General features: G+C 46.6%; 3 protein-coding genes, 1 non-coding gene and 1 pseudogene across 4 annotated transcripts in view; 2 read left to right on the top strand and 3 right to left on the bottom strand.

The window, feature by feature from the left end:
* Positions 1-5,773: 5,773 nt before the first annotated feature.
* Positions 5,774-67,399, top strand: Brsk1 (BR serine/threonine kinase 1). The gene is made up of 19 exons (XM_045134365.1): positions 5,774-5,998; positions 9,242-9,336; positions 9,448-9,533; positions 11,845-11,985; positions 19,995-20,111; positions 20,198-20,231; positions 20,311-20,379; positions 47,304-47,450; positions 48,063-48,094; positions 49,214-49,384; positions 49,983-50,080; positions 50,683-50,842; positions 51,675-51,735; positions 52,173-52,542; positions 52,914-52,962; positions 53,052-53,175; positions 53,780-53,978; positions 55,066-55,155; positions 66,688-67,399. Exons 1-19 carry the CDS (start codon positions 5,869-5,871, stop codon positions 66,843-66,845), a joined length of 2,331 nt encoding a protein of 776 aa, XP_044990300.1. The 5' UTR covers positions 5,774-5,868; the 3' UTR covers positions 66,846-67,399.
* Positions 57,917-59,075, bottom strand: LOC123454775 (annotated as a pseudogene).
* A 134-nt stretch (positions 67,400-67,533) lies between the features above and the next one.
* On the bottom strand, positions 67,534-75,283 carry Tmem150b (transmembrane protein 150B). The gene is made up of 6 exons (XM_004672691.2): positions 75,216-75,283; positions 74,525-74,584; positions 74,371-74,438; positions 73,941-74,068; positions 71,271-71,454; positions 67,534-67,724 (listed from the first exon to the last, which is right to left on the bottom strand). Exons 1-6 carry the CDS (start codon positions 75,281-75,283, stop codon positions 67,534-67,536), a joined length of 699 nt encoding a protein of 232 aa, XP_004672748.1.
* A 4,517-nt stretch (positions 75,284-79,800) lies between these two features.
* On the bottom strand, positions 79,801-79,907 carry LOC123454888. The gene has a single exon (XR_006633544.1). It is a non-coding gene; the product is annotated as a U6 spliceosomal RNA (small nuclear RNA).
* Positions 79,908-102,873: 22,966 nt separating this feature from the next.
* Kmt5c (lysine methyltransferase 5C) overlaps positions 102,874-107,754 on the top strand; it is a 7,602-nt gene continuing 2,721 nt past the window's right edge. Inside the window, 6 exon segments of the mRNA XM_004672672.2 lie at positions 102,874-102,918; positions 104,539-104,678; positions 104,837-105,002; positions 105,278-105,387; positions 105,621-105,784; positions 105,909-105,928. Coding sequence (XP_004672729.1) covers positions 104,569-104,678; positions 104,837-105,002; positions 105,278-105,387; positions 105,621-105,784; positions 105,909-105,928 — 570 coding nt within the window. The 5' untranslated portion in view covers positions 102,874-102,918; positions 104,539-104,568.

The following is a 107,754-nucleotide window of genomic DNA, read 5'->3' as shown; positions in this document are numbered from 1 at the left end:
ATGGAGTGAAGCCGGGTGTGGTGGCTCACACCTTTAATCCCAGCATTCGTGAGGCAGAGGTAGGAGGATTGCTGTGAGTTTGAGGCCACCCTAGACTCCATAGTGAATTCCAGGTCAGCCTGGGCTAGAATGAGACCCTACCTCAAAAAAAAAAAAAAAAAAACCCACCATTTTTTAGGCTGGAGGGATGGCTTAGCAGTTAAGGTGTTTGCCTGCAAAGCCAAAGGACCCTGGTTCGATTCTCCAGGACCCACATTAGCCAGATGCACAAGATGGTGCATGCATCTGGAGTTCGTTTACAGTGGCTAGAGGCCCTGGTGCGCCCATTTCTCTCTCTTTCTCCCCCTCTTTCTCTGTTAAATAAAAAATAAATAGGGCTGGAGAGATGGCTTAGTGGTTAAGCGCTTGCCTGTGAAGCCTAAGGACCCCGGTTCGAGGCTCGGTTCCCCAGGTCCCACGTTAGCCAGATGCACAAGGGGGCACACGCGTCTGGAGTTCGTTTGCAGAGGCTGGAAGCCCTGGCGCGCCCATTCTCTCTCTCTCCCTCTGTCTGTCTTTCTCTCTGTGTCTGTCGCTCTCAAATAAATAAAAATTAAAAAATAAATAAATAAATTTAAAAAAATTAAAAAAAAATTAAAAAAATAACAAATAAATAAAAATCTTTTTTAAAAAAAGTTCACGGAATGAAAACAGTTGAATGGATTTAACCTAAAGGTTCACAGGCACATCCTAGAGGAGACCTGGAGATTAAATGGGTGCCTAACAGCTTTGGGACCTGACATAGAGGAGATTTTGAATTTGTGTCAAAATCTAATGGCAACTGTAGATTACACACAGCTGAACACAGATTTGTATGGATTATAGTGGGGCCACACAAAGGTTTCCAGGACTTATGACAAGCACAGAATACACTAGTCTTTAAAAATATTCACGAAGGCTGGGGAGATGGCTCACTGTGTAAAGTGTTTGTTACTCAGTCATGGTGGCACACATCTATAATCCCAGCACTGGGAGTCAAAGACAGGAGGATCCTGGGACTTTCTGGTTAGCTAGTCTTGGTGAATAGGAGAGCTCTGGATTTAGTGAGTGACTTTTCTCAAAAATATAAGGTGCTGGGAGGTTGGAGGGATGGCTTAGCTGTTAAGGAATTTGCCTGAAAAGCCAAAGGACCCAGGTTCGATTCCCCAGGACTCACATTAATCAGATGCATCACAAGGGGGTGCACGTGTCTGGAGTTCATTTGCAGTGGTTGGAGGCCCCAGCACACTCATTTTCTCTCTCTCTCTCTCTCTCTTCCTCTTTCTCTGTCAAATGAATAAATAAATAAAAATAAAATATTTTTAAAAATAAGGTGGTGGGGTTGGAGGAATGGCTCAGTTGTTAAAGGCCTTTGCTTTCAAAACCTGTTAACTAGGGTTTAATTCCCCAATACCCACATACAACCAGATATGCAACATGGCTCAAGTGTCTGGAGTTCGTTTGCAGCAGCAAGAGGCCCCGATGGCAACCATACCCTCTCAAATAAATTAAAATATTTTTAGTGATGGAGATATTGCTCAGTGGTTAAGGTGCTTATCTGTAAAACCTAAGGACCCAAGTTCAATTCCCAAGTACCCATGTAAAGCCAGGTGCACAAATTGGCACATGCATCTGGAGTTTACAGTGGCTAGAGGCCCTGGTGTGCCCATTCTCTCTCTCTCTCTCTGTCTCTGTTTGCAAATAAATACATAAAAATATTTTTAAAACGGGTGTGATGGCCCACGCCTTTAATCCCAGCACTTGGAAAGCAGAAGTAGGAGGATCATCATGAGTTTGAGGCCACCCTGAGATGCCATAGTGAATTCCAGGTTGGCATGGGCTAGAGTGAGACCCCACTTCACAAAAAAAAAAAAAAAAAAAAAAGGCTGGGGAGATGGCTTAGCAGTTAACGCGCTTGCCTCCAAAGCCAAATGACCCAGGTTTGACTCCCCTGGAACCACGTAAGCCAGATGCACACATCTGAAGTTTGTTTGCAGTGGCTAGAGTCCCTGGCACGCCCATTGTCTCTCCCTCTCTACCTGCCTATTTCTGTATCTCCTCAAATTAACAAATAAAAATAAAATATTTTTTTAAATTATTAAAAACAAAAATCAAAAAATTAATGACTAGTTTTATAACTTTATTCATTTACAGTTGTACATGGTAAAAAAAACAAAACATAGAGGACGCATAATACACAGTACTTAACAAGATTTCGACAGCATACACTTCCATTTGAGACGCGGGAGCCTTTTTAGTTTGTTCTCTCTAAGCTTACATTTTTTTTCTTTTCAATTTTTTTTATTAACAACTTCTGTGATTATAAAAAAATATCCCATGGTAATGCCCCCTCCCTCCACTTTCCCCTTTGAAAGTCCATTCTCCATCATATCCCCTGCCCCTCTCAATCAGTCTCTTTTATTTTTATGTCATGATCTTTTCCTCCTATTATGATGGTCTTGTGTAAGTAGTGTCAGGCACTGTGAGGTCATGGATATCCAGACCATTTTGTGTCTGGAGGAGCACGTTATAAGGAGTCCTACCCTTCCTTTGGCTCATACATTCTTTCCTTCACCTCTTTCACAATAGACCCTGAGCCTTGGAAGGTATGATAGAGATATTTCTGTGCTGAGCCCTACTCTGTCACTTTTTTCTAGCACCATGATGCCTTCTGAGTCATCCCAAAGTCACTGCCATCTGAAAAGAGAAGATTCTCTACCCAAAGTGAGAGTAGTGTTAATATTAGGGTGTGAACATTAAGAGAAGTGCTTGCTGGGCAGTTTAATAAGCATAATATATACATTTAGCCAGACAGCAGCAGATGTTACACCCCTAGGGCTCACGACTACCCCTGTTTTAAGTGTTCGGTATCAGGGATGTATTCCCTCCCATGAAGCGGGCCTCCAGTCAAATTAGAGGGCAGTTGGTGTCCACCATGACAGACATGCCACTATTGCACCTGTTGGCTCATTTGGCCTGGCTGGCCAAATATAAGGCTTGAAGTGTCCACTGTTGAGTATCTTCAGTGGTGTTTTCTCTCTCTCCCATTGAACTACATGTAGAATGGCTTCTTCCAGCTTTCTGTCAGCTGGTCTACATGGAGGAGGTTATCAGGTCAATTCCAGCAGGATTTCTCAGTGGCCTTGCAGCCCAAGTATGTGGAGTCTTCAGTGATAGGGTCTTATCATCTATTCCTGGTAGAAAACCAAGGGCTTCAGCAATGGCCTATAATGTTTTGGGGGCATCAGGGACCTCCCTGGCCAACAACTCACTGGAAGGTATCCCATCCCTGGCACTGAAAATTTTCTAGCAAAAATCTACAGCTCCTGAGTGATCCATTGTCCAAAAAAGTAGGTTTCCATATGATTTATTTATATCCTCTTAGATAAAAATCAAAATTTTAATATTTAAAAAATATTAATTACAAACAGAGAAAAAGGAGACAGACAGAGATAGAACGGGCAAACTAGGGCCTCTAGACACTGCAAATGAACTCCAGATGCATGTGCCCCCCTTGTGCATGTGGCTTACCTTGGTACTGGGGAATCGAATCTGGATCCTTTAGCTTTGTAGGCAAGCACCTTACCTGCTAAGCCATCTCTCTAGCACCCCACCAAAAAATTTTAAATAAGGTAGTAATATGTGGCGCTGAATATTCAGTGGTAGAGCACTTGCCTAGAGTGCATGAGGCTCTTGTTCATCTTCCAGAACTATAAAAGTGTGTGTACACTTCAGGGAGTTCTGGAAATTTCTCTGTAGGAGAAGAATTCAAAAATCACCCTAGGCTGTGTATCTATATGGATGGGGACATAGATCTGGCCCAAGTAGTTCAGGAATGGTGAGCTTGGGAGACCTGGGGAAAAACAGGGCATAGCCAGCAACTCCCCAGATTCCCTTTTCTGCCTCTATATCCCTTAGCCCCTCCAGTCTGTCCCCATTTCTCCTCAGCATGAGCTTCTCCTCCTGTGCGAATCCCCTGGACCCATGCATCACGGTCCCTCTCTTTATCCCTTTATCTCTCTGTTTTGTCATTTTGTTTTTGTTTTGTTTTTTTGAGGTAGGGTCTCGCTCTAGCCCAGGTTGACCTGGAATTCACTATGTAGTCTCAGGCTGGCCACAAACTCACAGCAATCCTCCTACCTCTGCCTTCCAAGTGCTGGGATTGAAGGCGTGCACCACCATGCCTAGCCTGACATCCGTTTTTCTTATTCTTTTTTAAAGATATTTTATTTATTTATTTATTTGAGAGAGAGAGAAAGGAAGAGAGAGAGATCGAGAATGGGCGCACCAGGCCCTCCAGCTACTTTAAAGGAACTCCAGATGCATGAGCCCCCTTGTGCATCTGGCTTATGTGGGTCCTAGAGAATTAAAATGGGATCCTTTGGCTTTGCAGGCAAACACCTTAACTGCTAAGCCATCTCTCCAGCCCCCATCCATCTGTTTTAATTAACTTATTTATTTGAGAGAGAGAGAAAGAGGCAGCTAGAGGGGGTGAGAGAATGGGCATGCCAGGGCCTCTAGCCACTACAAATGAACTCCAGGTGCATGGGCCACCTTGTGCAACTGGATTTATGTGAGCACTGGTGAATTGAACTCAGGTCCTTAGGCTTTGCAGGTAAACACCTTAACCACTGAGTCATCTCTATCTATTTCACTACTAATTCCCATCTCTGCCTTCTCTTTTCTCTCTCACTTTTTTTTTTTTTTTTTTGCAGGGGGGTGGTTGGAGTAAGGTCTTGCTCTAGCCCAGCTAACATGGAACTCACTGTATTCTCAGTCTGGCTTTGAACTCACAGCCATCCTACTTCAGCCTCCCAAATGCTGGGATTAAAGGCGTGCACCACCACGCTTGGTACTCTTCCGTTTTGTTTGTTGTTTTGTTTTGTAGACACGGTCACATGCAGCCTAGGTTGGCCTCAAACTACGTGACAGAGAATGACCTTGAATTCCAGATGCTCCTACCTCCACCTCCCAAGGGCTAAGATGACAGGCGTGCACCGCCAAGTCGGGCTTCTCTCTGCTTTTCCATAATTCTCTTGCTTGCCCTGTCTGTGCAGCTCCCCGCTGTCTCTCTCTTTCCTCGGCCCTGTCTCGGCTGTTCTGCATCTCTCTCGCTATCTCCTTCGCTGTACCACACTTTTCTTTGTCTCCAAATCAGCCTTCATCCGCTTGGCTCTGCGGGTCTCTCGCCATCCTTCCGTGCATCCTCTCTCCTCCCACATTCCTTTCTCCGGCATCCTCTCTCCTCCCGAGCATCTCGGTCTCCGGCATCCCTCCCTGTATCTTCCCACCTCTCCTCCATCCCTCGGGCTCCGGGGTCCGCCCCCCGCCACTCCTCCACCCCCACCCCCCTCCGAAAGGGTTAACTTTGGGGAAGGGCCCGGAGTTCCCCGGATGGTGATGTCAGCGTGCGGGAGAGAAAGGACGAGGTGGCGGGGGGAGGCGGAGAGGAGGAGGAGGCGGAGGAGAGAGGGCGCGTGGGGGGGCGGGGGGGGACCTCGGCCTGCAGCATCCGCCGGCCCCGCACTTCAGACCTCCTCCCCCCGGCAGGGGGAGGCGCAGGAAGGGGGGGACGGCCAGGGACGGGCTGGGGAGGGGGGGGCCGCGCAGCCCCCCTGGCCATGCTGACTCCAGGGGCCTGACCCCCCCCTCCCCGGCATCCCCCCTCCCCCAGCTCCGCGGCCCACCGACCGAGGGGGGGGCCAACCTAGCCCCCTGGGGACTCCCGGAGAGGTGGGGAACAGCCGGGGGGGCCGGGACGGAGCTGTCGCCGGCCCCCACCGGAGGAACGGGGCGACCGGCCGCAGGGGGGGCGGCCGGGGGACCGGTCGGGCCGGGACCAAGGGCACCATGTCGTCTGGTGCCAAGGAGGGTGGCGGGGCCTCCCCCGCCTACCACCTCCCACACCCACACCCACCCCAACACGCCCAATATGTGGGCCCCTATCGGCTGGAGAAGACTCTGGGCAAAGGACAGACAGGTGAGCCTAGGACTGGAAGGGGGTCCCCGGCGGTGGGGGGCAGGGGGCAGGAGGGGCCAGAGGGCGAGACCGCGGGTATTTAAAGGGCAGGAGCCTGCTGCCTGTGCCCCTGAGTCCCTCACACAGAAGGGACTTGGTGTCCAGACACACAAGTGCCCAGGATGGAGGGCGGGGGTTGGGGACCTTAAACTCAGAGGCCTCCATGGGGCTGGGGGTGGTGGTGGTGGTGGTGGTGGGAGACTTCTGGATCTGGGGGATAAGAAGAAGGGGGGTCTAAGATCCCTGGTTCTTGGAGGTTTGGGGACCAAATGTTCCAACCCCATTGGGGCAGAGGTTGGAGGGGCTCCAGGAAGCAGTGGGGAAGGAGGCCAGTTGCGGGTGTGGGGCCGGCTGGTTCTGGAAGCTGAGGCGGGCCGGTGCTGCAGTACATCCGCAGGCGGGGTGGAGGTGAGCCCTTCTGGGGGGCATGCTGCTTCCCTTTCCCTCCTGTCCTCTGGCCCCGGAGAGCCATCTGCTGTCTGGGCAGCATGCTGGAGTGATGGGGTGTGGGGTCCACGACATTCGCCCCATCTGTCAACTGCTGTTTGGTGTGGGCAGCAGGATAGAGGTGGGTTGTAGGAAGCCTGGCTTCCAGTAGTGGTCCTGGAAAGCCCTGCTGTTGTTAAATTGCTGCTCTGGCCAGGGCCACCTCCTCCTGGATGGAGGGTGCAGGAGAGCTGGAACATCAGCGTTCCAAGCTGCGGGTTCTGGGTCCCCCAGGTCTAAGATAGGGAGGGAAGAAATCAGAACCCCCTAGCCTCATGGTTAGAGTGTGAAGTGTTGCTGACCTGAATTCCTGAGCTGTGGGAGGAGGAAGGAGGGGTCAGGAGCTTGGACTCCTAGGTCTGAGGGAGGACGACTGGAGTCTGAACTTCTGGGGCTACGGGAGGAGGCTTGGACTTTTGAGGCTGTGGGGGGGGGGCAGGGCTGGAGTCTGCACTCCTGCACTGGGGGAGGGATATGTATCTGTTTTCCTGAGGACTCAAGTCCCTCCTTAAGGATTCTGAGAAGATGAGTGGGCTGGGTTCAGTAGGTAGAGGACCCTTGAAATTTGAATTTTTTTTTTTTTTACTATGGCTGTTTTTTATTTATTTTATTTTTTCAATGTATTTTATTTATTTATTTATTTGACCGAGAGAGAAAGACAGAGAGAGTGGGCATGCCAGGGCCTCCAGCCACTGCAAACGAACTCCAGATGCATGCGCCCCCTTATGCATCTGGCTTATGTGGGTCCTGAAGAGTCAAACCCGAATCCTTTGGCTTTGTAGGCAAACGCTGTAACTGCTGAGCCATCTCTCCAGCCCTACTTTATTTATTTATCTTTTTTTACTTATTTGTTTAATTGAGACAGAGGCGGGGTGGGGAGGGAGAGAGAGAACACCAGGGCCTTTTGCCACTGTTAATTAACTCCAGATGCATTGGCCACTTTGTGCATCTGCCTTTTATGTGGGCACTGAGGAATTGAACCCAGGCCATCAGGCTTTGCAAGCAAGTGCCTTTAACCACTGAGCAATCTTTTGTTTGTTTGTTTAAAAAGCATTCTAGCCGGTTGTGGTAGCGAACACCTTTAATACCAGCACTTGGGAGACAGAGGTAGGAGGATCATCATAAGTTTGAAGCCAGCCTGAGACTACTTAGTGAATTCCAGGTCAGCCAGGGGTAGTGCCTTGAAAAACGGAAAATCAAAAAAAAAAAAAAAGAAAGAAAGAAAGAAAAGAAAAAAAGAGAGAGAAATTGAAGAGTTGGGATTTTGAAGTAGAGGAAGCATGGGTGGTGTTAGAGGTAGAAAAAAATATGCAAGATCTTGGTTTTTTATTTTTATTTATTCATTCGAGAGAGAGAGAGACAGAGACAGAGACAGAGTGTGAGAGAGAATGGGCGCACTAGGGCCTTCAGCCACTGTAAATGAACTCCAGACGCATGTGTCCCCTTGTGCATCTGATTTACATGGGTCCTGGGGAATTGAACCAGGGTTCTTAGCTTCACAGGCAAACAACTTAACTTCTAAGCCATCTCTCCAGCTCCTTGGGATAATGCTGGGGTTAAAGGGGTGTACCACTAAATCCAGCTATGAGAGTATATTATTATTATTATTTTTGCTTTTTCAAGGTAGGGTCTCACTGTAGCTCAGGCTCACCTGGTAATCACTCTGTAGTCTCAGGGTGGCCTCAAACTCATGGCAATCCTCCTACGTAAGCCTCCCGAGTGCTGGGATTAAAGGTGTGCACCATCACACCCAGCGAGAGTATATTATTTCTTAAAATATTAATTTATTTATTTGCAAGCAGAGAGAGAGAGAGAGGATACAGACAGAATAGGCTCACCATGGCCTCTAGCAGCTGAATACCAACTCCAGATGTATGTGTCACTTTGTACATCTGGCTTTACATAGGATCTGGGAAAACTCAGGTCATTAGACTTTGCAGGCAAACTCCTTAACTACTAACCACTAAGCCATTTTTCCAGCCAGAGAGTTCATTCTTCTTCTTCTTTTTTTTTTTTTTTTTTTTTTTTTTTTTTTGAGGTAAGGTCTCTCTCTAGCCCAGGCTGACCTGGAATCCACTATGTAGTGTCAGGGTGGCCTTGAACTCATGGTGATCCTCCTACTTCTGCCTCTGGAGTGCTGGGAATAAATGTGTGTGCCACCATGACCAGCCAAGAGAGTATATTCTTTATGAAGTTGTGAGACCTCCAAAATCTGAAAGGCACAGAATTCAAGGGTGTGATGGTTTGGTAGAGAGAACAAGAGAGGTTTGAAGTAGGCAGATGAGGAGGCCATAAACTATAGAGACAGTGGAAAAAGAAAATATGGAACATAAGGCCAGGCATGAGGCAGAGGTAGGAGGATGACCATGAATTCGAGGCCACCCTGGGGGGAAGGGAGGGGGGAGAAGAAAGGAAAGAAGGAAGGTAGGTAGGTGTGGAACAAATGAACTTGGGCAGACATAGCAGGGGGGCAGAAAGTCAGAGTGAGCCCAGAGTGGGTAAGCAGAGAGTGAACAAACAGAAGGCATGGAAGTGGGCATCACTGAGTGGAAGTGATTGGGTATTGTGAAGATTACAGTTGTCTGTCATCATTTTGGGTCAGGGGGATTCAGGAAGGAGGAGCAAAATAGGAGCCAAAGCGGGGGGGGGGGGGACACCAGATTTGTGGAGCTGGGGAGGGCTCCAGAAGAACACCTTGCATCTTCAACCTCTCCCCAGGGCTGGTTAAACTTGGGGTCCACTGCATCACTGGACAGAAGGTTGCTGTCAAGATCGTGAACCGGGAGAAGTTGTCCGAGTCGGTGCTAATGAAGGTGCGTTCACGTACGTGTGTATCTGTGCGTAGCAGGAGGATCTTTTGGGGATTGAGGGGCAGCTAGGGAGGTCAGGCTGTCCTCTAGCCCTCTGTCTCCCCCCTCCCCCAGGTGGAGCGGGAGATCGCCATCCTGAAGCTCATTGAACACCCCCACGTCCTCAAGCTCCACGACGTCTACGAGAACAAGAAATATTTGTAGGTATTTATAGACACCCAGCCCCCATCTTCCCCCCCACCCCATACCACTAGGGTGAGACTGTGGCAGAAACGGGGTCTTGTGTGGCTAAACTTGAGCTTTCAGGCTGGGCCACTAAAGACCCAGTCCATTCCCTATGGGATACCCCACTGCCCACAGAGCCTTCATCCTTCTCATACTTACCAGGGCCAGGTGGTAGTAGCAACAGGACATCAGTCCTTTGTTAGAGGTAGCATTAGCCAAGCAAAGCCCAAACGTTCCCACTCTCCTCCCCATCACATCACTCCAGATGCCATCTAGACACCCCAACAGTGGTCCTCCTTTGGAGTTCTATGTCAACATCGCGAAGTCCATTTCCCCGCAGAAAGGTAGGGGGGTGGGCTTCAATCGTCTGGGCCTCAGAGAATGACTCTGTTCAGACTCTGGTGGCCCAAGGACAGCTGGACGGGGCAGTAGAAGAGAGGACAGGCTTCCTGAGCTCACAGGTTCCTCCCCTAGGCAAGAAGCTGGGTCCAATCCCAAGTGCTCATGGGAGTTGTAGTCTCAAGGCTTTCCCAGGTTTGGAGGCAGGGAGAGGTCACTGTAGAGTTCCCCCTCCCACTCCACCATCAGTGTTTAGTGAGGGCCCATGGGAGTTTATGCTTCACACAGGGATCTCCGCTGGCCAACAGTTAATAAATTGAGTTTTGTTTTTTTCTGAGATAGAGTCTCACTCTAGTCCTGGCTGACCTGGAATTCTCTATGTAGTCTCAGGCAGGCCTTGAACTCACTGGGATCCACTCTGCCTCCCGAGGCATGTGCCACCACCCCCCTAAAAAAAAAAAAAATGAGTTTTTGTTTCCTGGGAGCTGATGAAAATTAGTTTGTTCTTTCACAGCCTGATGGGATTTGGAACCTGTAGAGTTCAGGAGCTGATGGAACTGGGACTGTATCCCAGAGGCCTATGGGAGCTGGGAGCTTTTTTTAAAAAAAGGAAAAAAAAACCAACCTCTGGGAGATGTTGGAAATTGTAGTTTCCTTTTGGTGCACCGTGCAGTCATGACTGCTCAAGAATGAATGAAAATTTCAGTTTTTGGGTTTCTTCAAAAGCTTGTAGGAATTAGAGATTTGGGGTTTCAGAGGCTAATAGGAATAGGGTCTTTATTTTCCAGGATTCTATGGGAATTGTGGTTTTAGACCTGTCAATGGAGTTGCCTTCTCTGCTGAAACTAGTATTTAATCTCCCTGAAGTTGACTTGAAATTGAGTATAGGGCCTGGAGAGATGGCTTAACGCTTAAGGCACTTACCTATGTAAGCCAAAGAACCCAGGTTTGATTCCCCAGGGCCCACATAAGCCAGATGCACTGGGAGGCACATGCGTCTGCTGTTTGTTTGCGGTGGCTAGAAGCCCTGACTCACGCAATCTGTCTCTCTCTCACTGTCTCTCTTTCTTCCCTCCACCCTGTGTCAAATAAAAATAAGTAAATAAATTTAAAACTTTTTGTTTTAATAAAAAGCTTTAAAGTGCACTGCAGTATCTCTGTCACACCATCCAAGGCTCAGGGTCCATTGCGGAAGAGGTGGCAGAAAAAATGTAAGAGCCAAAGGAAGGGAAGGACTCCTTACAACGTGCTCCTCCAAACACAAAATGGCCTGGATATCCATGACCTCACAGTGCCTGACACTACGTACACAAGACCTTCATAACAGGAGGAAAACATCATGACAAAAAAATAAAAGAGAGACTGATTGAGAGGGGGAGGGGATATGATGGAGAATGGAAGTAAAGGGAGGGAGGGAATTACCATGGGATGTTGTTTACAATCATGGAAGTTGCTAATTAAAAAAAAATTTAAACAGAAAAAAATATATATCTTAAAAAAGCTTTAAAGTAAAATATTTGAAGAAAAAGAAAATTGAGTTTATCCAGGTGTGGTGGCACACACCGTTAATTCCAGTACTCTGGAGGCAGAGGTAGGAGAATCTCCATGAGTTCGAGGTCACCCTGACCCTGAGACTACATAGTGAATTCCAGGTCAGACTGAGCTAGAGTGAGAGCCTACCTCAAAAACCCAAAATAAGTAAAATAAGTAAATAAAAATTGAGTTCGGGTTTCCTAGAAAAGGGTGAAAAAGTGGGAGTTGCTTCCTCCTAGAGGCTCAAGGGAATTGGAGTCACTGTCCCAGGGACTGGTTGGAATTGGAGTTTCTGCCTTTCAGAGATTCATGGGAATTGGGGTTCATTACCTGTAGGGCCAATGGACGAGGGAGACCAGGCCCTTGGTCCTTCACATGTCCCTTCCAGCCCTCTGCCCCCTCTGTACCCTTCAGGTACCTGGTTTTGGAGCACGTCTCTGGAGGTGAGCTCTTCGACTACCTGGTAAAGAAGGGGAGACTGACACCCAAAGAGGCCCGAAAGTTTTTCCGACAGATCGTGTCAGCACTGGACTTCTGCCATAGCTACTCCATCTGGTGAGGGGGCAGCCGGAGAGGGCGGTGGCTGAGGATAGCCCAGGAGGCAGGTCCCAGTGGGCACATACAAGTCTGAGCAAAAGCCTGTGTGGTCAACCCTCAAATGAGTATTTTGTCCTTTTTTTTTTTTTTAAATTATTGGGGTATAACTCAACAAACAATTCACCCTCTTTAAAAAAAAATACACACATATATACAATTCCGTGGTTTTAAGGATGTTTGCAATCTTGTGCGTGACTGCTGTGTAATTTAATTTTAGAATCTTTTCATTTTCCTTTTTTTTTTTGTGGTATTGGAAATTGAATCCAGGCCCTTGCATATACTACGCTGACACATCAACAGCCCTTTCTTTCTTTCCTTCCCTCCTTCCTTCTCTCTCTCTCTTCCTTTCTTCTCTTTCCACATAGTGGGGGTTGTGTGTGTGCCAAGACCTGTTGCTGCCACAAAGGAATACCAGATACTTGCCCCACTTTTTACATCCTGCTTACATGGGTGGCTTAGGACTTGAACCCAGGCTGACAGGCTTTGCCGGCAAGAGCCTTTACTTGCTGAGCCATCTTCCTCTCCCCAGGCCTTGAACTTTAGATCTTCCTGCTTCAGCCTTGGCAGTGGTAGGAACATAGGCATGCAACATTGTACTTAATTATTCTTTTTAAATTTTGATCATGCAACATTGTGCCCAACTACACTTTTTAAAAAAATTTTTTTTATTTTTATTTACTATTTGAGAGCAACAGAGAGAAAGAAAGAGATAGACAGAGAGAATGGGCGTGCCAGGACCTCCAGCCACTGCAAACGAACTCCAGATGCATGCGCATGCGCCCCCTTGTGCATCTGGCTAACATGGGTCCTGGGGCATCAAGCCTCGAACCAGGGTCCTCAGGCTTCATAGGCAAGCGCTTAACCGCTAAGCCATCTCTCCAGCCCAGATTTTTTATTTTTATTAGTTATTTATTTAATTTTGGTTTTTCGAGGTAGGATCTCACTCTAGCCCAGGCTGTCCTGGAATTCACTATGTAGTCTCAGGGTGGCCTTGAACTTATGACAATCCTTCTACCTCTGCCTCCTGAAGGCAGGGATTAAAGGCATGCGCCACCATGCCTGGCTGTTTCATTTATTTATTTTTTTACGAAGATTTTTCTCTTCATGCTTTCTTTTAAAAGTTGTATGGTTTTTAAAATTAAATGTATTTATTTATTAGAGAAGGAGAGAGAGAATGGGCACACCAGGGGGCCTGTAGCCACTGCAAACAAACTCTGGATGCATACATCACCATGTGTATCTGGCTTATGTGGGTTCTGGGGAATCAAACCTGGGTCCTTAAGCTTTGCAAACATACCCCTTAACTGCTAAGCCATGAATCAGCTCCTGGTGTTTGTGTTTGTTATTTTGTTTTGTGTCAGGGTCTCACTCTGGCCCAGGGTGACCTGGAACTCACACTGTAGTCCAGGCTGGCTTCGCCCCCCGAATGCTAGGGTCACAAAGGTGAGTCACCACACCCAGCTCTGGAACTCTTGTGTCGGGCGTAGGAAGTCTGTGTGACGAGATCTTTTTCTTACTGAGTGATGCTCAGTATGCTGCACTTTGCTGGGTCTGCAGGTACATGCCTGTAACTAGTGTGTAGGAGGCAGAAACAGGCGGAGCAACATCAGGAGTTCTTGGGCCTTGTCTATGTCCACACACTGAGTTCTGGTCCAGCCAAGACTATACTCTGGGTTAAGCACTTGCCTGTGAAGCCTAAGGACCCCGGACGGAGGCTAGTGGCTGGAAGCCCTGGCGTGCCCATTCTCTCTCTCTCTCTCTCTCTCACTCTCAAATAAATAAGAATGAACAAAAAAATTTTAAAAAAGAATGACATACTTTAAAAAAATAAAATAAAAATATTAAAATTAAAATCAATAATGTTGGTGCACCCATTTAATCACACCAGTTGGGAGGCAGATGTAGGGTCACTGTGAGTTCGAGGCCACCCTGAGACTGTATAGTGAATTTTAGGTCAGTCTGGGCTAGGCAAGACCCTACCTTGAAAAATAATAAATAAATGCTGGGCATGGTGGTGCATGCCTTTAATCCCAGCCCTCGAGAGGATTGCCATGAGTTCGAGGCCAGTCTGACACTACATAGTGAATTCCAGGTCCCTACCTGAGAATTAATGAATGAATAAATAAATAAATGATAAGCCTGGTGTGGTGGTACATGCCCTTTGACCCCAGCCACTGAGACTATAGAATGAGTTTCAGGTCAGCCTGGCTAGAGTGAGACCCTACCTCGAAAAACGGAAAACAACCAAAAGTCAGGTGGCACACACCTTTAATCCTAGCACTCAGGAGGCAGAGGTAAGGGGATCACTGGCAGGAGTTCGAGGCCACCCTGAGACTATATAGTGAATTCCAGGTCAGCCTGATCTAGAGTGAGACCCTACCTCAAATTAATTAATTAATTGGCCCTGGAGAAATGGCTGAGTGGTTGTGTGCTTCCTATACAAATAAGAGGAGGTCCTGAGGGAGCCTGAGACTGCCCACTTCAAGTCCTCAGATCCCACCTAAACAGCTGCGCATGGCTACACAAATCTGTAACCCCAGTCTTGTAGGTGAGCAGAGACCGGAAATCAACTGGAGTAATTGAAACATATGGCAAGCTCTGGGATCTGTAAGAGATTTCCGGCTCTAGCTGGGCATGGTGGCGCATGCCTTTAATCCCAGCACTCGAGTCAGAGGTGAAGGTTCCCTGTGAGTTTGAGGCCACCCTGAGACTACATAGTGAATTGCAGGTCAGCCTGGACTAGAGTGAGACCCTGCCTCGAAAAACCTAAAACACACACACACACACACACACACACACACACACAAAGATTAAATAAAGAGTAAGAGCGAGCCCTCTGGGATATGTAAGAGACTCTGCTCAAGTAAGAAAGGGTTAAGCCAGATGGGGTGGTGCACAATGATTACCAGGAGTTTGAGGCCAGTCCTGGGCTACATAGTTTCAGGTGAACCCTTGCCTTGGAGGGAAAAAAAAAAAAAAAAAAAACACAGAACAGAAACAGCCGGGCGTAGTGGTGCAAACATTTAATCCCAACACTCTGGAGGCAGAGGTAGGAAGATCACCGAGTTTAAGGTCACCCTGAGACAACATAGTGAGTTCCAGGTCAGCCTTCATTAGAGGGAGACCCTACCTCGAAACAACAATAACAACAACAAAAAAGGGGGTGCTAAAGAGCTATAGAATGGGAACCCGACATTCTGCTCCATGCTACTGCAGGCACACGCGTGTGATGACGGCAGGGACACATACGTGTGCATATCACACACATACACATACCCAAGTCAAAAAAACGTTATTTTCGACACCTGCATATTAACCTGACTGGTGTTAAGCCCTGGTATTGGAGACTCAGGCCTCTAGGGGGCGATATTCAAAACATTTAACAATCAGTATGACCCAGTTACTGACCACACTAAATAGAAACTGCAAAGTCTTACAGGCCCTCCAGACATTCGCCCCTAAATAGTGAAGAGTGTGGTCCAAGAGTGGAGAGTGGGGAACCAAAGGATCAGCTTGGGTGGCAGCAATATTTTTTATTACTCAGTATGAAGATAGTTTAATAAATGGTCTGGATATCCATGACCTCACAGTGCCTGACACTACCTACACAAGACCATCATAAGAGGAGGAAAAGATCCTGACATCAAAATAAAAGAGAAACTGATTGAGATGGGAAGGGGATATGATGGAGAATGGAGTTTCAAAGGGGAAAGTGGGGGGGATTACCATGGGATATTTTTTAAAATCATGAAAGATGTTAATAAAATTTGAAAAAAAAAAAGAGTTTAATATTTCTTTTTGAGGAGGATAGAAATGAGACAGGGAATCACAGTGTAGCTCAGACTGGCCTGAAACTCAGAGCAATCTTTCTGCCTCAGCCTCTAGAGTGCTGAAATTACATGCATGAGCCACCACATCTGGCTGCCTGTTTTCAGTATGCATGTGTGTGTGCTCTGTGTGAGTACAGGCCTGCTTGTATTATGAGTTGTATACAGCAATCAGGGGACCCAACCTCTAATGTCAACCCTTGCCTTTTTTTTTATATTGACAACTTCCATGATTGGAAACAATATCCCATTGTAATTCCCCCACTCTCCCTTTTGAAACTCCGTTCTCCATCATATCCCCTCCCCATCTCAATCAGTCTCTCTTTCATTTTGATGTCATGATCTTTTCCTCCTATTATGATGGTCTTGTGTAGGTAGTGTCAGGCACTGTGAGGTCATGGATATCCAGGCCACTTTGTGTCTGGAGGAGCATGTTGTAAGGAGTCCTACCCTTCCTTTGGCTCTTACATTCTTTCTGCCACCTCTTCTGGAATGGGCCCTGAGCCTTGGAAGGTGTGATAGAGATGTTTCAGTACTGAGCAGTCCTCTGTTACTTCTTCTCAGCACCATGATGCCTTTGAATCATTCCAAGGTCACTGCCATTGGAAAAGAGAAAGTTCTCTACCAAAAGTGAGAGTAGCATTAATATATAGGTATGAACATGAAGAGAAGTGCTTACTGGGCAGTTTGGTGAGCATAGCATATACATTTAACCAGACAGCAGCAGACATTATACCCCTAGGGCTCACGACTACCCCTGTTGTAGGTTTTCAGTAATTAATTATTATTATTATTATTATTGGAATTCACTGTGTAGCTTAAGGCTGGCCTCAAACTCACAGTGATCCTTCTACCTCAGCCTCTGGAGTTCTGGGATTAAAATATATACCACTACGCCTGGCTGCCTTTCATCTTGTTTGAGGCAGGAAGGGTTCTCCTGTTCACTAGTCGGCCCACCAGCTTCCACAGATATTCCTGCTTCTTTTCTTTTTTTATTTTTTTCTTGAGGTAGAGTTTCACTGTAGCCCAGGCTGACCTAGAACTCTTAGGGTGGCCTTGAACTCACATCAGTTCTCCTACTTTTGCCTCCTGAGTGCTGGGATTAAAGGCATATGCCACCACGCCCAGCTTTGATTTTCCTGTTTCTGACTTGCATCTCGCTGAGGGCAAACTGGGATTACAAAAGCTCATGTGTCTCGCTTTCCATGGGGGCTGGGATCTGAACTCAGGTCCCTGTGTTTATGCAGCAAGCATTTTACTCACTGAGCCTTCTCCCCAGCCCCTCGCTGTGTTTTGAAATTCTAAGAACCAGCACAATATAACCCTACTTACCTCATTGTTTCATTTGGTGTCTATTCAAATATTTGTGGATAAAAGAATACAATATCCAGGGCTGGAGGGATGGCTTAGTGGTTAAGGCGCTTGCCAATAAAGCCAAAGGACCCAGGTTCGATTACCTAGGACCCACGTAAGTCATTGCACAAGGTGGAACAGGCTTCTGGATTTCATTTGCAAAAGCTGAAGGCTCTGGCATGTCCATTCTCTCTCTCTGAAATCAAATTAAAAAATTTTTTTTTTCTAAGTAGAGTCTCACTCTATCTCAGGCTGACCTGAAATTCCCTATGTAGTCTCAGGGTGGCCTCAAACTCACAGTGATCCTCCCACCTCTGCCTCCCAAGTGCTGGGATTAAGGCCACCATACCCAGTTCAATGTTTAAAAATTTTAAACAAAGAATACAACATCTGAAGTTGGGTATGGTGGTTTATGCCTATAATCCCAGCAAATCAGGAGGCTGAGGCAGGAGGATCGCTGTGAGTTTGAGACCTTACTGAGCAGCCAGAATGACTTCCGGGTTAGCCTAGGCTACAGAAGGGAGAACCTGCCTCAAAAACAAACAAAAATAGCGCTGGAAAGATGGCATAGTGGTTAAGGCTTTTGCTTGCAAAGCCTAAGGACCCAGGTTAAATTCTTCAGGATCCATGTAAGCCAGAAGCACTTGGTGGCACAGCATGCATCAGGAGTTCATTTGCAGTGGCTGGAGGCCCTGGCGCACCCATTCTTTCTCTCTCTCTTTCTGTCTACCTTTTTATCTTTCACTCTCGCAAATAAATAAATTTTTAAAATGTTTAAAAAATAGCTGGGCATTGTGGCTCATGCCTTTAATCCTAGCACTCAGGAAGCAGAGACAGGATTGCTGTGTGCCTGAGGCTAGTCTGGGACTACAGAATGAGTTTCAAGCCAACCTAGACTAGAGTGAGACCCTACCTTGAAAACAAACCAAAAATAGTTTAACATAATTATAATAAAAGATATGAGCCATCCTTAAGAAATAACAAATGCAACAATAATCATAATGATGATGATTATGATATAATATCTGGGATTGCCTACATACAAAATAGCTCCAGGGTTGGGGAGGATCTAGAGGCATAGGTGAGGTAAGATTTACCAAATTAATAGTTTGTGGAAGGGCAAGAGAGATGGTTCAGCAGTTAAAAGATGCTTTTTTGCAAAGCCTGCTGTACTGAGTTTGATTCCCCAGTACCCACCAAAATCCAGATGCACAAAATGGCACGTGCATCTGGAGTTTGTTTGCAGTGGCTGGTGGCCCTGGTGTGCCCATTCTCACTCTCTTCCTCTCTCTGTATGCCTCTTTCTCTCTGTCTCTCTTCTCTCAAAAAATAAATAAAAATATTTTTAAGGGCTGTAGAGATGGCTCAACAGTTAAAAGTACTTGCTTACAAAGCCTGAAACCCCAGGATTAGTTCCCCAGTACCCATATAAAATCAGATGTGCAAAACAGCACATACTTTGTTTGCAGTGGCAAGAGGTCCTAGAGAACTAGCTTGCTCTCTCACTCTCTGCCTTTTAGATTGCAAATCAATAATAAATAATTTTTTGTTCTTTTGTTTTTTCAGGGTAGGGTCTCACTCTAGCTCAGGCTGACCTGGAACTCACTCTGTAGTCCCAGGCTGGCCTTGAATTCATGATGGTACTCCTACCTCTGCCTCCTGAGTGCTGGGATTAAAAGTGTATGCCACCACCCCTGCCTAATAAAAATATATTTTTAAAATATTACTTATTTATTTGCAAAGAGAGAGAGAATGGGCACACCAGATCCACTTGGTGCTGCAATTGAACTCCAGATGCATGGGCCACTGGGTGCCTCTGGTTATGTGTGTACTGGGGAATCGAACTGGGGCTTTCAGGATTTGTAAGCAAGCACCTTAACCACTGGGAAATCTTTCTGACCCATAATAAAAATTCCAGGTCATGGCTGGAGAGTTGGCTTGGCAGTTTAGGTGCTTGCCTGCAAAGCTAAAGGACCCATGTTCGATTCCTCAGGACCCATGTAAGCCAGGTACACAAGGTGGCACATGTGTCTAGAGTTAGTTTGCAATGGCTGAAGATCCTGGGGCACCCATTCTCTCCATCTCTCTCTCTCTGTCTGCATTTTTTTTTTCTCTCTCTCTCTCAAATAAATAAAATAAAGTGGAAAAAAATTTCCAGCTGAGTGTGGTGGCACACGCCTTTAATCCCATCACTCGGGAAGCAGACGTAGGAGGATCATCGAGAGTTCGAGACCAGGTCACCCTGAGACTACATAGTTAATTTCAGGGTAGCCTGGACCAGAGTGAGATTCTAACCTCGGAAAAAAAAAATCCAGGTCAGCCAGGCATGGTGGCACACACCTTTAATCCCAGCACTCAGAGGATGGTGAGTTCGAGGCCAGGCTGAGACTACATAGTGAATTCCAGGGTCAGCCGGGCTACAGCGAGACCTTACCTCAGAAAACCAAAACCAAAACAACAGCAACCACAAAAGCAAGAAAGGAAGAAGGGCCGGGTGTGGTGGTGCACTCCTTTAATCCCAGCACTCAGGAGGCAGGGTAGGACGATCGCCATGAGTTCGAGGCCACCCTGAAAATACAGAGTGAATTCCAGGTCGGCCTGGGCTAGAGTGAGCCCCTACCTTGAAAAACCAAAAAAAAAAAAAAAAAAAAAAAAAGAAGGAAGGGGAAAAAGGAAGGAAAAGAGAAAAGACGTTAGACGCATTAAAGAATTCCACACTGAGAGCTAATGCATGGGGCTGGACTTCCCTGAGGGCTGCAGAAGTTGAACTCCACCTGCTTATCTCAGCCACAGAGACCTGAAACCTGAGAACCTGTTATTGGATGAGAAAAACAACATCCGCATTGCAGACTTCGGCATGGCATCCCTGCAGGTGGGGGACAGCCTCCTGGAGACCAGCTGTGGGTGAGTGGAGGGCCTGAGCCTCCAAGCCTGAGGAAGGGTCAGAAGCTGGCTAGAGGCTCACATCTCTCTGTCTCTCTCTCCCCCAGGTCCCCCCATTATGCGTGTCCAGAGGTGATCAAAGTAAGTGAGAGACAGGGAGAAGATGACAGGAGAGGATGTAAAGGGTAGAGACGCAGTTTCAATGTGCCCTTCTTTCTAGGGTGAAAAGTACGACGGCCGGCGGGCGGACATGTGGAGCTGTGGAGTCATCCTGTTCGCCTTGCTTGTGGTAAGGTAGCCCGCACTGCTCCTACCCTGCATCTAGAGCAGCCTTGTCCACGAATCACAGAACCTGAAATTCATCCTCACTTCAAGGGTCATGTCTCAAAAGTTTAGTCATGTCTCAAAAGTTTAGGATTTTTTGTTTTGTTTTGTTTTTGAGGTAAGTCCTCACTCTAGCTGAGGCTAACCTGGAATTCACTTAGTACTCTTTTTTTTTATTTTTATTTTTATTTTTTAATATTTTGTGTATTTTTATTTATTTATTTGAGAGTGACAGAGAGAGAAAGAAGCAGTTAGCGAGAGAGAGAGAATGGGCGCGCCAGGGCCTGCAGCCTCTGCAAACGAACTCCAGATGCGTGTGCCCCCTTGTGCATCTGGCTAACGTGGGTCCTGGGGAACTGAGCCTCGAACCGGGGTCCTTAGGCTTCACAGGCAAGCGCTGAACCGCTAAGCATCTCTCCAGCCCTTTTTTTTTTTTTTTTTTTTTTTGAGGTAGGGTTTCACTCTAGTCCAGGCTGACCTGGAATTCACTATGCAGTCTCAGGGTGGTTTCGAACTCACAGTAATCCCCCTACCTCTGCCTCCCAAATGCTGGGATTAAAGGTGTGCACCACCACGCCTGGTTATTTTTTATTTTTATCGACTTATTTGACACATAAAGAAGCAGATAGAGAGAAAGAGAGTAGGCATGCCAGGGTTTCCAGCCACTGCTGACAAACTCTAGATGCATGTGCCACCTTGTGCATCTGGCTTATGTGGGTCCTGGGAAATTGAGCCTGGGTCCTTTGGCTTTGCCGGCAAGTGGCTTAACTGCTAAGCCATCTCTCCAGTCCTCTAGGTAGCGTCTTGCTATTCTCAGGCTGGTCTGGAATTCACAGTGACCCTCCTACCTCTGCCTCTCCAGTTCTGGGATTGTTTTGTTAATATTTATTTATATTTTTTATCTTTTTTATTATTATTTGAGAGAATGGGTGCGCTAGGGCCTCCTAGCCACTGCAAATGAATTCCAGACACAGCCACCTTGTGCACCTGGCATGAGTGGGTTTTGGGGAATCGAACCTGGGTCTTTAGTGTTCACAGGCAAGTGCCTTCACTGCTAAGCCATCTCTTCAGACCTAAATATTTATTTATTTATTTTGAGTTTTCAAGATAGGCTCTTACTCTAGCCCAGGCTGACATAAATTAACTATGTAGTTTCAGGGTGGCCTCAAACTCACAGCGATCCTCCTACCTCTGCCTCCCAAGTGCTGGGATTAAAGGCGTGCGCCACCATGCCTGACTTATTTATTTATTTTTAAGCAGAGTGACAGAGAGAGAGAGAGAGAAAATGAGAATGGGCTTGCCAGGGCCTCTAGCCACTGCGAATAAACTCCAGATGCATGTGCTACTTTGTGCACCTGGCTTTACATAAGTACTGGGAATCGAACTCAGGTCATTAGATTTTACAGGTAAGCGTCTTAACCAGTGAACCTCTCTCTAGCCCCGCTTGAGGTTTTTGTGTATACACACATGTGTATACTGTTTATGCGCACATGAATGCCTGTGAGTTAAGGTGCGTGTGTCACAGCACATGTGTGGAGGTCAGAGAGCAACTTTCAGGCATTGGTCCTTCCCTCCCACCTCCCTTGAGGCAGGGTCTCGCATTGTTTACAGATGCTTTCATCAAACTAGCTTCCTTCCTGCTCACTTCCCCAAACTTCCAGCAGGTTCTCCCCTCTGTGCTTCCTTTCTCATCCTTAGGCATGACTGGAATTACAAATGCCTGCCAATGTCTGGCTTTTTGGGTGTTGGGGTTCCAAACTTGGATACTCATGCTTGTGTGAGTGTTTTAGCCACTGAGGCATTTTTCCAGCCCTTTAGGATTTAAAATACACACACACACACACACACACACACACACACACACACACGTACACACACATAAATTATATATAGTTTGTTTTCAAGGAGAGAGAGAAAGAGAATTGTCACACCAGGGCCTCTGGCCACTATAAACAAACTCTACATGATGAGCCACTTTGTGTATCTGGCTTTATGTGGGCACTGGGGAATGGAACCCAGGTCTTTAGGCTTTGCAGGCAAGTACCCTAACTGCTGAGCCATTTCTCCAGCCTCAGGATATTTTTAAAATACATATTTTATTTATTTGAGGCAGGGGGAATGAAAAATGGGCATGCCAGGACCTCCAGCCACTGCAGACAAACTCCAGACACATGTGCTACCTCATGTGTCTGGTTTACATAGATACTGGGAAATGGAACCTGGCTTCGTAGGCTTCGCAGGCAAGTGCCTTAACCATTAAGCCAATTACTCCATCCTCCTTTAGGATGTTTTTGAGACAAGGTTTCAGGTAGCCCAGGCTGGTCCTGACCTCACCATGTGGCTGAGGATGGCCTTGTTCCTCCTGTCTCTACCTCCCAAGTACAGGTATTACAGACATGCAACATCATGTCTGGCTTCGTGAAGTGCTAGGGATCAGATTCAGGGCTTTGTGCATGCTAGGCAACCCATTGAACCACATCGCCATCCATCTCCTGAATATTTTTTTTTTTTTTAATTTTATTTACTTATTTGAGAGCGACAGACACAGAGAGAAAGACAGATAGAGGGAGAGAGAGATAGAATGGGCACACCAGGGCTTCCAGCCTCTGCAAACGAACTCCAGACGCATGTACCCCCTTGTGCATCTGGCTAACGTGGGACCTGGGGAACCGAGCCTCGAACTGGGGTCCTTAGGTTTCACAGGCAAGCGCTTAACCGCTAAGCCATCTCTCCAGCCCTCCTGAATATTTTTTAAATAATATTCTTTTAAAAAAATATTTTTAATTTATTTATTTATTACAGAGAGAGAAAGAGTCAGATAGAAAGAGAGATTGGGCACGCCAGAGCCCCCAGCCACTGCAAATGAACTCCAAATGCATGTACCCCCTTGTGCATCTGGCTAACTTGGGTCCTGGGAAATCAAACTGCGGTTCCTATTCTTCGCAGGCAAATGCCTTAACCACTAAGCCATTTCCTCAGCCCATCTCCTGAATATTTAATTGGTGATGGGATATTTGTATTAGCTGATGGAAAGAGGTGGTGCACACCTTGAGTCCCAGCACTGGGAAGGCTGAAATAGTGATGCAGGATTTTGGGGTTCAGGATGGGGTCTCCCAGAAATTATGAACTCCAAGTTTTTGGTTCTGTCTTACCTTTAACAAAGAATTGAGGGCTGGAGAGATGCTTAGCAGTTAAGGCGTTTGTTTGCCTGCACAGCCAAATAACCCAGGTTCAATTCCCCAGGACCCATGTAAGCCAGATGCACAAGGTGGTGCATGCATCTGGAGTTCATTCATTTGCAGTGGATGGAGGCCCTGGTGCTCTCCTTCTCTGTCTCTGTGTGCCACTTTCTCTCTCTCAAATAAATAAAATAATATAAGAAAAAAAATAATTGATAAAGACAGACTCAAAAAGGTTAAATTATTATTAAGTTTATTTAGGGAGAAATCACAAATTGTGTCATTTAGGAAACATGCTCTCAAATGGAAACACTGCATGGTTTATAAGGTTCATTTAAGAGAAATTGAAGGGCTAGAGAGATGGCTCAGCAGTTAAGGTGCTTGCTGGGAAAGTGTAATGACCCAGCTTCAATTCCCCAGTATCCACATAAAGCCAAAATGTACGAAGTGGTGCAAGCATCTGCAGTGTTTTTACAGTGGCTAGAGGCCCTGATGTGCCCATTTTCACTCACTCACTCACTATCTCCCCTCTCTGTCTCTCTCTGTATACACATAAATAAATATTTCTTTCAAAAAGTTGGGTGTGCCGGGTGTGATGGCGCATACCTTTAATCCCAGCACTAGGGAGGCAGAGGTAGGAGGATCACCATGAGTTTGAGGCCACCCTGAGACTCTATAGTGAATTCCAAGTCAGCCTGGGCTAGAGTGAGACCCTACCTCGAAAAAACAAAAACAAAAACAAACAAAGTTGGGTGTGGGGCTGGAGAGATGTCTTAGCGGTTAAGGCGCATGCCTGTGAAATCTAAGGACCCAGGTTCGATTCTCCAGGTCCCATGTAAGCCAGATACACATGGTGGCACATGCATTTGGAGTTCGTCTGTAGTAGCTAGAGGCCCTGGTGTGCCCATTCTCTCTCTCCCCCTCTCTCTAGTAAATAAATAAAAATAAAAATCTTAAAAATGGGCTGAAGAGATGGCTTAACGGTTATACGCTTGCCTGTGAAGCCTAAGGACCACAGTTCGAGGCTTGATTCCCCAGGATCCACGTTAGCCAGATGCATAAGGGGACACACACATCTGGAGTTTGTTTGCAGTGGCTGGTGTGCCCATTCTCTCTCTCTCTCTATCTGCTTTTCTCTCTCTGTCTGTCTCTCTCAAATAAATAAATAAATAAATTTTTTTAAAAAATCTTAAAAAATAAAAGCTGGGTGTGTTGACACATGCCTTTAATCCCAGCACTCAGGAGGCAGAGGTAGGAGGATCGCTATGAGTTCGAGGTCAGCCTGGATTAGAGTGAGACCCTACCTTGAAAAAAGAGAGAGAAATTGAGTATTTGGGGGGGGGGGAGAAACTGGAATAGAGAAACAAGCACGTGGAGTTAAGAGAAACTGAGGCTTTTAAGGAGAGATTGAGTAAAGCTTCTGGCACGTGGAAAGTAGGATCTAGGAGCTAGTGTAGGCAACTTGGGAGAACTCGCATGGCGCCTGCCACGTGTATTTAGAGAAGAGTGCAAACAGTGAGGCTCTAGGAAGAGAATGAGAAAGCAGATATCAGAGCACAGACCAAGAGATTCAGAGGAGAAATGAGGAATGAAGAGAGCTACACTCTTGGTTACCCAGGATTTAAAGAAATTACACAGGCAGCAAACCTAGAGTTAGTGAGAGCTTCCACGCAGTAGATCTGGGGTGTAAGGAAGTTACACACATGCTGTATTAGAGACTAGAGAAGAATCATGCATGCAATGAAAGTGAGAAGTTACCCCAAACTGCAAAGCACAGGCAAGAGCTGGGCGTGGTGGTGCACGCCTTTAATCCAAGCACTTGGGAGGCAGAGGCAAGAGGATTGCTGTGAGTTTGCGGCCAGCCTGAGATTACATTGTGAATTCCAGGTTAGCCTGGGCCAGAGCCAGGTCCTACCTTGAAAACCCAAAAAGAAAGCAAAAAAACAGGAAGCAGAAAAGTTCCGCCAGACCAAGAAACTGTTTTATGTTTTATGCTCGCCTCTCCCCACTTCCGGCCAGGCTGGGTGAGGGGGAAGCTCGACTTATGTCTCTGTGGCTGGACTAAAGAGAGGAGGAGGAGAAAAGCAGAGCTAAACGAGCAGAGCGGTGAGAGGTGGAGTTAGCGACAGGAAGAAGATAGGAACCTTTATAGGCAAGGGGAAGACCAGATTGGTTGGTAGGTGTGTAGGACAGAGTCCCTGGGCCAGCCATCAGGGCCATCTGTCTAGGTCGTGTGCTAGACTGTGGGCAGCAGGCGGCTTTGTAGATCAGTCTTGATCAGACATGAGTTCCATTCTTGTAACCAGAGTGAGGTGGCATCTCCTGGCTCTCTCCAGTCCTCAATCTCTAACTAGAACTGCATAAGAAAGCTAGCTTTCTCCTATCCTCCTTCAATAGTAGGACCGCTGTGAGTTCAAGGCCAGCCTAGGGCTACAGCGTGAGTTCCAGGTCAGCCTGGGCTAGAGTCAGCTCCCACCTTGGAAAAAGAATGAAAGAGAAAGAGAGAGAGAAAAAACAGAAAAAGACCTTGGGAGTACCCACTCTGTGCCAGCACCAAACCTTGAATCAGAGGATTTCGAGACTGTCAGACTTCAATGGACCCTGAGCCTTGGAAGATGTGATAGAGATATGTCAGTGCTTAGCACTCTTTTGTCACTTCTCAGCATGAAGGTGCCTTCTGAGTCATCCTAAGGTCACCACCATCTGGAAAGAGAAGGTTCTCAAGCCAAAAGTGAGAGTGGCATTAATACATGAGTGTGAACATTAAGAGAAGTACTTACCGGGCAGTTTGGTGAGCATACTATATCCATTTTGCCAGGCAGTAGCAGATGTTATACCCCTAGGGCTCATGACTAGGTTTTCAGTATCAGGGATGTAGTTATTCCCTCCTGTGGAGCAGGCCTCCAATCCAATTAGAGATTGGTTGGTTTCCCCCATAACAGACATGCCATTATTGCACCCAGTGGTTTATTTGGCCTGGCTGATCAAATTTAGGGCTTGTGGCATCCACTGTTGAGTATCTCCACTGTTGTTTTCTGCCCCCCCCCCACTTGATCTGCATGTAATGTAGATTTTCCTACCTTTCTGATCTACATGGAGGAGGTTTTCAGCTCAGCTCCAGCAGGATTGCTCAGTGACCTTGCATCTCAAGTATGTGGAGTCCTCAGCAATAGGGTCTTACCATTTCTGGTGGAAAACCAAGCGCTTTAGCAATGGCCTGTAATGTTTTGGGGGTATCAGGGATCTCCCTGGCCAGCAACTCCCTGGAAGGTATCCCATTCCTGGCACTGAAAATTTTCTACTAACAATATATGGCTTCTGGGTTTTCCATTGTCCAAAAAAAGTAGGTTTCCATATGACTTATTCATATATTTATACCCTCTTAGATTTTGATTAGCCCTCTCCCCACCTTTCCTTTACTCAATCTATTCCCTTGACCTCACTTAGGCCTTTCCACCCCATTAATCTGTTTTTCTACTTACACATATATAAAACCATCCTACTAAGTCCCCCCTCCCTCCCTTTCTATTCCTTTTATATCCTCTTCTAGCTTGCTGGCCTCTGTTACTGAGTTTTATTCCAACTCACAGAGAAATCCAGTTATTTGTAGCTAAGATCCACATATGAAAGAGAACATGTGATGTTTGGCTTTCTGGACCTGCGTTAACTCACTAAGTATAATCCTTTCTAGATCCATCCATTTTTCTGCAAATTTCATTTTTCTTCACCATTGAGTAGAACTCCATTGTGTAAATGTGCCACTCATTAGTTGAGGGACATTTAGGCTGGTTCCATTTCCTACCTATTGTGAATAGAGTGGCAATAAACATGGTTGAGCACGTACTTCTAAGGAAATGAGATGAGTCCTTAGGACATATGCCTAGGAGTGCTATAGCTGGGTCATATGGCAAATCTACTTTTAGCTGTCTCAAGAACCTCCACACCACATTGTGATATGATGGAGAATGGAATTTCAAAGGGGAAAGTGTGGGGGTGGGGAGGGAGGAAATAACCATGGGATATTTTATTATAATCATGGAAAACGTTAATAAAAATTTAAAAACTAAAAAAAAGAACCTCCACACTGATACCCACCAACAGTGTAGAAGGATTCCTCTTTTTTTTTTTTTTAACATATTTTATTATTTATTTATTGGGAGGAAAGAGATAGAGAAAGAGGCAGATAGAATGGGTGTGCCAGGGCTTCCAGCCACCGCAAATGAACTCTAGATGCATGTTCCACTTTGTGCATCTGGCTTATGTGGATCCTGGAAAATCGAACCTGGCTCCTTAGGCTTGGCGCCTTAACCAGTTAGCCACCTTTCTAGCCTGGGTTCTTCTTTTTCTGCATCTTTGCCAGCATTTATTGTCATTTGTTTTCATGATGGTAGCCATTCTGACAGGAGTGAAGTGGAATCTCAACATAGTTTCAATCTGCATTTCCCTGATGGCTAGTGATGTAGAACATTTTTTTTTAGATGTTTATATGCCATCCGTATTTCTTATTTTGAGTACTCTCTATCTACTCCCATAACCCATTTTTTTATTTAACTTATTTTTAATTGATAATTTCCATAATTGTAGACAATATCATGGTAATTCCTTCCCTCCCCCCACTTGCCCCTTTGAAACTCCATTCTCCATCATAATCCCTACCCCTCTCAATCAGTCTCTTTTATTTTGATGTCAGGATCTTTTCTTCCTATTATGATGGTTGTCTGTAGGTAATGTCGGGCACTGTGAGGTCATGGCTATCTAGGCAATTTTGTGTCTGGAGGAGCACATTGTAAGGAGTCCTACCCTTCCTTTGGCTCTTAACATTCTTTCCGCCACCTCTTCCACAATGGACCCTGAGCCTTGGAAGGTGTGATAGAGATATTTTAGTGCTGAGCACTCCTGTCACTTCTCAACACCATGGTGCTTTCTGAGTTAACCCAAGGTCAACACCATCTGAAAAGAAAAGCTTCTCTAACCAAAAGTAGGAGTAGTAGCCGGGCGTGGTGGCGCACACCTTTAATCCCAGCACTCCGAAGACAAAGGTAGGAGGATCTCCATGAGTTCGAGGCTACCTTGAAACTGCATAGTGAATTCCAGGTCAGCCTGGGCTAGAGTGAGACCCTACCTAGAAAAAAAAAAATAGTAGAAGTAGCATTAATATATGGGCATGAACATTAAGAGAAGTGCTTACTGGGCAGTTTGGTGAGCATAGTATATACATTTAGCCAGACACCAGCAGATGTTACACTTCTAGGGCTCATGACTACCCCTGTTGTAGGTTTTCAGTATCAGAGATGTACTCCCTCCCATGGAGCTACCTCTAGTCCAATTAGTGGGCAGTTGGTTTCCCCTATAACAGACATGCCACTATTGCACCTGTTGGCTCATTTGGCCTAGTTGGCCAAATTTAAGGCTTGCAGGTCCACTGTTGGTATCTTCACTGGTGATTTCTCCCTCCCTCCCTCCCCCCCTTCCCCCCCCTCTCTCTCGTTGAATTGCATGCTGCATAGCTTTTCTCAGCTGTCAACTGGTCTACAGGGAAGTTTTCAGCTCAGCTCCAGCAAGATTTCTCAGTGATCTTACAGCCCAAGTATGTGGAGTCTTCAGCGATAGGGTATTACCATCTATTCCTGGTGGGAAACCAAGGGTCTTGGCAATGGCCTGTAATGTTTAGGGGTCATCAGGAACCTCCCTGGCCAATAGCTCACTGGAAGGCATCCCATCCCTGGCCCTGAAAATTTTCTAGTAACAATTTATGGCTTCTGAATGTTCCATTGTCCAGAAAAGTAGGCTTCATATGTCTTTTTTTTTTTTTTTTTTTTCTGGAGGTAGGGTCTCACTCTAGCTCAGGCTGAACTGCAATTCACTACGTAGTCTCAGAGTGGCCTCGAACTCATGGCGATCCTCTACCCCTACCTCCTGAGTGCTGGGATTAAAGGCGTGAGCCACCACACCCAGCATTATTATTTAGATTTTGAGTCCTTTGTATATCCTGGATATTAATATCTGCCAGATGTATAGCTAGCAACGTTTTTCTCCCATTCTTTAGGTTTCCTTTCTCTATTCACAGTGTCTTTTGCTGTATAAAAGCTTTGTAATTTCATGAGGTCCCAGCAGTTGATCCGTGGTTTAATTTCCTGAGCAATTGGGATTATATTCAGAAAATCTTTGCCTATACTAACATATTGAAGGGTTTCCCCTACTTTTTCCTCTAGCAATTTCAGAGTTTCAGGTCTGATATTAAAGTCTCTGATCTATTTGGACTTAATTCTTGTGCATGGAGAGAGAAAAGGATCTGTTTTCATCCTTCTATAGATACATAACCAACCAGTTTTCCCAGCACTGTTTGCTGAAGAGGCTGTTTTTTCTCCAAAGTATTTTTTTAATTTTAATTAACTTATTTTTTTATTCACAGCTTCCATGATAGTAAACAATATCCCATAGTAATGCCCCCCCCACTCACTTTCCCTTAAAAAAAAATTGTTCATTTATTTATTTGAGAATGACAGATACAGAGAGAGAGAGAGAGAGAGAGAGAGAGAGAGAGAGAGAGAGAGAGAGAGAAAGAATGGGTATGGGTATGCCAGGGCCTTCAGCCACTGTATGCGAACTCCAGATGCATGCACCCCCTTGTACATCTGGCTAACATAGGTCCTGGGAGAATCGAGCCTCGAACTGGGGTCCTTAGGCTTCACAGGCAAGCGCTTAACTGCTAAACCATCTCTCCCGCCTCACTTTCCCTTTTGAAACTCCATTCTGCACCATATCCCCTCTCCCTCTCAATCAGTCTCTCTTTTATTTTGATGTCGTGATCTTTTACCTCCTATTATGATGGCCTTGTGCAGGTAGTGTCAGGCACTGTAAAGTCATGGATATCCAGGCCATTTTGTGTCTAGAGGAGCACGTTGTAAGGAGTCCTACCCTTCTTTTGGCTCTTTCATTCTTTCCGCCACCTTTTCCGCAATGGACCCTGAGCCTGGAAGGTGTGATAGAGATATTGCAGTGCTGAGCACTCCTCTGTCACTTCTTCCCAGAACCATGATGCCTTCTGAGTCATCCCAAGGTCACTGCCATCTGAAAAGAGAAGGTTCTCTACCAAAAATGAGAGTAGTTTTAATATATGGATATGAACATTAAAAAAGTGCTTACTGGGCAGTTTGATAAGCATAGAATACACATTTAGCCAGTCAGCAGCAGATGTTTTACCCCCTAGGGCTCATGACTACCCCTGTTGTAGGTTTTCAGTATCAGGGATGTATTCCCCTCCCATGGAGCGGGCCTCCAGTCCAATTAGAGGGCAGTTGATTTCCACCATGACAGACGTGCCACTATTGCACCTGTTGGCTCATTTGGCCTGGATGGCCAAATTTAAGGCTTGGAGTGTCCACTGTTGAGTATCTTCACTGGTTATTACCCTCTCTCCCTCCAATGAGTATTTTTGGCATTTTTTTGTTGAAGATCAGGTGGCTGTAGCTACCTGGACTTACATCTAGGTCCTCTATTCTGTTCTGTTGATGGACATGTCTGTTTTTGTGGCAGTTCCATGCTGTTTTTGTTACTATGGCTCTGTAATACAGATTAAAATCAGGTATGGTGATACCACCAGCGTTACTTTTGTTGCTCAAAATTGTTTTAGATATTGGAGGGTTTTTGTGCTTCCAAATGAATGTTTAGATTGTTTTTTTTTCTATTTGCATAAAAAATGCCATTGGAATTTTGATGGGAATTGCATTAAATGTGTAGATTGACATTTTCACAATTTTGATTCTTCCAATCCAAGAACAAGGGATGTCTTTCCATTTCCTAATGTCTTCTACAATTTCTCACTTGAGTGTTTTAAAGTTTTCATTGTAGAGATCTTTCACTTCCTTGGTTAGGTTTATTCCGAGGTACTTTTATTTATTTATTTATTTTGAATTTTATTTTACTTATTTGTTTGTAAGCAGAGAGATAAAGGAGATAGAGAATGGGAGCACGAGGGCCTCCAACCACTGCAAATGAACTCCAGATGCATGTGCCCCCTTGTACATCTGACTTACGTGAGTACTGGGGAACTGAACCTGGGTCCTTTGGCTTTGCAGGCAAGCACCTTAACCGCTAAGCCATCTCTCCAGCCCTACTTTTTTTTATGCAATTGTGGATGGGAGTGATTCTCTGATTTCATCCTGTGTGTTGGTTGTTAGCATATAGAAAGGCTACTGATTTCTGGGTGTTTATTTTGCATCCTGCTATATGGCTATAGGTGTTTATCAGCTCTAACAGTTTGCTGGTAGAGTTTTTAGTGTCCTGTATGTATAGAATCATATCATCTGCAAATAATTATAATTTGATCTTTTCCTTTCCAGTTTGTATCCCTTTTATGTGTATCTCTTGCCTTATTACTATGGCTAAGATGTCCAGCCCTATATTAAATAAAAGTGGGGATAGTTCCCTTGTGTTTTATTTTCATGGAAAAGTTTCAAGATTTTCTGCATTTAGTATTATGTTGGATGTAGATTTGTCATAAATAGCCTTTATTATGTTGAGATGTGTTGCTTCTATTCCCAGTTTTTGTAGGACATTTATCATGAAGGGATGTTGAACTTTGTTAAATGCTTTTTCTGCTTCTGTTGAGATGATCATATGATATTTGCCCTTCAGTCCATTTATATGGTATATTATGTTTATCAATTTGTGTATGTTGAACCATCCCTGAATCTCTGGGACAAAGCCTACTTGGTCAGGGTGAATGATCTTTCTGATTTATCCTTGTATTCTGTTTGCCAATATTTTGTTGAGAATTTTTGCATCTATGTTCATGAGAGATTGGTCTGTAATTTTCTGTTTTTGTTCTGTCTTTTTCTGGTTTTGGTATCAGGATGATGCTGGCTTTGTAGGATTTTGATGGGATTCCTTCCTTTTCTATTTTATGGAAAAGTTTAAGAAACATTGGTGTTAGGTCTTCCATGAAGATCTGGTACAATTCACCAGTGAATCCATCTGTGCCTGGATTTTTTTAGTTGGGAGATTTTTTTATATAACTGCTTGGATCTCCATACATGTTATAGGTCTATTTAAGTGGTTAATCTCATCTTGATTTAATCTAGGTAGGTCATATAAATCATAGAATCATCCATTTCTTTCAGATTTTCAAACTTAGTGGAGTATATGCTCTTATAGTATGTCCCTTTAATTTTTGGAATTTCTCTAGTATCTGTTGTGATGGTGCTTCTTTCCTCTCTAATTTTATTAATTTGTGTCTCTTCTCTCTTTCTTTTTGTCAGATTTACTAAGAATTTATCAATCTTGTTTATCCTTGCAAAGAACCACTTCTTTGTTTCATTGATTCTTTGGGTTTTTTTTTTTTTTTTTTTTGGTTTCTATTTCATTAATTTCTGCCCTAATCTTTATTATTTCTTCCCATCTACTTATTTTTGGTTTGCCTTGTTCTTCTTTTTCCAAAGCCTTCAGGTGATGCATTAAGTAGTTTATTTGCAACCTTTCTAATTTCTTTTTTTTTTTTTTAATATATTTTATTTTTATTTACTTGAGAGAGAAAGAGAGAGGGAATGGGCATGCCAGGCCTCCAGCCACTGCAAACGAACTCCAGACACGTGTGCCCCCTTGTGCATCTGGCTAACGTGGGTCCTAGGGAATCAAACTGTGGCCCTTTGGCTTTGCAGGCAAATGCCTTAACCACTGAGACATCCCTCAGCCCTCGTAATTTTTCTTTTCTTTTTTTTTTAATTTTGCCCTTATTTATTTATTTATTTGACAGAGAAAGGGGGGGGGAGGTATTAGGCATGCCAGGGTCTCCAGCCACTGCAAACAAACTCCAGACATGTGCTCTCCCTTGTGTATCTGGCTAACGTGAGTCCTGGAGAATTGAACCTGGGTCCTTTGGCTTTGAAGGAAAATGTCTTAATGGCTAAGCCAGCCCTCCAGGCCTCTAATTTCTTAATATAGGCACTTAAAGCTATAAATTTCCCTTGTAGGACTGCCTTCATTGTGTCTCAAAGGTTTTGGTATGCAATGTTCTCATTATCATCTGATTCTATGAATTTTTTATTGCCTTCCTTTTTTTTTTTTTTTTCTAAGGTAGGGTCTCACTCTAGCTCAGGCTGACCTAGATTTCACTATGTATTCTCAGGGTGGCCTCGAACTCTCAGCACTCCTCCTACCTCTGCCTCCCGAGTGCTGGGATTAAAGGCGTGCGCTACCATGCCCGGCTACTTTTTTTTTTTTTTTTTTTTTTTGAGGTAGGGTCTCACTGTAGCCGAGGCTGACCTGGACTTCACTATGTAGTCTCAAGGTGGCCTTGAGCTCTCAGCAATCCTCCTACCTCTGCCTCCCAAGTGCTAGGATTAAAGGCGTGTACCACCATGCCCGGCTCTTTCTTACTTTAAAATATTTAATTAATTTATTTGAGAAAGAGAAAGTGGCATGGGGGTGGGGGGAAAAATGGGTGTGCCAGGGCTTTCAGCCTCTGCAAAGGAACTCCAGATGCATGTGCTCCCTTGTGCATCTGGCTTATGTGGCAAATTGAACTGGGATCCTTTGGCTCCTTAACCACTAAGCCATCTCTCCAGCCCTATAATTTTTGTTTTAAATATTATTTATTTGAGAGAGAATGGGTGAGCCAGAGCCTCTAGTCACTGCGGATGAACTCCAGACACATGCACCACTTTGTGCATCTGGCTGTACATGGATACTAGGAAATCAAACCTGGGTCCTTTGGCTTTACCAGCAAGTGCCTTAACTGCTAATCCATCTCTCCAGCTGATTTCCTTCTTGATTTCATCATTGACCCATTTATTATTTAATATATATATTTTTTAGTTTCCACGATTTTGTGTGTGCTCTATAGCTTTTCTTATTGTTGGTTTGTAGTTTAATCTCATTGTGATCAGATAGAGTGTAAGGAATTATTTCTGTTTTCTTCTATTTATAAGATTTGCTTTGTGTCCTAATGATATTATTTATTTTAGACAATGTTCCATGTGCTACTGAAAAGAATGTGTATTCTTCAGCATTTGGGTGAAATGTTCTGTAGATCTGTTAGGTCCATTTATTCTATGACATCATTTAATCCAGATGCCTCTCTGTTTATTTTTTGCTGGGATGACCTGTCAATTGATGTGAGTTGGGTGTTGAAGTCACCCACTGCAACTGTGTTTTGTGTTATCTGTGACCTTAGTTCTAATAGTGTTTGTTTGATGAAATTGGGAGCCCCCATCTTATGTGCATATATCTTAATTTTAATTTTTGTTTTGTGGTTTTCCAAGGTAGGGTTTCACTTTAGCTCGGGCTGACCCGAAATTCACTATGGAGTCTTAGGGTGGCCTCGAACTCACAGCGATCCTCCTACCTCTGCCTCCCAGGCACGCCTGGCACGTGCATATACCTTTAGGATTGTAACATCTTCCTGTTGGAGTGTTCCTTTAATCAATATAAAGTGACCTTTCCTAACTAATGTTGGTCTAAAGTCTACCCTGTCAGATACTAGTTTAGTGACCCCCTTCTTGTTTTCTAGGCCCATGTGCTTGAAATACTGTTTCCAACCTTTCACTCTAAGATAATATACACCTTTTGTGGAAGGGTGAGTTTCTTGGAGGGAACAAATTGAAGGATCTTCCTTTTTAATCCAGCATGCAAAACTATGTCTTTTGGTTGGAGCATTGAAGCCATTGATATTAAGAGACATTATTGAGAGCTGGAGAGATGGTTTAGCAGATAAGCGCTTGCCTGTGAGGCCTAAGGACTCCAGTTCGAGGCTCGATTCCCCAGGACCCACGTTAGCCAGATGCACAAGGGGGTGCACGCATCTGGAGTTAGTTTGCAGTGGCTGGAGGCCCTGGCGCGCCCATTCTCTCTCTCTCCCTCTTTCTCTCTCTACATCTGTTGCTCTCGAATAAATGAATAAACAAAAAAAAAAATTTTTTAAAAGAAGCATTATTGAAAGGTGTGTATTTATTTTTACCATTTTTCTTGTTTTGTGATTCTCCTGCTTTTACCTTTGCTCTCTTGTATTAACTAGTAGTTGAGTATGGTTTGTTTTTTCCAGGTTCCTTATATGTGTGCTTTTCTTTCTCTTCAGCATGGAGGATCCTCTCAAGTATTTTCTGTAGAGCTGGTTTTATCTTCACACATCCCTTTAGCCTGCTTTTGTTGTGGAATGGCCTTATTTCTCTATTTGAATGGATAGCTTTGCAGGATAAAGTAACCTTTGGTTGACAGTTGTTATCTTTCAGAACTTGGAATACATCACTCCATGCCCTTCTGGCTTTTAAAGCTTGTGTTCAGTAATCTGCTGTGATCCTGATGGAACTGCCTTTGCATGTGACTTGATTTTTCTCTCTAACTGCTTTTGACATATTTTCTTTGGTTTGTATTTTTGGTGGTTTGATTATAATATGGCGAGGAGAGGTTCTTTCCAGGTTTTGTCTGTTTGGTTTTCTAAAGGCTTCCTGTATCTGCACTGGCATTTCTTTCCCAATTTGGGGGAAGTTTTCTTCTATGATTTTGTTGAAGACGCCTACTATGCCTTTGGAGTAAAATTCTTCTCCTTCTACTATACCCTGAATTCTTATGTTTGATCTTTTCATAGTGTCCCAAATATCTTAAAATTTCCATTCATACTTTCCTATTAGTTTGTCTTTCTCTTTGTTGGTCTGTATTATATCTGCCACCTGCTCTTCTAGTTTAGATATTCTGTCCTCTCCTTCATCCATTCTACTGGTGAGATTTTCTACAGAGTTTTTATTTCATTGACTGTGTTCTTCATTGCTAGTAATTCTGACTGGTTTTTCTTTATTATTTCTATTTCCTTATTTATGTCTTGTATTGACCTCCTTATTTTTTTTAATATATATATTTTTTAATTTATTTATTTGAGAACCACAGACACAGAGAGAAAGACAGATAGAGGGAGAGAGAGAGAGAATGGGCGCGCCAGGGCTTCCAGCCTCTGCAAACGAACTCCAGACGCGTGCGCCCCCTTGTGCATCTGGCTAACGTGGGACCTGGGGAACCGAGCCTCGAACCGGGGTCCTTAGGCTTCACAGGCAAGCGCTTAACCGCTAAGCCATCTCTCCAGCCCTTGACCTCCTTATTTCGATTTCCTCTTTCCCCGTGATCCTGATGGGCTTGCCTTTGTATGGAACTTGATTTTTCCAACTGCATTCAATACACTGTCTTTGCTTTGTGTGTTTTATAGTTTGATTATGATATGATGGTGAAAGGTTCTTTCCTGATTTTGTCTGTTTGGCATCCTAAAGGCTTCTTGTATCCGTATTTGCATCACTTTCCCTACATAGGGGAGTTTTCTTCTATGATTTTCTTGAAAATGCCTGTTATGACTTTGGAGTGAATTTCTTCTCCTTCTACTACGCCTGTTTGATCTCTTCATAGTGTCCTCAATGTCTTCAAATTCCCATTCATGCCTTCCTATTAGTTTGTCTTTTTGTTTGTTGGGCTGTATTATATCTGCCACCTGGTCTTCTAGTTTAGATATTCTGTCCTCTTCTTGATCCATTCTACTGGTGAGACTTTCTACAGAGTTTTCTATTTGGCTTACCCTGTTTTTAATTTATAATATTTCTGATTGGTATTTTTTCATTATTTCTGTTTACTTACTCATGTTTTATATTGGTCTAGTTATTTCATCCCTGTGTTCTGTTGGGATTCCTTAAGGAGTTGGTTTTCTTGTTTGATTCATTTGATTTCTTTGAGTATAGATATAATCATTTTTTTAAAAATCTTTTTTAGGTATTTCATCTAAAGCAGTCACACTAGAGGTCATTTCTGATGGATTTATGATTTTTGTTGGGATTGGACTGTCTTGATCTTTTTGTTTCTTGTATTTTAATGTAGAGAGTTTTACATCTTGACTTAATTTGATGCTTGAGTTTTCTAATTATCTGCAGTGTTCTTAGCCATATAAATCCGACTTTCTATATTTTCAGAGTAGGAGTTTAAGATGTCAGGTGTAGATTTTATTCCAAGAGAAACAGCAGAAATTACCCTAGGTGTTGAGTTTGCTGGCTATTCAAGTATTGTAGTAGACTGGGTGAAGCAAAATTCTGGCAAATTCTAAAATTCAACTAAGCAATATAAACATTCAGTCAAAACCAGCACAGAGTATTTATACACACATGGAGATTAAACAGTAAAGCCAAAGTCCCACACCCTTAATCCTGTCAACTGTGAGGTTTCTAGTCTGAAATGGGTTCCCAGTCAGCTTGGGGCCAGTCAGTCCCTGCCCCCAATAGTGACAGAATAAAAAGACAAAGGCCCTAAAAATCAGGAAATGTCAAAGGCAACAATAGTCAACACCAAAATGCAGTTTATTTTAGAAGGGTAAAGCCAACCAAGAATATATCATTCAAATGTAATACATAACCCTTCCTGACACGGAAAGAGAGATTAACATTTCCAGTGCAGGCCTATGCATCTGGCTTTGTATTAGTACACCCTGTAACCTTTTTGAATGGCTTCCAATCTCACCAATGCTGAGTGCCCACTTTGATTCCTCTTGGAGCCAGGCGGTCGGGGGTGAGTGAGTTCTCTGGATGCTCATGGCCCTGATGGTTGGGGGATGGGAGGCTGTGCAGGGTGCTGGAGTCTTCCCTGAGCTCCTCAGCTGGTCCCATTGGTGGCTCCTTCAGCAGCTGTCTGCTGGTCTCTGGTGTCTTCCCTTTCAGGTTTCTTGCCTTTTCGAGGAGGCTGATGTGAGTGGAAAATCCCCTCACCTGATTTGGGCTGCTGGCATCTCGGTGGGATTCTGGCCGGTTTCCTCCTTTCTGGAAGGTCTTGGTCTTCCCTGCTTCACTGCTGTAGTTGATAATAACTTACACACCTTCACTTTTCAGTAGAAGAGTGTATTTTGCTGTGTTTCTGTTTATTTCCCTCCCTAGACTGCTTTGGTGTGACTAGTATGCCGCCAGCTTACCTGGAAGTCCTGATTGACTGCCTTGTTTTATTTATTTATTTATATTTTAGTTTTTCAAGCTAGGATTTCACTCTAGCCCAGGCTGACCTTGAATTCATTATGTAGCCTCAAGGGGCCTCGAACTCATGGTGATCCTCCTACCTCTGCCTCCCAAGTGCTGGGATTAAAGGTGTACATCACCATGTCTGGCTTATTTTATTTTATTTATTTAATTTTTAAAATTTAAACATTTATTTATTTATTTGACAGAGAAAGAGAGAGAGAGAATGGGTGCTCCAGGGTCCAGCCACTGCAAACGAATTTCAGACGCATGTGCCCCCTTGTGCATCTGGCTAACGTGGATCCTGGGAAATGGAACCTGGGTCCTTTGGCTTTGCAGACAAATGCCTAAACCACTAAGTCGTCCATCCAGCCCTTACTTTATTTATTTGAGAGAAAGAGGTAGAGAGAGAATGAGCATGCCAGGCCTTCAGCCATTGCATATGAGCTCCAGACACATGCAAAACCATATACATCTGGCCTTTGTGTGTCTTGGGGAATCGAACCTGGGTCCCTTGGCTTTGTAGGCAAGTGCTTTAGCCACTAAGCCATTTCTCCAGCTCTAGACTTCTTTTTTAAAAATATTTTATTTATTTACTTATTTAAGGATCCAGGTGTAGTGGTCCATGCCTTTAATCCCAGCACTTGGGAAACAGAGGTACGAGGAACAATGTGAGTTCAAGGCCAGCCTGAGACTACAGAGTGAGTTTCAGGTCAGTCTGGACTAAAATGAGACCCTACCTCAAAAAACAAAACAAAACAAAACAAAACAAAAAAAGGTAAGAATGGTTATGTCAGTGCCTCCAGTACTGCAAATGAACTCCAGATGCAAATGAACTCCAACTTGTGCATCTGGCTTACATGGGTGCTGGGGGATTGAATCTGGGTCCTAAGGCTTCTCAGGCAAGTGCCTTAACTGCTAAGCCATCTGTCCAGCCAGCCCAAGGCCCAAGACATTTTTTTGTTTGTTTTGTTTTGTTTTTAGAGGTAGGGTCTGGCTGTAGCCCAGACTGACCTGGAAATTCACTAGAGAAGTCTCGGGGTGGCCTTGAATTCATTACGGTTCTCCTACCTCTGCCTCCCAAGTGCTGGGATTAAAGGCGTGCGTCACCACGCCCGACCCTCTATAACTTCTTTTTAAAACTTTTATTTGTTTATTTATTTGAGAGAGAGAGAGAGAGAATGGGCTCACTAGGGCTTTCAGCCACTGCAAACAAACTTTGGACACATGTGCCCCCTTGTGCACATGTGTGACATTGCACACTTGTGTCACTGTGGGACATGGAGATTCAAAAAGTGTTCTTAGGCTTTGCAGGCAAGCGCCTTAACCACTAAGCCTTCTCTCCAGCCCAAGACTTATTCTTTTTTAACTTTTTATTTATTTATTTATTGCAAGGAGAGAGAAAGAGAGAGAGAGAGAGAATATGAATGGGCATGTCAGGATCTCCAGCCACTGCAAATGAATTCCAGGTGCATGTGCCACTTTATGTGGGGACTGGGGAGTTGAACTCCGGTTGTTAGGCTTTGCAGGTAAATGCCTTAGACACTGAGCCATCTCTCCATCCCTTATCTAGACTTCTTTAATTCCTGAGCTTCATGGTCGTTTCACCCAGAAGCTTCTATGAGTCTCCTTTTCCTCCCGTTGAGTTCACATTCCGCTGTAGTAGGTGCTCCTCTTCTTGGTGACAGTTGACATTGTACATTGTGTTGCATACCTCTTTGAGTGGAGTCTCTCTCCCCTTCTCTGTCATAAGCTCACCCAAGCTTGGGGTCCATGTTGGTGTTCATTTCCGTAGGTTTGGTTTAGATGGCTCACATCTGCGCACTCAGGGTTAGGGTATCATGAGCCCCCATTGTAGTATGAATGAATAAGCAACTTAACTTCTATGTGGGCACTCTTCCAAGAATGCTATCTCACATAATTCCCTCGGCAGTCCCAGAGCGGGGGAGTGACAGGCCTGTAGGCACACAGCTGACGTATATATATATATTTGTTTATTTATTTTTCAAGGGTCTCAGTCCAGCCCAGGATGACTTGGAATTCATTAGGTAGTCTGAGGGTGATCTCAGTAATACATGGCAATTGTCCTACCTCCGCTCCCAAGTGCTGGGGATAAAGGGATAAAGGCGTGCACCACCACACCTGGCATAGCATATATGTATATATTTTGTTTGTTTATTTGTTATGTTCTTGTTTTTTGATGTAGGGTTTCAGTCTAGCTGAGGCTGACCTGGAATTCCCTATGTAGTCTCAGGGTGGCCTCGAACTCATGGTGATTCTCCTAACCTCTGCCTCCCGGGTGCTGGGAATAAAGACGTGCATCACCACACCCAGCTAGCATTTTTTTTTTTAAATATTTCATTTATTGATTTGCAGGCAGAGACAGTGAGAGAGAATGGGCATGCCAGAGCCTCCGGCTGCTGCAAATGAACTCCAGATGCATGCACCACTTTATTTATTGTTTCTTTTTTATTTGGTGTCTTTGAGAAAGGGTCTCACACTAGTCCTGGCTAACCTGGAATTCACTATGTAGTCTCTGGGTGGCCTTGAACTCCCGGCGATCCTCCTATCTCTGCCTCCTGAGTGCTGGGATTTAAGGTGTGCACCACCACGCACAGCTCTCCCTTTTGAGTACAGATTTAAAATATATATATATTTATTTTATTTGAGAGAGAGGGAGAGAGAAGGAGTGAAATAGGCAGGTAGAGAGATAATGGGCACACCTGGGCCTCTAGCCACAGCAAACAAATTCCAGATGCATGCTCCCCCTTGTGCATGGGGCATATGTGGGTCCTGGGGAATCTAATCTGAGTCTTTTGGCTTTGCAGGCAAGCGCCTTGACTGCTAAGCCATCTCTTCAGCCCTTGGGTAAAGATTATACTGAGAAAACACTGAGCAAGCCAAGACTGTCAGGACAAAGCATACTTATATCCAAAGAAGAGATAGAAAGGGGCAAAGGAAATGTTATGCTTTATATTTTTATTTATTTATCGAGGTAGGGTCTTGCTCTAGCCCAGGCTGACCTGGAATTCACCATGTAGTCTCAGGGTGGCCTCGAACTCATGGTGATCCTCCTACCCCTGCCACCTGAGTGCTGAGATTAAAGACGTGTGCCACCACACCCAGAAAGTTATGCTTTTTAAAAATACTTTGTTTAGGGCTAGGGAGATGGCTTAGTGGTTAAGCACTTGCCTGTGAAGCCTAAGGACCCCAGTTCGAGGCTTGATTCCCCAGGACCCATGTAAGCCAGATGCACAAGATGGCATATGGATCTGGAGTATGTTTGCAGTGGCTGAAGGCCATGGTGCACCCATTCTCTCTCTACCTGCTTATTTCATGCACACTCTTTCTCAAGTAAAATAAGTATAAATTAAAAAAAAAAAACAACAAAAACTTAAAACAACAGATCTGTACCCAAAAGGGGAACTGTGTGTGATGGTGCATGCCTTTAATCCCAGCACTTGGGAGACAGAGAAAGGAGGAATGCCAGGAGTTCAGGGCCACTCAGAGCTACATAGTGAATTCCAGGTTAGCCTGGTCTAGAGTGAAGCTACCTCAAAAACCAACACACACACACACACACACACACACACACACACACACACACATATATTTATGCATTTGTGAGAGAGAGAGAATAAAGAGACAGATAGAAAGAGAACTGGGCGTGCCTGCCAGGGCCTCTAGCCACTGCAAACGAACTCAGAATGCATACACCACCTTGTGCATCGTGCTTTACATGGGTACTGGGAAATCAAACTGGGTACTTTGGCTTTTCAGGTAGGTGCTTTAACTGCTAAACCATCTTGCCAGCCCCAGCCCTAGGTTATGTTGTTTTGTTTTGTTTTGTTTTGTTTTGGTTTTTCAAGGTAAGGTCTCACTCTAGCTCAAGCTGACCTAGATTTCACTGTGTAGTCTCAGAGTGGCCTTGAACTCACAGCAATCCTCCTGCCTCTGCCTCCCAAGTGCTGGGATTAAAGGCGTATGCCACCATGCCCAGCTAGCTTATGCTTTTTAAGTTATTAGAGATCAGAAAAGTGAGCAGACCAAACAGCAAAGATCTGCAGGCAGCTGTCCACTTAATAGAGTCTAAGTGTAACCAGCTAGGCCAAGGTAGTTCAGGCCTGTAATCCCTGCTATGCAGGAGACTGAGACAGGAGGATTGAAAATTCAAGGTCAGCTGGGCGTGGTGGCGCACGCCTTTAATTCCAGCACTCGGGAGGCAGAGGTAGGAGGATTGCTGTGAGTTCAAGGCCACCCTGAGATGACAGAGTTAATTATTCCAGGTCAGCCTGGACCAGAGTGAGACCCTATCTCAAAAAACCAAAAAAAAAAAAAAAGAAAGAAAGAAAAGAAAGAAAGAAAAAGAAAATTCAAGGTCAGGACTGGAGAAATGATTTAGTGGTCATGGTCCTGGGACCCAGGCTCAAATCCCCAGGACCCATGTAAGCCAGGTGCACAACGTGGCACACGTGTGTGGAGTTAATTTGTAGTGGCTGGAGGCCCTGTGCACCCATTCTGTCTCTCTTCTCTCTCTCTCTGCTTACAAATAAATGAATTAAAAAATTATATTCTGGGAGCTGGAGAGATGGCTTAGGCGTTAAGATGCTTGCCTGGGAAGTCTAAAGACCCAGGTTCGATTCTCCAGGACCCACATAAGTCATATGCACATGGTGGCACATGCATCTGGAGTTCATTTGCAGTGGCTAGAGGCCTTGGAGTGCCCATTCTTTCCCTTTCTTTTCCACTCTCTGTCTCAAAGAAATAAAAATAAAAATTTTAAATAATATTTTTTTAAAAAGGAAAACTTGGGGGCTGGAGAGATGGCTTAGCGGTTAAGCGCTTGCCTGTGAAGCCTAAGGACCCCAGTTCGAGGCTCGGTTCCCCAGGTCCCACGTTAGCCAGATGCACAAGGGGGCGCACGCGTCTGGAGTTCGTTTGCAGAGGCTGGAAGCCCTGGCGCGCCCATTCTCTCTCTCTCCCTCTATCTGTCTTTCTCTCTGTGTCTGTCGCTCTCAAATAAATAAATAAAAAATTTAAAAAAAAAAAAAAAAGGAAAACTTGGGCTAGAGAGCTTGCTTAGCACTTAAGGCACTTGCCTGCAAAGCAAAAGAACCCAGGTTCTATTCCCCAGGACCCACGTAAATCAGATGCACAAAGTGGTACATACATCTGGAGTTCATTTGCAGCGGCTGAAGGTTCTGGCATGCCCATTCTCTCTAGATATATATCTACCTCTTTCTTTCTTCCTGTCTCTCAAATAAACAAATAAAAACAAAAAATATGGGGCTGGAGAGATGGCTTAGCAATTAAGGTGCCTGCCTGCAAAGCCAGAGGACCCAGGTTCAATTTCCTGGGACCCACGTAAACCAGATGCATAGGTAGCACATGCATCCGGAGTTCATTTGCCATGGCTAAAGGCCCTGGAGTACCCATTCATGCTCTCTGCCTCTATCTCTCTCACAAATAAATAAATAAAAATTATATATATTATATATATAGTATATTATATATTATATATAATATATATTATGATATATATTATATACATATATAATATATACTATAATATATATTATATACATTTATATATAATATATATTTTTATATATTATATATAAATTAAATACATTTTTAAAAGGATGACTGGGGCTGGAGAGATGGCTTAGTAGTTAAAGTGCTTGCTTGTGAAGACTAAGGACATAGGTTCAATTTCTCAGTACCTACATAAAACCAGATGCACAAAGTTTGCACACACATCTGGAGTTTTTTTGCAGTGGCTAAAGCCAGTGGTTCATCCATTCTCTGTCTCTTTTTCTCTCTCTGCCTCTTTCTGTCTCAAATAAATTAATTTTTCTTAAAAAAGGATGCCAGTCATGGTGGCACACATCTTTAATCCATTCTCTCTCTCTCCCTCTCTAATAAATAAAAATAAGATATATTTTTTAATTTTTAGCCAGGAGTGGTGGCATACCCCTTTAATCCCAGCACTCGGGAGGCAGAGGTAGGAGGATCACCGTGAGTTCAAGGATCCAGAGACCCTGAGACTACATAGTGAATTCCAGGTCAGCCTGAGCTAGAGTGAGACCCTACTTTGAAAAAAAAAAATAATAATAATGCAAGGTCTAAAGCTGGGCATGGTGGTGCAAGCGTTTAATCCCAGGACTCAGGAGGCAGAGTAGGAGGATCACCACAAGTTTGAAGCTACCCTGAGACAACATAGTGAACTCCAGGTCAGCCTGGGCTAGAATGAAACCCTACCTTGAAAAACAAAAATTGAAAGAAAAAAAAAAAAAGTGACAGGGCTGGAGAGATGGCTTGGCGGCTAAAGAGCTTGCATGCGATGCTGCCTAAGTACTCACGTTCAACACTCCAGGTGCCACGTAAGCCAGACGCACGGTGACGCAAGCACGCGAGGCCGATATGCACACGAGGGCGCACGCATCTGGAGTTCGATTGCAGCGGCTGGAGCCAATTTTCTCTCTCTCATTCCTACATTAAAAAAGGGGGGTCCTGGAGAGATGGCTTAGCGGTTAAGCGCTCGCCTGTGAAGCCTGAGGACCCCGGTTCGAGGCTCGGTTCCCCAGGTCCCACGTTAGCCAGATGCACAAGGGGGCGCACGCGTCTGGAGTTCGTTTGCAGAGGCTGGAAGCCCTGGCGCGCCCATTCTCTCTCTCTCTCCCTCTATCTGTCTTTCTCTCTGTGTCTGTCGCTCCCAAATAAATAAATAAAAAATGAACAAAAAAATATTTTTAAAAAAAGGGACAACTGAAGGTAATGATTGGCTGACAAATGCTCTGTGACCACAGGGTTGAAGGAACAGAGCTGTAGCTGCAAAGATTGATTCAGTGTTCTCGGAGATGATGTAGAACTGAACTTCGAGAACAATGAAGACCAGCTGTGCTGTGGTGGTTATTGTTTTAAATATTTTTTATTTTTATTTACTTGAGAGAAAGAGAAAATGGGTGCACCAGGGCCTCCAGCCACTGCAAACAAACCCCAGACGCATGCTCCTCCTTGTCCATCTGGCTTATGTGGGTCCTGGGGAATCGAACCTATGTTCTTTGGCTTTACATGCAAATGCCATAACCGCTAAGCCATTTCTCCAGCCCCTGGTTGTTATTTTTATTATATTATATTATATTTTATTTTATTTTTAGCTCTCTGAGATGTTTTTTTTTAATTAACAATTTTCATGATTGTAAACAATATCCCATGGTAATTCCCTCTCTTCCCCCACATTCCTCTTTGAAACTCTACTCTCCATCATAGCCCCTCCCCCTCTCAATCAGTCTCTCTTTTATTTTGATGTCAAGATCTTTTCCTCCTATTATGATGGTCTTGAGTAGGTAGTGTCAGGCACTGTGAGGTCATGGATATCCAGGCCATTTTGTGTCTCGGGGGAGGTCATTATAAGGAGTCCTACCCTTCCTTTGGCTCTTACATTCTTTCTGCCACCTCTTCCACAATTGGTTGTTATTTTTAATCTGTATCATAGCCCTTCCTGACAGGATCATTACATCCATTGCATAGAAGGAAGAAAATTTAGCATCAGGGAATAGAGCCAAATCCAGACTTCCTGATCCCAACACCAGCACTCACAGGTGCCCTCTCCTTGGCCTCTCTCAGCCCCTGCATTCTGTCCACAGCCTCATACACCAGTGACAGTGACTCTCTGTCACTTCCAAGGTCATCTTCTCCAAGAGCCCTCCCTCAACTCCTTAGCTTAAACCATACTCCTCTCTCTGTATCCTCCAGGCTGCTCAACACATGCATTTTCCTATCTGTCCTTTTTTTTTTTTAAGTGCTTTTTTTTATTTTTTATTTTATTTTTATTTATTTGAGAGTGACAGAGAGAGAGAGAGAGAATGGGCGCGCCAGGGCCTCCAGCCACTGCAAATGAACTCCAGACGCGTGCGCCCCCTTGTGCATCTGGCTAATATGGGTCCTGGGGAATCCAGCCTCAAACCGGGGTCCTTAGGCTTCACAGGCAAGCGCTTAACCGCTAAGCCATCTCTCCAGCCCGCTGTCCTTTTTTTTTTTGTTTTTTCTTCTTTCAAGGTAGGGTCTTACTCTAGCCTAGGTTGGCCTTGAACTCACAGTGATCCTCCTACCTCTGCCTCCCAAATGCTGGAATTAAAGGCACATGCCACCACAACTGGCCAGCCTTTTTTGTTTGTTTGTTGGTGGTGAGGTCTCGGTCTAGCCCAGGCTGATGACCTGGAATTCACTATGTAGTCTCGGGTTGTCCTTGAACTCAGTGGTCCTCCCACTTCTGCCTCCTGGGTGCTGGGATTAAAGACGTGCACCATCATGCGTGGCCCATCTTTCTTTCTTTTTTTATGTATTTATTTTTGCCATTTTTTATTTTTATTGACAACTTCCATAATTGTAAACAATATCCCATGGTAATTCCCTCCCTCCCCCCACTTTCCCCTTTGAAACTCCACTCTCTACCATATCCATCTGTCTTTCTGACACAGTCTCATGTATCTCAGGTTGGTCTCAAGTTTACTAGGTAGTTGAGGAGAACCTTGGATTATTCTCTTCACCTCCCAAGTGCTTGGATTCCAGGCATGCACCACCACTCCCAGGGTTGAGATGTGCTGGGCCGGGGACCTAAGACCTCATGCATAAATGAGGCCATCAGGCGTGTCCTGTTTCTTGTGGGCACTGAAAGCACTGGCCACCTCACTTGGTCCTTCGGAAGCTCTGCTAAGGACTTCTAGTTATCTCTTACATAGGGGGCGTTGCCCTTTGATGATGACAACCTCCGCCAGCTGCTAGAGAAGGTGAAGCGGGGCGTCTTCCACATGCCACACTTCATTCCACCCGACTGCCAGAGCCTCCTAAGGGGGATGATCGAAGTGGAACCCGAAAAGAGGCTCAGTGTAAGTCGATGGGACCCAGCAGAAAATGCCTGGTGCACAAGAGGGAGTCATGGGAGGGGTTTTCAGGACCTGCCTGTCAGTCCTTGGGGGCAGTGGGGTTCCTTGTCTGATCTTCAAGCCCAGTCCATCAAAATCCATTTTTCCAGACTGGAGAGATTAGCAGCTCAAGAGGGGACCAGGAGGCCTCAGGCAGTGGCAGGGATGCATGCTCAGGCTAACCCACCCAAGGTGGCCCTGAGTGGAACAAAATGATTCTAAGGGTGCAAAAAACTACTACAAACTGGGCATGGTGGCACACGCCTTTAATCCCAGCACTCAAGAGGCATTGCCTGTGAGTTCAAGGCCATGCTGAGACTACATAGTGAATTCCAGGACAGCGTGGACTAAAGTGAAACCCTACCTCAAAAAACCGAAAAGGAAAAAAAAAAAAACAAAAAAACTTCAACAGCAGGTCTAGAGTGACCACAGAACAGTGCTGCTGTTAGTTGCCACCAGGGTAGTCCTCTTGCCCCATTCCCCCAATTAATCTTTCCCCCCAATTAATTTTAATTGTGCAACTGATGTTTGCATATAATCTAATTTCTGCCTCTCTGCCACCCACCCCCCTCACAGCTGGAGCAAATTCAGAAACATCCTTGGTACCTGTGAGTAAAGGGGACCTGGACTGTTGGGTACTGAGGGGAGGAAGGGATTGGAGGACGGGATGTCAGAATTCCTGAATGAGGGTCTCGAACTTCTGGGTCCTGGGGGAAGACACAGCTAGAGAAGAAGCATCGGAGTCACAGAGAAGAGAGGACTAGGTGTCCAGAGCTCTGGTCGTGGGGCCTAAACCCCTGGGTCTAAGGGGAAGGACTAGGGGCTGCATCCCTGCAAGAGGGCAGGGGTTTGGACCACTTGGGTTGGGTCTGCACTCCTATGTCTGAGGGAGGAAGTTCTGGGAGTCTGCAATACTGAGAGGGGAGCAGTCTGGCGCTGGGGACCTAAGTCTAGGGAGAAGAAGAGTCTACTAGGTTGGGGGGGGGGCAATGGCTCATTTGGCAAAGTGTTTGCCTTGCAAGCATGAGGACCCAACCATGTACAATATCCAGAACCCCCACTGGGGATGCTGGTTCGTTCGTTCCTTCCTTCCTCCCTCCTTCCTGTATTTTGTGGTCATCTTTCTTTTCATGAGAGAGAGAGAGAGAAATGGCATGCTAGGGCCTCCAGCTCCTGCAAGCAAACTCCAGATACATGGGCCACCTTGTGCGCATGTGCAACCTTGCCGCTTGCGTCACTTTGTACATCTAGCTTAAGTGGGACCTGGAGCATCAAACATGGGGCCTTAGGTTCACAGGCTAGCGTCTTTACCTAAGCCATCTCTCCAGCCCTCTTATAAAAGAAAAAAAAAACAAACTTTATTCATTTGAAAGTGGGGGCTGGGCGTGGTGGCGCACGCCTTTAATCCCAGCACTCTGGAGGCAGAGGTAGGAGGATTGCCATGAGTTCGAGGCCACCCTGAGACTCCATAGTGAATTCCAGGTCAGCCTGGGCTAGAGTGAAACCCTACCTCGAAAAACCAAAAAAAAAAAAAAAAAAAAAAAAAGCGGGGGGGGGGGAGCAGTGGAGACATGAGAATGGGCACACCAGGGCCTGTAGCCACTACAAACAAATTCCAAATGCATGTACCCCTTTTTTTGTGCATCTGGCTTATGTGGGTACTGGGGAATCGAACCCAGGTCTTTAGGGGGATGCTGGTTTCTTGAAGGTGTTACTCACCTTTCCAGTGGTGGGAAACATGAACCAGACCCTTGCTTGGAGCCAGCCCCAGGCCGCAGGGTAGCCATGCGAAGCCTGCCTTCCAATGGAGAGCTGGACCCTGATGTGCTCGAGAGCATGGCATCGCTGGGCTGCTTCAGGGACCGCGAGCGGCTGCACCGAGAACTGCGCAGTGAAGAGTAAGCCCCCCACCAACCCTCCGAGACCCTTAGACACTGGCCCTGCTCCCCCATGGAGCTGGTCGCTGCAGTTCCCAAGACGGTCGGAAGAGGGCCCTTCGTGGCCTCCTGAGCAGATGGAATAGACAAGGCACATGAATAGGGGGATTTGTCAGGAAAAAGCAGAGAAACGTGCTGAGAAACTATTAGATGCTGAGATAGGCTTGGATTGTGCCTTCCTTAAGTATATATACTAAAGGTTCTGCTATTATTGAGTAAAATAAAGCTGCAGTGGTGGCGCACGCCTTTAATCCCAGCACTCGGGAGGCAGAGGTAGGAGGATCCTGTGAGTTTGAGGCCACCCTGAGACTCCATACTGAATTCCCAGTCAACTTGGGCTAGAGCAAGACCCTCAAAAAAAAAAAAAAAATGCTGTAATATAACCTGAACCAGAGAGGAGACCAACCATGTTGATAACTAGGGAAACTGCACTAGAGCCCAGCCTTGCAGATGGATTGAGCCCCAAGGAACCGCAGAAGGGGGTGGGGGGATGAGTCCTCCAGGCACTGACTTCTGACCTCAGGCTTCTCTCAAACCACCTCCCATTGCCCCGTGCTAGGGAGAACCAAGAAAAGATGATCTACTATTTGCTTCTGGATCGGAAAGAACGGTATCCCAGCTGTGAAGACCAAGATCTGCCCCCACGGAATGATGTTGGTAAGGAGGCTATCGGGTAGCCCAGGATTGCCTGAGGGTGAGAAGGGCTGCAAGCCCCGAGCTTGGTTAAGCAGCTGGACTTTCATGAGAACTCTGCAGGGCCCTCAGTTTCCCCGTCTTATTTATTTTACTTATTTATTTGAGAGAGAGAGAGGGAGAGAGAATGGCACACCAGGGCCTCCAGCCACTGCAAACGAATGCCAGATGCATGCTCCACCCTTCATGGGTCCTCGGGAATGGAACCAGGGTCCTTTGGCTTTGCAGGCAAGTGCCTTAACTGCTAAGCCATCTCTCCAGGCTTTTCCCATCTTTTTTTTTTTTTGTTTGTTTGTTTGTTTTGTTTTGTTTTAAGATTTATTGTTTTTATTTATTTGAGACAGAGTGTGTGTGAGAATGGATGCGCCAGGGCCTCTAGCCACTGCAAACAAACTCCAAACTCATGGGTCACCATGTGCAACTGGCTTATGTGGGACCTGGGTCCTTAACCGCTAAGCCATCTCTGCAGCCCCCTTTCCCATCTTTTTACAATGTAGTTGTACAGATGCTGTTGTTCAGCTGGGCAAATCTATTTTCTCATTGGCCTGATACTCTTCTGCCTTCAGACCCACCTCGGAAGCGTGTGGATTCTCCCATGCTGAGCAGACACGGGAAGCGGAGGCCCGAGCGGAAATCCATGGAAGTCCTGAGCATCACAGACGCCGGGAGCGGTGGCTCTCCAGTGCCCACTAGACGGGCCTTGGAGATGGCCCAGCACAGCCAGAGGTGGGACCCTCTGTCCCTTCTGGAAAGATCCTCAGATCCTGCATGTGGAGGGAGCACAGGGCTCTGTAATCAACCTGAAATGGGCTGTGTGCTTGGGGACATCTGGAAGGACAGTGGAAATGAAAGAACTTCCGAACCTTCTGAAATCATCCAAGTGATTATTTGTTGTTGTTGTTCTTTCTTTTATTTATTTATTTTTTGTTGTTGTTTTTGTTTTTTCGAGGTAGAGTCTCACTCTAGCTCAGGCTGACCTGGAATTCACTCTGTGGTCTCAGGGTGGCCTGGAATCCACAGTGATCCTCCTACCTCTGCTTCCCGAGTGCTGGGATTAAAGGCGTGCACCACTACGCCTGGCCCAAGTGATTTTTTTTTTTAATTTTTTTTTTGTTCATTTTTTTTTTTTTATTTATTTGAGAGCGACAGACAGAGAGAAAGACAGATAGAGGGAGAGAGAGAGAATGGGCGCTCCAGGGCCTCCAGCCTCTGCAAACGAACTCCAGATGCGTGCGCCCCCTTGTGCATCTGGCTAACGTGGGACCTGGGGAACCGAGCCTCGAACCGGGGTCCTTAGGCTTCACAGGCAAGCGCTTAACCGCTAAGCCATCTCTCCAGCCCCCAAGTGATTTTTTAATGCTATTTATTTATTTATTTGATTGACAGAGAAAGAAAGAGGCACATAGAGCCAGGGCCTGTAGCCACTGCAAACGAACTCCAGACACATGCCCCACCTTGTGCTTACGTGGGTCCTGGGTGATTAAACATCAGCAAGTGCCTTAATCACTAAGCCATCTCCAACTTTTTTTTTTTTTTTTAACTCTATTCCTGGAAATAGATCTCGCAGTGTGAGTGGAGCCTCCACTGGTCTGTCCTCCAGCCCTCTGAGCAGCCCAAGGGTAAGGCCAGGCGCATTGTGTGTGTGTGTGTGTGTGTGTGTGTGTGTGTGTGTGTGTGTGTAGTGTGTGTGCGCGCGCGCGCGCGTGGTGGGGGTGGAGTCTCCATGCAGCAAAGGTTGAGCAACAGAAGCTACCATTCCCATGAGAGGCCTCCTTGCCACGGGCGTGCCAAAAAACCAAAGGCATAATTGGTGTCCATCCACTGGCCATTTCCATTTTAGGGTTGGGTTTGTAGTATGTCTGAAAGTCTTGTCCTTTCATTGAGTGACGGGTTACAGCTGTAGCCAGGTAGAGACACCATGGCTGGAAGGGGACTGATTGACCTACAACACCCAGCATGCCTCGGTGTCCGCCCCTGCAATGGTGAACTGAGTTGTTCTCCCGAAGCCTCTTGGGAGTTGTAGTCCGCGCTTTCCCCAATTCCTGCTTCTCCGCAGAGTCCGGTCTTTTCCTTCTCACCGGAGCCCGGTGCTGGAGATGAGGCTAGAGGCGGAGGCTCCCCAACTTCCAAAACACAGACGCTGCCTTCTCGGGGCCCCAGAGGCGGGGGCGCCGGGGAGCAGCCCCCGCCCCCCAGTGCCCGCTCCACGCCCCTGCCCGGACCCCCAGGCTCGCCGCGCTCCTCGGGGGGAACCCCCTTGCACTCACCCCTGCACACGCCCCGGGCCAGCCCCACTGGGACCCCAGGGACGACACCACCCCCCAGCCCAGGCGGAGGCGTCGGCGGAGCCGCCTGGAGGAGTCGTCTTAACTCCATTCGCAACAGCTTCCTGGGCTCCCCTCGCTTCCACCGGCGCAAGATGCAGGGTAGGGATCTCGGGGTGCAGTGTGGAGAAGCGGGACCGAACATCGGGTCCCCCGGAAGTCCACCTGGAGGAGTCTAGACTAGCATGTTTCCCGACAAGTGGGAGTGTGGAGATGGGGTTTGGACGGGAACCAGAGAGAGGAAGTGGGACCTCCCAACTCTGAACCTGGAGCCCATGCAAAAGGCCTTCCGATGGTCCAGGGGGCTTTGAGCCCCGCCCCAAGTGGCGTGGCATAATCAGCAGGCCACTTGGGGTTCGCGGTTAGAGCCTTTTGGGAGGTGAGGGTCAGAACCCCTGGGAGGAAGTTAGGACCATTGGCTAGCTAATAGAATAGACAAGCGTTGACCACATTCTCTGCCCTCCCCTTTCCAGTTCCCACCGCTGAGGAGATGTCCAGTTTAACGCCAGAATCCTCGCCCGAGTGAGTCCAACAGGGAAGGAACGCATGGGAGTGAAGATTCATCCCTTTGCGTCTCCCTGACCCTCCTCCCTCCGCCCCCTTCCACTTAGGCTGGCCAAACGCTCCTGGTTCGGGAATTTCATCTCTTTGGATAAGGAAGAGCAAATATTTCTCGTGCTAAAGGACAAACCTCTCAGCAGCATCAAAGCGGACATTGTCCATGCCTTTCTGTCGGTGAGGGCCCAGGGGTCCCCTTTGACCCTGGCTACTACAGAGCTACAACCTCCAGGGGTTTTTACCACTCTAGCTATGACCTAACTCCCTTCCACTTTGAGCCACATAAGATTCATAGTTTCATTCATTCATTCAGAGAGAGAGTTGGGTTTGGTCAGCATGGGACAGGAAAGCAGAAACAGTTTATTGGGTCCATTGGCAGTGAGAAAACTATAAACTCCAGCAGGCAATGGTCCTTTTTCTTTTTTAATTTTTTTTTGTTCACTTTTATTTATTTACTTGAGAGTGACAGACAGAGAGAGAGAGAGAGAGAGAGAGAATGGGTGTGCCAGGGCCTCCAGCCACTGCAAACGAACTCCAGACGCGTGCGCCCCCTTGTGCATCTGGCTAACGTGGGTCTTGGGGAATGGAGCCTCGAACCTGGGTCCTTAGGCTTCACAGGCAAGCGCTTAACCGCTAAGCCATCTCTCCAGCCCCAGTAGTCCTTTTTCTGTTATTCCATTACCCAGGGGTTGATGGGACTTGTAGTTCCTAGGGCAGAGGTACTTGTAGGATGGCTGTCTATTCCCTAGAGTCACCCCATACTTGTCTCCTCACCTTCCAGATCCCCAGCCTGAGTCACAGTGTGCTGTCACAGACCAGCTTCAGGGCCGAGTACAAGGCCAGTGGCGGCCCCTCCGTCTTCCAGAAGCCTGTCCGCTTCCAGGTGGACATCAGCTCCTCTGAGGGCCCAGAGCCCTCTCCCCGGCGAGATGGCAGCAGTGGGGGTGGCATATACTCTGTCACCTTTACTCTCATCTCCGGTGAGTTTCTCTTGACCAGACTTGGGATATTCAAGACAGCAGATAAGACAGTGGCCTGGAGGGCTGCAAGAGGGAAGAGGAGTTGGTGCTCAGAATGTGCTGTCCTGTGAGGTCCCTCCTTACACAGACACCCCCTTCCGCCCCCCGCCCCCGCTGTGCGTGGTGGCGCACACCTTTAATCCCAGCACTTGGGAGGCAGAGGTAGGAGAATCACCATGAGTCTGAGGCCACTCTGAGACTCTGTAGTAAATTTCAAGTCAGCCTGGGCTAGATTGAGACCTTACCTCAAAAAAAAAAAAAAATAATAATAATAAATAAGTAAATAAATAAAATAAATAAGCAAGGTGGATTGTGATTGAGGGAGACACCTGATATCAACTTCAGGACTCCACAGTTGCTTTCACACATATTACACATGCAAAAAATGTTAAGATGTCTGGGATGGATGGTATTTCTCCCTCCCACCCCTTTAGTTTGCTTATTTATTATTTATTTATATTCACTTGGGAGAAAGAAAGATGGGGGAGTGGGAATGGGTGTGCCAGGGCCTTCAGCCACTGCAAACGAACTCCAGATACGTGCACCACCTTGTACATCTGGCTTACCTGGGTCCGGGGGAATGAAATACGGGATCTTTGGCTTTGCAGGCAAGTGCCTTAACTCCTAAGCCATCTCTTCAGCCCTCCCTTTGGTTTATTTTCTTTTTCTTTTTGATTGATTTTTTTGAGGTAGGCTCTTTTCCGAAACTTTTTTGGTTTCTCAAGGTAGGGTCTCAGTCTGGCCCAGGCTGACGTGGAATTCATGATGTACTCTCAGGGTGGCCTTGAACTCACAGCCACCCTCCTACCTCTGCCTCCCTAGTAGTGCTGGGATTAAAGGCATGCACCACGCCCAGCTGATGGTGTTTCTTACACAGCAACAGTAAAACTATTCTTGACCCATGGATTAATGTGGACGCCAACAGTGTGGGGAAGACTGTAATCCAGAGGAGTTTTGCTTGGCAGAGGTCTGGCTGGGCTTTGTAGGTCGAAAGCCTTGCCTACTTCCAACGCCGGTCACTGTGTTTACCCCCTGACCATCTCTTCAGGTCCCAGCCGTCGGTTCAAGCGAGTGGTGGAGACCATCCAGGCACAGTTGCTGAGCACTCACGACCAGCCCTCCGTGCAGGCCCTGGCAGGTGGGTAGCCGGGCTGGAGGTGATGGGCGTGTATCCAGAGTGACCAGGTGCAGGCAAAGCCTCTCTGCTGTGAGGAAGCCAGGCCCACCTGTTCAACATCTTGGCCGATGTGGTGCTGAGGTCTGCCCTGCATTGCTGGGAGCAGGTTCTCCCACAAGACTGGAGCCTACCAAGGGACTCCCCAGCCACCGAGAGGCTGGCTACCAATACGGCTTAAAAAGACAGTAACCTGGGCAGGGGAGATGGGTTAGGAGCTAAGGCGCTTGCCTGCAAACCCTAAGCACACTTGTTCTACTCTGCAAACCCCACGTAAACCAGACACGCAAAGGTGAGGCACATGCAAGGTTGCATATGTTGGCTAGGTGGCACAAGCTTCTGGAGTTCAATTGCAGTGGCTGAGGCCCTGGCACACCAATCCTCCCCCCACCTAAAAAAAAGATAAAATAGAATAACATAAAGTGACTGGGATGGGGATGAGCTGATTTAGTCAAGTGCTTGCTTGGCGTACTAAAGGCCCTGAGTGCTCATCTCCTGCATGTAAAACTAGGAAAGGAGGGCTGGAGAGAGGCTTAGCAGTTAAGGTGTTTGCCTGCAAAGCCAAAGGATCCCAGTTTGATTCTCCAGGACCCATGTAAGCCAGATGCACAAGGAGGCTCATGTATCTGGAGTTCATTTGTAGTGGCTGAAGTCCCTGGCGCACCCATTCTCTCCCTCTCAATTTCTCTGCCTCTTTATCTCAAATAAATAATAAATATATTTATATATAGTATATACTATATTTATATTTATTTATATATAATATATAATAAATAAATTATATATATACATACATACACTCATACAGGAAAGGAGAGTAGAGAAGAGGGCAGGGAGAGGAAGAGGAAATGATAACATAAGCCAAGTATGGTGGCTTACCTCTAATAATCTCAGCACTTGAGAGGCTGAGGAAGCTGGGTTGCCTTGAGTTAAAGGTCACCTCTGTCTACATAGTGAGCTCCAGGCCACTCTGGGCTATTTAGTGAATCTCAAAGCAAATATATAGCACTATAGAATCTGGCATAGCATGAACAAGTTCCCAGAATTAATCCTCAGCACCACATAAAAACCAACTGTGAAGCCGGGCATAGTGGCACATGCCTTTAATCCCAGCACTCGGGAAGCAGAGGTAGAAGGATCACCATGAATTCAAGGCCACCCTGAGACTAAATAGTAAATTTCAGGTCAGCCTGGACTAGAGACCCTACCTTAACCCCCCCCACACACACAAAAAAAGTGTGAGCTGGGCAGGGTGGTACACACCTTTAATCCCAGCATTCAGGGGCAGAAGATCACTATGAGTTCAAGACCACCCTGAGATTAGGTAGTGAATTCCAGCCTAAACTAGAGAGAAACCCTGTCCCAAAAAAAAAAAAAAAAAAAAAAAAAAAGCTGGGCATGGTGGCACATGCCTTTAATCCCAGCACTCAGGAGACAGAGGTAGGAGGATCACCGTGAGTTCAAGGCCACCCTGAGACTCTATAGTGAATTCCAGGTCGGCCTGGGCTAAAGTGAGACCCTACCTCGAAAAACAACAACAACAAAATACTGTGGTAGACGGGGAGGTGGCTCAGTAAGTGCTTGCTGTACACGCATTAGGACCTAAGCTTTGAACCTAGCTCCCACATAGACTGTCAGGACTGGTGGCACACGCCTCTAATCCCAGTGCAGGGAAAGCAGAGACACCTGTAATAGCAGCACTTAGAGACAGGAGGATCAGAGGACAAATAATCTTCAGCTACGTAGTTCAAGGACAGCCTGGCATACTTGATGAGACCTTGTCTCAAAAATAGAAATTATGAGGCTAGAGAGATGGCTTAGCTGTTAAGGCGTTTGCCTACAAAGCCAAAAGATCTGGGTTCAATTCTCCAGGACCCACGTAAGTCAGATGCACAAGGGGGCGCATGTGTCTTGAATTCATTTGCAGTGGCTGGAGGCCCTAGTGTGCCCATTCTCTCTCTCTCTCTCAAATAAAATAAATATACTAAAAAAAATTATTAATAGAAATTTTTGGACCAGGCATGAGTACACGCCTTTAATCCCAACACTCGGGAGGCTGAAGTAGGAGGATCACCATGAGTTCAAAGCCACCCTGAGACTACATAGTGAATTCCAGATCAGCCTGGGCTAGAATAAGACCCTACATTGACACCTGCCCCCCCAAAAAATATTTCGGGGCTGGAGAACTGGCTTAGTAAGGCACTTGCCTGCTAAGCCTAACAACCTAAATTTGATTCTGCCATACCCATGTAAAGCCAGAAGCACAAAGTGGCGCATATACCTGGAATCCATTTGCAATGGCTAGAGACCCTGGGGCATCCATTCTCTGTCTTTATCTCTCTTTCTCAAATAAATAATTTTTTTTTTTTTTTGAGGTAGGGTTTCACTGTAGTCCAGGCTGACCTGGAATTCACTATATAGTCTCAGGGTGGCCTTGAACTCATGGCAATCCTCCTACCTCCAAAATATATTTTAAGCAACACATTTTCAAAAAATATTTTATTTTATTTTATTTTATTTTTTCAATCTGTAGAAAAATCTATTTCATCCATAACATATCTAGGAAAAATGGAAATAAACTGGGCGTGGTAGCACTACCTTTAATCCCAGCATTTGGGAGGGCGAGATAGAAGGAATACTGAGATTTTGAGGCTGGCTTGGGTTACCGAGTGAGTTTTAGGTCAGGCTGGACGAGAGTGAGACCCTGCTTCAAAAGCAACACCATTTACTGCAGATGTCCTCGAATAAGATCTTGAATATGGGACAGAATAATTTCATTAGAGCAGCTGCAGTTTTCTGGAGCGTATGGTGGGTGTATGGTCACAGCCCCAGCCATACACAGTCCTTTGTGCGTGCCCCTCCCTGCTCAGTGATGGGATGTGGTTCTTCTCAAGCCTTTTTTTTTTTTCTCGAGGTAGAGTTTCACTCTAGGCCAGGCTGACCTGGAATTCACTATGGAGTCTCAGGTGGCCTCAAACTCATGGCGATCCTCCTACCTCTGCCTCCCGAGTGCTGGGATTAAAGGCGTGCGCTACCATGCCCAGCATTCAAGCCATTTCATTTTTTTTTTCAATTTTTATTTATTTATTTGAGAGCAACAGACAGAGAAAGAAAGAGGGAGAAAGAGAGAGAATGGGCACGCCAGGGCCTCCAGCCACTGCAAACCAACTCCAGACGCATGCGCCCCCTTGTGCATCTGGCTAACGTGGGTCCTGGGGAATCGGGCCTTGAACCGAGGTACTTAGGCTTCACAAGTAAACGCTTAACCGCTAAGCCATCTCTCCAGCCCTCAAGCCATTTCTTTTATTTATTTATTTATTTATTTATTTATTTATTTATTTATTTTTTAATTTATTTGAGAGCGACAGACACAGAGAGAAAGACAGATAGAGGGATAGAGAGAGAATGGGCGCGCCAGGGCTTCCAGCCTCTGCAAACGAACTCCAGACGCGTGCGCCCCCTTGTGCATCTGGCTAACGTGGGACCTGGGGAACCGAGCCTCGAACTGGGGTCCTTAGGCTTCACAGGCAAGCGCTTAACCGCTAAGCCATCTCTCCAGCCCCCTCAAGCCATTTCTTAAGGCTGTTCTTTCTCCTGTCCAAATCCTCAGGACTGAATCCTTTGTAACCTCCAGATGTAAAGAGATGATGCATCAGCTTCTCTCTCACCCTGGTGTCCCTTTCATTCACAGTTTCAACAGTCTGCACACACTGTCCCATGACACCAGTCACAGACAAGCTGCCATCTTCAAGAAAGTTCACAAGGACAATATTGGCAGAGACTGGGGCGGTAGTTAAGAGCTCCTTCTCACTGGCTGTTGCTCTGACTTCTTTATAAACATAACCTTGCCATCCCAAAGGGCTTTTCTTCATCCACTCACCCATAGCTGCCAGCAGGCTAAACCTCTACCCTATGCCCCAGTCACCCCAGTGGCCTTGACTGCTGGTTTACCGCACTCGGACCTTTGCCCGCTCTTCCCTCGGGCTCCTGGGGAAGGCGGCGGGGCGGTGACGCGGACTTGGCGCTGGCCACAGCTTGCTCCCTCACAGCCGTCCTCAGGCCACCAACTAAATATTTTATTTATTTATTTGACATGGAAAGAGAGGGAGAGAGAGAAAAAATAGGCACACCAGGGCCTCCAGCCACTTCAAACTCCAGACGCGTGCGCCTCTTTGTGCATCTGGCTAACGTGGGTCCTGGGGAATCAAACCTGAGTCCTTTGGCTTTGCAGGCAAACACCTTAACCGCTAAGCCATCCCTCCAAAATATTTTTTTAATTAAAAAAAAAATCGGTCTGGAGAGATATGGCTTAGTGGTTAAGGCACTTGGCTGTAAAGCCAAAGGACCTCGGTTCAATTCCTCAGTACACACGTAAGCCAGATGCACAAGGTGGCACATGCATCTGGAGCTTGCAGTGGCTGGAAGCCCTGGCATGCCCATTCTCTTCTCTCCTTCCTTACTTCCTCTCTCTTTCTCTCTCTGCCTCATTCCCTTTCTCAAATAAATAAATAAAAATAAAAATAGTAAACCAGGCATGGTGGCACATGCCTTTAATCCCAGCACTGGGAGGCAGAGGTAGGAGGATCACTATGAGTTTGAGGCCACCCTGAGACTTCATAGTGAATTCCAAAACTGAGAAACCTCCCTGGGGGCGGGGCGGGTACCCAGGCAGAGAGTGGTGGCGCATGCCTTTTAATCCCAGCACGCAGAGGCAGAGAGTAGGAGGATCGCCATGAGTTCGAGGCCACCCTGAGACTACATAGTGAATTCCAGGTCAGCCTGGGCTAGGGGGAGACCCTATCTCAAACAACAACAACAAACCTTAAATGAAGGGAGCTCTAGCTTATGAAAGTGGGCCCTTATTGTGGGATGCCGAGAACAAGCATGCCAAATACACTGTGCCCACAAGGGGGCAGTCATCTGCCCTGCGAATGTCCAGTAACATCAGCTCAGGCCCTCAGTTCCCCTAGGCTGAGGCGTGAGCAGGCAAGGGGCACCTAGCAGTGGGGGCAGGCTCCCGAACCAAGCCTGTGCTCTGTGACCTAGGGCTCTTGGCAGACCAAGTCTTGTTCTTGGTCTCATTTGGTACTGCTGCCATTAACAAGTGATTGCAAATCTCGTGGCTGAACCAACACAGATACCACAGATGTCTTGGAGCAACCAGAGGCTGACAACAGGGAGGGTGTCCCGAGGGGTGTTCTGTTTCTTGCCTTTTTTAAAAATACGTTTGCCAAGTGTGGTGGTTCACGCCTTTAATCCAGAGACAGAGGTAGGAGGATCCCCATGAGTTCAAGGCCACCCTGAGACTACATAGTGAATTGCGGGTCCGTCTGGGCTAGAGTGAAACCCTACGTTGAAAAACCAAAAATAAAATAATTTTTAAAAAATTTTATTTGTTTATTTGAGAGAGAAAGGGAGGAGAAAGATATATATATATATATATATATATAGAGAGAGAGAGAGAGAGAGAGAGAGAGAGAGAGAGAGAGAAAATGGACGTGCCAGTGCAAATTAACTCCAGATGCATACAACACCTTGTGCATCTGGCTTATGGTGGGTACTGGAGAATTGAACCTGGGTCTTTGGCTTTGAAAGCAAATGCCTTAACTGCTAAGCCATCTCTCCAGCTCTCTTGCCTTCTTTCAAGAGACTGGCTTGTTTTTTTTTTAACATAAGAGGGTGTGAGAGAAAGAGAGAGTTGGCATGACAGGGCCTCCAGCCACTGTAATCAAACTCCAGACACTTGTTCCACCTCGTGCACAGGTGCAACCCTGCGTGCTTGGGTCACCTTTTGCTTCTGGCTTACGTGGTCCTGGAAGGTCCAACATGGGTCCTTGGGCTTCCTAGGCAAGTGCCTTGACTGGTAAACTATCTCTCTAGTTTTTGCCTTTTCTTTTAAAGACTTTTTAAAAAATATTTATTTGAGACAGAGAAAGAGGGAGGGAGGGAGAGAGAGAGGGAATGAGAGAGTGGGCACACCAGGGTCTCCAGCCACTGCCAACAAACTCCAGTTGTACGAGCCCCCTTGTGCATCTGGCTTACATGGGTCCTGGAGAATCGAACTGAGATCCTTTGGCTTTGCAGGTAAACACCTTCACTGCCAAGCCATCTTTCCAGCCCTCTTGCCTTCTTTAAAAAAAAAAAAATATATATATATATATATATATATACATATATATATATATATATACATATATATATATATACATATATATATATATATACACACACACATATACATATATATATATTTGAGAGGAAAAAAATATATATATATATTTAAGAGGAGAGAGAGAAAATGGGGCTCAGGACTTCCTACCCCTGAAAATGAGCTCCAATTTGTGCATCTGGCTTTGCATGGGTACTGGGGAATCAAACCAGATTTTGCAAGCATCTTTAACTGCTGACCATCTCCAGGCCTTTCTTGCCTTCTATCGCTTCTACCTTTCCCTATGGCCCACTTCCTCCCATTAGAATTGTTGACCAAGATCCTGACGTTAATTGGTTCATTTAAGGACATGTGTGACTAAATTAGGTCTACCCATTGAATCCAAGGTAATTTCCCCACCTACCGGGGATTATCCTTAATCATGCATGACACAAGGTCTCTTCTGTCCCTTAAGGTAAAATATTCAAGTCACAGGTTCATGGACTTCTTGTGGGTTTTTTATATTTCCGTTGTTGTTCTTTGTGGTAGGGTATCGCTGTAGCCCAGGCTGGCCTGGAATCCACTGTGTGTTCTCAGGCTGGCCTTGAACTCAGCGATCCTCCTTTCTCTGCCTTCCAAGTACCACCACGCCTGATTTTCTGTGTGGACATTTTTGGGGGATTCCTTTATGCAGCCTACCACAGTCGTGTGTGGAAGACTGTTGATGTTTCATGTGAGGAGGGTGGAAGGATGCCGTTGACATCTTGTAGGTGGTAACCAGGGACGACCCTCTTACAATGATAGGGTGTCCCTCATAATAAAGAGTTGTCAGTGTCCTGGTGAGATACTGTTCTTTCTTTCAGTTGCTAGGGGCAACCAGAAGGCAAATTAGGCCCATTGGACCCCATTGCTACAGAAAGTTGCCCTTAACAATTTGGGAATCCCAAAAGGGACCACCCTTAAAGGTATAAGACTATCAGATACTCCAGGACCCTTTGCCACTCTTCTTATAAAGAGATGGATGAGGGCGGGCTAGGGAGATGGCTGAGCAGTTAAGGCACTCAATTACAAAGCCTGATGGCTTAGATTCAGCTGCCCATCACCTGTGTAAAGCCAGGTGTACAAAGGGGTGCATGCATCTCGAGTGTGTCTGCAGGGACAAGAGGATCTGGTGTACCCATTCTTTCTCTCTGTCCTGCCTGTTTTTCTCTCTTCTACTTGCAAATATATATATATATATATATATACCTCTGCCTCCTGAGTGCTCGGATTAAAGGTGTGCACCACCATGCCTGGCAGAGGTAGAAGGATTGCCATGAGTTCGAGGCCACCCTGAGACTACAGAGTGAATTCCAGGTCATCCCGGGCTAGAATGAGAGCCTACCTCAAAATAATAATAATAAAGATGATGATGATGATGGACTAGAGAGATGGCTTAATGGTTAAGGCACTTACCTGCCAAGCCAAAGAATTGAGGTTCATTTCCTCAGGACCCATGTAAGCAGATGCACAAGGGGGCACATGCATCTGAAGTTCGTTTGCAGTGGCTGAAGGCCCTGGTGCACCCATTCTCTCTCTCTCTCTTTCCCTATTTCTCTGTCTCTCTCTCTCAAATAAATAAAAATAAAATAAAATAAAAATAAAAAATAAAAACAAATGAAAGTAAAAACCCAGAAAGAGAAGGGGTATTGGGTCAGAGCAGCACTTGATACACAAGCTTGAGGACCCCAGTTCAAACCGCAGCCCCCATGCACACCAGTAAGCCCAGTGACAGGCGCAGAGTCAGGAGGGTCTCTGCCGCTCACAGGTTCAGTGAGAGACTCTGTCTTAAGGAAATAAGGCAGAAGAGTCATAGATAAAGACACCCAGTGTTTGCCTCTGGGAGTGTGTATGCAGGCAGGGCCCATATGTATACTATATAGATACCATTTACCACGCCCCCCAAAAAATAAAGAAAAGAAAAAGAGGAGGAGGTGTCACTGTAGCCCAGGCTGACCTGGGATTCACTATGCAGTCTCAGGGTGGCCTCGAACTCACAGCAGTCCTCCTACCCTTTCCATCTCAAGTGCTGGGATTAAAGGCATGCACCACCACGACTAGCGATAACTTTTATTTATTTATTTATTTTTGCAAACTCTATCTTTTACTTCATTTCCTCTCTCTTTTTTAAATATATATATTTTTAATTTTTATTAGCATTTTCCATGATTATAAAAAAAAAATCCCATGGTAATTCCCTCCCTCCCCCCCATCTTTTTTAAATACTTTATTTATTTATTTATTTTTAACTTTTTAAAACTTTATTAGATTTGTTTGAGAGACAGAGAGAAAGAGGCAGGGAGAGGGAGAGGGAGAGAGAATAAGACGCACCAGGGCCTTCAGCCACTCCAAATGAATGTGCCACCATGTGCATTTGGTTCATGTGGGTTCTCGGGAATTGAACCTGGGTCCTTTGACTTTGCAGGCAGGTGCCTTAACCACTAAGCTGTCTCTCCAGCCCTATTTATTTATATTTATATTTTGGGGTTTTTTTTGTTTTGTTTTTGCTTTGGGTTTTTTATTTCTTTGTTTGTTGTTGTTTTTTCAAGGTAGGGTCTCCCTCTAACCCAGGCTGACCTGGAATTCACTGTCGTCTCAGGGTGGCCTCAAACTCTCAGTGATCCTTCTACCTCTGCCTCCCAAGTGCTGGGATTAAAGGTATGCACCCCCATGCCCGGCAATTCTTTGGTTTTTATTAATTTTTATTTATTTTATTTTTTAATTTTTTTGTTTAATTTTATTTATTTATTTCAGAGCAACAGAGAGAGAGAGAAAGAGGCAGATAGAGAATGGGCACGCCAGGGCCTCCAGCCACTGCAAAGGAACTGCACGCGCATGCGCCCCTGTGCATCTGGCTTATGTGGGTTCTGGGAAATTGAGCCTTGAACCGAGGTCTTAGGCTTCACAGGCAAGCGCTTAACTGCAAAGCCATCTCCCCAGCCCTGAATTTTTAATAACAGGTTTTTTGATTATTTATTTATATATTGGTTTTTTAAAGTTTTTAAAATTTATTTATTAGAGACAGAGGGAGGAGAGAGAATAGGTGTGCCAGGGCCTCTAGCCACTGCAAACAAACTCCAGATGCATGTGCCACCTGAGCATCTGGCTTACGTGGGACCTGGAGAATCATACCTGGGTCCTTAGATTTTGCAGGCAAGTACCTTAATGGCTAGGCCATCTCTCCAGCCCACTTATTTGGCTTTATGAGGCTGACCTGGAAGGCACTATGTAGTCTCAGGGTGATCTCCAACCCATGGTGATCCTCCTACCTCTGCCTCCCGAGTGCTGGGATTAAAGGTGTGTGCCACAATGCCCAGCATATTTATTCATTTATTTATTTGGTTTTTCTAGGTACGGTCTCGTTTTAGCCCACACTGACCTGGAATTCACTGCTAAGCCATCCACCTTTTTGTTTGTTTGTCAAGGTATGGGCTCACTCTAGCTCAGGCTGACCTGGAATTCACTATGTAGTCTCAGAGTGGCCTCGAACTCATGGTGATTCTCGTACCTCTGCCTCCCAGGTGCTGTGATTGAAGGCGTGCGCCACCACGCTGGCCTCTTGTTTTTATAAATCTTTAAAGGGTTTCATGTGGCCCAGGCCGGCTTCATATTTGCTATGTAGCTGAGAATAACCTTAAACTCCTGATCATCCTAGCTCTGCCTTCCAAGCAGTAGGATTAAAGGCATGTTCCGCCCTGCCCAGTTTACCCACCCCCCACCCCCCACACACCAAGGGCGCTGCAGATTAAACTCGGCTCAGGTATTTGAGGCAAGCATTCTGCCAACTGAGCTCCTCCAACAGAATCTCTTAAAGAGGTAGGGGGTCTGTGCCAGGGAGCCTGAGGGAATGAATGTTTTAGCCCTTGTGTATCTGGCTTATGTGGGTACTCGGGAATTGAACTTGGGTTGTTAGGCTTTGCACACAAACACCTTAACCACTGAACCATCTTTTCAGCCCTTTGGAAATTTCTAGACTACCACCAAGCAACCAATATTTCTACTGTAAGCCTCAAGATCAAAAGGCCTTGGTCTGGGGAAGTCAAGCCCCATAAATGATTGTTCTGAGAGCTACTCATGGTGTTTTATACCTGTAGTCCCAGCACTTGGGGAACTGAGCCAGGAATATCAGGAACAAGGGTAGCCTGGACTAGGGTAAGTTTAAGGCCAGCCTGAGCTATATAGCAAGATTTTTGCTATTTATTTATTTGAGAGAGGAAGAGGCAAAAAGAGAGAATGGGTGCTCCAGGGCCTTCAGCTGCTGCAAACCAACTCCAGGCACCACTTTGGGCATCTGGCTTACCTGGATCCTGAGGAGTTGAACCTGAGGCAAGCATGTTAACCACTAAGCCATATCCCAGCCTGACCTCGCCTTTTAAAAGAATTTTTTTTTTAATTTATTTATTTGAGAGCGACAGACACAGAGAGAAAGACAGATAGAGGGAGAGAGAGAATGGGCGCGCCAGGGCTTCCAGCCTCTGCAAACGAACTCCAGACGCGTGCGCCCCCTTGTGCATCTGGCTAACGTGGGACCTGGGGAACCGAGCCTCGAACCGGGGTCCTTAGGCTTCACAGGCAAGCGCTTAACCGCTAAGCCATCTCTCCAGCCCTTTTAAAAGAATTTTTAAAAAAACATGGCCTGACCAGGCATAGTGGCATGTGCCTATAGTCCTGTCACTCATAAGGCTGAGGCAAGAGGATCAGTTCAAAGACAGCCAGGGCTAGAGAATAAGTTTGAGGTCAGCGAAACCAGAAGAGCCCGAGACTGCCAGCAACACACAGCATACTCCCGTGAGCCCCATTCCCACAAAATATTTCTCCCTAACAACCTAGCAGAAGGTAAGGGGTACCCCCTGGCTAGCAGGCCTATGAGTTGCCCCAAGAGCTGTGTGTTAGAAGATATCCCGAGGCAGGCTGGCCGGGTCTCAGGCTAACCCGGGCAGGGTTTCCCAAGCTGCGGGGACTCCATGAGCCCGGAGTGGTGGCGCACGCCTTTAATCCCAGCACTCGGCAGGCAGAGGTAGGAGGATCGCCGTGAGTTCGAGGCCACCCTGAGACTACATAGTGAATTCCAGGTCGATCTGGGCTAGAGTGAGACCCTACCTCGGAAAAAAAAGGACTCCAGGGGCCTCATCTAGGAGAGCCAATCGCTGTTGTACGGGTCTCGGGAGTCGCATAGATGGAGAATTTCGTTTCACTTCTCCAAGATCTTAGCTAAAGGCTTTTGGGGCTCTGCTGAGATCAACTTGTGGGAGCGTCGATGAGGGCTCAGCAGCCCCGAAGCCCCTATAAAACCCCTTTCTCCGTCACAGATGAGAAAAATGGGGCCCAGACCCGGCCCGCTGGAACCCCGCCCCGAAGCCTGCAGCCCCCACCCGGCCGCCCGGACCCGGAACTGAGCAGCTCTCCTCGCCGAGGCCCCCCCAAGGACAAGAAACTCCTGACCACCAATGGGACCCCTTTACCCTGACCCCAGGGGGCCAGGGAAGGAGGGGAGCCCCCTCCACCCCCCTTCCCTGCCCCCTTACTGTGAATCTGTAAATAAGGCCCAAGGAGTATGTCGGGAGGGGGGGGACACAAAACCTGGCCTTGCCCTGCAGGGATGGGGCTCCAGGGGCCATGCCCAATGGGGGGAGGGAGGTTTTAGGGCAAAAAGGGGGCAGGGAGCTCTTTCTATTTTATTTATTGATTAATTTATTATTTTATTTATTGATGGATCTCTGCGGGTGGGGTGGGGGAGGGACGGGAGCTGGTTGGGGCGGCTTAGCAGATCCGGACAGGGCCCTCGTGCCCGGCTTCCCCCCACCCCTTCCCTCCCGGGACCCCCCTCCCGGTCCTTCCCCGCCCCCCTGCCCGCCCCTACAACCTTCTGTACGGATTTGCTCTTCCGGAAGGAATATTCTGGTTTCGCGTGATCCTGCCTGCGTCCGTGTGTCTGATTCCGCCGGCAGCAACAACAACAACAAAAATAATAATAATAATAATAATACTAATAATAATAAATAGCCTTGATCAGGGACAGTAGGCCGGGCTTGACCTCTCCATTCCTGGGCGCTTCTGGTCACCAGGGCGGGGATGCGCAGGCCCGGGACGGTGCCGCTGGACCAGGGCCGCCAGGTCCCGCGCCTGCCCAGCTTGGCGCCGGCTTTCTCCCGCGGTCACAGCGCCTGCGACCCGAGGGCCGGCGGGGGGCCGCGGAGCTCTGGACGGGGCCGAGGACACAGGACGCAGCTGTTGAGTCTGGAAAAGTCCACGGCCAAAAGGCCAAAGAGACTAAAGAGGAGCATGGCCACCGCCCACTCGCAGGCCGCAGAGGCAGATCGCAGAGTCCTGGAGTGCAGGACGGTCACTTTGTAGAGAGTCAAGGGTCACACGCAGCCCTGGCAGGTGCAGCGGGGAAACTGACCTCTGCGGCTGGGCCCGGGCCGTGTCTGTCTGGGGTGTTCGCCAGCCCTGGCCTCGTGGTGGGTGCTCCTCATAGGCTACCATCTCAGTTACCTTCTCACCTACATCCCCTCAAAGACATTCTAGCTGTAGTCCCAGTCCCTCCAAAACCCTGCCCCTCTCATTTTCCCTCAAATGTTCCTCCAGTGAGTTACACAGCCACAATGTCTCCAAATCCCTCTCTTGTTCTGTGAAGCCTTTCTTTAACATTTTTTTAAAAATATTTTTTATTAATTTATTGATTTAAGAGAAAGTGAGAAACAAATAGAGAATGGGCACGGCCGTGCCTTTAGCCACTGCAAAGAATTCCAATCGCATGTGCCGCCTTACATATCTGGCTTTACATGGGCACTAGGGAATTGAACTCTGGTCCTTAGGCTTTGGAGAAAATGCCTTAACTGCTGCACCATCTCTCCAGCCCTCTTTAATATTTTAAGAGAGTATGGGCACACCGTGGCCCCCAGCCACTGCAAACAAACTCCAGATGCATGCACCACCTTGTGCATCGGGCTTTATGTGGGTACTGGGGAATTGAATCCCAGTCCTTAGACTTTGCAGGCAAATGCCTTAACTGCTGAGCCATCTCTCCAGCCCTTCATAAGCCTTTTCTGATCCCAGGGTGGCCTTGCCATTTCCCCAACTTTCCCTAGCAGGACAGCATTGCTACTATCTCCAAGCAGGCAGCTTCTTATAGGTCCCTAGTCCCCCACTAGCTTGGGTGATTTGTGACTTTCTCCCTGTCTGGGATTCATAGTCCCTCCCCTTCAGCATTCCCCAAACATCTTCCTGTTTCTGGGTGACCTCACCTTGGCAACTCCACCATGCACTCTGTGTCCCTGTGGACACTTGTGACCTCCTGACTCTGGATGATCTGGCCATGCCCATTTCTGCTGATCAGCCCCACCTTTGTTCTCCAGTTCCTTGTGACTAAACCCTTAAAATCTTTTATCTGTTCCTACAACTTACTCATCCTCCAAGGTCCAGCCAGGGGCAATGCTTGTTTTCCAGAAACTCTCACTGGACTTTTCCTCCTCTTACCCAGCCTAAGTCCAACTCAACCTGTCATTTCCACTTAGAAACTATTTCTTTTTTTGTTGTTGTTGTTGTGTTGTTATTGTTTGTTTTTAAGGTACAGTCTCACTGTAGCTCAGGCTGACCTGGAACTCACTATGTAGTCTCAGGCTGGCCTTCAACTCACCACAATGCTCCCACCTCTGCCTCCCAAGTGCTGAGATTAAAGGTGTGTGCCACATGGCCAGCCAATTAGTTTACTTATTAATTAATTTATTATGTTTTGGTTTTCCTAGGTAGAGTCTCACTCCAGCCCAGGCTGACTTGGAACTCATTATGTAGTCTCAGGGTGGCTTCAAACTCATGGTGGTGAGCCTCCTACCTCTGCCAACTAAATGCTGGGATTACAGGCGAGTGCCACCACCGTGCCTGTCTTTAATTTACAGTTTTATGACAGAGAAAATTGGCATGCTAGGGCCTCTAGCCACTGCAATCCAACTACAGACATGTGTACCACTTTGGTGTATCTGGCTTACGTGGGACCTGGAGAGTCTAACATGGGTCCTTTGGGCTTCCCAGGCAAGTGCCTTAACTGCTAAGCCATCTCTCCAGCCCCCCCCCCCTTTTCTTGAGCTGCCTTTTTTTGTTTTGTTTTCAAGGTAGGGTCTCACTCCAGCCCAGGCTGACTGACCTGGAATTCACTTTGTAGTCTCAGGCCCGCCTCAAGCCCTCGGGGAACCTACTAGCTCTGCCTCCCAAGTGCTGGGTTTAATGGTGTGTGTCATCACACGCGGCTTTGTTCAGGGCCAGGAATAGTTTCCTATCTTGTCTCAGATTCATCACTGCAGACTTCTACCCCTCATCACACACTATCATCTTTATTTCCCTTTTTTTTTTTTTTTTTTTTTTGGTTTTTCAAGGCAGGGTATCATTAACCCAGGCTGACTGGAACTCACTATGTAGTCTCAGGGTGGCCTCGAACTCACGGCGATCCTCCTACCTCTGCCTCCCCAGTGCTGGGATTAAGGTGTATGCCACCACACCCCATTTTATATTTTGCTTTTTTATTCCCCCCTCAGACAGGATCTTATATATCTCAAGCTAGCCTGAAATTCTTTTTTTTTTTTTTTTTTTAATAAGAGAGAGAATTGGCATGCCAGGAATTCCAGCAACTGCAATCAGACTCCAGATATGTGTCCCATCTTGTGCACATGTGTGACCTTGTGCTCTTGCATCACCTTGTGCATCTGTGGGACATGGAGAGTCAACATGGGTCCTTAAGCTTCACAGGCAAGCGCCTTAACCACTAAGCCGTCTCTCCAGCCCTAGCCTGGAATTCTTCGTCCTCTTGTCTCCAAATCCCAAGTGCTGGGATTACAGGTGTCCACCATCACCCAGCCCAACTCTGAACTCACTGTAGCCCAGGCTGGCCTCAAACTCCAGGCCTCAGCCCAGTGGTTGCCTACCTTACACTAAGTGGGCCCTGTGTTCTCTTTCTTTACATATTAAATTATATATAATGAGCCAGGAGTGGTGACACTCAGAAGCCTGAGGTAGGAGGATTGCTTTGAGCTGGAGGCCAGACTGGAGCCACAGAGTGAGTTCTAGGTCAGCCTGGACTAGAATGAGGTCCCTTCTTGAAATATATATATCTCCAGGCATTGCGGAGCCTATCTGTAATCCCAGTACTTTGGAGGCAGGAGAATCAGATGCTCATGGTTGTCTCTAGCAACATAAAGAGTTGGAGAATATCTAGTCTACATAATTAGACCCTGTCTCAAAAAAACCTGGCCTAGTTAGTAGCATTTCTGCTCATATTAGGGTAAATATTCCCACCTAGGCCATTTCAAGCCACTCATATCAAGTCATGGAATATTGAGGTGAAAAGAGATTAACAATTGAATTTGGAGTTACACAAGCTGTCTGCTTGGTTTTGTTGTTTGTTGCGAGGTTAGGTCTCTTTCTAGCCCAGGCTGGCCTGAAGCTCACAGTGATTCTCCTACCTCAACCTCCTGAGAGTGTTAGGATTTAAAGACTGGGCTTCTCTTTTGTTTTTTTTTTTTTTTTTCTTCCACAGTTGCGTCTCACCCTAGCCCAGGTTGACCTGGAATTCACTATGTAGTCTCAGGCTGACCTCAAAGTCATGGTGAACTTCCTCCCTCTGCTTCCTATGTCTGTGCTGAGATTAAAGGTGTGCACCAGCATGCCAGGCTTTGTTTTTTGAGAAAGCATCTCACCAAGTCGCCCAGGCTAGCCTTCAACTCATAATCCTCCTGCTTCCACTTGCCACAGGGCCACAGGGCCTGGCTTGCACTTTCTGTATGGACGCTGAAGCCTAGAGACTTACGAAGAACACTCGGTGTGGTACACTGTAGAGTCACAGGGGATAATCCCAACGACAAGCCACGCCTCACCGTGTTCCCAGCCCCAGTAAGGATACTAGCCACTATGAGGATGGTGGTGAGGCTGCAGAGAGTCAAGCGCAAAGGCCCCATCCAGCGGGGTCCAGGCTGGGGTAGAACCTTCATCCACCAGGACAGAAAGAGCTGCAGCCAGAAGTAGAGGTTGCCCAGGACAAAGGCAAGGAAGGCACCTGCCAGGTGTGTCGGCTTCTGGTTTGTTTCCTGGGAGAAGGGAGGAGAGTTGAAAGGAAAATATTGGGGGGGGGGGGTGAGGGCAGGGAAGGACAAGAGGAGAGGGCTCTGAACCAACTCAACAGACTGAAAACTGCCACCCCAGTGACTGGCTTCCAGACTAGGTACCTTGGCCATTGTCAACTCCACAAAGCAAGCATTTAAATCTGTCATTCACTGCTATTTCCTCAACACGTAGAATCATGCCGTGCACAAAGTAGGTGCTCAGAAAACATAAGTGGAGTCGGGAGGCAGGGGTAGGAGGATCACCATGAGTTTGAGGTCAGCCTGAGACTACATAGTGAATTCCAGGCCAGCTTGGGTTGGAGTGAGACCTTACCTCAAAAAAAAAAAAAAAAAAAAAAAAAAAGAGTGGATGGGCTGGAGAGATGGCTTAGCAGTTAAGCGCTTGCCTATGAAGCCTAAGGACCCCGGTTCGAGGCTTGGTTCCCCAGGTCCCACGTTAGCCAGATGCACAAGGGGCGTATGCATCTGGAGTTCATTTGCAGAGGCTGGAAGCCCTGGCGTGCCCATTCTCTCTCTCCCCCTCTATCTGTCTTTCTCTCTGTGTCTGTCGCTCTCAAATAAATAAATAAATAATTATAAAAAATTTATTGAGCCAGGCTGAGGGAGGAAGATCACTGTGAGTTCCAGTCCAGCCTGTGACTACATAGTGAATTCCAGGTCAGCCTGGGCCAGAGTGAGTCCCTACCTTGAAAAAAAAAAAAAAAAAAAAAAAGTCATTGGGCTGGAGGGATGGCTTAGCTGCAAAGGCACTTGTCTGCGAAGTCAAAGGACTCCCCAGGACCCACATAAGCCAAATGTACAAGGTGGCACATACATCTGGAGTTTGTTTGCAATGGCTGCGAAGCCCTGACTTGCCCATTCTCTCACTATCTGCCTCTTTCTCTTTCCCTCTCTCTCTCTTTCAAATAAATAAATAAAAATTTATTATATATATATATTTTGTTTTTTTGAGGTAGAGCCTCACTCTACCCCAGCCTGACCTAGAATTCACTATGTAGTCTCAGGCTGTACTGGAACTCACAGCGATCCTCCTACCTCAGGCTCCTGAGTGCTGGGATTAAACGTGTGCAGCACTGTGCCCAGCTTATTTTAATTTATTTTTGGTGTTTCAAAGTAGGGTCTCACTCTGTAGTTCCTGGCTGGTTTTGAAGTCACAGTGATCCTCCTATGTCTGCCTTCTGTGTGTTGAGATTAAAGGTGGTTCTGCCACACCTGGCCTTATGTCTTTTATTTTTATTTTTAGTGACCCAGTAAATTTAATTAAAGTTGGTTTTAGACTGAGCATGGGTAAGAGCTGAAATTTGGCTCTTAGGCAATGAAAAATTCTTAAGTGTAACAGTGATTTATGACTTACAAGTATATATTTTAAGTATGTATAAGAAAACTTGGAAAAAGAAAAAGAAAAAGAAAACCTGAGCCGGGTGTGGTGGTACATACCTTTAAAGCCAGCACTCTGGAACTAGGGAGGCAAAGGTAGGAGGATCTCCATGAGTTCGAGGCTACATAGTGAATTCCAAATCAGCCTGGGCTAAAGCGACACCCTACTTTGAAAAATAAAAAAAAGAAACAAAGTAAAACAAAAAAAGAAAACCTGGCATAGTTTCATATACCTGTACTTCCAGCACTAGGGAGGTGTAGAGATAGGAGGCTCAAGAATTCAAGGTCATCCTCAGCTACATAGTGAGTTTGAGGCCACCCTGAGCTACATAAGACCCTGTCTTAAACCTAGTTCGATTCCTCAGTACCCATGTAAAGCCAAATGAACAAAGTGGCTCATGGAGTTCATTTGCAGTGGCTAGAGGCCCTGACATGCCCATACTCCCCTCTCTCTCTCTCTGTGTCTATATCTCTCTTCTTGCAAATAAATAAAACCGTACCTCGAAAAAACAAAACCAAAAAAGAGAAAAAGAAAGAGGGGCTAGAGAGATGGCTTAGTGGTTAAGGCGCCTGCCTGCGAAGCCTAAGGACACAGGTTCAATTTCAGGTCCTACATAAACCATATGCACAAGGTGGCACATGCTTCTGGAGGCCCTGGCATGTTCCTACCCCCACCCCCCACCCCTCTCCCTCTCTCCCTCTCTCCCTCCCTCTCTCAATCTCTCTCTCCCTCTCCCTCCCTCCCTCTCTCCCTCCCTCCCTCTCTGTCTCAAATTAAAAATAAAAAGAGGAAGTACTTCACAGTGTACGAGTAAATGACCATAATTTCAAAATTAAATGAGACCGGGGGGGAAAGGCAGTTGTAATGAAATTCTCCCTTTCTCTTTGGGTTCCAAGCCTCTCACAAAGTGTTTACACTCCAGAGTGTGGCCCAAGATACACGAAAGAACTACAAATCCCAGAAAGCCTTGCGACCCTAGTCCACAAAATGAGCAGCTTGAGACCGCGGGGACCAGGGGAATTGCAGTCCAAGCTCCTGCGGTCCGCCTCAGGTGGTACCCGGGCAGTCTCACCTGGAAGTTGCCTACTATGGAGGTCCCCAGGACACAGAGAAGTCCGGACCATAGGATCAGCTGGTTATGCCACGTTTTGACTCCCCAGTCTCGAAGCTGGTGATAACGCACGATGCAGATCCAGGCAGCTGAGAGGAGAGGGGCATAACCAGAACTCAGACCCTCCAGGTCCCCCGCACAGGTGGAGGTCACAGAGAGCAGGGACAGGCCCTTGGACAGAGGGAGTTGGAGGTATTAGACTTCAGGGTTTGAGGGAGAAGGGTCCCGGGTCAGGACTCCCTGGTCTGAGGGGCGTGTGTGTGTGTGTGTGTGTGTGTGTGTGTGTGTGTGTGTGTGTATCAGGACTCCTGGGTCTGAGGGAGGAGGACTTGGAGTCTTTCTTGACTGCTTTAGGCTAACAGGGCAGGGAAAGGCCTAGAAACATATTTACCCATAGCAGCTCCCATGTTGAGCACTTGACTGAAAATGCAGCTCTGAGGGGGGTATGATCCACAAAAACTGCAAAAGAGAGAGAGGTCATCCTGTGGCTCCTCTAAGCCATGGCCCTCCATTTTCTTCCCACATCATTCCCTCAGCCATACAACCTGATGTAGGGGAAGCCTTTCTTGAGGTCCACAGTCCTGTTGATCACAGCGATGCCAAAACTGACATAGGAGGGACATAGAAAGTTAGAAGGGAGTTTTCAAGAATAGCTTTCCCTTCTGTTAATCCAACAAAGTTTTCATGGTGTGGACAAAATAAAACTGGGCTTCTGGACTGGAGAGATTGCTCAGTGGTTATGGCTGCTTGTTTGTAAAGTCTGATGGCCTGGGTCCAGTTCCCCAGTGTCCACATAAAGCCAGATGCACAAAGTGGCACATGAATGTGGACTTTGCAGTGGCAGGAGCCCTTGGTGCACCCATTCTCCCTCCCTCCCTTCCTCTCCCTCTCTCTCTCTTTCTTTCTGTCTCTAATAAATAGAATTGTGGGGCTGGAGAGATTTCTTAGTGGTTAAAGCGTTTGCCTGCACAGCCAAAGTATCCCGGTTCGATTCTCCAGGACCCATGTAAGCCAGATGCACAAGGGTGTGCATCCATCTGGAGTTCGTTTGCAGAGGCTGGAGGCCCTGGCGCACCCCTTCTCTCTCTGCCTATTTCTCCCTCAAATAAATAAGTAATATATATATATTTTTTAAAAGCATGAGTCCACACTCCTGCCCTCCCCTTAGACCCAGCAGTCCAAGCCCACAGCCCTCTTTGATCAGGTCTAGGCATCCCCTGGACTTTTGCTACTTACACAATCCAGATACCAGCAATAGCCCATAGTGCCAGGAAGACTGGCAAAAGGTACAGGTAGCCCCACATGCTGGACTCTGCAATGGGAGGAGAGAGATTGAGGAGAGGGCTCCCAGGGAAGGGACCAGCCCTCAGGTGTATGGGATTGAGTCCACCTGCCTCTAAGACAACATTGGTTCCCAGGGAGAAGTAAGGTGCTAGGGTCTGACTAATGTAGGCCAGCTCTTGCTCAAGGCAGTTTTTCCTATCTTTCTTGTAGCCCCAGTCCTAACCAGTGTCTCCCTGTGTTGTCAGCCCCTCCCTGCCATTTCCCAGTCTCACCTTCTAGAAGTTACCCTAAGGCTCTCACTTCACCAATTCCCCTGAGGTTCTCTCCCATGTTCAGGGCTGCGTGACAGTGTCAAGAAAGAAGGGCTAGGTGACAATATCTGGAAAGAAGGGCTGGGATTCGGGTGTGGTAGGAGCAATCAGAAGTCCACGTTCTCCCGGAAGCAAAGTCCAGTCTGTACACCTGCAGGATATTAGGTCTGAATGGCCAATTTCTATAGGGCCTCATACCCAAACTACTACTTCCTGTCTCATATTCGGGCAAGCAGCACCCTAGCTCTGGGGAGCCCCACACTTCCTTCCACCAGCTTTGTGGGTTCAATATCCTCTCTAAGACCCCAAAATCTTCAGGATTCTGGGTCCACACTTGAAGACCCAAAAGTACAGCTCCACCAGCATTCCGCTTTTTAGGAGCCAGTGGTCAGTTTGAGGCCATAGTTTCTTCCAGAATGCATGCATTCACTTAGCTTTTGGAATCCAACTTCCCTTACCTACCTGCAAATTCAAGCTCCGTTCTTGATTCTTCTGTTGCCCAAGCTGGTCTTGAATTTATGATCATCCTCACCTGCCTCAGCTTCTCCAGTAGCTGGGATTAGTCCTGTGTCGTCAGGCTGGCTGTCCAGTCCTGGATTCCTTTTTTCTGGGTGCAGAATTTATCCCTGGGCTGCTTAATGTGAGGCCACTCACCTCCACTTCCCTTCCCCTGTTTCTTTCTTTCTTTCTTTCTTTTTTTTTTTTTGCTCTGACAAGTTCCTCAAAAAGCAGGGTGCTGGTGGAAAAGGGACAGATAGATCTCTGACTTAAATCCTCCCCTCCCCCAAAGTAACTATTTCTTCTGCTCTGACCAGTCTCTCTTCTCCCTCTCTCCCTCCCTCTCTCCCTCTCCCTCTCTCTCTCTCTCTTTTAAATTTTTATTTATTTGTTTATTTATTTTTGGAGGTAGGGTCTCACTCTAGCCCAGGCTGACCTGGAATTCACTATGTAGTCTCAGGGTGGCCTTGAACTCAGAGATTTTCCTACCTCTGCCTGCCCAGTGCTGGGATTAAAGGCATACGTCCTGGCCCCAGTCCTCTTTTTTTTTTTTTTTAATGTTTTTGTTTTTCGTGGTAGGGTCTCACTCTGGCCCAGGTGTAGCTGAAATTAACTATGTAGTCTTAGCGTGGCCTCGAACTCATGGCAATCCTCCTACCTCTGGCTTCCGAGTGCTGGAATTAAAGGCACACTCCACCATTCTGGGCCTGGTTTTTGTTTTTATTGTTTATGTGTGGCACCCAGGAACATGCATATGGAGGCCACAGGTTAATGTTAGGCATCTGCCTCAGTTGCTCCCCAACTTCATTGAGACAGGGTTTCTCACTGAACCCAGAGGTCACTGATTAGGCTAGATGTCTGGCCAGCAAGCCTCAGGGATCCTCTCTCCCAGCAATACCATGCCCAATTTTTAAAAATTTATTCTTTATTTATTTGAGAGTGACAGAGAGAGAAAGAGGCAGATAGACAGAGAATGGGTGCACCAGGGCCTCCAGCCACTGCAAATGAACTCCAGATGCATGTGCCACCTTGTGCATCTGGCTTACATGGGTCCTGGGGAATCAAGCCTCAAACCTGGGTCCTTAGGCTTCGCAGGCAAGTGCTTAACTGCTAAACCATCTGTCCAGCCCCATGCCCAGCTTTTAAATTGGGTACTGGGGATCTGAACATAAGTCCTTATGCTTGTGTGGGAAGCACTTTATTGACTGAGCTGTCTCCTCAGTCTGTTTTCTTTTCCCTTTAAAAAAAAAAATGTATTGGGCTGGCAAGATGCCTTAGTGCTTAAGCGCTTGCCTGTGAAGCCTAAGGACCCGGGGTTCAAGGCTCGATTCCCCAGACCCATTATTCTAAAGCGAGAGAAAAAGAGGCAGAGAAGGAATGGGCACACCAGGGCCTCCAACCACTGCAAACAAACTCCAGACGCGTGCGCCCCTTGTGCATCTGGCTTATGTGGGTCCTGGGGAATCGAACCAAGGTCCTTTGGCTTTGCATGTGAACGCCTTAACTGCTAAGCCATCTCTTTAGCCCTTCTTTTTCTTTTTTTAATTTATTTGAGAGAGAGAAAAAGGAGCAGAGAGAGAGAGAAAGAGAGAGAATTGGCACACCAGGGCCTTCAGCTGCTGCAAATGAACTCCAGACGCGTGTGCCCCCTTGTGCACATGTGTGCAACATTGTGCACTTGCGTTACTGTGCGTCTGTTTTACATGGGACCTGGAGCTTTGAACACGCATTCTTAGGCTTTGCAGGCAAGTGCCTTAACCATTAAGCCATATTTTCTTTGTAATTCACATAGAAATCCCAGCCTGGGTTGCAGAGTAGATTCAAGTTCAGCCTGGAGTAGAGTGAGATTCTATCTTAAAACAAACAAAAATCAGGGGATTGGAGCAATGACTTAGTGGTTAAGGTACTTGCTGGCAAAGCCAAAGGACGCAGGTTTGATTCCCCAGTGGCCATATAAGCCAAATGCACAAGGTGGCGCATATATCTGGAGTTTGTTTGCAGTGGCTAGAGACCCTGGCATGCCCATTTTCTCTCTCTCTCTCTCTCTCTCTCTCTCTCTTTTTTGTATTTCTCACTCTAGCACAGGCTGACCTGGAATTCACTATGTAGTCCTAGGGTGGCCTCGAACTCATAGTGATCCTCCTACCTCTGCCTGCCAAGGGCTAGGATTAAAGGTATGCCCCACCATGCCCAGCTCGCTGCCTCTTTCTCAAATAAATAAATAAATAAAATGTTATTTTAAAATATTATTTTAAAAAAATCATCAGAAAGAAGTCTGTTGTCAGCTCCTTCTTGCTGGGATGAACTTCCAACCAGACCCAGTTTGTGGGAAGAGTGGTGTGTTTCAGCTTACATATCCAGGAGAAGTTCCATCAATGGCAGAAGAAGCTGTCTTCCTTTCCTAGATCTAAGCAGAGAGAAACCAACAAACAGCCTGCACTGCTGCTGGGACCATCAGAGTTCAAACTCATCTCCCCACATCTTTGGGCTGGGATCAGATCCACCCTCAGTAACATGCGCCCCCCCCCCCCGAAAAACAGGAATCTGCCTGCTAGGAACTAAAGTTGCAAACTCAGTTTTAATAAAACACGAGTCTATGTTGTTATACATTTATGTTGTCATTTTCCACAAAGTCACAGGGCGTAGGATTTACCATTCTGAGGTTCATTATTCAGTGGTACTTGGTATACTCAAATGTGTGTCACCAACATCCCTAACTCTAACCTAGTCCATAACTTTTTTGTTTTTTTCGATGTAGGGTCTCACTCCAGCCCAGGCTGACCTGGAATTCACTATGTAGTCTCAGGGTGGCCTCGAACTCACGGTGATTCTCCTACCTCTGCATCTCGAGTGCGGTGATTAAAGGTGTGCGCCACCATGCCTGACTCATAACTTTTTAAATTTATTTATTTTTATTTGAGACAGAGAGAGTATGGGTATGCCAGGGCCTCCAACCTCTGCAAATGAACTCAAGATGTTTGTGATACCTTGTGCAGCTGACTTATGTGGGACCTGGAGAATCAAACACGGGTTCTTAGGCTTCACAGACAAGTGCCTTAACCACTAAGCCATCTCTCCGGCTCCTTTTTTGATTTTTTGACATAGAAATCTCACACTAGCCCAGGCTGACCTGGAATTCACTATGTTGTCTTGAACTGATGGTGATACTCCTTCCTCTGTTTCCTGAGTGATGGATTAAAGGCGTGGCCACCACACCTGGCCTGATTGTATTTTTTAAAATTAATTATTAATTTACTTGAGAGAGAGGCAGGCATAGATGAGTATGTGTGCCCAAGGGCTTCCTGCCACTGCAAAGGAATTCCCAATACGTGTACCACATAATACCACTGGCTTTATGTGAGTACTGGGGAACTGAACTCTAGTCTTTAGGCTTTGCAGGCAAGTTCTTTAACTGCTGAGCTATCTCGCCAGCCTTGACTCTGATTTTTTTTTTTGTGTGTGTATGTGTTTTAAATAGAATCTTTAGTTATTTATTTGCAAGCAGAAAGAGATAGAGAGAAGAGAGTCAGACAGAAAGAATGAGAATGCGTGTGTGCCAGGGACTCCAGCCACTACAAATGAAGTTCAGATGCATGTGCATCTGGCTTTACATAGGTACTGGGGGAATTGATCCTGGTCGTTAGGTTTCCCATGCAGGCACCTCAACTGCTAAGCCATCTCTCCAGCCCTGATTCTGTTTTCTGTTTTTGTTTTGTTTTGTTTTGTTTTTTAACATGGAACACTTCACGAATTTGCGTGTCATCCTCGTGCAAGGGCCATGCTAATCTTCTCTGTATTGTTCCAATTTTAGGACCTGTGCTGCTGAAGCAAGCACCCTGATTACATTTTTTTGTTTTGTTTTGTTTTTTTGAGGTAGGCTCTCTCTCTCGCACTCAGGCTGACCTGGAATTCATTATGTAGTCTCAAGGTGGCCTCAAACTCACAGTGATCCTCCTGCCTCAGCTTCCTGAGTGCTGGGATTAAAAGCATGTGCCACCATGCCCAGCTTTTGGCTTGTTTTTAAAAAAAAATTATATTTTATTTATTTATTTTGAGAAAAAAAGAGAGAAAGAGGCACATAGAAAGAGAGAGAATGGGCACAGCAGGGCCTCCAGTCATTGCAAACAAGCTCCAGATGTACACAACACTTTGTGCATGTAGTTTATGTGGGTCCTGGGGAATCTAGTCTGGGTCCTTAGGGGCTTTGCAAGCATATGCCTTAACTACAAAGGCATCTCTCCACCCTTTTAAAATAATTTTTACTTTGGGGGGAAGAGAAAGAAAGAGTCTGGGCATGCCAGGACCTCTCGCCACTGCAAATGCACTCCAGATACAGTCACCACTTTGTGCATTTGGCTGTAAATGGGCACTGGGGTTGTCAGGCTTTATAAGCAAGTGACTTTAACCACTGAGAAACTCCCCAGTTCTTGCTTTCTTTAGGTTCATTCATGGTTTGTCTCTCCAAAGCTTATGTTGAGACTTATTCCTCATTATCAGATATTCAAGAGGGCTGGAGATGTAGCTCAGTGGTAAAGTGCTTGCCTAGCATATGGAAGATTATAGGTTTAGTCCTCAGCCCTGATCAAGCTCTGCCTTCAAGAATGGATTAATCTGGGGTTGGAGAGATGGCTTAGTGGTTAAGGTATTTGCCTGCAAAGTCTAAGGACCCACATTCTACTCCCCAGAACCCACATAAACCAGATGCACAAGGTGACACATGTTCAAGGTCGCATATGTGCCCAGGTCGAGCACATGTCTGAAGTTTGACTACAGTGACCCGAGGCCCAGGCACACCAATTCTCTCTCACTGTCTTTCTTTTCCTCTCTCTCTCATTAAAAAAAGGGAGGCCAGCCGGCTGTGATGGCGCACGCCTTTAATCCCAGCACTCGGGAGGCAGAGGAAGGAGGATCGCCATGAGTTCAAGGCCACCCTGAGACTACAGAGTTAATTCCAGGTCAGCCTGGACCAGAGCAAGACCCTACATCGAAAAACCAAAATAAATAAATAAATAAATAAATAAATAAATAAATAAATAAATAAATAAATAAAGGGAGGAGGCCAGCTGGCTGTGGTGGCTCACACCTTTAATCCCAGAGCTCAGGAGGCAGAGGGAGGAGGATCACCAGGAGTTCAAGGCCACCCTGAGACTGCATAATGAATTCCAGGTCAGCCTGGGCTAGAGTGAGACTCTACCTTGAAAAATCAATTTAAAAAAAAAAGGTGGGGAGGCCAGCGGAGCATAGTGGTACATGTCTTTAATCCCAGGGCTAGGGAGGCAGAGGTAGGAGGATTGCTGTGAGTTTGAGGCCACCCTGAGACTACACAGTGAATTCCAGGTCAGCCTGAGCTAGAGTGAGACCCTACCTCAGGGTGGGGGGGAAACAGGGAGGAAGGAAAGAAGGAAGGGCTACAAAGATTGCTCAACAGGTAAGAACGTTTGCTGTACAACAGGAGGGCCTGAGTTTGGTCTGTGGCACCCGTGTAAAAAGCCTGTGACCCCAGCACTGACAGACGCAGAGAGGAGAACTGAGTTTCCCTGGTCAGCCCATCTAACCAAAAGCACAGTGAACTCCAGGTTAAGTGAGAGACTTTCTCAAGTAAATAAGCCAGAAGAGAGATAGAGGGGGAAAGGAGACATCCTCCTCTGGCCTCAAGTCTTCAAATGCTTGCATACATCACATGGACACACAGAGATATGCAAAGTGGCCCCCAAAGAGGAAGTTGTTAACTAACAATGAGGGCTGCTGTGTGTTTGGGAAATAGGGAACATAAAAATATCTCCCACAGCTAGTTGTGGTGGTGCACACATTTAATCCCAGCATTTGGGAGGCAGAGGTAGGAGGATCACTGTAAATTCAAGGCCACCCTGAGACGACATAGTGGATTGCAAGTCAGTCTACCTTGAAAACCTACCTTGAAAGCGCCCCCCCCCAAATATCACACAAGACCGGGGGACCTCAGGAGCCATATTTAAAAGGCAGATGTGTGAGAGTAAGACCCTACCTAAAAAAAAAAAAAAAAAAAAAAAAAAAGGAAAGGAAAGGAAAGAATAGAAAAGAAAAGAAAAGGAAACGAAAGGAAAGAAAAGAAAAGAAGGCCTCAGCACTGAAGCAGACCAGAAATGAACCCAACGTGGCTCAGGGAAATTTTGCGGAAGAGGAGGCAGAAAGAATGTCAGAGTCACATGTTGGGTCATGATATGCAGAGACATTTATCCTACCCATAACTGTGGGCTAACTCCACAATGAATACACGACCCATATACCTCGACAAGGAGGGGCCAAGGGGAGGGGGTAGGTCATGGAGGAGCCTAATAATGGTACCAAACTGACTGTATTTGCCGAATACAAAACTAATTAATAAGAAAATAAAAAAAAATAATAATAAAAGAAAAGAAGGGCTAGAAAGATGGCTCTCTTGTGGTTTTTCAAGGTAGGGTTTCACTCTGGTCCAGGCTGACCTGGAATTAACTCTGTAGTCTCAGGTGGCCTTGAACTCATGGTGATCCTCCTACCTCTGCCTCCCAAGTGCTGGAATTAAAGGAGTGTGTCACCACGCCCGGCTCTCTTTTGTTTTTTGGTGGGTTTTTTTTGTTGTTGTTGTTTGTGCTTTTTTTTTTTTGAGGTAAGGTCTCACTTTAGCTCAGGCTGACCTGGAATCCACTATGTAGTCTCAGGGTGGCCTCGAACTCAAGGTGATCCTCCTACCTCTGCTTCCCAAATGTTGGGATTAAAAGCGTATGCCACCATGCCTGGCTCTCTCTTTATCTGCCTCATTCTCTCCCTCTCTCAAACAAATTAATTAAATATTTAAATATTTTTAAATATTTAAATATTTTTTTTTAATGTGTGAGAATTTGTAGGCTGAAAGAAATTCTCTGCAAAATTGTGCAAGCCAGATGCACAAGGGGACGCATGCATCTGGTGTTCATTTGCAGTGGCTGGAGGCCCTGGCGCACCCATTCTCTATCTGCCTCTTTCTCTCTCTGTGGCTCCCAAATAAAAATAAACAAAAAAAATTAAAACCATAAAAATTAATAAATAAATGAACCTCTAGGGCTGCCGGGTATAACTCAGTTGGTAAAGTACTGGGCTAGCATGCATGAAGACCTGTGTTCATCTCTCTCTGTGTCTCAGAGGCTTGCTCTATAGCCCAATCTGACCTGGAACTCACTACATAGCCCAGGCTGGCCACCTTGCATAACTCCTCCTGCCTCAGCCTCACAAATTACAGGTCTGCACCACCATACCCACCCAGTCAATTCCTGGTTTCTTGACTCACCTCCATATGACTCACACCAATGACCCTGAGGACAAAAGATATGGAATTTTCTCAAGCTGTTCACATTCAAGGGTAGAGATGGAGTTCAAATGATAGAGTGTTTGGCCTGACACACACAAGACCTCAGTTCTTAAAAAGACTCAGAGAACTGGGCATGGTGGCACTCACCTTTAATCCCAGCACTTGGGAGGCAGAGGTAGGAGGATCACCATGAATTCGAGGCCACCTTGAGATTCCATAGTGAATTCCAGGTCAGCCTGGGCTACAGCAAGACCCTACCTTGAAAAACTCAAAAAATAAAAAGAACTAGCTCAGGAAAGCTAATTTCAAATGTCACCTCTGCCACCGATTGGTGGGTGTGGTGTAGCCACTGGTAGTTTGTATCGATTAGCTCATAGTTCAGGAGGTCTGTGACCCTAGAAAGGCCTCTGGGGGTGAAGTTGGATTGGTTCCTTTGAGAGATTCCAGACAAGAATCGATTTCATGCCAGCCCTCCTTTTTTAAACAAATATTTATTTAAGAGAGAGGGGAAGAGGCAGATATATGTAGAGATAGATATATATATATAGACAGAGAGAGAGAATGAGGATACCAGGGCCTTCAGAACTCCAGACGCGTGCCCACTTTGTGCATCTGGCTTACGTGGGTCCTGGGTAATCAGCCTCTAACCGGGGTGGTTAGGCTTCACAGGCAAGGGCTTAACTGCTAAGCCATCTCTCCAGCTGCCTAATCCTTCCTGTTTGCTTTTATTTTGTCTTGAAACAGGTTAGCTCTAGTTCCATAGTCCATGCTAGCCTCAAACTTGAGGCAATCCTCCTGCCTCTTCCTCTTAAGTGTTGGGATCACAGGTATGAGCCACCACACCCAGGTTCCAGACGTTTTCTTAACTAATGACAGCTTAAGAGCTTTAGAGAAAGCCTAGGGGACATTCCAGCTGGACATGGCCCCTTTATCAAGTTTAGCATATAAGCTTTACACCTGTCTTGGGGCACAGGGATCCCCCGGTTTGGCTACCTCCCACCACATGCTTCTATCTGTAAGGCACTGAGAAACTGCTCTGCATGCCATTCTGAATTTGTCTGCCTCTTTCTTTAGTTTTCCAGCACCTGGTTTTGTACACCAGGAATTTGCAAAACACCCACTTTGGAAAGTTAATAACTGGAGTTCAGGAAAGCAGTCTTGCTGAGTGGATTGAATCTTCCAGGAACCAGAATGGATTAGTATTATGGAGATGGTGAGGGGGGCCGTGGCTGGAGAAATGGCTTAGTGGTTATGGCTTTGCTTGCAAAGCCAAAGGATCCCAGTTTGACTCTCCAGGACCACGTAAGCCAGATGCACAAGGTGGGCACGCGTCTGGAGTTTGTTTGTGGTGGCTGGAGGCTCTGGCGTGCCCATTCTCCCTCTCTCTCTCTCAAATAAATAAATAATAAAAATTCTAGAGATGGGGCTGAAGAGATGGCTCCACCAGTGATTAAAGGCACTTACTTGCAAGTCTGCCAACCCAACAGGCCTATGGCAAAGCAGCAAGAGATACCCTGTGACAAAGAAGGTGGGAACAGAAGACCAAGGTCAAACAAATTCAGGTTGTCCTCTAACTTTTTGTTGTTGTTGTTCTTTTTCAAGGTAGGGTCTTACTCTAGTCCAGGCTGACCTGGAATTCACTATGTATTCTCAGGGTGGCCTCGAACTCATGGCGATCCTCCTACCTCTGCCTCCCTAATGCTAGGATTGAAGGCGTGCACCACCACGCCCAGCTTCCTCTAACCTCTTCATGCACTCTGTGGCACATGAGTGCCCATACATACACATATATAAATGCACACACACACATAGGCATGGTGGTGCACGCCTCTAATCCCAGCACTTTGGGAGGCAGAGGTAGGAGGATCTCCATGAGTTTGAGGCCACCCTGAGACTACATAGTGAATTCCAGATCAGCCTGGGCTAGAGTGAGACCCTACCTCAAAACTCCCCCAAAAAGTAAATATAAATAAATTTTTATAAAGAGGGCCGGAGCCAGGCATGGTGGCACCTGCCTTTAATCCTAGCACTAGGGAGGCAGAGGTAGGTGGATCACTGTGAGTTTGAGGCCACCCTGAGACTACCTAGAGCGAGACCCTACCTCAAAAAAAAAAAAAAGAGAGAGAGAGAGAGAAAGAGAACTAGAGAGATAGCTTAGCAGTTAAAGTGCCTGCCTATGAAGCCTAAGGACCCAGGTTCAATTTTTCAGTATCCATGTAAACCAGATGCACAAGGTGGCACATGTGTCTGGAGTTTTGCAGTGGCTAGAAGTCCTGGCATACCCATTCTCTCTCTATCTGCACCCACCTCCCCAGTCTGAAATAAATACAAATGAAGAAGAAAGGGAAGAAGAAAGGAAGGAAGGGAGGGAGGGAGGGAAGGAAGGAGGGAGGGAGGGAGGAAGGAAGAGAGGAGGAAGGAAGGAAAAAGAAAGAAAGAAGAAAGTGCTGGGCATGGTGGCACACACCTTTAATCCCAGCACTTGGGAGATAGAGGTAGGAAGATCACTGTGAAGTTGGAGCCATCCTGAGACTACCTAGTGAATTACATGTCAACCTAGGCTAGAGTGAAACCCTAAGAGAGAGACAGAGAGAGAAAGGAAGGGAAGAAGGAGGCAGGCAGGCAGGCAAGAGTGATGGTGGTTGTGGTGTGTGTGTCTGACACTGGGGAGAAGGGTGGGGAGAACCTCAGATCCCTGTGCAGTTCTGAGAAAGCTCTACGCCCCAGGCACAGTGTTGCACAAAGATTTCCCTTAGGCAGATCCTTGGAGATGAAAAGCAGGTGGAGGATAATAAGAGGGAGGGAAGAGGTGAGAATTGAGTAATGACATGATTGGTACGAGATTGCCTTTGGAAATGATGAAAATGTTTTGGAACTTCTTAGAGGTAAGGCTGACATAAAATTGTGGATTCCCCTCCGGTTTCAGACAATGGAACACTCAGGAGCCATAGATCGTTGTTAGAAAATTTTCAGTGCCAGGATGGTATATCTCCAGTGAGTTTTTGGCCAGGGAGGTCCCTTATGCCCCCAAAACATTATAGGCCATTGCCAAGGCCCTTGGTTTCCCACCAGGAATAGATGTTAAGACCCTATTGCTGAAGACTCCACATACTTGGGCTGCAAGGCCCCTGAGAAATCCTGCTGAAACTGAGCTGATAACCTTCTCCATGTAGACCAGCTGACAGAAAGCTGGAAGAAGACATTCTACATGTAGTTCAATGGGAGAAAGAGATACCACCAGTGAAGATACTCAGCAGTGGACACTGCAAGGCTTAAATTTGGCCAGCCAGCCCAAATGAGCCAATGGGTGCAATAGTGGCACGTCTGTCATGGTGGAAACCAACTGCCCTCCAATTGGTCTGGACGCCCCCTCCATGGGAGAAACACATCCCTGATACTGAAAACTTAAAACAGGGGTAGTTATGAGCCCTAGGGGTGTAACATCTGCTGATGTCTGGAAAAATGTATATACTATGCTTATCAAACTGCCCAGTAAACACTTCTCTTAATATTTATACCCTTATATTAATGCTACTCTCACTTTGGGTAGAGAACCTTCTCTGTTCAGATGGCAGTGACCTTGGGATGACTCAGAAGGTATCATAGTGCTGGAAAGAAGTGACTGGAGTACTAAGTAACATCTCGATCACACCTTCCAAGGCTCAGGATCTAATGTGGAAGAGGTGGCAGAAAGATTGTAAGAGCCAAAGGAAGGGTAGGACTCCTTACAACATGCTCCTCCAGACACAAAATAGCCTGGATATTCATGACCTCACAGTGCCTGACGCTACCTACACAAGACCATCATAAGAGGAGGAAAAGACCACGACATCAAAATAAAAGAGAGACTGATTGAGATGGGGAGGGGATATGATGAAGAAAGGAATTTCAAAGAGGAAAGGGGGGAGGAGGGACAGTATTACTATGGGATACTTTTAATAATCATGGAAAATGTTAGTAAAAATTGAGAATAAAATAAAATAAAATTGTGGATTCCTTGAGTGCCATTGAAGTGCATGCATTCTTTTAAAAATATCATTTACTTTTGCATATATATATATATTCTAGACAACCTATTCCTTGTGCTAACTGATGTACTTAATACATTTTCATTACAGAAATTATATATATATTGAGACTTAATAGCTTTTAGTAGGTGATATTTAATGGTTTGAACCTTTGTTCCTTTCTTTTCTTTTTTCTTTTTTCTTTTCTTTTCTTTTTTTTTTTTGGTTTTTCGAGGTAGGGTCTCACTCTGCAGGCTGACCTGGAATTAACTATGTAGTCTCAGGGTGGCCTCGAACTCTCAGAGATTCTCCTACCTCTGCCTCCCAAGTGCTGGGATTAAAGGCATGTGTCACCACGACTGGCTCTTTCTTTTTGAGGTAGGGTCTCGCTCTATCCCAGGTTCATCTTGACTTTACTATGTAGTTTCAGAGAGTCCTTGAACTCATGATGATCCTCCTACCTCTACCTCCCAAATGCTGGGATTAAAAGTGTACCTTTTTCTCTCTCTTTCAAATAAAAATGAATAAATTTTAAATTATTTAAACATTATTTACTTGCAAGCAGAGAGATATAAAGTGAAGAGAGACAGACAGAGAAATAGACATGCCAGGGCCTCCAGCCACTGCAAACAAACTCCAGATGCATGCACCACATTGTGCATCTGGCTTTACATGGGCACTGGGGAACTGGATCTGGGTTGTTAGGCTTTGCATGCAAAGGCCTTAACAGAGACCCATCTATCGCTGTGTGTGTGTGCGTGTTGTGAGGCAGGGCTGGTTCTAGCCCAGGCTGACCTGGAACCTTCCTTCTGCAACCCTAGGCTGAATGCTTGATATAAAAACAACATTTTTTCCCTTAAGGCCACACATAATAATAATAAGTCCAATCCCCATCTATTCTGTAATACAACTTCAGCTAAGGAATCTACATTTTTCTCTAAGTGAGTAATTCAGCCTCTGAATGTCTAAGTCTCTACTTGATGTTTTCCTTGATGGGTGAGTGCTGCAATGCCTGTTCTTGCCCTTACCAGGCCTGCACTGGGAAATGTTGTCACCAACCAGACAGTAAATAAGGCACCTGGATCATACCCAGTAACATACAGTCTTATTCCCCAGGTCTTTCCATCATCCCAGGACACCTGTCTCCCTTTTTCTGTAAACTTGAGAGAAACGAAATTACGGGTCTCATTTCCTTTCAAGGGAGGGAGGTAACATGGTCCATTTTAGTCCCTGGTCTGGTTCAGTGTCATGGTGATAAGGTTCCCCTGAGTAGGCGGGTTCCAATATACCCTTCCAGGAGGCACACACTGCCAGCCAGCACAGTAGAAGGCTTCAGATCCCCCACAGCCCCTTTTGATTCTTGCTTTTCCTAAGTGCCCAGGGCATACATGGAAATAAGAAATTTCCTGATTTGCCACAGAGTCCCATGAGTCACCCACTAGTTGATGGAGGTCAAAGATCAAATCAGGAAACCAGGTTCCCCATGGGGCTAGAACTTCCCCTGTGGCAGTATTGGTTATTAGCCAGGTCAGATTATAAACTTGGTGGGGAGTAGCTGCCATAATACATACAGTTAGGAGCACAGTCATAGGATCAGGAGCATTTGAGTTGAAGCTTGAGTGGGGTGCTGCGTTTCCATTGTGGCTGATAGTCCTCAGGTTCAGCCAGTGGATCTGCTGGTCAGATGTATGAATCCATGTGGCAATTCCGTCCATCTTCACGGTGGTAGGTGTGGTCAGGATGAAGACGTAGGGTCCCTTCCAGCGGGGTTCCAGTGTCTCACGGTGATGGCGACACCCAGTTTCCCAGATTATTTACATATTTTACATATTTACATATTTTGGATTTGAAAATAACCCTTTGAACATCTCTATTTGTTTTTTTTTAATTATAGAATTAAAACTATGGGGAAAAGATGTCCTAATGTTTATTTCCCCTCTTGGAAAGCTCTTGTGTTACTTAACAGGCCATTTATACATGTAAGGCATTTTTTATCTTTGGTTATACATTTCTCTCTGAGTGTTTAAGACCATGCAGATAGCCACATTTAATTTAGGATGAGTTTTGGAAGTCATTAATGGCTCTCCAAAGAGACTTTAAAGACACAGGAGTAGCCCCATAGCTTACTGGTGTCTTTTGTCTGTTAGGATGAGTCAGGGCCATGCTGGCCAAGTAGTTTTCCCTTCTTTGGGAAGTCAGGAGGACTGATTGCTCCTCAATTGTGACTCTCCTGTTTCAGACTGTACACCAATTTTGGTTGAGTCTCCATATCCTCCCTACTCTAGAAGGCAGGTGACTTACCAGGGGGTCAGTGTAGAAGTGTCCCATCATCTCCAGTGGCCTCATGACCTGGGAGCACAGGCCAAAATATTGGCGCCTCTTGCTCTGATGATTCCAATTTGCTTTGGCTTCTACGCCAAATTAACAATTAACACACTTAGAAAGGAAGTTACACCAGCCTGGATGTATGTACATATAGAGCACATTTGATTACTGAAATAGACTTAGTTAAAGAATGGCACAGGGCTTCTAAAATCATTTTGTCCTATCTTTAAAATTTTAGTTGTACTGTGGCAGCATAAGCCTTATGTACGAGGCATAGAAAGTAGACACATCTCATATTTTAAATATCTGACATTTATAAATATCTCACATTTTAAATATCTAACATTTGTAAATATAGGCAGAACCTGCTACCAGTCTCAAAAACAGTACCAATTGATTTACAGACTAACTAATTTAACCTAGAAATTGTCAGAAAAGGACAAGTAAGACAGTATAAAGTTTTAGCATCTGTGTTTGAAAACATCTTTGATTAGTTCAGATACCTGTGTGGGTACAAACTACCCAGAGAACATTGGAAGCAGAACCACAGAGCTTGAATTTTTTTTTTTTAACCAAAACAGCTAGCTAAATTCTAATATAACCCTTGTTAAATCTTTTTGAAAGGAAAAATATTATTTGACAACTAATGATTTTGGCTTAAGCTTGATAGCTATTGATTTTATGTACCACAGAAATTTTTATTAACATGGCATTTAAGTTTAGCCTGAAAATTCTTTCCTACATACGCACATCTTTATCCACATACTTTAACATTCTCATTTAAGTACCATTCAAAAAGCATTTTTAATGAGCATTCTATGTCCCAACATTGAAAAATTCCTTCCCAGTTCCTTTAATCAATTTATCTCATCCCATTATTAACCACCTTTCTCATAAGGCTATTATGAAAAACTACACCAAATTAATCCTACTACTCACTAACAAGTGAGTAGTCTAAAGAAAATAGAGGAGAAAGAGAAACCTGCCAGCCCTCAAAGACATGGAGGCAAGGCCGCATGGGCTGATGTCTCCCAGTCCCTCTGGGAGAGCCCTCACCCACCCTCTCCATCTCATAAGGTCCCTGTTCGGGCACCAGGTGTGGGTTTTTGGATTTTTGTTGGGGGGGCCGCCATGGTTAACCCCGAAGGCATCCAGGCAACCGGGGGAGGGTGAGCGTGTGGAGAGAGAAAGACACTCCCGGGGGAAAGTGGAGCAGCTCTCTCCTTACCTGCTGCCGGGCTGAAATCCCAGTCTGCTCTAGTCAACGGGAGGAAGGCATCAATGACAGCCTGGTTATTGGTGGGATTCCCATCAGTGCCCGGAACAAATTTCCAGGCTTCAGTCTGGTTCTCTCTTTCCTCTGTAGTAAAGGGACTCTGTAGCAATTGTTGACAATCATCCCAAGTTGATTACCATCTTGGTCTGGGGGCCCCATAACCCGAAGAGGGAATACTGGGACCCCAAGGGGCCCTAATTTTAACGTCCTGAAAGTGGTCCATCAGTAAAGAAAGTGGGGTAGTCTGCGTCTGTCCAATCTGTCCAACCACACAAATTCCAACAAAGAAAATGAAGGAGACAACAAAAAGCACACAAATAGTAATTCCAACAAAGAAAAGGAAAAAAGAGACAGCAAAAAAAAAAAAAAAAAAAAAAAAAATCCAGCTGGCCAGCGACTACAAACTGAGACAACAGCCTCTCCCATTGTCTCTACAGATAGGGGAATGAAATCCCCTCCAAGCGGGCCTGGGACACCCAGGACCCACCATCTAGACAGAGTGGCCAGCTACTACAAAACCAAATGAGACCACGGCATCTTGCCGTTCTGCGGTAGCGACCCATGTTGTCTCTACAGATGGGGGGGATGAAATCCCCTCCATGCAGGCCTGAAGCACTCAGGGCTTGCCTGGGGCACGTCCACCCCAACCACAATTTTCTAATGAATGAAAGAACAAAGGACAGGTTTTAAGGAAAGACAAAACGCAGAAGCAGAACACATAAGCACACTTATCAGCCAGCAATCTGAGCTCCACATGTTGGTGGACCTCAGCAGTCATTAAGGAGATCCCGGACGAGCCCCCAAATGTTATGCCCAGTTCCTGGCACCCCCAGTGACCACCAAGGAAAACCAAGCACCTATGCAAGGACAAGGAGCTTTAATTAGGGCTTAAGCTCAGTCTCCTGACTTCACCAATGCAGTGGTTCCATACAAGAGCCCTCAGTCATGGGAGGGTAGGGTTTTTATAGGGGTTTGAACATAGAAAAAGGGGATGGGTACATGGATTTGAACATAGAAGAAGGGGATGGGTACATGATTGGTTGATTTAAACAGTGTACTCTTCTGGTTGGTTTAGGATTTTGGTGGGCAAAGTTGGTGGGCTGGAGCTAGGGGAATTGAATTTATGTTATGGCATAATTAGTTTCCAGTAACTGTTAAACCCACCCTTAGATCTTGCTGGGAAACAGAAACTTAGGCCTACTGAGGACTCTGAAGCCTGTCATGGAGTCCATCTGGTTCCTGAGTCCTTCAGGTGGTGCATGCATCTGTAGTTTGTTTGCTGCAGCTGGAAACCCTAGAGCACCCTGTCTCTATCCCTCTGTATCTGCCTCTTCCTCTTCCTCTTTTCTTCCAGGTAGGGTTTCACCAGGTAGGCTGGCCTAGAATACACTCTGAATTCTCAGGGGGGCCTTGAACTCACAGCTATTCTCCTACCTCTGCCTCCTGAGTGCGCCACCATGCCCAGTATCTGCCTCTTCCTCTTTTCTGTCAAATAGATAAATAAAATTAAAATATAAAAAATAAAGATGGAAAAGCTGGGTGTGGCGGCGCACACCTTTAATCCCAGTACTCAGGAGGCAGAAGTAGGAGGATTGCCTTGGGTTCAAGGCCACCCTGAGAATACAGAGTGAATTCCAGGTCAGCCTGGACTAGAGTGAGACCCTACCTTGAAAAACCAAAAAAATAAAAAATAAAAATAAATAAATAAATAAAAAGAATATTGTTTACATTTACATAAGTTGTCACAGTCAATTGTCTCAGCATTAGCCACATATATTGTAAGGTTGGGATCAAGGGGACACTGAAGAAGAGGTTTATTAATGATGGTTATTAACATGAATGTCACAGTCAAGTGTGCGGGTGTTCTGAAGAGAGCATCCAGTCCCAGTGGACAAACCAGGACTCCCCCTCTGAAAGATATTTGGAGGCAGAAACAAGCTTGCCTTACTAAGCACCTCACAGTATTTGATTAAAGTCCGGTTACTGCATCTGGCCTGTGTGGGTCCTGGGGAATTGAACTTGGTTCTGTTGGCTTTGCAGGCAAGCGCCTTAACTGCCAAGCCATCTCTCCAGCCTCCCACCTTATTCTTTGCAGACAGGGTGTTACATAAAACCTTTTCCCGGGCTGGAGAGATGGCTTAGCGGTTAAGCGCTTGCCTGTGAAGCCTAAGGACCCCGGTTCGAGGCTCGGTTCCCCAGGTCCCACGTTAGCCAGATGCACAAGGGGGCGTGTAAGGTTAAAAAATGCTAACCTGCCTTCTTAGCTTTTGTAACGTTGCCTGCTTGCCTCAAATTGACTAAAGAACAACCACTTTGAGATGACAATCTCTGGTTAGCCCCTGCCCTGAGAATCTAACCGACTTGTTGTTCTTGGGCCTTGCTCCATTGCCTAGTTCCCGAACCCTGTCTCTGTTTCCTGGAACCCAGGAAGCCACCACCCTGCCTGCGTCTCTTTTGGCCTAGCCAAGCAACGCCAGGTGGACTCCACCAGTCAGAATCCACTGTATATGGAAAGTCCCCTGAGCAAGACCCCCTCCCTAGCTCTGTGGCTTTTCCCTATATAAACCCTGTAAAGTTGCCATTCGGCGGGCTGGAGAGATGGCTTAGCGGTTAAGCCCTTGCCTGTGAAGCCTAAGGACCCCGGTTCGAGGCTCGGTTCCCCAGGTCCCACGTTAGCCAGATGCACAAGGGGGGCGCACGTGTCTGGAGTTCATTTGCAGTGGCTGGAGGTCCTGGCGCGCCCATTCTCTCTCTCCCTCTATCTGTCTTTCTCTCTGTGTCTGTAGCTCTCAAATAAATAAATAATGAACAAAAAAAAAATGTTGCTATTCGGGGCTCTTCACCCCTCCTGCGTGAGGACTCTGTGTTGAGCCCCGGTGCGTCAATAAACACCTCTTGCTGCTTTGCATCGAGAAGCATCAGTGTCAGTGAGGAGGGGTCCCAACAGGCGCACGCGTCTGGAGTTCGTTTGCAGAGGCTGGAAGCCCTGGCGCGCCCATTCTCTCTCTCTCCCTCTATCTGTCTTTCTCTCCGTGTCTGTCGCTCTCAAATAAATTTAAAAAAAAAAAAACAAAAAAAAAAAAAACAACTTTTCCCAAGCCGGGCACAGTGGCACACACCTTTAATCCCAAAATTGAGGAGGCAGAGGTAGGAGAATCTCTATGAGTTTGAGGCCAACCTGAGACTACATAGTGAATTCTAGGTTAGCCTGAGCTAGCATAAAACCCTACCTAAAAAAAAAATAATAATAATAATAAAAAGAAAAAAAAAACTTTTCCCTAGAGAGACATGAAATTCTGTCTAGTTACCCCAATCAGGGCACAGACGACAGAGCAAAAATGTACCAAAACCAGTTTTGATGAAGCACTGAGTTTATTGGGGTTACATTCAGAGCAGGATGAGAGGCTACTGACATTCCTGTAGAGGCCCTGACGTAGTTGTAACATTGAGAAGTTTCATCCCAGCAGAGATGAGCGTGTCTCCATGGCTGCTTAGTTGGAGCTCTCCAGCCATGTTCTGTCCTCTGTGTGCTTCATCTGCCCATGGGGCCAGGAGACCTCAGGTGAGGATCTGATGACCTTCCCCATACCCTTCTTTCTATGGGGAAATGTCTTTTTTTTTAGGGTTTATTTATTTATTTTTGAATATTTTTATTTTTTGGTTTTATTTTTATTTATTAATTTGAGAGCAACAGAGAAAGAAAGAGGCAGAGAGAGAGAGAGGATGGGCGCGCCAGGGCCTCCAGCCACTGCAAACGAACTCCAGACGCATGCTCCCCCTTGTGCATCTGGCTAATGTGGGTCCTGGGGAATCAAGCCTTGAACCGGGGTCCTTAGGCTTCACAGGCAAATGCTTAACCGCTAAGCCATTTCTCCAGCCCTATTTTTTGTTTTTTTGAGGTAGGGTCTCACTCTACCCCCGGCTGACCTGGAATTCATTATGGAGTCTCAGGGTGGCCTCGAACTCACCTCCCAAGTGCTGGGATTAAAGGCGTGTGCCACCACGCCCGGCTTTTTAATTTATTTTTTATTAACAACTTCCATGATTATAAAAATATCCCTTGGTAATACCCTCCCTTCCCCCACTTTTCCCTTTAAAACTCCATTCTCCATCATATCCCCTCCCCTTTCAATCAGTCTCTCTTTCATTTTGATGTCATCATCTTTTCCTCCTCTTATGATGGTCTTGTGTAGGTAGTGTCAGGCACTGCGAGGTCATGGATATCCAGACCATTTTGTGTCTGGGGGGGAGCACGTTGTAAGGAGTCCTACCCTTCCTTTGGCTCTTACATTCTTTCCACCACCTCTTCCGCAATGGACCCTGAGCCTCGGAAGGTGTGATAGAGATATTGCAGTGCTGAGCACTCTGGTCACTTCCTTCCAGCACCATGATGCCTTCTGAGTCATCCCAAGGTCACTGCCATCTGAAAAGAGAAGATTCTCTACCAAAAGTGAGAGTAGCATTAATATATGGGTATGAACATTAAGAGAAGTGCTTACTGGGCACTTTGATAAGCATAGTATATACATTTAGCCAGACCCCAGCAGATGTTACACCCCTAGGGCTCATGACTACCCCTGTTTTAAGTTTTCAGTATCAGGGATGTATTCCCTACAATGGAGCAGGCCTCCAGTCCAATTAGAGGGCAGTTGGTTTCCACCATGACAGATGTGCCACTATTGCACCCGCTGGGGGGAATGTCTTAACAGGTCTAATCTCACGTCTCTTGTGAGTAGTGCCAGCTGCTTTTGATGCATGTAGCAATAGGGGCTGAAGAGATGAATCAGTGGTTAAGTGACTTGCCTACAAAATCTAACAACCTGGGTTCAATTCTCCAATCCCATGTAAAGGCAGATGCACAGCAGTGCATGCATCCGGAGTTCCCATTCCCATGCTCTGGTGTTCCCATTCTCTTTGTCTCTCTTCTTTCTATCTTGCTCTGCTTATAAATAAATTTAACTTTTAAAAAATATTCTTATTTTTATTTATTTATTTGAAACTGAGAGAAAGAAGCAGAGAGAGAGAGAGATTAGAGGTGGGCCAGGGCTTGTAGCCTCTGCAAATGAATTCTAGACGCATGTGCCACCTTATGCATCTGGCTTATGTGGGTACTGGAGAATAGAACCTGGGTCCTTTTGCTTTGCATGTAAGTGCCTTAAGTGCTAACCCATCTCTCCAGCTCCCACGTCCCCGCCATTTTTTTTTTAAAGGTGGTAATAGGGCTGAAGAGATGGCTTAGCAATTAAGGCACTTCCCTGCAAAGCCTAAGGACCCAGGTTCAATTCCCCACTATCCATGTCAGCCACATGCACAAAGTAGCCCTTGTATCTGGAGTTTGTTTGCAGTGGCTAGAGGCTCTGGCACACCCATTCTCTCATGTGTTATGTGCCTCTTTCTCTAATAAATAATTTTTTAAATAAAGTTGGCAATAATTTCTTACTGTTTTCAATTTGGAGGAATTTTCATGTTTTTTGTTTGTTTGTTTTTTGAGGTAGGGTCTCACTCTAGCCCAGGCTGACCTGGAATTTACTATGAAGTCTCAGGGTGGCCTCGAACTCAAGGCAATTCTCCTACTTCTGCCTCCTGAGTGCTGGGATTAAAGGTGTGCACCATCACACCTGGCTCTTTTTTTTTTTTTTAATTATTTATTTTTTTATTTATTTGAGAACAACAGAGAGAGAAAGAGGGGGAGACAGAGAGAGAGAGAGAGAGAATGGGCGCGCCAGGGCCTCCAGCCACTGCAAACGAACTCCAGACGCATGCATCCCCTTGTGCATCTGGCTAACGTGGGTCCTGGGGAACCGAGCCTCGAACTGGAGTCCTTAGGCTTCACAGGCAAGCGCTTAACCGCTAAGCCATCTCTCCAGCCCTTTTTTTTCTTTTTTAAGGTAGGGTCTCACTGTAGCCCAGGCTGACCTGAATTCACTATGTAATCTCAGGTTGGCCTCATACTCACAGTGATCCTCCTATCTCTGCCTCCTGAGTGCTGGGATTAAAGAAAGGCATGTGTGACAATGACAAGCTAATTTGAAGGAATTTGCTATGCAATACAAAGTTTCTTGTCAAATGTACAGTTCATTGATTTGGCTAGACCAGCTAGCTATGTAAATCCCAGGGATTCCTTGTCTCTTCCTCCTCAAAACTGGGATTACAGATTACAGGTGCACACCACCATGCCAGGCATTTTTCATGGGTGGTGGGGATCCAAGCTCAGGTCCTCATGCTTGTATAGCAAGCACTTGACTCACCAAACCATCTCCCCAGACTCTCAAAAAGAAGAAAAGCGGGCTGGAGAGATGGCTTAGCGGTTAAGCGCTTGCCTGTGAAACCTAAAGACCCCAGTTCGAGGCTCAATTTCCCAGGACCAATGTTAGCCAGATGCACAAGGGGCGCACGCATCTTGAGTTTGTTTGCAGTGGCTGGAAGCCCTGGTGCGCCCATTCTCTCTCTCTCCCTCTCTTCTCTATCTGCCTCTTTCTCTTTCACTCTCAAATAAATAAATAAAAATAACAAAAAAAATTTTAAAAAAAAAAAGAAGAAAAGCTAGCCAGGCATGGTGGTGCACATCTTTAATCCCAGCACTCAGCAGGCAGAGGTAGGAGGATCGTCGTGAGTTTGGGGCCACCTGAGACTATATAATGAATTCCAGGTCAGCTTAACCTGAGCTAGAGTGAAACCCTACCTCGAAAAACAAAAAATAAAAAATATATTTTTAGGGCTGGAGGAATGGCCTAGCGGTTAAGGCATTTGCCTGCAAAGCCAAAGGACCCAGGTTCGATTCCCCAGGACCCACGTTAGCCACATACACAAGGGGGCACACGCATCTGGAGTTCGTTTGCAGTGGCTGGAGGCCCTGGCCCATTCTCCCTCTTTCTCTGTCAAATAAATAAAAATAAACAAAAAAAATATTTTTTTAAATACTTTTATTGACAACTTCTATACTTACAGACAACAAACCATGGTATTTCCCTCCCTTCCAAAAAACTTTTTTTTTTTTTTTTTTTGAGGTAGGGTCTCACTCTAACCCAAGCTCACATGGAATTCACTATGTAGCCTCAGGCTGGCCTCGAATTCGCAGAGATCCTTCTACCTTTGCCTCCCGAGTGCTGGGACAAAAGGCATGTACCATCAGGCGTGGGTCCATAGCAAATTTGAGGCCAGCTCAGGCTACAAGTGACCCAGCCTACTAAAAACTGAAACCATGCCGGGTGTGGTGGCACACTCCTTTAATCCCAGCACTCAGGAGGCAGAGAGGTAGGAGGATCGCCATGAGTTCGAGGCCATCCTGGGACTACACAGCGAATTCCAGGCCAGCCTGGGCCAGAGTAAGACCCTACCTCGAAAAACCAAACCAAAACAAAACAAAACAAAAACTGAAACCAAACAAACACAGACAACACCCAAAGTCCTGTGTAGCTTCCTGGTTGCCTTCTCACAGCCACCGCTCTGCCCCAGTCAGGTGTTTGTGACAGGTCATTTGACTAAGAAAATCTCTTGGCAGGTTGTCAAGGTAGATGAATGAATGAGTGTTGCTCTGTTTGCCTTCCCTGCCCAAGGGTGCTGGTATCTTAATGTACTATTTCCAGTCTTCATGTGATGGGCACTGGCGCATTTTCCGTTTCAGTTACTGTAGCAAGCAAGCGTTCTCAGGCTTATCTCTTTGGTCCATATGAATTTCTCTCTAGGGTGCTGGTCCCCTATAATATAAATAATATAATATAAATAAGTGGTCTGTACTTTTAAAATTCCTACACACAAACAAACAAAAATAGAAAAGAAAAATGAAGAAGCCGGACGCCTTTAATCCCAGCACTAGGGAGGCAGAGGTAGGAGGATCGCCATGAGATCAAGGCCACCCTGAGAATTCAGAGTGAATTCCAGAGCAGCCTGTGCTCTGTGAGTCCCTACCTCGAAAAACCAAAATAAATAAATTAAATTAAATTAACTTTTAAAAAAATGAAGAAGAAAACAACAGCAAACAGGGTTGAGGAAATTGCGAAATTGCTCACTGGTTAAGGTGCTTGCCTAAAAAGCCTAACAACTTGGGTTCCATTCCCAGAAGGCATGTAAAGCTGAAAGGCCCAAGAATTCAGAAGCCCAGAAATACTATCACGCTCCAAAGGGAGCTTAAGCGGGCCCCTGCATACCTCAAACTCCAGGCTTTACTCTCTGTTGAAAGCAAGTAAAGAATCCCTCTTCTCATTATATCAGAGCCCGCTCCTAATATAAAACTAGGTAAAAAGGGAATGAGATAGCCCTCAAGGATGGGAAATAAGTAATGAAGTGAACCACTTATTTGGTTTCTGTAAATAGCCTGCACCATAAGCCTTAATAGCCCACACTGTAAGCCTTAGTAGCTCGCACCATAAGCTGCAGCAGCCTGCCTCAGACCACCAAGGTCATAGGAGGCTGATACCACACTCTGCTACCCCCACCTAAGGACCTGCGCAAATGCTGACCTCCAAGCTCATAGGAGACTGATACCACACTCTGCTACCCCCACCCAAGGACCTGCGCAAATGCTGACCACCAAGGTCATAAGAGAATGATTGGTCCACGAGGGGCTTGAACAAATTAAACTAATTGGCTTAAAAACTATGGGGTGGCACAAACTGACTGGCTCGCACCCCGCGGGCTCCTGATATTAAAAAAATGATTGGTCTAATGCACAGGCTTTGTTAGAAACCCTATAAAAACTGTCCCGTTCCTGCATTTGGGGCTCTGCAGTCCTCTACCCCTGCGTGGTGTACGACTGTGGGCCCCAGCGCGCTTGGAATAAAATCCTCTTGCAGTTTGCATCAAGACCGCTTCTCGTGAGTGATTTGGGGTGTCGCCATATCCGGGCAGAGCATGGGGTCCTCGTTTTGGGGGTCTTACAAAGCCAGATGCACAAAGTGGTACATGCATCTGGAGTTCTCTTACAGTGCCTGGAGGCCTTGGAAAGTCCATTCTCTTCCTCTCTCCCTCCCTCTCTCTCTCTCTCTCTCTGTCTCTGTGTGTGTGTGTCTTTATCTTGCTCTGCTTGCAAGTAAATAAATAAAAATACAAAACAAAACAAAGAAAAATACACACACAAAGAAATTTTTAAAAAGGATTTATACACAATAACCATCTTTCTTTCACTGCGTCTCTCCTCTAGAGCTGGCTATTGATGGATTTTCTTCCTCTTCCCCCTTCTATATTCCTTTCCTCTCTCTCTCTCTCTCTCTCTCTCTCTCTCTCTCTCTCTCGGCAGGGGGGAGGTAGAGGTAGGGTCTTGCTTTAGCTCAGTCTAACCTGGAATTCACTATGTAGTCTCAAAGTGGCCTCAAACTCAAGGTAATTCTCCTACCTTTGCCTCCCGAGTGCTGGGATTAATGGTGTATATGCGCCACCACACCCAGCTCTTTCTTTTTTATTTTATTTATTTATTTTTTATTTATTTTTTGTTTTTCAAGGTAGGGTCTCACTCTAGCCCAGGCTGACCTGGAATTTACTGTGTAGTCTCAGACTGTCCTCGAACTCTTGGGGATCCTCCTACCTCTGCTTCCCAAGTGCCAGCATTAAAGTCCTGCTCCACCATGACTGGTGCTTTTTTTTGAGACAAAGTCATATGTATCCCAGTGTAGTGTTAAACTCCTGAACCTCCTGCTGCCACCTCCAAAGTGCTGGGATTACAGACATGCACCACTATATCTGACTCTGGTTGTCAACCTCTCCCAGACCATTGACCAGAAGAATCACCACAAGGTCATCCTACTGATGGGGCCCAGGCCTGAACCTCCCCCTCTGTCAGCACTGGACTTGGTCAAAGTCGTGGACCCAAAGGAAGGTGTGGTCACCTTTATCTGGAGAAGTGCTTGGGGTTAGAGAGGTGTCTTACATCTCTGGAGAAACTGATCAGCGCACTTGTCTGCAGTCTAACGACCAGGGTTCCATTCTCCAATACCCATGGAAAAGCTAGATGCACAAAGTAGTGCATGCATCTGGAGTTCACTTGCAGTGGCTAGAAGCCCACTCTATCTGTCTCTCTCTCGGCTTGCAAATAAATTTTATTTTATTTATTTTAGTTTTTTTGAGGTAGGGTTTCACTGTAGCCCAGGCTGACCTGGAATTCACTATGTAGTCTCAAAGTGGCCTTGAACTCATGGCGATCCTGCTACCTCTGCCTCCCGAGTGCTGGGATTAAAGGCGTGCGCCACCATGCCCAGCTGCAAATAAATTTTAAAAGAGAGTGAGGAGAGAGGTGTGAAATATGGGGTTGGGATAGCCTGAAAGTGTGTGGTATTTGTTTTGGGAACATGAAGCTCTGAGGTAGTGAGCTCATTCTCCAAAGTCACAGAGCCTGGCTTCCATTGCTTGTTCATTCACATTAACCAGGCTGTTTTATGCTTTGTTTCAAGTCACTGAATATATAGCTAATAGACAACAAACAAGCAAGCAGGTTGTGGTGGCATACACCTTTAATCCCAGCACTGGGGAGGCAGAGATAGGAGGATCACTGTGAGTTCGAGACCATCCTGAGACTACATAGTGAATTCCAGGTCAGCCTGGGCTAGAGGGAGACTCTACCTCGAAAAACAAACAAAAAGACCAAAGAAGCAACAACAAAAAAAATAAAGACTGCCTGCCCTGGGTGTGGAGCTTATTTTGGACGTACTTATTATGAATTGCTAATTATATTTGCCTTTAGAATTGCAGAGGAGCGACCCTAATTACAGGGGGCTCCCCAAGGGCAGTCAGGGCATGCCTCCAAAGCCCCTAGTTGTCAGTTTCCCCTCTTCCTGAACCAGTTCACATGGCAAGAAAACCCCACTTTAGTTTTTCTTTTTCTTTTTTTGTTTTTCAAGGTAAGGTCTCACTCTGGCTCAAGCTGACCTGGAATTCCCTATGTAGTCTCAGAGTGACCTTGAACTCACGGTGATCCTCTTACCTCTGCCTCCCAGTGCTGGGATTAAAGGCGACCATTCGTTTTTGGAAATATGTGTCCACAAAAACTCAGTGGGGAGCCGGGCGTGGTGGCGCACGCCTGGGAGGTAGAGGTAGGAGGATCACCGCGAGTTCAAGGTCACCCTGAGACTACATAGGGAATTCCAGGTCAGCTTGAGCCAGAGTGAGACCTTACCTCAAAAAAACTAAAACAAAACAAAACGGAGTAACTGGCAGAAGGGAGGGAAAGAGACTTGGGAGAGAAGGAAACCTTGCCAAGGAAAGCTGTCAATAAAGTTTTGTTGTCTTGGCAACGGCAGGCCTCACGGGGCGGGGGGGCACTGAAGGCGTGCGCACATTCACCCTCCCCACACGTCCTATCCGCCCGGGGATTTCACCCTTCCACAGCTGAAAGAAAGAGAATAGAGGCCGCGACTCTATGATGACGGGCGGAGACTTTGACCAATGGGCAGATGGGCCGTCCAAAGGCCAGCCAATCACATACGAACTCTGTAAACTCGCAGAGCCCGCCCTCCCTTCCACTTGGACCTGAATAACCTGACCCAGCCAAGAGTCGCGAGCTGGAGCGACGGCGCTTTTGGCCAATGAAGGGTTTGGCTTTTTGTACTGGGGGGGGAGGCGGTACTTGTCTCTGTAGCAACCTCTGAAGGACAGCTGACTGAGCCACTGACAGCAGTTTGCTGAGTTTATTGGCAGCGCGGGCGTGGCGGGGTTCTGTCGGGGCATGGAGGGGGGAAAGAGAGCGCTGAGGCTCGACCAATAGGAAGGGTGCGAGTCCCATAGCAACGGAGGAGTGACATGGGCTTTAACTAATAGGAGGCTGCAACGGCCGCGGCGAGGCGGGATGATGCGGCGCGAGGGCAGGCGCGGGGCGACAGTGTCTGAGGACTGCTGAAGGAGGCGGTGGGAGGAGGAGGAGGAGGAGGAGGAGGAGGAGGAGGAGGTGGTGGTGGTGGTGGTGGTGTCGGCGGCAGCGCGGGCGCCTGAGGAGGAGGAGGAGAAGCGGGTGAGGGGCGGCGCGGGGCCCGATCTCTGAGCCCCCTTCTCGGCCCCCGCCCGGGCTGTCCCCCCCCATCCCGGCCCTCGGCGGGTGTCGCTCTCCTCCGCGCCGCGCGTTCCCCTTCCTTGTGATTCCTCACTGAGGGCCTGCCCTGCACCCCGGGAGCCTTTCCTGATCCCTGACTTCACCTCCAGCTCTCTCCTTGCACCCCAGGGCCCGCTCAGCACACTCCCCCACCCACTCACTCTCACCTTCTTCCTCCCACCCCCCGTGACGCTTCTCCCTGTACGGGATCCCAGGACGCTTGCTGACCCGTCTCTCACTCTCCTGGACTCTTATCTCACTGCTTTCCCCAGTGCCTTCTAGAACCTTCCCTACAGCCTTTCTCATCTTCCTCAGTTTCCTTCCAGGACCCTCTGGATCCTTTAGGTTCTTGCTTCTTCAGCTCTCCCTCGGGACTCACCTCAGTTGGGTTCTGGACCCCTAGGCGCTCCTCTGCTTTCCTGGGGGACCCAGCCCCCTCACTAGTCCCCAGGCCAACCTCACTGTGGCTTCGGTGGGCTCCTCCCGGTACCAGCAGGCGGTCCTCCACCCATGACTGACATCCTGTTTCACCCTAGCCCCTCTCCCCCCTGCACCATGTGGCTGTCTTTTTTTTTTTTTGTCTTTACCCATGCGTTCCTCCCCAGCTTCCAGGCTTTTCCTAGCTCTTTATTTGATCCCTCCTTCCTGCATCTTCTCCTGTTAACTCGCTGTTCCCCCCCCCCCCCCCCCCGCCTTCCTGGTTCCCATGTAGCCCTGAGCACAGATAGACCAGCGACACCTTGGCATGGGTGCAGTCTCTGTAGCCCCTGTCTCAGTGTTGGTTTTGGTTTTCTTAATCTCTTCCATTTTCTCTCTTGCTTGTCTACCCCTCCCTTCTCTCTCTCTCTTGACCTCTTCTGTTTCTACAGCGCTGTTCTGTCTTCCCCTCTGAGATCCCTTCCCTCCACTGGAATCCTTGGAGAGGGAGCCCGAGCAGGTGCTGAGATCTCTCCTCCCCTCACCCTCCTCAGGGCTGCTCCCAGAGCCTCCTGACCACTCCCCAGGATAGGGTGGCCTTGGAGGGAGATAGTGCAGACCAAGACTCAGTCCAACAAGAGGTGACAAAGACATGCTAGAAGCCCAAAAGCGTTCACTTCCCCCCCCCCTCCATGAAGCGCAGTTCTAATGACTTTCTGGCAATGCTAAGCCTTTAGGGTTATTCCAGACTGCCAATTAATTGGCTTTCCCCTGGGCACTTGGGGACTTGCCTCCATACATGCACTCAGCAGGGTTCTGTGTGTGCCAGCATTTGTGAATGTGTACATGTCCAGGGGAGGCTGTGTGAGGTGGGGCACATGCGTCTGTGTTGCTGGAGAGGCGGGAGGTGCTTAGCCCAGTGCAGGGTGGGTTGCATTTCTCATGGGTTTTGCCCTACCATCAGAAGGACTTGTTGCATGGCATATCCTTGCTGAGAGTCCTGTGAAGTGAGCATTGCCTTATCTCCCATGCTGTTATGCAGATGAGCAGACTGTGGGTCCCACCAGGATCCCATACTGCTTCTGAGTGGCACAGAGCACACCCCCGCCCTGTTCCCCCACTCACTGCCAGAGGCAGCATGGTCTACCGAGCATCATGGGGCCTGACAGAGTGACTGCCCGAGAACTGTGTGAGAACGACGACCTGGCCACCAGCCTTGTCCTCGACCCCTACCTCGGCTTCCGCACCCATAAAATGAACATCAGGTGAGGGGAGGGCCTCTGGGGATGAGTGCAGGCCTGGGTCCAGGACCCCCTCCCATTGTACTTTTGTATCCCCTCAGTCTGGCCTTCCAACAGCTTCAGGTCGGGGTCTGAGGCAGGGCCAGGAAGGCCCTGAGACCCAGTTGTACCCTCTCCTCCAGCCCTGTGCCCCCTTTGCGGCGGCGACACCACCTGCGTTCAGCACTGGAGGCTTTCCTTAGGCAGAGGGACCTGGAAGCTGCATACCGGGCCTTGACTCTCGGAGGCTGGAGGACCCACTACTTCCAGAACCGGGGCCCACGGCAGGAGGCTGCCCTCAAGACCCACGTGAGGGAGCCCCTTCCCCACCCCATGCTGTGACCTACCCATCTGGCCTTGCCCCCTCACCCCCGGAATACCTGTAAGGCTTCCAAATCCTAGGAGAGGAGAATGGGGTGTGGCCCTTTGAGATGGAGTCCCACTCTCAGGGGTACTGGGACCCCAAGAGTCTCCAGGCTCTGCAGCCAGTGTGCTAGTATCAGTGGCAGAACAGGCCTGGCCCCAGAAAGGGTCCTCCTAGAGCTGGCCCTCCCCTCCTCATCAACCCTCTGCTCTTCATGCAGGTTTTTCGCTACCTCCGTGCCTTTCTGCCTGAGAGCGGCTTCACTATACTACCCTGTACCCGCTACTCCATGGAGACCAATGGGGCCAAGATCGTGTCTACTCGTGCTTGGTAAGGGGCTGCTGGGAGGGGAGACCCAGTCCATGGGGAGGAAAATGAGGGCCAGAGGAAGTGTGACACAAGAGGACCTGGTGGATTTCAGGGAGAGCGGAGGATGGAGTGGCTGCTGCTGTCCTCCTACCCCCCAGTCCCTGCTCCCTGGGTGCTTCTGGGTGAGAGGACCTTGTTCTCAAGAAGGACCAGGAAGCCAGTGCACAGAGCCCCATAGCCTGGCCTCTTGGCAGGAAGAAGAATGAGAAGTTGGAGCTACTGGTGGGCTGCATTGCAGAGCTGCGCGAGGCGGACGAGGGGCTGCTCCGGGCTGGGGAGAACGACTTCAGCATCATGTACTCCACCCGCAAGAGGAGTGCCCAGCTGTGGCTCGGCCCGGCGGCCTTTATCAACCATGGTGAGGATCGGGCCAGGAAGATGGTGCTAGGGCTGGGGGGGCAGGCATGAGGCAAGGGACAGGAACTGCCTTCTCACTTGCTCATTGACTTCTCTTCTCTCATCCACCAACCTACTGGCTGCAGACTGCAAACCCAACTGCAAGGTGAGACCCACTGACTGGGAGAACTGGGCATGTGGGAAGTGGGGGATCCTGGCAAAGGAAGAGATGATTTTGATTCATAAAGAGCTAGAAACCATCATACCTGGCAAAGTGGTTTCCCACCCCTGGCAGTCTCTCTCTCTCTCTCTCACTCTCTCTCTTTTGGTTTTTTGAGGTAGGGTTTCACTCTAGCTCAGGCTCTCCTGGAATTCACTATGTAGTCTCAGGGTGGCCTCGAACTCACGGCGATCCTCCTACCTCTGCCTTCCAAGTACTGGGAGTGTGCCACCATGCTGGGCTATCTCTCTCTTTTATTTTTTTAAATTTTTATTTACTTATTTGAGAGAGAGAAGCAGAGAGGCAGATAGAGGGAGAGAATGGACACGCCTGCCAGGGCCTCCAGCCACTACAGATTTCAGACACATGTGCCCCCTTGTGCGTCTGGCTTATGTGGGTCCTGGGGAATTTAACCTGGGTCCCTTAGCTTTGCAGGAAGCACCTTAACTGTTAAGCCATTTCTCCAGACCAAAATGTTTTATTTATTTGAGAAAGAGGAGAGAGAGAGAGAATGGGAGTACCAGGGCCTTTAGCCACTGCAAACAAACTCCAGACACATGTGCCACCATGTGCATCTGGCTCATGTGTGCCATTCTCTGGGGATTCTCTGGAGAATCGAACCTGAGTCCTTAGGCTTTGCAGGCAAGTGCCTTAACCACTGAGTCATCTCTCCAACCCCCTGGCAGTCTTTTGTGGTTGGAGGGCCACACCTGAAGTGGGCCATGTGGGACAATGTGTGTCCCCAAGGTTGTCAGAGGAGGAGAAAGGGGCTTCAGTCTGTGTAGTCATGCCACAACCCAGGTTGCTAACTGAAATGGAGCTGGGAATGTGATGGGGAAACAAAGTAGCAGCTGGCACCCCTCCACCAGGCCTGGTCTCACCCAGGCAGCACTGTTGTCAGGAGCAGGGGAGAGGCCAGAGAGAGCCGCCAGGACCCTATAGGAGACTAAGCATGGAGTTCTGCAAGGGAGGAGTCAGCCATCAGAAGCATGTTGCAAAGTACTGAAGAAGTCCAGCAGGGTGTGGTGGTGCAGGCCCGTCAGTCACCCCAGCTTTTGAGAGGCCAAAGCAGGAGAATTGCAAGTTCAAGGTCAATCTGTGAAACTTCCACCAGAGTGGAATGCTTGCCTAGCATTTGCAAGGCCCTGGGTTAAATCCCCAGGACTGAGAAAACAGAACTGTGGATATAGGTCAGTGGTGTGTACTTGCTTAGCAATGTGGTAGGCCTGAGTTCAATCCACAAGGACCAGTAAAAACAAAAGCAAAGTTCCAGTTGGGTACAATAGCTCATAACCTGCAATCCCAGTATTTAGGTGACACAGGCAGGAGGATCACTGTAAGTTAGAAGCAATCCTGGGTTACAAAGAGAATTCCAGGACTACGTAATAGTAACAAGACCCTCGCAATCCACTCCCCCCTCCACCAAAAACAAGGGGAGTCCCTGCGAGGGCCTCCAGCATACACTTGTTCAGACCTCATCTGGCCTTTGTTGGGAGCCCCCCCATCCTACCCCACAAAGGCATGAGGAAGGGCCACACTGGGTGGAGTCCTGGCTGTACCGCCTGGCCTTGAGTTTCTCCTGTCAGATGGCCCAAGACCGTCGACGGGGTCAGGTGGTGGACAGCTGAGACTCAGGCTGGTTCCCTGTGTCGGAGACTCTCAGGATGAATGACACACAACCCTTGCCAGGCCCCTTGCCCTGGTCACAGATGCTGGGTGGGACAGAGAGGAAAGGGCAGCGCGCAGATGGCGGCCAGCTCACTCAGTGACCT

Source organism: Jaculus jaculus, chromosome 14, assembly GCF_020740685.1.
Source record: "Jaculus jaculus isolate mJacJac1 chromosome 14, mJacJac1.mat.Y.cur, whole genome shotgun sequence".
Lineage (NCBI taxonomy): Eukaryota > Metazoa > Chordata > Mammalia > Rodentia > Dipodidae > Jaculus > Jaculus jaculus.
The sequence above is the reverse complement of the archived record's forward strand: the minus strand, read 5'-3'. Positions and strand labels throughout refer to the sequence as shown.

What these genes read in the sequence shown, in the direction of transcription:
- Brsk1 (XM_045134365.1), top strand. Translation starts at nt 5,869, where the DNA reads ATGTCGTCTGGTGCCAAGGAGGGTGGCGGGGCCTCCCCCGCCTACCAC. An exon ending in CTCCTGGAGACCAGCTGTGG is followed by an intron (nt 20,112 to 20,197) that starts GTGAGTGGAGGG and finishes TCTCTCCCCCAG; the next exon opens with GTCCCCCCATTATGCGTGTC. An exon ending in TTGTCCATGCCTTTCTGTCG is followed by an intron (nt 53,176 to 53,779) that starts GTGAGGGCCCAG and finishes CTCACCTTCCAG; the next exon opens with ATCCCCAGCCTGAGTCACAG.
- Tmem150b (XM_004672691.2), bottom strand. Translation starts at nt 75,283, where the DNA reads ATGTGGGGCTACCTGTACCTTTTGCCAGTCTTCCTGGCACTATGGGCT. An exon ending in CCATAGTAGGCAACTTCCAG is followed by an intron (nt 71,455 to 73,940) that starts GTGAGACTGCCC and finishes CCCTTCTCCCAG; the next exon opens with GAAACAAACCAGAAGCCGAC. An exon ending in CACCATCCTCATAGTGGCTA is followed by an intron (nt 67,725 to 71,270) that starts GTATCCTTACTG and finishes CTCTCTACAAAG; the next exon opens with TGACCGTCCTGCACTCCAGG.